The sequence below is a fragment of the Xenopus tropicalis genome, chromosome 6 (genome assembly GCF_000004195.4).
Source record: "Xenopus tropicalis strain Nigerian chromosome 6, UCB_Xtro_10.0, whole genome shotgun sequence".
In the NCBI taxonomy this organism is placed as follows: domain Eukaryota; kingdom Metazoa; phylum Chordata; class Amphibia; order Anura; family Pipidae; genus Xenopus; species Xenopus tropicalis.
In genome coordinates this window covers 69,622,115-69,737,658 of record NC_030682.2, presented here as the reverse complement: position 1 = coordinate 69,737,658, position 115,544 = coordinate 69,622,115, and the positions used below count along the sequence as shown (strand labels likewise).

Genomic DNA, 115,544 nt, shown 5'->3' with positions numbered 1-115,544 from the left:
TGTGCACGCTAATTCCATGGCTTACCTTTACCTAATTTAGTAACACTTGGCAGTTTAATGTGGGGTAGAAGTTGTAGAAATGTAGGGTGATCCCTGAAAACCATACACATTCTGACAAATCCAACATGGGTAAAGAAGTCTTTCTGCACCATAGTATCTGCAAGTAATGTTAGTGCTGTTTATGACTTTTCGGAAAAACACCTAAAACTGTTGCAATTTGCCACATTTATCTTAAAACATTTCTAACATATAATGACATATCACCCTAAATATGAATGCCAGAGGTCTACTGAACAGTTTGATGTCCAAAATGCAAAGGTTTACCAAAGTATGTGGTGTATAGAGGCACCCAAAAGAAAATAGTACATATGAATTTTCTCAGCTGCCAACTCAGTTTCTGCAAAAAAAAACCCAATGACCATGTATTTTGTGCTGTAACACCCCCTAATTATACAGAAAAACCCACAAAACCATATATTTTTGGAAAGTACACATTCTGACATATGCAACATGGGTAAAGTCATTTCTACACCAAAGCACCAATCTGCAAAGCTTTCCTAAATTTAGTGGTTTCTATGACATTTCAGAAAATCGTCTAAAAATGTTGCTATTTTTTTGCATACAAAGGCAAATCACCCCAAATAGGAACACCTAAGGTCTACTGAACAGTTTGGTATATGTATGCATAATGTGCATCAAAGTCTGTGGTGTGTACTGACCCCAAAATTAAAATAGCGCATATGGATTTCTCTCCTGCCAACTCAGCTTTTGCATACAGAGCCCCCTCACAGCGTATTATGTGCCGTAACACCCCCTAACTATACAGAGACCCCCAGAAAACCATATAGTTTTGGAAAGTACAGATTCTGATGAATTCAAAATAGGTAAAGTTATTTTTCTACAACAAAGTACCACATGGCAAAGCTATGCTAAAAACAGATCAGGAACGCTAATACAGGGATAAAAATGCAATAAAACCACAAAAAATTTTAAAACAAGAAAATAAGTCACACAACAGTGTAATTTGTGGTGAGAATATCTGATCCAATTGTCACTGTCAAAATAAAGATTTTAGGGAAATAAACTAAAGACAAAGTGGTAAAAGGACTAAGTAAAAAAAAAAGTGTTTGTGTATACATGTGTGCACACATCTAAAAGTTGTGTGACCGTGTGTTAGTGTGTTTTTGAGTGTATATAAGTGTGCTAAAGTGTGCAAAATGAAAAAAAAAACACTGCTAAATTGTGTGCTGTATGTGTGTGTTAAGGTGGCCACACACATGGCGATTTGCGATCTTTCGTGCGACCATCCACAAACGGTTCAGGGCTGAAACGGCAGATAAGGAGGTAGAAACAACAGGATTTCTACCTCCTTCTGCCTATTCAGCGCTGAAAGCAGATTTTGGTCAGGCGCCTTCTATGGCGCCCGATCAAAATCTTTTAACCTGGCCCGATCGGTGAGTCTACCGATATCAGCAGCTTACTGCGATATCGGTCAACTTGCCATACACGCAACGACAAACATGATTTTCTAAGAAAATAAGACATGATAATTTATATTTGCCTCATAGGAACCATTTCTCCAACCATCCTTAGCCTCACAGAATTATGCAATACTTCCCTTACCATGTTTTATTTTAAAGTGATGGGTTCTTAGACTTGTCCCTCTGCTTTTATAGTGGGTGTTGCATAAGGCAAATGGACATAAATTCCTAGAATATTTTACCCCACAATGTGAGGCAGCAGTTGAATGACTTTGTGAGCCAAGGTGGTAGGGTACGGGTGTTAAAAAAAAAAAAATATACATTTCAATTATTTTCTCCACTTAAGGTAGTGTTCATGCACCTTTTTTTGCATAAGAGCAAATGTAAATGTAAAAAAAGAGATTTTTTTTCCTTTTAATATATAGTTACATAGTTACATAGGGTTGAAAAAAAAAACCAGAGTCCATCAAGTTCAACCCATCCAAGTAAACCCAGCACACACAACCTATACTTACCAATCTATACACTCACATACATGAACTATATATACAACCACTAATACTAACTGTAGATATTAGTATCACAATAGCCTTGGATATTCTGCTTGTTCAAAAGCTTCTCCACTAACCACAATGGTCCAATTAGAATATGTTCCATTTACCACCACTCTTTGTAATCTATCCTTCAGCCAGTTCTCTATCCAATTACAAATATTATGTTCTAGGCCAATATTCCTCAATTTGATCATTAAACTTCTGTGAGGTACAGTATCAAATGCTTTAGCAAAGTCCAAGTAGATGACCTCAACTGCCATCCCAGCATCGAGGTTCCTGCTCACCTCCTCATAAAAGGCCACTAAATTAGTCTGGCAAGATCTGTTATGCATAAAACCATGCTGGCACAAACTTACAGTATTGTGAACTGCAATGTATTCAAGTACCCTATCCCTTATTACCCCTTCCAAAATCTTTCCTACTACTGACGTCAGACTAACAGGCCTATAGTTTTAAGGCTGAGAACGGGATCCCTTTTTAAATAGCGGCAACACATTAGCAATTCGCCAGTCTCTCGGCACCAAGCCAGACCTCAACGAATCCTGAAAAATTAAGTGAAGAAGCTTGGCAATCACAGCGCTCAGCTCATATAACCCTTTAAGTGCCAGCAGAATTTGACATTTCGGTTCCCCTCAGTGCTAGACGTTTTGTAAACATTCTGTGCTCTCTCAATTTAGGGGCTTTTACTGGGGGAAGGGTTAAGTTTAGGTAGGCAAACTATATATTGTTTTTTTCAGGAGAACCTGAGCCTTCCAAATCTGCTTGAAATAAAAAAAAAAAAAGAAAAAATGCTATTTTTCATGATATAGGGATTTATACCAGAAACATATTTTATTTTATGGACAAAAATTCAACTGATTTGGAAAGCCTCATATCTCCCGAACATGCCAATACCTGATATGTATAGTTTTATTGAGATTTCTGACTTCTATAGATCAAAAACTCCCAGCAGTAAATTACTAAATTTTCAAAGCATTACAGCAGAATACGGCATACTTTACATTCCAAAGCCAAAAATCCTGGAACATTAGGTTTACCCCAGGGAACCATACATTTTTGAAAAGTACACATTCTGACGAATCCGAAATGGGTAACTATGTCTTCCAACTCCTAAGTACCAAACGGCAATGCTTTACTGAATTTAGCATTTTCTATAAAAAATTATGAACATTCTAAAAAATCGCCTCAAATCTTCCACTTTCAAGCATCATATCTCCCACATAATATTAGGTACCAAGAAAATACATCCTAAATATGAAAGCCAAGGGTCCACTGAACGGTTTGATGCCCATTGTGCATAGGATCACCGATGTATCTGGAATTTAGAAACCCCAAAAGGAAGTTAGTACATACAAATTGCCCCGGAGATCTCTTTAGCTACTGAAAATTCAACACATTTACTGCATTTTCTGTGGGGTAAAAACACAAAAAAATACATTGACCCCCCAAAACCATATATTTTTGGAAAGTACACATTCGGTCGAATTCAAAATTGGTACCAATGTCTTTCTACTCCAAACTACAGAGTCGCAATACTTTCCCAAAATTGCCAGTTTTGATGAAATACCTAAAAATCACATCAAATCTTCCACTTTCAAGCACCTTATCTCCCACATAATATTAGGTACCAAGAAAACACACCCTAAATATGAAAGCCAAGGGTCCGCTGAACAGTTTGATGCCCATTGTGCATACGATCACCAATGTATCTGGCATTTAGAGACCCCATAAGGAAGTTAGCGCATAGAAATTGCCCCAGAGGTCTCTTTAGCTACTGAAAATTCAACACGTTTACTGCATTTTCTGTGAGATAAAAACACAAAAAATACATTGACCCCCCAAAATCATATATTTTTGGAAAGTACACATTTGGATGGATTCAAAACCTATGTCTTTCTACTCCAAACTACAGAGTCGCAATGCTTTCCCAAAATTGTTGGTTTTGATGAAATACCTGAAAATCACATCAAATCTTCCACTTTCAAGCACCTTATCTCCCACATAACATTAGGTACCAAGAAAACACATCCTAAATATGAAAGCCAAGGGTCCACTGAACAGTTTGATGCCCATTGTGCATAGGATCACCAATGTATCTGACATTTAGAGACCCCAAAAGGAAGTTAGTGCATACAAAGTGTATACGCTGCAATATAAGCTACCGGCATGTGCATTATGTGCCATAAGACTCTCTAACAGTATAGACACCCTAGAAAACCATATATTTTCCGAAAGTACACATTCTGACAAAACAAAAATGGGCAAATACAACTTTCTACTGCAAACTACCAAACTACAAAGCTATGCTAAACAAAACGTTTTTTATGACATTTCTGAAAATCGTCACACAGCTTGCATTTTACCTCATTATGTACCCCCACATTTTGTAACGTATCAACATATAACTTTCTAAATATGAATGCCAGTGGCCTACTGAACAGTTTGATGCCCTATATGCATATATTGGCCAAACTGCGTGCCATACAGGGGCACCCAAATAACAATAGTGCATATGAATTTTCACATAAGACACTCCGGCTTATGCAATTTTTGCACCTGGTATGTGTATTTTGTGGCATAAGACCCCCTAACAGTACCGAGACCCTAGAAAACCATACATTTTCCAAAAGTACACATTCTGACAAAACAAAAATGGGCAAATACAACTTTCTACTGCAAACTACCAAACTACAAAGCTATGCTAAACAGAACGGTTTTTATGGCATTTCTGAAAATTGTCACAAAGCTTGCATTTTACCTCATTATGTACCCCCACATTTTGTAATGTATCAACATAAAACTTTCTAAATATGAACGCCACGGGTCTACTGAACAGTTTGATGCCCTAAATGCATATATTGGCCAAACTACGTGCCGTACAGGGGCACCCAAATAAAAATAGTGCATATGAATTTTCACATAAGACACTCTGGCTCATGCAATTTTTGCACCCGGTATGTGTATTATGTGCCATAAGACCCCCTAACAGTATGGACACCCTAGAAAACCATATATTTTCCAAAAGTACACATTCTGACAAAACAAAAATGGGTAAATAGAACTTTCTACTGCAAACTACCAAACTAGAAAGCTATGCTAAACAGAACGGTTTTTATGACATTTCTGAAAATCGTCACAAAGCTTGCATTTTACCTCATTATGTACCCTCACATTTTGTAACGTATCAACATAAAACTTTCTAAATATAAACGCCAGTGGCCTACTGAAAAGTTTGATGCCCTATATGCATATATTGGCCAAACTACGTCCCGTACAGGGGCACCCAAATAAAAATAGTGCATATGAATTTTCACATAAGACAGGGGTCTACTGAACAATTTGATGACCAATATGCATAGATTTACCAAACTATGTGGGGTACACATGGATGCCAAATTGAAATACAGCAGACAAAATATCCATGTGCAAAGACAAGTAATAAAGAACAATGTGAAATGCAATAAAATTGATAATAAAAAAAAATCACTAAAATAATTTTTTTTTTTGCCTAATAATATCTGCGGTCAGAATAACAGTTTGAGTATTTTGGCTAGGGCAAATAAGTTTTACAGACAAAGTCAAGCGAACAACAGCTAGGCATAACTGAAAATGCAATAAATTGGCTAAAAATGCAATAAAATACCTAAAAATGCACCAAAATCACAGAAAATGTAGTAGAAACACCGAAATAATACACAAAAGGTATTGCGCAGTGCAGTTAGCGAATACGCTATCCGCAATGGCAATAAAACATTTTTTTCAGGCAAGAATAAAAACGATGCGATAAAAAAAAAATAAAAGTGTGTGTAAGTGTTCTGAATGTGTGAAACCCACCAACCGCCCAACCCCCCCCAAAATGTATGTGTTTATGTGTAAGTGTGAGTATTAGTGTATTATGTGTGTGTATGTGTCTTTTTTTTACACTTACCTGGGACAAGCAGGCACAGAAATCCTCTGAAGGTGGGAGGAAGGACCCAGGAGCCGCTGCAGCTTCTTCCTGCGACACCGATGGTGAGTATTCAGAAGAGGGAGGGAGGGGGGAAGGAAGGGAGAGCAGGAAATGTCAGGCACACACAGAAAGCGTGTCCTGACATTTCCTATGGGGCCCCTGGGCGATCGCGCCCCAGGGGCCACTCGTTCCCCCCCTCTGACTGTTGTCTAGAGGCTGGGGAACGAGCGGGGAGCGAAGAAGCAGCTTGAATAGCCGCTTCTCTGCTCCCAAATCCGGAAGTGCAGCAGGACGTAGAATCTACGTCCTGTGGCACTTAGGTACTTTGGTACCCAGGACGTAGATTCTATGTCCTGTGGCACTAAAAAGGTTAATACCCTGGGATGAATCCCATCCGGTCCTGGACATTTGTTTACCTTTACATGTTCAAGTCTCTTTTGAATATCCTCCTGAGTGACCCATGCGTCAGTAGCTAAATTACTAGAACTGGGTGTATTAAAAGGGAAGCCTTCATTATCTGGCTCCTCAGATGTATAGACAGATGAAAAATAAGAGTTCAAAATTTCTGCTTTTTCCCCGTTCTCATCAACCAACTTACCCCCCCCATGATAATAAGGTTCCCACCCCTTCTTGCTTCATTTTTTTACTATTCACATAATTAAAAAATAATTTTGGATTCTTTTTACTCCTAGCTGCAATATCCCTTTCCATCTCTATTTTAGCTTGCCTGATAGCCTTTTTGCATGCTTTATTTGCTTCCTTGTACCTGATGAAAGTTTCTGCTGTCCCAGCTAACTTGAATGCTTTAAAAGCATGTTTTTTCTTACCAACCTCAACGCGATGCCTCTCCTTGATTACAAGGGGAATATACTGTTGTGTATACCTGCAAAGCAAGGATGTTCCTTTTTCCTTCTGTGTCTAACCCTATGAAAAGCCTTTCCCAGTTGACACATTGCAGAGATGCCCTTATACTGGCAAGGTCTGCACGTCTAAAATCGAGCGTTTTAGTTACTCCCTTATAGAGCTGTCTCTGCAGCATTAAATCAAAGGAGACCATGTTGTGATCACTGTTCCCCAAATGCTCACCCACACAAATGTTCGATACTGTACATCCTTTAATTATTCTGATTGTAATTAGTGTAACATGGCTTTTAAAACAGTTTACTTCTGTTTGCAGGTGACACAAAATTACACCCAATGGGATTTTTAAACTCATCCAATCAGTATCTACTTGATTTTCAGCCAGTAATCGGTCAGGCATTCCCATTTTAGGGCCCCATACATAGGCTAGTAAATGCCAACTTAATTTTGAAGGGGTTGAATCGGCTGCTTAAATCTGCCTGTGTATGGCCAACGTTATTAAAGGGGTATAAGATAGAGATATCACTTTCAATTTACAAAGCATTTGTAAATTTTTTATCTAGATCAGTGCTGTCCAAATTCTCTGGTACTGAGTGCCAGAATTTTTTTGGCCAAAATGGTGGAGGGCCGATAATGGAAGCCGTTTTGACCACTCCCCTTTTTAAAACCTGTACCCACTTCAAATCACACCCATGTTGTCAAGAGCTTTTAAGACCATACCCACACTAATTCATATGCAAAAGAATAATATTATGTCATATTAAGGCACACCCTTAAATCCATATGCCTCCTCCTCCCCTGTGGATAGCACAGCAACCCCCAGTATATAATTACACACCTTTTTATGCGATACTCTGCCAGCCCTAGCTTGCCTGTGTGTGCCATACTCTGCCTGCCCTATGCTGCTTGTGTGTGCAAGCAGTACATGCAGTGACACAATTGACATTGCTCCTATAGTCTGTCTTATGAACAGTTAACCAATGTGGGCGATTACAGTCTGAGCCTGAGGTGTGAATAGTACAGGGAATTAGATGTATAAACAATACAGGGGATTACAGCCTGAATCTGAGGTGTGAACAATGCCAGTTAATCTCAGTACTGATACAATTTAAATTTTACACAAAAGTAAACTGTCACAGCAGCCAGACAGGTGGGGGCCATACTGACTTGCCAGGTCAGTATATTCCCTTTGTAAGCAAGGCATCGCAAAGCAAACCTTTATGGCTGAATAAAAGTGTTAGTGTTGAGGTTGGTAAGAAAAAAACGTGCTTTTAAAGCATTCAAGTTAGCTGGGACAGCAGAAACTTTCATCAGGTACAAGGAAGCAAATAAAGCATGCAAAAAAGATATCATGCAAAGGGAGGGGTATTGCAGCTAGGAGTAAAAGGAAACCAAAATTATTTTTATGTTGGGTTGAAAACCCCAACATACAGTTCTTCGACTTTGGCTTATTCTCCCGCTTTTTCTTCTTCTTTTTTTTCTTAGCGTCCCCCCATATTCTAAACGCTACTCCTCCTACAGTTTTAAGGGTACAACACCCAAACTCCCCACATTTCTTCGCCCTATAGCGGAGCAGGTTGCTTATGCTTTTTTAAGCAATCCCGCTTTTGATGGTGCCACTCCAAACACCCCAATTTTCCCATTTACTTGACAGGAAAGATTTTCAAACTGCTGCCACACATACAGCTTTGAAGCTACACCCCCCAAACTTGAGTAACATAATCATGGGGTCACCCTGAATGAAACAGCGACATTTGTTGGATGACCCCAAAGTAGGAGGGGCCAACAACAGCCAATAAAATTTCATCCAATTACTTTAATGTGGAAATTGAAACTGCAGCCAATCTTACAGCTTTGAGGCTACACTACCTAAACTTGAATCACATAGTCATGGGGTCAGCCTGAAGGAAAATATGATGATTGTTGGATGCTCAAAAGTGGGCAGAGCTGTGAACAGCCAATCAGATTTTACCTATTGTATTGGCGGAAATTCAACCTGCTGCCATTCTCACAGTAATAACGCCGGGGTCCCCAAACTTTGCAGGGTTAGGCACCAGGTAACTGTGGTTCAAGGTTAGAAAAAGTGGGCGGAGCCGCCAACAGCCAATCAAATTTTACCTGTTTACTTTCAATGGGGAAATTCAACCTGCTGCTATTCTCACGGTATTAACACCAGGGTCCCTAAACTTTTCACAGTTGGTCACTACAACATAATATCTGTAATTGGATAGAGAATTGGCTGAAGGATAGATTACAAAGAGTGGTGGTAAATGGAACATTTTCTAATTGGACCAGTGTGTGGTTAGTGGAGTACCGCAGGGGTCAGTCCTTGGTCCTTTGATTTTTAACTTGTTTTTTTAATGACCTGGAGGTGGGCATAGAAAGTACTGTTTCTATTTTTGCTGACAATACTACCGTATATACTCGAGTATAAGCCGAGTTTTTCAGCCCTAAAAATGTGCTTAAAAAGTAACCATCGGCTTATACTCGGGTATATACGGCAATTGCACTCACACTACAAGCAATACGGTCGTTGGCCACCCCCCTGTGGCCGGCCTTATGCAGCATGTAGACGTGGCGTGCGCGTGACTTTATACGCAGCGCGCCGCTTCGCGTTGGGGCACAGTGAGCGCCATGGCCACCATTGAGGAGTACCCCCGAGCCCCCCCCTCCCTGGACCCCCATGGCCGGCCTTAAGCAGCATTGAGAAGCGCCGTGCACGCGACATTATGTGCAGCGCGGGACAGCATTATGTGCAGGGGACACAGCCATGAGGAGCACCCCCGAGCCCCCTCCTCCCTGGACCCCCCCTGGAAGACTGTGGCGCCGCTCGCAGGACAACATGAGCGGAGTGCCATGCGACATTGAGGAGCACTCCCCCCCCCCCCCCCCTTGCCTGCTGTGCTGTCATCATGTGTAGGACACAGTGAAAAGTTTGGGTGCAGACAAGGGGTAAGTCCATTCTGTTACAAGTTTACTTTTGTAATCCACTGACTGCCAAAGTTTTACATAACTTGTTAAGCTCTATGGCTAGTGGCACAGTAGTTGTTTTATCAAATTTATATAGAATAATTTTGTATTCATTGAAGTGACATCCATAACAGCAATTTACTATATTTAAAGAATACAGAAATGCCATATTTAGTTATGGGATTAAAGATTTTGTATACCGGTATATGGATGCTTTTCATGCTGCACCATTGAGGGGCTTATACTCGAGTCAATACATTTTTCCAGTTTTCTTAGGTAAAATTAGGTACCTCGGCTTATATTCGGATCGGCTTATACTCGAGTATATACGGTAAGTTGTGAAAAGCTAATAATGCAGGATGCTGCCAGAGCAATTGACAAAACTGGAAAACTGAGCGGCAAAATGCAAAATGAGGTTCAATGTTGAAAAGTGCAAAGTAATGCACTTTGGTACAAATAATATAAACGCAAGTTATCTACTAAATTGTAGTGTGTCAAGGGTATCCTTAACCCTTTCCCTGCCAAGCATGTAGCTCCTACGTGCTGGAATAAAAAGAAGTTAAACACAGAGCATGTAGGAGCTACGTTTTCTTTATCTTGCGCTCATTCTCTGCACTCCCTGCTTAAGCCGAGTGCAGATAGCGAGCGCAGAGTAAAGAACCCCCTAGGGAACATGCAGAGAGGGGTAAATAGTGGCCCCTGGGGTGCGATCGCCCAGGGGCCCCATGGGAAAAGTCTGACACGTGGATTCTACGTGTCAGGCTTTTGCTGCTTTCCCCCTCTTTCCTGTGCTCCCCCCTCACTTCCTGTGCCGCCCACACACTTGAGCCGACTGCTGGTGCTGCTGTCCCTGCGATCTTCTGTCTCCCTCCTGCAATCTTCAGCCGTTTGTGCCCAGGTTAGTGCCAGATACACACACAAACACACAATCACACACTTATTATTACACTAATACACACTTATTCTTACACTTACACACACAGTTAAACCAAAAGATACTTCTACCACTCTGTCCTGTATACTTACTTACAGTCCACAATACAACATGATTAAAAACATTGTGGACAAAAAATTAGTTATACTAAAGACAGACCTGATATTCAGGTCTATACTAAACAATGGCCTTAAATTTGTATCTGAAACAATAGGGAACAGATTGTCCCCTAGTATGATCCAAGCCAATATACCAGAGAAAACGTGGCTATCCACTAAAGGATGTTTTACCTGTGGGTCTAAAAGATGTATTACTTGTAATTTTGTGATTAAAACAGACAAATTTACTTCAACAGTAACACAGAAGACTTATGTAATTAAACATTTTATAAATTGTAATACAAGATTTGTAATCTATCTCCTCACATGCAAAAAATGCGGAAAGCAATACGTAGGACAGACCAGTAGAAGGTTTAAAGAGAGAATTCGTGAACATGTCTCCAACTTCACCGATATTAAATCCCACACACCAGTGGCGAGACATTTTCACGAGTGCTCCAATAGGTCTTTACAACATCTCTCTGTTATAGGTATTGATAAGGTTCTTCCTAACCCTAGAGGGGGTAATATTGTCAACACCCTTATAAGAAAGGAAACAAAATGGATTTTCTTCCTCAATACTAGACAGCCTGAAGGCTTAAATTTTGACTATGACGTATCTTGTTACGTATGAAAAATTTTATATCCACCACCGGACTTGGTGATATAATATCATAAACTTAATAAATAGTCCTGGGTGTCTTACTTTCATTTGGTTAAATTTAACCTCATATGTATATTTACACTTATATAGTATATGACTCTATATATATAATTCTATATATACAGTATATGTATATATATTGTTATATCTATATTTTATTTTCTTACTTACCTAACTTCATAGTCTGTGAGATAAATTCTAAGAGATTCGGGAATCCCTGAGCATAACCTTTCTGTAAAAGCTCATTTAGGAATTCATTTTTCTAACTATTATACATGGATTATAAACTCTGATGTGATTAAAACTTTCCATAATAATGTACTGAGAATACATCCATTTTTTGAGAATACTTTTCTTGATATACATTGTTTTCTAACACATGTGCTTTCTCTATTTTTTGTCCTTTGACATTATGTTTGATTTTACCTAATTAATCCAGTTCAGTGATTGGTTAATTACATCTAACTAACCATTGGCTCCTTATGCTTTAAATACCCTCTGTATGTAACTGTTCATTCAGCCTATGATTAAGTACCGCAAGGTACGAAACGCGTAAGGCTTGCTGTATCATGTGTTAGCTTAATAAATAAACTGTGATTTTACTTCACTTTTTTGTGAACTTCTGCCATTTTTTCTATTTGAAATCCCGGAGTGCCTACCTATCTTGATGTTTGTGATGTATCCACTTACACACACACACTTACATTTTGGGCGGGGTTGGGGGTTTCACACATTCACAGCACTTACAGCACTCACACTTACTTGCACACAAAACACATTTTGCCAGGTGTACACACACACTTACACACTTATGCAATTTTGTAATTTTTTTTTTATTGCATTGTTTTTTTTCTTGCCTGAAAAAAATGTTTTATTGCCATTGCGGATAGCATATATTCGCTAACCGCACTGCGCAATACCTTTTGTGCAGTATTTTTGTGTTTTTATTACATTTTCTGTGATTTTGGTGCATTTTTAGTCATTTTATTGCATTTTCAGTTATGTGTAGTTGTTGTTTGCTGTAAAACTAATTTGCCCAAGCCAAAATACCCAAACTTTGATTCTAACTGCAGATATCACTAGGAAAAAAAAATATATTTTAGGGGTTTTTTTTTTGGATTTTAGCAATTTTACTGCATTTCACATTGTTCTTTGGTATTTGTCTTTGCACATGGACATTTTATTTGCTGTATTTCAATTTGGCTTCCTCTGTACCCCACATAGTATGTTAAATCTATGCATATAGGGCATCAAACTGTTCAGTAGACCCCTGGCGTTCATATTTAAAGTGTTTTATGTTGGTACGTTATGAAATGTGGGGTACATAATGGGGCAAAATGCAAGCTTTGTGACGATTTCCAGAAATGTTATAAAAACCGTTTTGTTTAGCATAGCTTTGTAGTTTGGTAGTTTGCAGTAGAAAAATGTATTTACCCATTTTTGTTTTGTCAGAATGTGTACTTTCGGAAAATGTATGGTTTTCTAGGGTCTCCATACTGTTAGGGGGTCTTATGGCACATAATACACATACCGGGTGCAAAAACTGCACGAGCCAGAGCGTCATTTGTGAAAATTCATATGCACTATTGTTATTTGGGTGCCCCTGTACTCCACATAGTTTGGTAAATCAATGCATATAGGGCATCAAACTGTTCAGTAGACCTCTGGTGTTCCTATTTGGGGTGATTTTCAGATTGGTACTTTGGTGTAGAAAGGACTCTTTACCCATGCTGGATTTGTCAGAATATGTACTTTCCAAAAATATATGGTTTTCAGGGGTTACCCTACATTTCTGCAGTTTCTATCCCACATAAAACTGCCATGTGTTAATGAATTAGGTAAAGGTAAGCCATGAAATTAATGTGCACAAGGTATATTTTGGGGTCAAATTTAGGGTGTTTTATCTTGGTACCCAATGCTATGTGGGAGATAAGATGCTGCAAAGTGGAAGCTTTGAGAGGATTTTTGGAAATGTTATCAAAAATGGCAACTTTAGGAAAGCTTTGCGGCTTGGTACTTTGGTGTAGAAAGACATGGGTACCCATTTTGAATTCAGGAGAATGTGTACTTTCCAAAAATATATGGCTTTCTGGGGTGAGCTTACTTTTTTTTGTAGCGTTGTCCCACACAAAATGATGTAAATGTGTTGATTTTGCAGAAGCTGAAATGACAGAAATGGCAGATCATATGGGGGTATGTTCACATTGGGGCTCCTACATGCCACTTACTTAGGTAAACCTAAACATATTGGGCATCATACTTTTCAGTGGACCCCTGGCGTTCAAATTCTGGGTGTTTTCTCTTGGAACCTAATGATTTGTGGGAGATAAGATGCAGAATCCTATTCTGGATTCCCCAGAATCTGTTCTTTCTAAAAATGTATAATTTTCTGGGATAAACCTTCTGTTAGTGGAATTTTTGACCTTGAAATCTAAAGTATGCAGCTTTTCTGGAGCAGTGCTTTGGAAATTTGGTAGTGTACTGCTGGGAGTTTTTGACCTATACAAGTGAGAAATCTCTGTAAAACTATATATATTTGGTATTGGCACGTTCAGGAGACATGGGACTTTCCAAATCAGTTGTATTTTCATGCATAAAATTTTTGTTTCTGGTGTATGTGTTTATATTATGGAAAATATTATTTATTTTCATTTTTTAGACATTTAGAAGCCTATATATTGTTACAGAATTGGAATTACGCAAAAATTCTTAGGTTGTCCTGAAAAAAAACATATATAGTTTTCCTGGGTAAACTAAAAGTCCCCCCAAGGAAAAGCCCCTAAAGTTAAACAGTGCAAAATGTAGAAGTTCCAGTTCAAAACAGCTGGCAGTGAAAGCGTTAATTGAGAAGGATCTGGGAATTTTTGTAGATAACAAGTTGTCAAATTCCAGGCAGTGTCATTCTGTGGCTACTAAATATAAAATGCTTTCTTGTATAAAAAAGTGCATTGATTCAAGGGATGAAAACATAATTTTGCCTCTTTATAGGTCTCTGGTAAGGCCTCACCTTGAGTATGCAGTGCAGTTTTGGGCTCCAGTCCTTAAAAAGGAAATTAATGAGCTAGAGAGAGTGCAGAGACCTGCAACTATGCTGGTAAAGGGTATGGAAGGTTTAAACTATGAGGTTAGACTGTCATGGTTGGGGTTGTTTTCTCTGGAAAAAAGGTGCTTGCGAGGGGACATGATTACTCTGTACAAGTACATTAGAGGGGTTTATAGGCAGATAGGAGGTGTTTTTTTTCCCATTGGGGAAATTATCTTGACTTGCCTATTTGTCTATGTTGTGCTATTTGTGTATGTTCTAGAAATGTAAAAAATGCATGAGTTTTGGATTATGTGCCACATCCACCACAAAATATTTGGCTGAACCCCAACCAAATCAAGCTCAAATTTGTATATTTAAATTTTAGAAAAATAAAAATGTTGCAGTAATTTTTAAAAAAAATTTCAGTTTCCAGAGCTTTAAAGTGACTTTGGTTCACATTATATTCTGCTGAGCATTAAGGATTCTGTTGAATCCTGCAAAAAGTGCTAAGACTGAGCCAAATCCCAAGATGTATTTTGACTTTGGTGAGTCCCTAATATGTTCTCTAACAAACTGGGGGCCTCGAGAAACAGGTGTACAGTATTTATTTTGTGATCATGTGATCAGTAGCACAAAAGCAGGTGCTAATTATGTTTTTATTTAGAGGTTATTGATTGTGCTGATTTTTTGACACGGACTGATAAGTCATTAAAGTATAATTTTTAAGGGTTTTTAGCAGTTTTACAGCCATCAATTTTATGCCTTAACCTCAGATGCTGGTACTGCATTATTGTTTTAACATTTCCAGAGAAGACTTGATGCTTTCAAATTTGTGATCACATCTCTTTGAAAACTCTTTGGCTAATGTCCCATGCAGAGATTAGTCGCCCATGATAGATCTCTGCTAATGCGGGTGACTTATCATTCCATAATGCCTTTCCACCTACAACAAAGGGTATCACCAGAGAAAAGGTCTACAACATTGCTTTTGTTTTCTGAAGTCTTCTCCTACAGGCAACTCTGCGGTAGCAGAGATCTATCACTGGCAACTAAATCTCTTCATGGAACATTTGCCTTAGGTCTGTCATGGTCATTTTACAACATTTTTCTCCATTTTAACCCCAGTCCCATTTGCCAGTAGCTTCCACCTATAGGTTTAACAATTATTATAATTTATTTACATTCAGTCCCTCACAGCTAACCACCTAGGTCATATTGCCAAATATTGTCTCCTTTCCCTGTAGTAGGTAGATATTGGCTCTGGTAGACCATAGAAGCACTCTTAGCATGAACTATTTTGCTATGTGCATATACAGCCCTTCTGCAGAGAGCATTGCTCAAGTTCCACTCCAGGGATTGTGGGTGGTTTCTACAGTGAATCAAGTCTGCCTCTGCTCAAGGAGACAGGAGGCTTCACATCAACACTTTTCTCAGCCTGGCAATTATAGGCCTGTAAGTTTGACATCCGTGGTGGGCAAGTTATTTGAAAGCTTGTTAAGGGATCACATACAAAATTATGTACTGGAGAATGGCATTATGAGCAGTAATCAGAATGGCTTTATGAAGGACAGGTCATGTCAGACCAATTTAATTGCTTTTTATGATGAGGTAAGTCAGAAGCTGGACAGTGGGGATGCAGTAGATATAATCTGTTAGGATTTTGCCAAAGCATTTGATATCGTTCCCAACAAACGACTGCTTTCTAAACTAAGGTCTATTGGTTTTAGTGAAGTCATTTGCACATGGATAGAAAACTGGCTACAGGATCAGGTACAGAGGGGTGGTTGTTAATGGTACACTCTCTACTTGGAATAAGGTTCTCAGTGGGGTCCCTCAGGGTTCTGTACTGGGTCCACTTTTGTTTAATTTGTTTATAAATGACTTGTGGGAGGGTATTATAAGTAATGTATCAGTGTTTGCAGATGACACAGAACTCTGCAGACCAGTCAATTCTATCCAGGATGTGGCATCCTTGCAGCATGATCTTGACCAACTGGCAATCTGGGCGGCTAAGTGGCAGATGAGATTTAATCTGGATAAATGTAAGGTCATGCACCTGGGATGTAAAAATATGCAAGCCACTTATACCCTTAATAGGACTGCACTAGGCAAATCCATAATGGAGATGGACCTTGGAGTCCTTGTAGATAATAAACTTGGCTCTAGCAAGCAATGCCAGGCAGCAGCTGCAAGGGCAAACAAGGTTTTGAGCTGTATTAAAAGGGGTATAGATTCACGGGAGGAGAGGGTTATTCTTCTCCTTTACAGAGCGCTGGTAAGGCCCCATCTAGAATATGCTTTTCAGTTTTGGTCTCCAATGCTCAAACGAGACATTATTGAGTTAGAGAGGGTCCAGAGAAGGGCAACTAAGCTGGTAAAGGGTATGGAAAGTCTCAGTTATGGCTGGCCAAGTTGGGTCTTTTTACACTGGAGAAGAGGCGCTTAAGAGGTGACATGATAACTATGTATAAATATATAAGGGGATCATATAATAACCTTCCTAATGTTTTATTTACCAGTAGGTCCTTCCAATGGACACAAGGGCACCCACTCCGTTTAGAAGGAGGGAGGTTCGGAAAGGATTTTTTACTGTGAGAGCTGTGAAGTTGTGGGATTCCCTCCCCAAGGGTTATGGGAGATAGCTCTTAGTACAAGTTGATCCAGGGACTGGTCCGATTGCCATCTTGGAGTCAGGAAGGAATTTTTTCCCCTCTGCAGCAAATTAGAGAGGCTTCAGATGGGGTTTTTTGCCTTCCTCTGCATCAACTAGAAGTTAGGCAGGTTATATATAGGCATTATGGTTGAACGTGATGGACGTATGTCTTTTTTCAACCCAATTTACTATGTTACTACTACCATTTTAAAGGCTGGTGACAAGGAAAGTGGGCAATGCAAACCTCTTCATCAATATAAAGTATACTGAAATAAGAACCTACAATCTGTCATTTAAAGCCATTTGCCACTACAATAGAAAAAACATCATGTGCCTTTTGCCACACATCCAAAGGAAAGCTGTTTTATTAATTTATTATTTTTATTAAAGGAGAAGGAAAGGCTAAATCACAGGTTTATAATTACCTGATACCATTGGCTTGTGCTTTGGTTATCAGATAACTGCACTGGCCCATGGTATTTCTAAGCAAGCACCACGGAGCAATCTTATTCATGCTTATCTATGCTGGGTGTGCAGTACAGTGAAAAGTCTTAAAGGAACAGTAACACCAAAAAATTATAGAGTTTTAAAGTAAATAAAATATAATATACTAGTGCCCTGCACTGGTAAAAGTTGTGTGCTTGCTACAGTAACTCTACTATAGTTTATATATAATAAGCTGCTGTTTAGCCATGGGGGCGGCCATTCAAGCTGGAAAAAAGGAGAAAAGGCACAAGTTACATAGCAGATAACAGATAAACTCTGTATAATACAATAGTGTTTTATTTGTTATCTGCTAAATGACTGTGCCTTTTCTCCTTTGAATGGCTGCCCCCATGGCTACACAGCTGCATTCTTTATATAAACCATAGTAGTGTTTCTGAGGCAAACACACCATTTGTACCAGTGCAGGGCAGCAGTACATTATATTGGAATTTCTTTTATACACTTGAATTTTTTGGTGTTACTGTTCCTTTAAGCAAAAACTCACTTTTTTCACTCCACTGTACATACGTCATTCTGGGTATAGGAATAGATGGAATAAGAGGATTGTTCCATGATGCTCCCTCAGAAGTATCCCGGCCTTTGCCGTTTTCCTGGCACAGTGCGAACAAGAGCACTGCACCAGGGTATCAGAAAAGTGATTATAATCACTACCTAACATTAGCCCTTTCCCAGTGAATTAACCTTTCTTTTTCCTTTAATAAGAAGCTTTTATAGTCACCATTACCTTATTGAGTCAGAGAAACAAACGTTGGTTCTGGAGAGGCACTTATTTATTTTGTCAACAAAGTGACAAAGGGAGGGACTGTGGAAGTCTCATCAGAAGCCAGGGATCTAGATAGGGCATCTGCTTTGATCCAGGTGTACAAGAAATGACGAAGTTGAATCTGGAAAAGAATAATGCCTACCTAGCTTTTCAAGGATTCAATCTTCTTGTGGAAGAAATATATTCTACATTTTTGTGATTCGGGAGGATAGTGACTGGCTCTACAGATCCCTCCAACAAATGACACCATTCATCCAAGGCCAACTTTATGGCCAACAACTCCTGAATGCCAACATCATAGTTTCTTTCAGCAGAGGAAAGGTCCTGGGAGAAAAAGGCATAGGGATGAAGAGGACCCTGAGAATCAGTTCACTCGGACAGAAATTCTTCTACCCCTGTATCAGAGGCATCAATTTTGAGGTTGAATGGAAAGTATTAGGATGAAGAAACACTGGAGCAGAAGCAAAAGTGGCCTTTTATGTTACAAAAGCTTTATGGGCTTCAGGAGACCAGGAAAGTTTGGAATCTTTGTGAGTGAGAACTGTGATGGGAGCCACAATTTGATAAAAACCCTTGATGAACCTTCAATAGAGATTGGCGAATCCAATGAAACATTGATTGGCCTTCAGCCCCGCAAGAGTGGGCCAATCTGAAACTGCAGAAACTCCATTTCAAAACCAGAAGTGGAGATGATAACCCTAAAAAGGGAATCTTTGCCTTGTGAAACAGTTCTCTAACTTTGTGTAAAGATTACTCTCTCTAAAGCAGGGATCCCCAACCTTTTATACTCGTGAGCCACACTCAGATGTAAAAAGAGTTGGTGAGCCACATAAGCATGAAAAAATTCTTTGGGGGGATGCCAAATAAGGGCTGTGATTGGCTATTTGGCAGCCCCATATGGACTGCTAAGTTGTAGCAGGCTCTGTTTAGAGTAAAAATGTATCTCGGTGCTTCCAAAAGTTGACTTCAAGCCAAAAATGTAAAAATGGGTTGTATAAGGTTGTATGTACCCCAGAGATCAAGCTTGGAGAAAAAGCTCTAGTGATGTGCAGGCTGTCCTGATACACGGGGGACTCAGGTCGAGCTCTTTTGCTTGCCCTCCACGCCTTCGACCTTTCACTGCCGGTTCCGGCTCTCTTATTTATAGGCGTGCCCCTGTCCCTTTTGTGCCCCTTTTTTGTGATCAGTCGTGGGCAGGTCAGGCGCGGATCTATAAATAGAAGGGACTATAAATAGAAGGGACTAGCTGAGTTGGGTAGGGTTTAGGCTGAGAGCAGCTAGGTTAGGGTTGGGTGGGGGTCCAGAAAAACTCAACCCACACATCACTACGTAGCTCCCTTCTCAGCATTATTTTGGCAGGAGAGTAGAATCTTGAGTGTGAGACATGCACCGACTTGATTGGAGCAGGTAAACAAGAGAAGCGACATAAGGAGCTCCAAGCCGTGAGTTGACTGTAAACCCAGTGGATAGCAGGATTATGTTTTCTTAATCAAGGTCAACTGAGAATCACTGGAGTGGCAGGACAATCAAAGTAACAGTAACATCAAAATATGAATGCGTATAAAAGTAATAACAATATAATGCACTGTTACCCTGCACTAGTATAACTGGTGTGTTTGCCTCAGAAAGACTATTCTAGTTTATATAAAAAAAAGCTGCTGTGTAGCCATGGGGGCAGCCATTCGAATGAGAAAAGACACAGGTTACTTAGCAGATAACAGATAAAATGCCATTGTATTCTACAGAGTTTATCTTTTATCTGCTGTGTAACCTGTGCCTTTTCTCCTTTTTTCCAGCTTGAATGGCTGGCCCCATGGCTACACAGCAGCTTATTTATATAAACTATAGGAGCGTTCTGTAGCAAATACACCAGTTTTACCAGTCTATTACATTTTAATTACTTTAAAACACTTTCATATTTTTGTGTTACTGTTCCTTTAATGATCAAGAAGGAAATTTCTTTGGAATGTAACCAGGACCAGGAGAAACAGGCCTACCTTCAACATCTTGGGCGGAGAGTGGTACCTTAAAGGAACAGTAACACAAAATTTTCAAAACGCAAATTAAACTTTAAAACACTTTGATTAACTTATGTAACATAGAAAGTTGTTAATGAATAAATGACATTACCTTGTATGCATAGGGCACAGTAAAAACAGCGATGTGGCGACTGATTTACTTCTGGTTAAATTAAGTTATTTTCCTGCATTCTCTAGCGAGCAAGGAGAATACTTTGAAGGGGATTTATAGCTTTTTTCATTCCAGTTCAGGGAGAGGGGTGGGCAACAAATGCTGTTTTAGCCCCTGCTCTGTTTTTATTTCTGTGGGAGCGAGGGGGCTGCAGAGATTGTACAGGAGAGGGAGGGGGCGGAGGGGGAAGCTGACCAGGAGTATGTGACAAAAGGAGCTGCTGCCTGAGCCCTATCAGTACTTGGTAAGGTTATTATTTAAAATCTACTTATGATATTAATATTTCTGTATGATATATTTTCTAATAAAAATGTATAGAAGGCATGTGTTTAATGTAAAATTTTTGTGTTACTGGTCCTTTAAGATAGACTAAGGTGAACCCACAGATCTTAGAGAAGGAGGCATCTATGAAATTTCCTGCTGCTCCGGAATCCAGGAAGGCCTGACATGGGAAAAACAAGGTAGTCAGAACAAAAAATCTCGAGAACACACTGCCTAGGGGAGACTCCCTACTCACTCCTAGGCCTGTCAGGTCAATGGGGCTGCCAGAAAATTGCCATACTGATTGTCTGTCTCTTTTTTTATAGGTTTCCTGCAGGACAATTCTGAAAAAAAGACCTGAACCATCTGCAGAACCTGCTGCTGTAACATAATTTTCCTGTATCAATACTTGGTAAGGTTATTATTTAAAATCTACTTATGATATTAATATTTCTGTATGATATATTTTCTAATAAAAATGTATAGAAGGCATGTGTTTAATGTAACATTTTTGTGTTATTGGTCCTTTAAGATAGATTAAGGTGAACCCGCAGATCTTAGAGAAGGAGGCATCTATGAAATTTCCTGCTGCTCCAGAATCCAGGAAGGCCTGACAAGGGAACAACAAGGTAGTCAGAACAAAAAATCTCGAGAACACACTGCCTAGGGGAGACTCCCTACTCACTCCTAGACCTGTCAGGTCAATGGGGCTGCCAGAAAATTGCCATACTGATTGTCTGTCTCTTTTTATAGGTTTCCTGCAGGACAATTCTGAAAAAAAGACCTGAACCATCTGCAGAACCTGCTGCTGTAACATCATTTTCCTGTATCTGGTTTGGCCAGCTTGCTTTGTGATGGGATTAGACAGTAGTTAATTGCAATTTGCCCAGTCTGGCCCCACACTGTATGAAAACAAATGACAGGGGTGAACTGGGCTCAGAGTTGGGAGGAAGGAACTAAAGAAGTGGGCTAAACTGGAAAAAATAGAGTTTTGTGGAAGAGGAGAGTGAAAAGATGTGAGGGGTAGCGAAAAACAAAAGCAGTAGAAAGGGGTAGAGAATAGGGAAACTATGAACAGAATACAGTGGGGTGGAACAAATATTAATAGTACATGGGAAAATTGACAAATGTAAGAAGAGAACTGATACACTAATATGGAAAAAAAAAGAAAGAGGGCCACACTCCTTCTCCAATATTAAAAAAATAACTTTTATTGGTTCATTAAAACCACAAGTGGCTACTGTAATACAAAAAAACCTGACGCATTTTGAACCCGTTATCATAGGCTAGCTTAGATGACATCCATACAGTAATTTTAAACAATTGTAAACAGCTCTATCTAAATGTGTAAGACCAAACTTTTCACAATACAATTTAATTAAAAAACATTTATTATTTATTAAATATAAGAAACTTTGAATGGAAGAAAATTCTATACGTCTAGCTTAATTTCCAGGTTAAAATATACAGCATTTATAATAGTACAGGTATGAGATCCGTTACCCGGAAACCCGTTATCCAGAAAGTTCCTAATTGAAGGAAGACCATTTCCCATTGACTCCATTATAAGCAAATAATTCTATTTTTAAAAATGATTCTCTGTAATAATAATACAGTACCTTGTACTTGATTCTATCTATAGTAAGATACAATTAATCCTTATTGGAGGTAAAACAAGCCTATTGGGTTTATTTAATGTTTACAAAATCTTTTAGTAGACTTAAGGTATGGAGATCCAAATTACAGAAAGATCCCTTATCTAGAAAACCCCAGGTCCCAAGCATTCTGGATAATGGGTCCCATACCTGTATAGCAGGAGAGCATGTACAACATAAATAGGAACATTTGACGAGTGAGGAAAAAGTCGAGTTTTTTCTTCAGAATTCCAGCAGTAATTGCTAGTGCACAGTAAATTGCACCTGTCTGAAATCTGGTTACTGCTTACAGATTTATACAACTACTTTATACAACTACTTATACAAATGCAGACATTTTTGTTTCTAGGCTTGTAATATTTTATAGAAAAATATAGTATATTTATTGCTGTGTCGAACAGGGTACAGCAAAGATGATCAATGCAGTTTTAAATGCATAAAATAGTAGCACGAAGAGTCAGCAAAGAAAAATGTTAAACTCTGTCCCTAAACACTACTACCCTACCAAAAAGTTACAGAAATGAGAGGAACAGAGATATTAAATGCTTTGATGTTTGATAACCCATGCTGCTCTGTATTTTTATTGTTTTTGGAAAAACAATTCAGGCTAGATAAGCACAGATTGAAAATTTGCCCATATGCTTTAAAATTCTGAAAGTTGTACCTGCATCTTGAAGCATTGATTTGGCCTGGGTGCAGGTGCACACACAACATATTTCAGCTGGAAACAGCTCGAGTATGAAATATTGGGTTTACTCATACTGAGAGAGCACCCTTTTATGTAAAAAAGTGTAACTTTAATAAAATACCCATATAAAAACATAAACATAAATGACCACTCTCTAGATGACTATAACAATCTCCAAGTTCCTATTAAAAATACCTGTGGTTCACTCCAGCCATACCCAATATACTAGCAGCATAAATAAATAAAGTATTGCAAAAAAGTGAATAATTTCTAGGATGCACTAATCAATGCCTTGAATTTACCAGTACATGTACCTTATTAACTTTGAAAGTTAAAAAGAAAAATTCTCCCTTATTAAAACATTCACTGTTTCAATAAGTTAGAAACCCATACATATGTATACATAATAATACCATATAATACCATACTTGGGCAGGATTACATATGTGGTAAATTGTTTAAGTAATCTCCACTGTTTTCATACAAAAGAGGAATGACTATTTCTTACCATTTGGTAAGGGCCGAGATTAGCAAACCTTCTAATACAACCAGGTTCCTGGCTAAGCCAAAAAATTGAACTTTTGTGTGTTTGAATTGCGGTAGTTGCAATTCAATCATTAAAGGTGATTACATGACACACCCACATAAAGGGTTTAAGATTACTATTAGGCAATACCACACCTTTAATTCTGAATATGTGGTCTATGCCTTAAAATGCCCACGTGGTAAGCTGTATGTTGGACAAACAGCTCGTCTGGTAAGGGTAAGGATTATTAAAGGGTAAGGATTAGGATTATTAAAATGCCTTCCAACAGGAGTATGTATTTTTTTATTTTTTCAAGCAGTTATAGAATAAATGTTCTATAACTGCTTGAAAAAATAAAAAAATACATACTCCCGTTGGAAGGCATTTTAATAATGCTAAGCATAATGGGGCAGCCTTACATTGAATGGTACTTCAACAAGTCCCATCATTGATTAGGGGATGAGCAATAGGAAAACCCAGGTACTCAGAGAAGAAGCCAAGTGGATTGAAACCATAAATACTATTGAACCAAAGGGATAAATTAAGCTAGGAGTGTAAAATGTTTCTTGTGAAATGTGTAATTACCGTATATACTCGAGTATAAGCCGATCCGAATATAAGCCGAGGTACCTAATTTTACCTAAGAAAACTGGAAAAACTTATTGACTTGAGTATAAGCCTAGGGTGGGAAATGCAGCCGCTACTGCTAAGTTTCAATAATCAAATTATTTAATAAAAGGACACTCACAAGTGCTTACATGACTACCATATTAATAAACACAAGGTGTGGGCTGGAAAATGAGGTGCCTTTTGTGCTGACTTTTAAGGTATTCTGTTTAACATTCAATACCAAATTCAAAATGTAGGTTTATTTGGTATTGATCAGGAGTGGCCTTGGGACTGTCACATTTGTGCAGCCATAAGACACCCATGTTGAAACAGGACCCAAATTTTCCTTTTCTATACAGACTCAAAACACACATAATTTATTTCAGCTCACACATTGGGACTGTGTGTACTGTTCTAGTGTGTAATCTGAAAGAGAAGATACAATCTGTGTACACAAGCACAATCAAATGTAATACTTAACCTTGGCAATAATTCTAACTCTGGAGAGTTACTTCTAAAAGGTCTATTGAGGAGGTTCAGAAGAGGTTCTGAGCCAATTACAATTTGAACAAAAGCAGTATCTTAATTAATGTGCCTGTCCTGAAACAAACAACATTGCTGCACATATTATTACTAAAAATACATATACAGGTAGATGCTTAAGTATGAGGAAGACAGTTACATAAAGTGGTTATAATGCAGGGTTGTAGAAAATGGACAAAGTAGAGTGGGCAGCTCTTCAACAATGCTAGGAAATTTAGTTTGAAAAGCATGAGAACATTGGTTCAATCAGGGGAGGCACTTTCCTGTCATTGTACATAAAAGGGAATCATTCTTGGTACTCACTTCATTTTTGTGTGACTCCCACCACCTGGTACACAAATCAAATGTGTCTGAAGAAACAATAGGCGTGCCGCGGGCCCCCCCCCCGTGTCGCCCAAGCACACACTCAATTCACACACCAGTCGCGCCGCTCGCACCCCCCCTGTCGCCCGAGGGGCAGCTGGAGTTCTTGGCACACGCAGTTGCGTATATACCTGTGCAGACCAGTCGCGCCGCTCGCACCCCTCCTGTCGTCCCCGAGGGGCAGCTGGAGTTCTTGGCACACGCAGTTGCGTATATACCTGTGCAGACCAGTCACGCCGCTCGCACCCCCCCCGTCGCCAAAGCACGCCCCCACCACGCATGAGCGTCGTACACCATATGCGCCGCGCACCCCCCTCAACATGCGTGCGCGCGACTGCCGAACGTTGTGCGTGGTGGGGGCGTGCTTGGGCGACGGGTGTTTGTGAATGGCGCGAATGGTGTGCACAGGTATATACACGACTGCGTGTGCCAAGAACTCAAGCTGCGAGGGGGTCCGAGCGGCGCGACTGGTGTGCTAAGTGAGTGTGTGCTTGGGCGACACGTGGGGGGGGGGGGGCCTTCGGCGCGACTGATGTTTCTTCAGACACATTTGATTTGTGTACCAGGTGGTGGGAGTCGCACAAAAATGAAGTGACTCGAGTATAAGCCGAGGATTCCTTTTTTAGCACATTTTGAGTGCTGGAAAACTCAGCTTATACTCGAGTATATACGGTACATACTTTTTCCTTCACAGATTGATTTTCCTATCTTGACTTATTTTGACATAATATGGACACTCTTATTAAACGGACTGGGTTCCTAACTGTATGGTAGAACATAACTATTTGCTGATATGTTATCTATACTGTTTAAGGTAATTTTGTTAACTTATACACAAATGTGCTAACTATGGTGCTGTAATTTTGGATAGATCTTTTGATAATTTTGAAAGAAAAAAATCCTTTAGTACGTGGCCTCTAGATGGAGCTGGTACTGTGTGTCACATGGTTTGGTGGATGTGATTGGGTAGTGGGTTTATAAGGCCATACATTTGTTCTGTAAACTACCAAAAGAGGGACCCATGTGGTTTGAAACATGTAGTGCTATGCATCTCTAAAAAATTTCTACAGTTGTTTGCACAAACGGGAGCTCTCCAGTGGATTCCATTTATATATATTATTCATTCCTTTGTAAGTAGCGACCCCAAACCACTGTACAGAGAGATATTACACAGAACTTAACTGCAGCAGTCCCCACGTATATTCTTGGACATAAATCACAATTTGCAATGTAATGAGATTGCATACCATGTATATTGTTAACCAAAAGTTACTGCTTTAATGTTACTTTTAATATATTCTACCATTATCACAATCAGAATCTTTAATATCAGGATCATCGGTAACGCATGAAATGTAAACAAGTTGTACTGTAGGAACTTTGTCTACATTTGGCTGCTGAGAGCAGTCACATGAGCACAGCTTTACATTAGAACAATTACAGAGGTTGGTGCAATACCCTAGGTTGGATTTTGAGAGATAAATCAGTGGGCTGATTCCAGCATTGCAGATATTAAGCAGTCTTGCTATTTCACTGGATACGTTAATGATGCTAGCCCATATGCATTCATCATGACAAGGTGTTGATGTCAGATACACCAAACAGATTATTAGCAGCATAAAACTAGTTGGTAAGCACAGGACCACAAAAGAAGATACATACATTATGTCCACTTTAACAGCCCTTTCCATATCAACGGGGAACCTGGTTGACTGTTTTAGAAAATATATAATCAATTTTATATAACAGGGGACCAGCACAATGGATGGAATTATGATGTTAGGAAACACAAATAATATTAATGACCGTACTGATTGCAGATGTAATGAATTACTTACATGCATAGAACCACAGAAATGCTTAGAACCTTGATAAATAGAAAATGTTGAATATATGAAACTTAAGGTAGCGATGACAACACTTAAAGCCCATAATGTCATGACTACCATTTTACCAAATTTGACATTTTTATATCCAATTGCCACAACAGGGAAATGAACAGCAACCATCCTGTCAAAACCAATGACACAGAAAAACAAGATACTTCCACAATGACCAAGGGCACCTATAAAGTTCATAGCAGCACAACCATATTTTCCCAAATGCCAGTCATACTGCTGGGCCAAATACATGCCCCATGCAGGGGAAGACAGGAGAAAGAAAACATGAGCAACTGCTAGGTTTATCACATATATATGGTTTGTAGTCCAAGTGCAGGTGAGCCTGACCGCGCTGAAGATCTTTATTACATTGGCAGCAATGGATATAAAGCTCAAAATATAAATCAAGTCAGATATGACCTGGGCAATTACTATATCAATTGGTTTGCAGTCCCATTGTGTAATATGTGGAATCCTTAACACCTTCAACATATTTGTACAGTTGTATTCTGTGGTGTTGCCTTCGTTTTGAAAAACATCCATTTTCAGCATGTGACCCCCTACAAGAGATAAGAGAAAGTTTACAGTCCTTATATATTTCTGTCCTTTAATTTAAAGACACATAAAAAAGTGAGATAACCCAAAATGCAAATACATGATGTATCATTCACAATATAGGTCCCCATACCATTGCCTCACCAGATTGTTCTCACTTTGAGCTCAAGTCACTGCGCCTGAAAAATGTGCTTATGTGCATATTTTTGAATGTTACCCAAAGATGATTACCAACAGGCTGGACTAGGCATGCAGAAAGGCCAGCCCCTCATCTCTGTGGCAAAAAAAAAAAAACAGGCAGTCTGAAACCCTAAACTACAAAGCCTAGCATGCTAATATTTATACAAAAAAAAAAAATCTAACTAATCTCTGACTTGAGTCAACTTTGTGCTAAAAGCTAATTTCACTAACCCTGTATTTTGTCACTTGCTAAAAACCCTTTCTTTAAGCTATCTTAGAGAGCTATCTTAGATCAATGGCACACGGTAAGATGTGTCACCCACAGTTAAATCTGCACTACCACAGGCATCAAATGGAATCAATGCCTTGCCAAAGGATCGCCACAAGTAAAACTCATTAATTGCGTCGATCTGGCTTAATTGTAGAAAAATTGCCTCCCTTCACATTTTACCATGGTTAAGACAGATTGCTATGAATAATGTTTAGCTTGCGGTGTTATGCATTTGGTCAAATTTATTGAGTTTCATTGCCTGTGGTAGCACAGATTTAACTGTGGGTGACAAATCTTACCATGTGCCATTGTTCTAATGCAGGGAACCCCAACCCGTGAGGCACATTCAAATAGAGAAAGTGTTGGGGAGCAACACAAGCATGAAAAAAATTCCTGGGGGTGCAAATAAGAGCTATAATTGGCATATATTTGATAGCCCCTATGTGGACTGGCAGCCTATAGAAGGCTCTGATGTATCTGCCAGAACAATCACTTCACAAAAGAATTCCCTATTTAATAGTGCTCACTCTAAACAAACATTTTTGAATATTATGATAAAGCCTCCTTTCATCTAATCTCCATGGATGCCCAGGTGTCTCTTAGAAGAACCTACTTGTAAACATTAGACAGTTTTTTTGATCTCCTTATATATTTATACATAGTTATCATATCCCCCTTAAATGCCTTAAGAGCCTGCAGCCAGTGGGAAAAATCAGCCCACTTCTCTGAAAACTGGGCATTTAATTAATTAAACTAGAGTTGGTGGAACCAGTACCCTGACGATCATCATTTAAGAGAAAAAAAAGTGTTAAGTCTAGGTTAGTAGTTAGTTGTTATCTTGATCTTTGACGATAAGTTAGTAATTTTATTTAAAATGTCCATTTAATATGAGATGTGTCCTAACAACAAAGTTAAACAAGTAGTAGTAACAAATTAATAGGTGCAACAAAGTTCCCTCTAGTTGTGAGCTTGTGTGCTTGCACACAAATTTTGAGGCCAACTTATTGTGGTGCACACAAAGAATTTTGTGTGAAAACAAATATTTTGCATTTATTTTGACCTATGCGCACAGTTTTTAAAAATATGCACATACGTTTAAATTGTGTGCAAAAAATATCTTTTTTGTGCATATAGCCGAGATGGAATTAGAGGGAACATTATATGGAATACTATGGATATGTAGTAGGCACACACAGAACAAACGAACAGGCAAAGTAAAAGAAACGGCAGACTTTAGTTGAAGTAAACATAATAACAGCCTTACGTGTTGTGTGCACCAGGGCACTTAGAAATGAATCGTGAGTCTATTATTAAGTGCCCTAGTGCACAAAACGTGTAAGGCTGTGTAATGCTTGCTTCGAAAAAGTCTGCTATTTCTTTTACTTTGCCTGTTCAAGGGGTCTGTGAGTGCCTGCTACACATCCATGGTATAATTCTCTTCCTCGAGCTGTAGGTCTGGGGCATGTGTACCTGGACCCCACACGGTCACTAGTAATATAATCCTCCTGTTTGCAGTTTCACGCTAAACAATTTCCCTCTGTCTTGGAACATTAGTGAAACCCATGGTATTGAGCTAGGTGCAAAACAGTTAAATTCAGTTAACACCCATCTTCTGTATCATGTTCTACTAGCAGTTGCACCCACAACTTCAAGTAAAGTGCATCAAGCTAGTACATTATTGGTATCATTAATGAAATAGGGGCAAGGCGCACATACAAAAAACAAAAGCTAAGAGAACTTTGCCCAGTGTGTTCTGTCTTGAGGTTATCATTATTGTTATTACAGGTGCAACTTTTTGTGCTTTTTGAAAAAAGTACAGTGCCTGTAATCAATGGTACAGCGTATATCAGGGGCAGTAACAGTAAGTGGGTGACACTTGGTTGTCTCCTGGAAAGTACCATAACTTGCCTGTTTCATTTAAATAAAAATCTGAGCATAAATGTACTGCCGAGAATGCATGGCATATGGAGAACACCTTATGTACAGATCATTCAAACTAAAAAAATGTTGCTGCAGTTTTGTACAAGACAAAAATTGGTCCACTTGATTTTACAAAAAGAAGAGTAAATACATTTTAGGATGCCTTTATTTCTGAATATTTGTTAAGCTTCATTTTGTGATTTTTTCTTGAACCAACAAATTTATATTTATATATTATATATATATTATATATTTTTTTAGTTGTAATATTGGTCTGTAGCAGCCATGTCAGTGCATTGTGAGTCTGAGCCAGCACTACACATTAGAACTGTGCTCAGGTAACCTATTGTTTCTCCTACTCCTGTGTAACTGGAGTCACAAGCCAGACTTGGAATTCTTTTTTGAGTGCTATTCTGATATCTACTGGGAACTGATATTTTGCTACCTTCCCATTGTTCTGCTGATCGGCTGCTGGGGGGGGGTGACATCACTCCAACTTGCAGCTCAGAGCACAAGTTACATGGTTGTGGCACCCTGGGAAATGAAGAATATGGCTAGCCCCATGTGAAATTTCAAATGTGAATATAAAAAAACTTTTATGCTAAAGAGAAGTGCTTTTAAGTTCAAAATGCACAATAAATAACTTTGTCCCAAAAAACATTTGTGAGCCTTGGATATTTTTTTTTTTGGGTGCCACAACCATGTGACCGGAGCTCTGATAAACTTCAGTCACTCTTTACTGCTGAGCTGCAAGTTGAAGTGATATCACCACCCCCCCAGCAGTCAATCAGCAGAACAATGGGAAGGGAGCAAGAAAGCAGCTCCCAGTAAATATCAGAATAGCACTCAATAGTAAGAAATCCAAGTCTGGCTTGCAACTCCTTCAGTTACATGGGAGTAGAAAAAGAATAGGCTACCTTAAAGCAGTTCTAATGTGTAGCACTGGCTCCTTCTGAAAGCTAAACTAAAAATAAAATACATTTGTTTGTCCAATAATTACATTTTAAATGTTAGAGTGAATTATTTGCTATGTAAACAGTGTAATTTGGAAATAAAAAGTACATTATAAAAATCATGACAGTATCCCTTTAAATTTAGTATAGTATTTAATTTACTTTATAAGAATAATGTTTTCTGTTGGTAAAACGGTGCTTTAAACAAAAGGTTTAATAATGTGTAAATCAGTGGGTTGATAGACATTTCAATAACAAAATTAAAACTACCCTACGTCACAGAGCAGGGCTGTCCAACTGCTGGCCCACAGGACAGATGTGGCCCCCAAGGTATTTTCTTTATGGCCCTTTGTCTGCCTAAGGGCTTCAAATATTGCTTCTTATGATATCATCAACTGGATATCATGTTCTTCACAAACATGTAATTTCCCAACTAACTGGCCCACTACATGGAAAAAGATGGACATTGCTGTCATTTTTTGTCCTCCCTTCACAAGGCCCCCTACTTACCTACCTTCCCTCTTATCCCACCTTCTTTTGCTTTTTTTGTAGTTTGCAAAGCCTGCAAACTTAAATCTTGACATTACTGTAACTCTGAAGCGATTCTAAATATGCTTATAATAATCTGAACTGGGTAGATAATTCAATGCATAGTTAATATGTATAAATAGTAATACATGTTAGCACATGTTTAAAACATTTGTGAACATATTTTACATACGATCCTAGGTGTTATATGACCAATCATAGCACAGAAAAACAAAGACAACTTTGGCTGTAATATCAAATATTTTAGTTTTTCTTACCTCTGCTCTAAAATGTCATGTTCCCACTGTGGCTCAGTTCAACCTATTGAAGTTTGTTAGATATTTATATTATTTAAAAAACATGTTTTTCAAAAAAAAATATGACCTCCAAATCCAATGTATACACACAAATCTGTTGAAAGATTGAAAACATCAGATATATGTATCTTATATAGATGTGAAAAATTAAAAAAAATGTTTCCATTCATACATACATAATAAACATAGCTTTTATCCTTGAAGCATCCTTGAAGGAAATGATTTAATCATTTGGGATTAGCTTCCTTTATATACCAAAAAAAATAGGCCAGGGGAATCTTTGAAATCTCAAGAGCACCACATTTAATCACCAGAAACATAAATTCCTTCTAATGATAAGCTCATTATATCCTTTTCTAGGTATTGTAATCAATTCAGTAGCAGATAACCAACAGTGCTTATGTCACTATTTACAATGGAAATGTGTTTAAAAAGAAATTAAATAATAAAAATGACTACTTTACAATTAAGCCTACTATGGGAATAACATAAATGGAGTATTGGAGTATGGAGTATTGACTGAGTATTGACTGAATCATATAGTTTCTCATCTGCTACAAATATATTGTATGTATGAACAATATCTGTCTCGTTTTGCGGAACCGGAAAATTTGCGTATATATTTGAAAAGATTCGTGAAACACTGAAAAATTCTAAAAATGGCGAAAATGCAGCGTGACAGTTTTTCTTTGCCACACGCAAGCATTTTGTGCACCTTCCATGAAAAAATCCACCAATGGCGAAACGCAGAAATTTGCCTGCTGAAAATTTTCACTAATTTTTATCTGTGTGGCACTATGGAAGTAGGTTATCGGTAAATGTGGGAATAAAATCATCTAATCCAATGCATATAATTGTGCATCCTAGAAACATGAATAGAATGAAAATCACACATTCAGTGTTCAGCCTTTAGTAGAAACAAATAGTGTATACAGCCTTTACCAATGGTATCACATGATACAAATATATATAAGATCTAAGACAACACATTTATATCCTATATGTTTATACTAACCAATTTATAGCATTAGGTCATCCAAACATTTCTAGGTAAATATTTCAGAAGATGTGATGAAAACTGCTTGTGGTAGCATCATTTGGCATGCATACGGTACATGTAAAATCCTATGCTCATTGTCCAAACCATTGAGAATAATGGCAACCCGGTCAGCCACCTTGCCCCGGCACCAACCCCCTTTTTGTGCTTTGGCATGCATGCGCAGTTCGGGTTAGGGGGATGTGATGCGATAGGTCATTGCCCCCACCGCGTAATGACAAGCAGCGGGGGCAATGACAAAGGAGTGCGGACTAGGAGTAGGCAGGAGAGGCTCCTGCCTGGTGCCCCCAATCGTTGCGCCCTAGGCAGCTGCCTCTTCTGCCTACCCTTAGTTCAGGCCCTGATGTTAAACACAATATGAGGTTGTTTTTCAAATACAGAGTTTCTCAACGTGGCTAGATTGCAAAAGACCCACCAACATTTTAGCAGTATTTGGAATGAGACAGATGTTTAGGGTTGGGAGTTAGTTCAGCTAAACTTTTAGGGGTAGATTTATTAACGTTCAAATGTTTATTGTTTCCCAAATCAAACTTTTGAGTACTAAATATTTTACTAAATTACTGTAAACCACATAAAAACCCAGAAAAACTCTAATACAAAACTTTGCCATATATAAGCTGCCAATGTCATGTAGATGTCAATGGGAGAAGTGCTGGATTTGCCCAAGGCCACCCCCTATTCCCCAATGCCCCCCCGGGCATGCGTGTCCATTTAACTCACATACAGAGCAGTGGGGAGAGGATGGACTTAAGTTTTCTGGTCCTCATAAATCCAGGCCTGAATGGGAGTTGTCCTTATCTAATTGTAAAATCCTTCTTTGTTTCAAGGTTTTAGAGGTTTTTATTTGTAATTGTACATAAATTCTTTTTTATTAGTTTGTGCTTTTGTACTTTTTTAAAAAGTAAATTTAGTTGTGGCAGGACAACAGACTGTGGCTGGAGGGCAAACACAGAAAGCTTTTAAAAACTATTTTTTATTTATAAGTAGCCTTGGGAAGTGGTAAATCAGACATGTACCAATCAACTGTAACTTATTATTTTCCTTAATAATTTCCTCATAAATTTTATAAAGCCTCTTATACTCATTATAGTAGATCTAAGTGGCTTAATGCTGGTTTATCATCCTTTGTTTTTTAAAGTCTTGCTTAATAAGCAATTAGATACAAGAATTTCTTGCAGTCATGTCAGGTGATATTATGCATAGGGTGTGATTATATAGAGAGAGAGAGAAGGAAGGATTGTGTAAGGACCCTAAGCTTTAAGTCTCCTTACTTAGGGTCCCCTTTAAAAGTTTTGGCCATGTAGGTGGGCCTTGATTTGGTTATCCTAGTTCTGGGTCCCCTTTAAAAATTCTGGCCATGTTGGTGGGCCTTGATTTGGTCATCCTAGTTCTGTGTGTGAAAACTTTTTCCCTTCCCAGGTTAAAAATAATTTCCCCTGTAGTTCCAAGAATGTCCAGTAGGAGTAGGCAGTGTAATTCAATATAAAAAGGATAGCACACGTGCTCAAGGTCTTTTGCCTGGGACTTCACCTCACTAGAGGTGGTTACAGCTCCTGCTGTAGCTATGCAATAGGAGTGAAAAGCAGGTTTAGGAGAAGGTAGTTAAGCAGCTCCACCAAGAAGGCTAGACGGTTAGTACCTTGAGGTGACTAGACCACTAGCTTAGGGACAGTTTAGTGTGCTCTACTGTAAGTTTATTCAAGATCTATACAGCCTTCAGAGAGAATTACACCATAGGTGTGAGAACTCTAAAGTTATTTGGTAATTAATAAAGTTTCTTCAAGGTATTTCCCCTTTCCTAACCAAGTTCATAATCTTTAAAGGACAATGAAAGGTTAATATAAATTAAAAGTAAGTCTAAAGGCATTCTTTTTAAGTACTTACTGCAGATCTAAATTCCCAGATCCCTGCTTGCTTCTCTGAGATATGGTGCTGGCAGCCTACAGCAGTGTGAAGACTACAGTGACATCACTGAAATCTCTCTGTCCCTCCTGTAGGCTGCCAGCGGCAGCCTTCCTATTCTCTGAGCATGTGTGTAACTTGATCCTGTCTGCTGTTCTGAGCTACACATGCCCACCAGCCAATCAGAAGCGGATCTGGCATAGGGGAGGAGGGGAGGGAATGAAACACATGTGTAGTATGAAGCAAGGAGGGAAATGAAGGGAGAATACCTTTTTAGAGATGGCTGCCTGTTCAAGAAAATGTGAAGTAAGTGTGACTGAGTAAATATTTGATTAGGTGAGCCAAAAGTGTGGCGTTTTTACTAAACAATAGGAGGACTATTGGGCAGTATGTTTTTTAAATTTTGACTTGCATTCTCTGAGAACTGAGAGTTGAGTTGAAGTAATATACTTTCTCAAGAGTTTTAAAGTTAAAAGTTTTACAGTTAAAAGTAAACTCCCTTAAATTACGGCACTGTCAAGGGTGCGTTTAGCACCTTGTATAGCCTTTGAGGAGACCACCTGAGAAGTGGCTATGGAGGGCAGCACAGAAATCATGCTAGCACCATTATTGTATAGTAAATGCAAATGAATAAGTACAAATGTTGCAAGGTAGCTAAAAAAAAAACTATAAGCTAAAACTGAAAAAGGAAAAACAACCAAAAAAATAAAGATGCAGAAACAAAATGAAAGAATTAAGGTGGCCGTTTTTTAAAACATCTGAATCGAGAACAATCCGATAATATCGTTAACTTATCATATAGTTGAATGTGTACGAATGATCGTCAGGCCATTAATCACTTGACATTATCAGGCAAAAAATTGATCGGCTGTCATTGCAAATGTCATGATTGTCAGCGGAAGTCAGCGAACGTTCTTTGTGGAACCTTAATATGCTTATTGCAGGGTTTGCTCGTATGTGAACTCTACATATTACATAACCTTTAATAAAACATGTTTTTGGATAGTGCAACAAGTTGAAACCATTTCCAACCATTTCCAAAATGCTTGCAAAACTCCCCAGAACTACTGCTAGAGTAGGGTATTACACACACAGGGGCATGGGGCAGGCAGGAGTATGGCACACACAGAGCTTAGGGCAGACAGGGGTTAATACTGCTTCCACCATGATATCGATTTGTACGTAGATGTATGATCTTTTATATTTTACGTCAACAATATGATGACATCTTTTCAAATAATCTCTGTCCATGGATGGCATATCGTATGGCAAACTGATCATCAAATGATCGTGTACCGATTAGATTGTTCATCGCAGAATGAGTGAAATTGGCTCGTGTATGGCCATATTTATACTTTGCAAAATTAAAATTTAAGGATAACAAGATAAACACCAATGTCTTTATGAGAAGTCTGAAAAACTCAATGCAAATTGCAAATACATTTATGCTATGGAAAGAAAATGTTTCTAGTAATAGTACAAATAAATTTAAGGCACAGCTCCAGCAAATCATTAAAGTGATACTGACACCAAAAAAATTCTTTTAAAAATATGAACCTACTTCCAAACCTACCTATAGGTCATGTTGACTGTTTTTTCCTAAAAGTCCTGTTTCTCTACATAAATTTTACTGAAGATCCTGAACCCAATTGTCTGGTAGCCCGACTGTAGCTTCTCAATCTGTCAAAAGGACTACGTCATAAACTGGGAGGATTCAGCCGTTTGCTTCAAGGACCTCACCCTCCCTCCCTCTCTCCCTGTATAGCATCGCATGGGGTTGTGACCTAGATAGCAGGCAGGCTTGATCTTTCCATTGCTTGCCTACTTCAAAGGGATGTGCCCCCCCCCTCTCTGCTCTTCCCACGAAGAATTAAATAGCAGGCTAGCTTAAAGTGATACTGACGCCAGAAATGAAACCTTTTTTACATCTATCATAACATTGTCTTTGCATGAGCTTTATAATTTTGCCAAAAAAGTATTTCCTGATGCTTTTCCATTTCTTATCTGATCCACAATGTTCTTCTATGAGGGGGCGGCCATATTTGTGCAGCAGTAGGCTGTTAGCATTAGAAGCTATAACTGACAAGCTGAGAAGGGACAGTCAGGTTGGCAAAACAGTCAGGTTTAGGAACTTCAAGCAACAATTGCATACAAAACCAGCCCTAACAGTGAAAAAAGATCAACATGACCTATAGGTAACTTTTTATGTAGATTCATAATTTGAAAAGTCATTTTTTTGTGTCAGTATCACTTTAAGCTCTCCCGTGCCTGCTTCTAAGGGTTCTCCCCCTCCCCATTACACACAGACAATGGAGCTGAGCTTGTCACACACCAGCTGAAGGTTTGTGATTGGGCATATATATTCACCTGGGAGGCATTTAAAACCCGGAAGAGGGGAACAAGCATGGCTGCTCAATGTGTCTGTAATTCGTGCTACCATAATTATGAAGTGAAAAAACTTTGCAGATTTAGTTTATAAGGAATTTAAAGCTGATACAAATGAAAACACAACAGCAGGTGTAAAAAAAAATTTAATTGGTTGTCAGTATCACTTTAATCAGAGGGACACCTCTGAGGAAGCTGACATCATTTCAGGGCAGACACCTGTGGAACGCAACGTTAAATGCAGAAAGTTGCATACGTACAACAAGGAAATCTGTGGCTAAGATCCGGATGGCGTTTTTACTCTTTATATGTGCATAATAAGTGATTTTATGTGCATTACTTTTTTTAAATCTTTAATAATAAAAGTGGGTTACACTAATGTGGCTTCCACTGTTTCCTAATATTCTACAGAAGCACCAGATGCTCTTGGAGAATAGTTTGATATGCAAATGTGAAAGCCTGTCCCTAGTAACTTGCCATCTGCACTGGTGGAGGGAAGTCTGCACATTGTTTTCAAGTTAAAAAGAGAAAGCTATTTTCATTGTATTAAGTTGTAGTTCCACCATGGATGTGGTTATGGAACATTAATTGAAGTTGTGCTAAGCAATTGGGTGTTGTCTCCTATTCAGATGAGTGTTGTGTTTCGTTTGATTGCCATAGCAACCTGCACTCAGTGCATGCACCCCCTTCCCTTCACTTATGCATGCTGCTGTCTGGCTGAATGGGGAAGTGACAAATGAAGTTTGAAAATGCTGGTCCCTATCTTCTGTTTTAGCAAAGAAACAGGGTCAGAAACAGAGGGAAAAAGAGGACAAAAATTATATTTTATAATGGCGGTTCAGGAGAGTGAGTAAATATCAATATGCCAACAGTTTATAAGGTTTTATTTTGTTCTCCTTTAAAGCTTACACAAGTTAAGTCACAGCAGCCAGACTCTAAGGGGGGCTGCACAAGGTAGGCCCACTAGGGTTGCCACTTCACCTCTTTAATACTGGCCACATATTAAATCCACATCATGCATGGCTAATTAGAAATTACTTTAGAAGCATGCTGCATGGCTGCACATAAATCAGTTCAGTCTCAGCATGTATCTGCATTACTTGCTAAATAGCAATAGCAATATGTGGCCGGTATTAAAAGAGAAGGAAAGGCATTTTGGCATTTTAATTCCAATAAATAACATCAATGCCACCTAGAACGCTATATTTATTCTTCAGAAAGTTTTACCATACTTAAGTAAACAGCCCTAGAAGCTCCATTGCAGCCATTTTAGCTTGGTCTCAGTAGCTTCCTTGCTGAAGCTCTAGCCGTTGATAGCTCAACTTACACATTCTGATGGGAGAGTGAGTGAATTCTTATGGGAGTGGGGAGCAGAAAAGGGAGAGAGAAGAGAGCTGCGAAGACTCTAGCCCAGAAATGAAGAATTTTTCTGAGAGAGGAAGTCTGATACTGAGCAACATGCTCACACAAAGGAAGACAAGAAATCCTGTGTTTATTTTGATAGAGGACCCAGTGCAGCTTTTCTGTGAGTGCTTATGGCTGTATTTACATAGACATTTATGATAAAGCTTACTTAGTTTTTACCTTTTCTTCTCCTTTAAAGGTGGGGTGGTAACCCTAAGGCCCGTGGGCTGCCAGTTGGACAGCACTGTTCTAGAAAATAGCATTATATGTAATAATTAGTATGACTTTGTTAAGAACAGATCAGGCCAAACAAATGTTATTGCTTTTTATGATGAAGCAGATTGAAAATTGGAGATTAGGGTTGTAGTAGATTTGATATTGTTGAGACCCTCTGTAATAAAAAGGGCCTTACCGGCTCGGCGGGGACACCCGCTGCGCCGTCCTCCCAATGCGCCGGTTTCCTCTTAGTGCGCGCGCGCACTTCCGCATCTTAAAGGCGCATGCGCGCTGACAATGGCGCGAAATTTTAACTATTTAAAGGGCCATTTTCATTAGACTCATTGCCCGTGATAGGTTTATTCCTGGTTCCTGTATTGTGCTTTAAGCTTTTGTTTGTTCCTGTTTTTGACCCTGCCTGGCTTTGACGATTCTGATTATCTGTATCCTGATCCGTGCCTGTCCTTTACTACTGTTTCCGCCTCATCCTTCTGATTGATTACCCGGTTTGACCCATTGCCTGCCTGACGATCCTAGTTATCTGCCCGCCTCGACCCAGCTTGTTTGACCACGTATTTGCCTACTCCTACCTGTGCCGTGACCATTGGCCTTAAGACTTATCTACAGTCGTGCCCCATTGCTAGCCAGAACTCCTGCTCTGCACCTCTCGTGTAAGTCCAGGTGGCATCCGAGTAGCTGAGGGCTCCTCCCGAAGCCAAAGGCGGTCACGCTACTGGTGAAGCACGAGCCGAGACCAGGGTGCTTGGCACTTGTTCTGGTATTGGGTGCCGACCGTGACACCCCATCTTTATTCCCTTATCCCACAACTCGTTTTCCCCATCCCCTCTGTAATGGTCAGTTAAGGGAGGAACCCTATGACTAAAGAGGCCTTGAGTAAAAGGGGAGCCCCTGTCAACCCTGGTCTTCACCAACGTCCTTTTGGGTCCCCGGTATTTTCTGCGGTAAAGCAGACAGGGAACGTGCACACTTCAGTGTCAAGTGCAGTACAGATAAGGAGGAAGTTAAACCATAATCAGAAACAGGCTGAGGTTAGGACAGGCAGCAAGAATCGAAGTCAGTAACCAGGAAGGAGTAAAAAAAACTAAATAACAACAACCCTGGGCTAGAGTAGGATCTGAGAACCAGAAGCCAACTTGGGCAAAGTGCAGTGGCAGAGAGCGAGATTTTAAAGGTCAATGAACCATTTAGAAGGTCTAAAGTGTGCGTGCACGCTCATGTTGATATCATGATGTGCGATGCCGCAAATGTGGAAGTGCGCAATGCATGCCATAGACCCCTGACCGGCAGGGGCTCTTACACCTCCTTTCTTAAAAAATCATTAGCATTTGGTCCATGTTAATCAGTATTTATTATTGGTTCAGTATGTCACAGTCCCAGGGATGTTCCAATCGTACTGGGCTCCAGAAAAAATGATTGTGGCCATGCGATTGGGGCCATTAAATCAAAGTGATCCCAACCCAAGTGGTATACTTCTCGGCACTTAACTACAACACACAGCCACAGATCCTAAGTCAGAAAGTGCTGAGTCTTGAGGGAAAGCAAGAACAAGTTGAAGCAAATTGACTGTACACTGTGTGTTAGCACTCCTTCAGCTTTATTGCCCCTTCATACTTCATGGAGATTGGTAAAAATGTTCCTACAGCTATATAGCTTATTGTTTTGATGACTTTTGTACTTCAACACTATCAAACCCTTTTGCTCTATTGACCAAAATTGATACCATGCTTCTCTCTCTCAGATCATGTACCCATATGTTATGGACTTCTTGAAAGTGGTGGAAATTGTACATTTTTAATAACTTTGCCCCTAACTGTATTGGTTTGGGGTGATATCACTCCAAATTGCAGTGCAGCATTAAAGAGTGACTAAAGTTTATCAGAGCACATGACTGTGGCACCCTGGGAAATGAAGAATATGGCTAGCCCCATGTGAAATTTCAAAATTAAATAGAAAAAAAAATCTGTTTGCATTTTTAAAAAATACATTTCAATGCAGAATTCTGCTGGAGAAACTCAATTAACTGATGAATTTTGGAAATAAAAAAAAGTTTTCCTATGACAGTATTCCCTTGAAATGAATTAGTGTTTGAATGAGTGTTTTTAGTATTATTTTAGTATTGTTTAGTTTAGTATTTATTTAGCTTGGCATTTGTATTTCAGAATAGGCCATAAGGATACATTCCTTTTCAACCTGACCTCAATGGATAGGCATTTGGCATTCATTGAACGTAAATTTACCTATTGTTTTATTTAAGAAACAATGATGATAATGAGCTACTCAAAGGTTTTGCTTGTTCAAAAGTATGTAGGGAGCTTTGAACAAACTGCCCTCTTTATAAAGGAAGGGGGTGGAAAGTAGCCCAGCTTTCAAATTATTGCTTTATAATGGCAACAAAAGAAAATTAGATTTTTTAGCTTAAAACAATAGGTAGAATTTTATTTCAGCACAAATCCTGTTTATTTTTTTCATTTTTGCCAATAAGCCAGATTGTGTTTCTGTCAAATTTGATGTAATTTAGGGGCTAGCAAGTATAGCCCTGGGCAGAAGGAATGCAAGAAAAGACTGACCAAACTATTATCTATGGTGGTCAACATTGGTAATACATACATGAGTATTACAATTTGACTTTGTGTAGGGAATGGTGATCTGTGCCCTTGTAAGTCAGGAAGAAATGTGTGAAGAGATCAAATCACATGCAGGAACATGCATTCGGTACATGCTATTCTCCAATGGGTGTGGTAAAAAAACGTCTATTTACTACAATATGGTTTACAAATATTCAGCGAAGTGAAATCGGAAAGATTCGCTCATCGTTACTTAGGATGATGACTTAGGATGATGCCGCCCCTCCCCCCTCCCTGGGGGGATGGTGCTTTGCTAGAAGAGCTGAATTTCCATTTCATAAAAATGGAAATTCGGCTCTTAAAGTTACCAGAGGTGACTTTTTGCCTCCCCCGGTAACTAGCCACTCTCTGCCACTTGAGACAAGGTTGTCACCTTGCCTTATGGAGGAACGGCATTGGATAATATTGCTTTGAAATTACTGCCACCTTCTTGCTTCTCTGCTACAATATTGCTCTGAAATTACTGCTATCTTCTTACTAGCATCCCAGAGAGCAATAAAACAAAATCTCTATGTGTTTTCTCTTATCTCTTCTACCAAACATTATTGCAAAATTAAATTTTATTCTGCTACAAACCCCATGTGTTTAAATGGTGATACCAACAGGAAGCCACCCGGCGTTGAAATTAGCGGAAGACAGATTAATTCAATTTTTAAACAAAAAATGTGAATACAGCAAAGCTGGAGGTTTTATTTTAATAAAAGAAAATAAAACCACGAACAATATAATTTTGCACATTCATCTTAAAGTGCTTATTTGAACAGTACATTACGTTGTTATTAACAGTACATACATATTTATTTACAATAAGTAAACACTTATGGTCTAAGGGCTAAGATAACATGGTGATAGACATAAGACAACTAGTGAGTTTGGAATGTAAAAAAAAATACAATTGTGGAAGGTTTTTATTTCTGATATGATTATGGTAATATTACACTGATTTCAATCTGCAGTGCTGCACTGTTGCTTATTTATCTGTTATACTATTACTTATCACTCTGCTTCATTAGTTATGTCAAAGAATATATTGCACTGGAATACCTTCACAGACAATGAAGAATATACATATAAGAGGCAGAAAAAATTATTCAGTAAAAAGAGGATTTAGATTTCACCATGACCAACTGTGACTTAGTATACTTTATATTTAAATATATTTAAAGATAGTAATCACAATAGGCAGAGTTCTTTTACAGGCAGATTGTAATAACATGCAACTCTACATACAGTCATTAGTATCATATGAATCAAGGAAATGGGATAAGCCAACTACATCAGCGTAGATCCATATGCAGATAAGCCACTTGTGCAAGGAATCCTTAGAAAACTACATTCAGAATTTCTTGATTATAAATGTTGTGTTTTATTCATTTTTACAGTTGTTTAGATACATATAATAGAATTAGAGAAATGGTGTATGGAGAGATAGTGGGCAGGAATACAGAACATAAAATTATACATATCTAGTATAAATAAATTTGAAGCAACTGGACTAAACAAGTCCAGTTGCTTCAAATTTATTTATACTAGATATACCATGACCTGGATGAATGAAAATCTTCATAGACATAAAATTATACAACATTACTGACAAAATAAAGTAATTTGTTTTACCTTCAGCCAGAACTACTTGGTATATAGATCATTTACTTGTGTTAGAGTAGCATTTCTCTATATGGTGCATCTTTTGTTGAGTTTAACAGCTTCATTGGCAGCAAAGGATGGTCCCTTTTTTATAGAGCAAGTTAAACAGGAACTATGCCCCTGAAAACTGAAAGTCTCTCTTAAATTATATCACATAAATCTTATGTTGTTGAATCTAGTTCTTACACTGGGGTTTAACTATACTCTGCTACTAAAATCCATCTTCTCTAAGGAGCAGATTTGCAGTGTGGAATAAGCACACCACAGTAAAATTGCACCACTATTTATTCCTGTGGAATTTTTTAAAAGCATATGTATCAAATGGTGAACTGTAACTTTCAGCCATTGATAAATAAGCTTCTAAAAATCCCATAGGAATGAATAGAAAGTGGGTGAGCTCTTCACACTGATAAATCTGTCCCAAATATATATTTAATTCTTTAACAGCCTATTTTTTCACACTTCAAATACTCTATCCTTTGCAAATGTACTAATTTTTAATAAAAGCAACTTCCATAAGGTAGTGCTGCATGTTACCTAATCATCACTATTATCACTGTCATAATAATCATAGGCACTGCAATTATTGCTATCACATTGTGGACAGATCATTTTACTCATTTTAGGTTTGATGTTTGTATAAATGTGTCCAGCAGAGCATTTGTACCATTTCCCTAGTCTCAAAAGTTCTGTGTCAAGAGCAGATTTTTGGGCCTCTATTTGGCTGATTAGTTGTAGCTGTACTGGAATTTGCTTTACCTGAGCCTTTACAACATCCAGAGATAAGGCATATTCTTTGCTCATTTGTTTATAGAGATCTTGAATATTTTTAATGCAATCATCTGGTACATTGCTGTTTACTAAAAATGACTCTACATGAAGAGCCAATCTGTATAACTCATATTCATTTTGAAATATTTCATATTTTTTGGTAGAATTCATGATTTTTTTGGAAATAGAAGCAATGGACCCATCTACAACAGACTGCAGTGAAGGCACCTCATCTAGTTTGTTTTTTATTGCACCAAGCTTCAGCCACAATTGGATTTTCTCATTTAACTGCATTAGTGAATGAAGGGAAATTTGTCCTTCTTGCATTTGTTGCATGACCTGGCTAGCCGCTGGAAAGTGCTTTAACATATCTTCTTTTTCACTAAGGAACATTTCTAAATGATTAAGCCATTTGCTAGCTATTTTTTCCTTCACTGTTTCAATATCAGATAAAGTTTGTTTAATTAAGTTACCAAACCTCAAACTTTGCCTGATTGTTCTTGAGCATTTGGGACAAGATTTCAACTTGATTTCTTGGTCTTGTTCCGTGAGATTCATCCACTCAGAGAATTTTGTCACTTCAAAAAAATGAGGGCAGTCCATCAGTTTGACAAAGCGGGCATCTGGATCATCTTCTTTGCCAAAGAATAATTCTGTAACCTCTTCAGCATCACATATTCTGCATTTTTGCGGGCATGGCTCCCCACATAGGCCAATACATGGGTGCTTACATTTCAGTGATTTATTGCAGGGTTCATTGCATGGTTCCCTATCACAAGGCTCCCAGCAAAGCTTTGTGCACTTTTCGTGAGCACAACACCACCCACATAGCATTGTGCAAGGAGTACATGGATCACTGCACTTAGAGGTGCATTTCCCATGGAAACATTTCTTTTCACAAGCACGAATGCAGAAGCAGCCAGCTGCACACTTTTCTTCACAGCGGTGTGAACACAACAGAATAATGTCACAAGAATTGTTGCAGGAGTGGTGAAAACCTTGTTCCAAACAACTGCTGCAGCTACCTGGGCACAGGTGCCCACATGACAGCTTTTCTTCACATCTGACACTACATCGTATCTTAGTCCCATCTTTTTCTGCTTTAGACTTTAAGTGGCATAGGGTTTTCATTGTATGGCCACATTCCAGTGTAACAATTACCTTTTCAGGACAGTTGATTGTACAGGTCTGACCACACCATCGAACACATTTATGACCACATTGCAGAAATTGAGCACAGTGGACTTTACAAACAAAAGTATCAGCAGACTGTGAACATGGTATGTCTTGAATGTGCCCACATTTCTCAATCTGCTTTGGCACTGGTTGTTTACATTTTCCACAGGGTTCACTACACTTATTTTTGCACGTATGCCCATTTTCACATATAACTTTATGGCAAGGCTTATTACAGACATAGTCTTTATGTTCTGAATCATATGGGTGACAATTTAGTGTGCATACATGTCCGCAGGGTAGACGAAAATCACAAGGATACATGCAACCACCTTCTGGTACAGCTGTAAAGTCTTCTGCTTTAGAGACATAGGTTACCTTTTCTGGATGGTTTTGGCAGTAAAGTGGAAGCTGGCTACCTAGCTGTCTATTGGCTTTTAAGACATCATTAATTTTACTCCATAGAGGAACACTGGAAAGGAGCTGCATATTTCCTACACAAAACAATCCTTTCTTGGCTCTGGACAAGGCAACACAGACTCTGTTTGGTATTTTAAGGAAACCAACATTTCCTCTTTCATTGCTTCTCACTAATGAGAGTATTATAATGTCATTTTCCTCCCCCTGATACTTGTCAACTACACATACACGAACACCTTGGAATTTTGACTTTGGCATCAGTTTTTGTAAACAATGAAGCTGTCCAGAATAGGTTGTAAGAATTGTGATTTGAGATGGGTTATAGCCCTGATTTAGTAAATATGAACACAAACATTTCACAAAAACTGCTTCATGAGAGTTCTGGTAGCTTTTTCCTTCTTTGATATGATCTTCCTGGTGATTGTGGTCAATAAAAAACAAACTTGAACCAACACCCTAGTAAACGTAAAAGTAAACAAAGAAATGAGTTAAAGCATATTGTCGCCAGTAAAAAGATAAGGGTATCTTTTTTGACAGTTCTGCAATATAGTTTTATAAATATGGTATTAAAAATATAGTAGATCCAATCCATATATATTATACATATTGTCACAGTTATACAAAGTTGATTTCATAATCGATAAAATAGAGATAACAAAAGTCGAGTTACGTTGAGGTGAGGTTTTATTGATCCTACGTTTCGGTTTCTTACTGGAACCTTCGTCAGGGATGACTGTACAGCGTTTAGACCAGAGTTTAAAAGGGTCTTTTGGTGCCAAATGCACCGTTGCTAGGTTACAATGTGTAAACAAACGCTATGCAGGTAGTGCAAATAGAGTGAGAAGCAAAAAAGAATGAATTTTTACGTGTAATTAGGAACAATAGTTCACCTGAAACAGCAAAAGTACAACTAGAGGAAATGTACAATAGATTCCTGGAACGGGGCTACACTGACACCCAACTAACAGAACAATTACAGAGAGCCTTACAATATACCCAGGAGAAACTGCTACAAGGTAAACACGCCACATTGGACCGAGCAACCCCTATGATCTTTACGACAACCTATAAATCCACTTCACCGAACTTGTCTAAAAGCATCCACAGAAACTGGCCAATGATCTGCCAAGATGAGACTTTATCTTTACACGGTGCCAAGAAACCCATGATGGGCTACAAAAGGAACAGCAGCCTCAGGGACCTTCTAGTTAAAACAGACTTTAAAGGGATCCCTACCACACAGACGGATTGGCTCTCTGCACGCAAGAAATTAGGTTGCTACAAATGCCCGGACTGTGTGACCTGGAGATGCTTGCTCACGGGACCTGATTTTCCCCATCCCCATACCGGGAAACGACTCAAAATTAATCACAGATTGACTTGTACCTCTACATATGTGATATATATTATCACCTGCCCATGTGGCATGTACTACGTGGGCAAGACCATCACTACACTTCGTGAGCGTATTGGCAACCACCGTTCAGCTGTCAGCAAAGCACTGAAGGAAGAAAAAGCAGACCAACCGGTGGCCAGGCACTTCTTGAGGATGAAACACCCTCTACCAACGTTTAAATGCATGGCTATAGACTTTCAACCCCCCCCTCTCACGAGGGGGGAACAGAGATCAAGCCCTTCTCCAAAGAGAATCAAGATGGATCTACAAACTGGACTGTGTCAACCCCAGGGGACTCAATGAAACCTTGCCTCTGGGATGTTTTATCTAATCCAGGTGTCACATTCTATACCACTTCGGAAGTAGCAACAATAATGTCCTGTTCTTGCAACTTTGAATTGTAATAACTGCTGTAATTGCTATGTATTATTGTTACAATTGTTATATGGCTACAAAACTTTCTTACATGCTTTTCCCTCTACTCATTTCTAAACCTCTCTTTTCCAAACATGTGGATTTACGGCGGTCATTTGCCCACGAGTCGCAAATACCCATTCCTGTGCCTGTACGAGTTTAGGGTAGCAGGAGTACCCTATCCACCCAATAGATCATACCTTGTGCGCATAAGGTTATGTAAATAGCAGAACCCCGTTTGAAAACGCGCCCCGCGGGGGGCTCATACCCACTTTCTATGAGCACTAGCACCTTTGGCACTTATAACCCCGGCCCGCACTGCAGACCCTGGTTCGCCCCGCCCATTGTGACACTGGACCCTGCGGGGAGGGTATGCCCTGCTGGCTTAAACCGGCAGTGCCGTACCCCCCACCGGTCCTTGTCATACGCGCAGTATGCGCTTGGCCACGGGGACATTGCTGGGTGCAATCGGCCTAATATGGGGAACTATGGCAAAAGAAAATGCACGCTGTTGCTAGGGATACCGAGCACACGGCAACGCGCTCGCTACTGCCTCACAGTGGGTATTCGGAAGGTCCGCAGTCTTTGGGGTTTCTGCATATACTGAATGGGTATCACGGCACAGTTCTGATGGACGCTGGGTTAGGACATGCACAGGGGCCCCAGTAATGACGCTACACACATGTTTGATTCAATCTTTTTATTCATTCTTTTTTGCTTCTCACTCTATTTGCACTACCTGCATAGCGTTTGTTTACACATTGTAACCTAGCAACGGTGCATTTGGCGCCAAAAGACCCTTTTAAACTCTGGTCTAAACGCTGTACAGTCATCCCAACGAAGGTTCCAGTAAGAAACCGAAACGTAGGATCAATAAAACCTCACCTCAACGTAACTCGACTTTTGTTATCTCTATTTTATCGATTATGAAAAATTCCCGTGAGTGCTGTCACTTTGTTCTACTATATATATATATATATATATATATATATATATATATATATATATATATATATACAAAATCAAAATATAGTTGCACACCAGGTATTTTTCGGACCCATCTAGGACCTTTCTCAAGGTTCTCAGTCCGAGATGGGCACCGAAACGCCGGCCTGTTTTCTTTTTAATGATGCTAATTAAAAGTTATGTTTTTTTCTACTAAAAATACCTGGTGTACATCTATATTTTGATTTTGTGTATTACTAAGCTTGGATAGCACCCAGGTTTAATGATTTTTTGTTTGGTGTGCTTGAACTTTCAGACTTTGTATATATGTATATGTGTATATATATATATGTGTAAAAAATGCTGATGCACACCAGGAAAATTTTATCAAAAAAAAAGATACTTAGTTTATTTAGATCGACGTTTCGGTCCTCACCCGGGACCTTTATCAAGATATAAAATGTGCAAATAAACAGTGTTTATAAAGACTCACCCACCAGTTAACCACCACCAATATATATATATATATATATATATATATATATATAATGTAAAACTCATATTAAAGATAACATGCAATGTTTATAAATGTAACATCTGATATTACATTACATACTATAAAATATAATCAACTATGTTTACTGTGGTATGCTGTAACTACCTGTGTATTGAACTGTATGTATAGGACGTACATACTTCATTTTTTAGGATTTAAGTAGGTTTGGCATGGTGCCAGAGTGACTGGTGAATTGCTAATGTGGTGCCGTTATTCAAAGAGGGATACCATTCTCAGCCAAAAAATAATAGAGAAAGGTCCTAAATTGTGACTGAAATGTCGATTTTTGCACATTAAAGAAATTGTTATTTTTTCATCAAGACCTGTGAGTGCTCAGTCCTCTGTTTTCTGTATTTCCAGCACAGTACCTGGCACCCAGGCATTTTACCATTGTGGTGTGTGCCCTCCTTCTATTATGTTATATAGATGAAAGTGTTTTGCAATATGTTAAAGTCACTTTCATCTATTCTTACACACCATGTTTCCTGTATTTCCAACACATTACCTGGCACCCAGGCATTTTACCATTGTGGTGTGTGCCCTCCTTCTATATAGATGAAAGTGTTTTGCAATACGTTAAAGTCACTTTCATCTATTCTTACATACCATCCAGATTTAACTTTAAAATAGAACAAGAATTATTTTAAAAGAATTGATAGCACTGTATATAGATATAAATGTTCAACTTACCTTGATATTTTCAAAATGTTTAACAGATTCATGATTCTCCAACTTATCATAAATGTTTGGTGTTAAAAGTGTGGCAATTTCTGGCCTCATGCGATGCTGGAAAACACAAGTTTATAACTAAGTATTTCCAGTACCTGGCCTAGTGTGGTCTAGAGAACTATGTATAACCTGGTTTTTGAGAAACATGTTGTAAATGGTGATAAATAAATAGTTTTTTATACTATTACTATGATACTAATACTGACATTATTTAAGAGACAGTTGTTCTGATTCATTAGAACTGGTCAAAATTTCTTGTGAATTCTTTATAATAAACTTTTCACGTGGACAATAATACATATTCTAATGTAATTCAAGTATAAATAATAATGGCAGAAATTAATGCTAGAAAGGGAAGTTTGAGAACAAACTTCATGTTGGGTTGAAAAACGTGAAGTCACTAAATGAATTTGGATATGTTGTTGGCTCTGCAAACTTTTTCTAATCTTGGACCCACAGTTATATAGTAAAAACCACTGTGCAAAGTTTGGGACCCTGGTTTTAATAGTGTCTGAATGGCAGCAATTAAAATTTCAAAGTCAAAGAGTGACATCTGATTGAACCTGGAACTGCAGTTACTCAGTGACTAACTCTGCAAAGTTAAGGGACCCTAGGATTAATAGTTAAAGAACGGCAGCAGTTTAAATTTAAACCAATAAAAGTCAATTGGTGAATTGTGATTGGTGGTTGGTGGGTGTGCCCACTTTTTCTAACCTTCAGTTGAAGTCACCCAGTGACAAACAGTGGGCACCCTGGCATAAACAGTGTGAGAATGACAGCATTTTAAATTTAAACCAATAAAATTCAATGGATGAAATCTGATTGGCTGTTAGTGGCCCAACCCACTTTTCCTATTTTTGAACTGCAGTCCCCCAGTGACCAACTTTGCAAAGGGGAACACATAAAAATTGTGAGACTGACAGCATTTTACACGTCACCATTGAAAGTAAATGTGATTGGCTGTTGGTGGCTCTGCCCACTTTTTTCTAACTTTGAAAGGCAAATACATAGTGACTAACTTTGGAAAGTTTAATAACCCTGGAATTAATACTTAAATAATGGCATCAGTTTGAATATAAACCAATAAAATTTAATGGGTGGAAATGGATTGGCTGTTGGTGGCTCCGCCCATTTGTTCTAATCCTGAATATGTAGTCGGCCAGTGATTGACTGTGCAAAGTTTGGGAACTCTGACAAATAGTGTGAGAAAGGCAGTATTTTAAATTTAAACCAAAAAAATTAAATAGGTGAAGATTGATTGGCTGTTGGTGACTCCACCAACTTTTTAAAACCTAAAAATACAGTCCCCTAGTGACCCTGGTATTAACACTGTGAGAATTGCAGCAGGTTGAATTTCCCCATTGAAACTCAATAGTTAAAATCTGATTGGCTGTTGGTGGCCCCACCCACTTTTCTAACTCTGAACTGCAGTGACCTGGCGCCTAGCTCTGCAAAGTTTGTGGACCTTAGTATTAATATTTAAAGAATGGCAGCAGTTTAAATTTAAACATATGAAGTCTATAGGTGAAATCTGATTAGCTGTTGTTGGCCCCACCCACTTTTCTAAACTTGGAACATAGTCACCCAGTGACAAACTGTGCAAAGTTGGGGGACCTTGACATTAAACATGTGAGAATGGCAGCAGTTAAAATTTCCCCACTGAAAACAATGAAAGAAATGTGATTGGCTTTTGGGGCCCCGCCTACTTTTTCTAACCTTGAGTACGTAGTCACCCAGTGACCAACTGTGAAAAGTTTGGGGATCCTGGTCATACTGTGAGAATGGCAGCAGGTTGAATTTCCCCATTTAAAGTCAATAGGTAATATCTGATTGGCTGTCCGTGGCTCCACCCACTTTTTCTAACCTTGAACCGCAGTTACCTGGTGCCTAACTCTGCAAAGTTTGCAGCCCCGGCGTTATTATTGTGAGAATGGCAGCAGTTTAAATTTCCACCAAGTCAATAGGTAAAATCTGATTGGCTGTTCACAGCTCCGGCCATCCAACAATCATCATATTTTCATTCAGGCTCACCCTATGAGTATGTGATTCAAGTTTGGGGAGTGTAGCCTAAAATCTGTAAGATTGGCAGCAGTTTAAATCTCCCCATAAAAGTCAATGGGTGAAATCTGATTGGCTGTTGTTGGCCCCTCCCACTTTGGGGGCTGTAGCTTCAAAGGTGTAAGTGTGGCAGCAGTTTGAAAATCTTCCCTGTCAAAATCAATGGAAAAATTGGGGTGTTCGGAGCGGCGCCACAAAAAGACGTTTTTTTTTTGCACTTAATAAATACCAGACATTCAACGTTTTGAAACATAATTCAAATTTACATTTTTTTAGCAAAAACAAAACAAAACAAAAACCTCAAATCATGGAAAATATCTATCCTATCTATCATCCTATCATCTTTTAAGTACACACATATACACACGTGTATGTATGTATATATGTATAACTTTCTATGAGGCCATTCTAGCTTAAATGCCCCCTGAGGTGTCTTTCACAATGCTGGCCCCCCAGAGCTTACCTTTACAGTGCGGAGGGGGTCTAGGGGTGCTGCATCACTAGTACAGGGAGCGCTATTGAGTTACCTGTACTAGAAGAGCCAATTTTTTTCTGGTTTTAAAAACCGAAAATTCAGCTGTTACAGTTACCAGGAATGGCTTTTTGCCAACCTCATTAATTGTGGGGTGCTGCCACTTAAGGCAAGTATTTTACACACACATATTATATATATATATATTATATATATATATATAATATATATATATATATATATATATATATAATATAAAATACTGGTCCAGGTATAGGATTATCTGAAATGCTTGGCACTTGGGGATTTCTGGGAAAGGAATCTTTCTGTAATTTGGATTAATATCCCTTACTAAACTTAGTTAGAATCAAGTATAAATCAAGTACAAGTACAAAAAAATAGAATTGTGTATAATTGACTTATTTGCTTAAAATGGGAGATGGCCTTCTTGTCATTTAAAGCTTTTTGCATTACACATTTATGGATAAGGTTTTCTATACCTTTCCTAAAGCATCTAGTGGGAGGGGCACCAGTTTCCAGACTTGCCTAGGGTACAAGATCACCTGGTTCCAGCACTGATTTTAATTATAGTAACTTTAATCCATGCCATCCTCACTTATGGTTATAAATATATTTTTGTCTAATATGGTTTAAATAATAGCTTTTCATCTGTTGATGGAAATGATATGTAATAAAATAACTTTATTAGTTTAGAAGCGTCTTACTTACTTGGTAATTTAACCGAACGTATGGGACATTCATCCTGACTAGTCTCTCAAACATGGATACATCCAGATTAAAAGTTATTGCCAAATCATAAACAGTTGTGCTGGGGCGGAGCTGTGGTACAGAAAAACATTTTACTTCAGATCTCAATTCAATCTCAAATATACAGCATAATAAAAACGGATGAGGTGCTGTAGAACAAGAATAAAGGAACTATATTTTTGCACTTACAATGTCTATTCAGTGTTTGCAGTGTTAAAGTTGTCCTCCACTCAAAAGATTTTAGCACAATGAAAGAAAATGTAATTCTAAACTACTTTCCAATATATATAAATGTAATATTTGGTTTTAAAGGAGAAATAAAGGTATAATCACAGGGGGTGCCAAATGTTAAGCACCCCCCAGTGACTATAATTGCTCAACTGAGGCTTGGGTTCCCATTCTCTGTAAACTGCTTGTTCCTACATTGCAATCTTTTTCTGCTTGTTTAGATCTTCTCTAAAGACACTGGCTGGTGACCATGCACAGCAAAGTGAAAGCCTGCTCTTTGCTTCTAAGTTTAGCTTTTCACTATACTACACATGTGCACTCAACCTGGAACATAGATAACATCTGGAAAGAAAATATGATGGTGGTATGGAGCTCATACAGTAGTACCCTGAGACACTGCAGTTTTCAGCGAAGAGAAGCACCTCTCCTTTAAGTTATTTGTAAATTTAATAGCAGTTAAAACTCAGGATATGACTTTTACAACAGGGTAACAGAAGTATTGTCTCTTTCAGGTTTTAGCTTGTTCTCCAGATTTTTTATGGTTTTTAACACTGTTTCAGGAGTCAGAGCCAAGAGTGCAGAAACATACAGACAGATGCTGCTTTTAATTGAAATTAATCATACACATAAAACCACTGAAAATGTTAATTATTGTTTATTGACAAGTGTTTTAGAATATCATTTTTTAATATCGAAAACTAGTTTTTCTAGAGCCTTCCTTTAACCAATTAAAGTGCTCTGTTAGCCAAATATAGAACAATAACAGGCAAAGCCATCCAATAGATTATAAAGAGTATGACTGCTAGGAACAGTTAAATACATCAGGTATAAGTTTTGTTCAATCTGTTAAAAACTTTCCTGGCTGTCAGGAAAATGTTAGGACGTTTCAGGACAGTCAGTTCCTTTGTGTCAAGAATAGTGATGAGCAAATCTGTCTCGTTTCGCTTCGCCGAAAAATTCGCGAATCTTTCAAAAGATTTGCGATACAGGGAAAAATTTGCGAAATGGCAAAAATGTCGCATGTCAAAAAAAAATTGTCACCCGTGACTATTCTTTTGTTGCCCGCGGCTATTCTTTTGTCGCCCGCGGCTATTCTTTTTTGACATGCAGCAAAATTTTTTCGCCGCAAATCCATGCCTGGCGAAATATTTCGCCCATCACTAGTCAAGAACAATTATTTCAGCATTATACACCTCTAAAAGTAAAATGTGACTTTGGAGGTCTATTTTTTTCAATTATTATTTATATTATTTAAAAAGCTACATTTCCCATTCAATTCTCTTCTATAAGGACTCCAAGGTCCTTTCCCAATATGGATTTTCCTAGTGCAGTCCCATTAAGGGTATACGGGGCTTGCATATTTTTACATCTCAGGTGCATGACCTTACATTTATCCACATTAAATCTCATCTGCCACTTAGCCGCCCAGATTGCTAGTTTGTCAAGATCCTGCTGCAAAGATGCCACATGCTGGATAGAACTGATTGGGCTGCAGAGTTTTGTGTCATCTGCAAACACTGATACATTACTTATATTACCCTCCCTTAAGTTAAACAAAAGTGGACCCACTGAGAACCTTACTCCAAGCAGATAATGTACCATTAACCACCACCCTCTGTACCTCATCATAAAAAGCAATGCTGATTACTGCTCATAATGCCATTCTCCAGAACATGTCAATTTGTGAATTGTATATAAATATTACACGAGCCATGAAAATGCTGTGAAATATATCTTTATACATGATACTTAGTGATTTTATCAGCTATAATTGGTGCTTATTCTTACTTTAGTATTATAAAACATAATTTACCCCCTTGGTCTTGTTACTTATGATATCCTAGTATTTTATCTATCCTTATATCCTTATATTTTATCTATCTATTTTTATAATCATACCTGTTGATAATATATCCTTATTTCCTTATATTTTATCTATCTACTTTTATAATCATACCTGTTGGTGATCACCAATTAAAATAAGATGCTGACAGCCTGAACTTATAGAGGTAAGGATGTGTGCTTCTAGCACTTCTGCCGCTTCTTCGACTACAACAATTTTAGGCTGAATGCTCTGGAGAAGTCTTCTGTATTTAGCTGCACCTATCACAATTAAAAAATACATGGAAGTTACTTAGTGCTAATATATATATATATATAATTAAGAATACGTCTATGAAGATTTTCATTCATCCAGGTCATGGTATATCTAGTATAAATAAATTTAAAGCAACTGGACTTGTTAAGTAATCATTGAATCAATGATTACTTAACAAGTCCAGTTGCTTTAAATTTATTTATACTAGATAATTAAGAATACCTTTCACTAAAATATTTTTCCTGAATTGTAAGAAATAATACATATCTAGCCATAAGCACTTTTGCTTTTGGACTCCATTGCACATGCAAAAATGGAAGTTCTAGTACTAGCATATAGTATTAGGTATATCAGATGCAAGTTAATGTTTTTAAATGCAATATTTATTTGACCAGTATTAGCCTCAGTTTACTTGGGAACATGATGACTACCAGACCTCAAATATATTTTTTAAAGGATCTGTAAATATCTGTACCTGTTGTAGTCATGCCAATAATATCTGCATCCCCCAACGTTAAAAGATCCTCATGAGTTCTTAGCTCTCCCATTCTGTTAATAACTATCTGGTACATATTTTCATGCGTGAAAATCTGGTTTCGAATATCAGTGAGATACTTTGATCGCCACCACCTAGAACAGAGGGTACTTTGTTAACAAAGCAGTGTTGTATGTATGCATGTACAAGTTAGGTCCATAAATAGAGACAGAGACAACTTTTTTCTAATTCTGGTTCTGTACATTACGACAATGAATTTTAAATGACACAACTCAGATGCAGTTGAAGTGCAGACTTTCAGCCTTAATTCAGTCGGGTGAACAAAACAATTGCATAAAAATGTGAGGCCACTAAAGAATTTTTTTTAACACAATTCCTTCATTTCAGGGGCTCAAAAGTAATTGGACAAATTAAATAACTGGAAATAAAATGTTCATTTCTAATACTTTGGTGGCAATGACAACCTGAAGTCTTGAACTCATGGACATCACCAGATGCTGGGTTTCCTCCTTTTTAATGTCCTGCCAGGCCTTTACTGCAGCGGCTTTCAGTTGCTGTTTGTTTGTGGGCCTTTCTGTCCAAAGTTTAGTCTTCAACAAGTGAAATGCATGCTCAATTGGGTTCAGATCAGGTGATTGACTTGGCCATTCAAGAATTTTCCACTTCTTTGTGTTAACAAACTCCTGTCTGTGTGTTTTTGTCCATCTGTATCATGAAACGCCGCCCAATCAATTTGACTGCATTTAGCTCGATTTGAGCAGTGAGTATGTCTCTGAACACCTCAGAATTCATTTGGCTGCTTCTATCTTGTGTCACATCATCAATAAACACTAGTGTCCCAGTGTCACTGGCAGCCATGCACGCCCAAGCCATTACACTGCCTCCACCGTGTTTTACAGATGATGCAGTATGCTTTGGATAATGAGCTGTTCCACACCTTATCCATACTTTTTTCTTGCCATCATTCTGGTGTAGGTTGATATTGGTTTCATCTGTCCAAAGAATGTTTTTTCAGAACTGTGCTGGCTTTTTTAAATGTTCTTTAGCAAAGTCCAATCTAGCCTTTCTATTCTTGAGTAGAGATGTAGCGAACTGTTCGCCGGCGAACTAATTCGCGCGAACATCGGGTGTTCGCAAGTCCGCAAATTCGCGAACTTTTCGTGATGTTCGCAATTTGGGTTCGCCGGCACCGAAAAAATCGCAAAACTTACGATAACGGTACGAATGCTCCGAAAAAGTCGCAAAACTTACGATAACGTTACGAATGCTCCGAAAAAGTCGCAAAACTTACGATAACGTTACGAAAGCTCCGAAAAAGTCGCAAAACTTACGATAACGTTACGAAAGCTCCGAAAAGTCGCAAAACTTACGATAACGGTACGAATGCTCCGAAAAAGTCGCAAAACTTACGATAACGGTACGAATGCTCCGAAAAAGTCGCAAAACTTACGATAACGTTACGAAAGATCCGAAAAAGTCGCAAAACTTACGATAACGGTACGAAAGCTCCGAAAAAGTCGCAAAACTTACGATAACTTTACGAAAGCGCCGGAAAATACGAAAAAGTCGCAAAATTACCGATCATTTCGAAAAACGGCGTGTGTCAATTTTTCAGAGGTTTTTGCCCTTGATCCCCCTCCTGCATGCCACTGTCCAGGTCGTGGCACCCTTTAAACAACTTTAAAATCACTTTTCTGGGCAGAAATGGGTTTTCTAGGTTTTAAAGTTCGCCTTCCCATTGAAGTCTATGGGGTTCGCAAAGTTCGCGAATATTCGCAATTTTCGGCGGAAGTTCGCGAACAGGTTCGCGAACTTTTTTTTTGAGGTTCACTACATCCCTATTCTTGAGGCTTATGAAAGGCTTGCACCTTGCAGTGCACCCTCTGTATTTACTTTCATGCAGTCTTCTCTTTATGGTAGACTTGAATATCGATACACCTACCCCCTGGAGAGTGTTGTTCACTTGGTTTGCTGTTGTGAAGGGGTTTCTCTTCACCATGGAAATGATTCTACGATCATTCATCACTGTTGTTTTCCATGGATGCCCAGGTCTTTTTGCGTTGCTGAGTTCACCAGTGCTTACTTTCTTTCTCAGGATGTACTGAACTGCCACTTTGCCACTCCTAATATTGAAGCAGTTTCTCGGATGGGTTTTTTTCTGTTTTCGCAGCTTAAGGTTGGCTTCTTTCACTTGCATGGAGAGCTCCTTTGACTGCATGTTGTCTGTTCACAGCAAAATCTTCCACATGCAAGCACCACACCTCAAATCAACTCCAGGCCTTTTATCTGCTTAATTGATAATGACATAACAACGGACTTGCCAACACCTGCCCATAAAATAGCCTTTGAGTCAATTGTTCAATTACTTTTGAGCCCTTGAAATTAAGGGATTGTGTTAAAAAATGCTTTAGTGGCCTCACATTTTTATGCAATTGTTTTGTTCACCCCACTGAATTAAAGCTGAAAGTCTGCACTTCAACTGCATTTAAATTGTTTAATTTAAAATTCATTGCGGTAATGTACAGAACCAAAGTTCTTGTCTCTGTCCAAATATTTATGGAACTAACTGTATGTTTATATTTATATAGCGTTACTTATGTATGCAGCACTGTACAGCAGAACAATAAATTAAAGAGGGTCATTACAGTAATAGATACAAATAAATAAAAAGTATGATAAAATTGAAATAAATACAAAGTATTAAAAGGTGAAAGAAAGGGATGGATTTTGAAGGTAATGTTCAACTGCTTGGTTGCGCCCCACGCTACTGTTGCTGTTTCCTGACCGATTAGTCTGTGGTATTCAGAATAAGGCCTTGCAGTGCCGGCTTCTCACTGAACCTAACCTCATACTTGCAGCTGCGAAAGCCTTGGCTCCAGGAACTGCACTTTTAAACACTAAGGAAATTCACCATACAGCAACCAGAGTGCATACTATAAACTCCAAAAAGGAGATGACATTAATTTCCTAAACAGCAAGCCAAAAGACTATTTTGCAACAATTGCATCACTATTTACACCATGTATTGGATGTGGTGGTCAGCATAGATGCATCCTTTCAAGAATGCTGTCATTACTGCAAAAAAAATGGCCTTGTAATATGTGTTTGCAAAGCAAGGGTTTATCAGGAAAAGCAAAGTTATGTAAAGTTTTTACAAAACAATTTACCAACAAATAAAGGGGCAGCCACTGGAACAGTAGTCTGATTATGAATACCAATTAAATACAGAATTTGCTTCACAAGGGAGCAGTAACCCATATCAAATGCAGATAATAGGTCAAGGACGATTAGAATAGAGAAATGACCTTTGGCTTTAGCTGGGAGATCTATATCACTTTAAATCATTTTTAGTTCTTCTTACATAATATCTGGATAAACTGCAATTAACAATACAGATATACATTGATGTAAGTAAATAACACTCGTAGGAGAAAACAAAAAACATGCATCATTTAATCCTGGTCCTAGTGGTAATAATGCAGAATCCCTTGTGCAGCATTAGAGGAAGAGATGTGAGCAGAGGTGGTAATTGAAAAGAGATGTTGTATGAAAGCTTTCTCATTTAACAGAGATAAGTGGGAATAGGTAAAACCTTATCAAGCAAGACTTGATGTAAAACTTCCTTCTTCTTATACCTATATATTTCCCATCGTTTGCGAAGTGGAACAAGCCAAAGATTCTGAATTTCATTGCAAGCTCTCTCATCCATATGGTCTGTCTTTTCCAGCTCATACTTCATCAACTTTTTCAGTTTCTTTTTCATATCACTGGGTATCTGTAAAACATATATATATATATATATATTCTGTACATTTTGTACATTTATGTACATGTTGCCAAGTTCTAAGCACTTGTTTTATATGTTTTTTATTTTAAATGTCCATTAACAGACTCTGAAGTATCCAAAAGTAAACATTCTATGAACAGAGTGGTACAGTGTTTACAGGTCTACTGCAACTTGTAGGCAGAAAATTAGCCTAACTGCTATGTAACCATGTAAAAAGCATGTTAGGAGCTTTATAACAACCAGCATGGAACACATTGTACAGTGGCCATAAACAAGGTTCTAGACCAGGCACTAACCTCCCATTCTTCCTGATCTGTGCATTGATCATCACTGTCCTGTTCTTCTGGGTCAAATGCAAGAATCTCATTTTTGACTTGAGCAGCTCTCTTCCGTGCTATAATGAGCTGCTGTTTGATATCATCCTCTTCATCAATCATACGTTCAGCTTCTGCAAGTTCTGCCTCTTCATTAATTTTAATAAAATCTTTGTCATCATCTTCTTGATAAGCTCTGGTATTTACACTGTCTGAAATTAATGAAAACAAATATTGGCAGTTATTCTCGTTTTGTGAAGTAGAGCAATTGTCAGCAATTTGCATATTGTGCAGAATGTCAGATGGTGATATTTACTTATTTACTTAAAGGAGTTAAATTAATGCCGCAACTAATTTGCTATAGGATGTATTTTAGATACATTTACTTCTCAATATTTACAGTAATTTTGTTGTAAGATACCTCCCTGATCTACTTTCACATATGTAATACAGGTAAATGTTGGCTTTTCAAAGTAGAAGTGTATTTCTTTTTTTTTGTTTTTTGTATTTTCTTTTACATTTTGCCTCTTTCTAACTAGAATTTATTATATATATATATATATATTTTTTTTTTTTTATTTTATTTTTTTTTTTATATTATTAATCCTAATAACCAAGTTTAAAACTCACCACTAGAGACCAAAGTTAAAGTTTGAAACCAAAAATAGCAAAAGTCTTAAAATAAACAGTTTATAAACTATACTACACATTAACTTGAAGGAGAAAAATCCCCTTTAATGAATTAAACATTAAAGGAAAAATATACCCCCTTTGACTCGAGCTTCTTCAGTTGGGCTACTATAAACATATTACATAAACACTATCTATGTAATGTTTTTTACAAAGGCAACTTTTCTGGAAGTTCAGTAATGTTTATGTACCTTTTCTACATAAGCTTAACTGTATGAACTTGTATCAAGAAAGGGGTACATTTTTTTCTTTTACAAGACATACTTACCGCTTTCATCCATAAGAGCTTCTCTTTCCCAGTTTACTAAATCTAATAAAACAACGAGAAGTATATATTTATTTGTTTTCTACAAAACTGTAATATACACACCCCATTTTAAAGTGACTGCCTTGCAGGGATAATCATTAGTGATGTGTTGACCTGCAACCTGAAAGTATACTCAATGGCCAAAGTTAAACCCACTTCCCCTTTGAGGAATAGAATCCTTCCTAAGGAATGCTTATAAACATTTCTCAGTATTTTTGATCAGTGATAATAAAAACAAGCACTTCTTCTAGTAAGGTAGTAAAATATTTCTAGGAGGGAATGCTACCTTCTATTGTTTGCTTTACATCTCGATGAACTAAAGATATTCCCAACCATTCTACAATGACACTGGATGTCCGTGGTGATGATGATAGGGGATCTGCAATACATGCCTGTAAGAACAATGTAAAAAGGACCAATGTAAAAAATGTATTAGTATTGTTGTTTTGACAGTGACAATTTGTCATTTGTTCAAAGGAATGACACAACAGAAAGGAAATACTTACAACACAATATATGGGCAGATTTATTACTGGTAACAAATCTGTAAATGCTCTTTAAGGCTGCTCCTTCTTTTAATCATTAGGGTAAGTTACCAAAAGCTGCATCTTACATACATATGTGTGTATGTGCGTAGGTACATATACTGGTATATAATATATCTATAATCATTTTACATAATATTGAACGAAGTTTACCACAATAACCTCTACACACCAGTTTTGTGAGAAAATTAACAAATTGATGCTAAAATAGTACATACAAGATTTTTACAATTATACTGACTGTTCGCTTAACTGCTCAATAAAGTTGGAGGAGTGTGCTTTGTAACTTTAGTGCCCTATCTATACATCACATGGCACCTTGAGCATATCTTGCTTAAACATACATAAGCTCAAAGCTTAACTAACTAAATCACTGCATATTGCAAAGATTAGAGAGCTAACTACCTTTCAAGATCCCTTGAATGCAATGGATCTTAGACAGTATAGTTAATAGTAAGCCTTTAAAGAAAATAAAAAAAACAAAATATACTGGACATACAATAAATATCTTGGGTGTTTTTAGAATGATTAGTCCTTTACTGACTGCAAAAAAAATGCTTATCAGTACTGTCAAAGTGATCATGCTTAGATTCTTAGTAAGATCAGGGATCATAAGGCAGGATGCACTTAAGAATAGCATGACTCCAAAATAAGTAAAACCATTAGACCTCTAGTTTGGCATAAGTAGGTTCCCTATTGATGAGCCCTAGTGATTTTGTACATATGATCTCTGAATAGTGATTGCCTACAGTGACGTTCATGTCACCCTGGTTGTGGGGTACAAACGCGATCTGTGACAATATCCAGGTTTTACCTAAGTAACTGCACTGCACATGTGACATAGCTGTAAAAGGGTAGATTTGCTCAATGGGCAGAAAGTGGTAAGTATTTGAAATCTTTAAAAGGCATTTTCCATAAGAGCAGTGCTCCATTATAAATTGATTGGGATACCCACAAATTCAACCTACTGTAGGTTGGAATAATATTTCTGAACACTATTGCTCAGTAAAATTTTTGTGGGACAAATATATGAACATGTAATAATAAATATAAAATATAAATATATTATACTTTCACGGTTTTGTTACATGGAGACATTGCTCAGGATGCTAAAACCTGACAAATATTGCTCACTTAAACATCTGGGTCCATGAGTATAATTTGTTTCAACAGATAATTGAATCTTCTCAAAGCAGTTTCCTGGAATATGCCTTTGCTCTTGTTTTGTTGTGATTCTCACCTAAGCAACTGATCTCTCAGGGTTTGCCAAACATGTAATTACTAAGCCTTAATAACACAACTGAAAGCACTAGCTGAAAGTTCTAGGAAAAATAGCATTATTAACAGCTTGCAATGCAGAAAAACTCTTTGTTGAATAGATACTCTGAAGCATATATTAAATTTAAGTATTTTCTTAAATCGCCCATAGACTCCATTATCAGCAAATAATTAAAATTTTTAGAAATGATTTCCTTTTTCTCTGTAATTATAAAACATTACCATGTATTTGATCCCAACTAAGATATAATTCATCCTTATTGGAGGCAAAGCAAGCCTATTGGACTTATTCAATATTTAAATGATGTTTGGCAGATCTAAGTTATGGAGATCCAAATTACGGAAAGATCCCTTATCAGGAAAACCCCAGGTCCCAAGCATTCTGAATAACAGGTCCCATACCTGTACTAGATATATCCTGCACTACATTCATGGAAACAAGCAAGAGAGCTGAGATCTAATCAGCTCCTACCCTAGCTGTGCTTTAAAGACCCAGGAAGTAAGAATCAGCTCATAGGGCATTACTTAAATATAGTATAATCACATCTTTTCCAGAAAAGGATTTTGAAGTTAGTAGTCCTTTACATAAATGTGCTGTTATATCGAACCAATTTGTTTTACAACCGTTACAGCACAGTTTAAGTTTTAGAAGTCTTTCCTAGGGTTATATCCATAACAATGGATAAAAGTTAAGAATTATTATGGTAGCAGAACCCCTATCTCTCTTTAATACTAAATGGTCAGCTTCCTGGTGTGTATGTGCAGCCCTATACACTAATAAAGACCAAAGGTATTTTATGAGATTTTAGTTCTCCCTAAAGCACTGTAAAAAACTAGCTGTAAAGTAGCAGAAGGCACTAACGCAGTAACTCATTGTTTTCTGCAAATTTGATGCATAGTATTATTTAAAAAGTACAAAAGTGATGAAAATAATTGCCAGTACAGGTATGGGTTCTATTATCCAGTATGCTCAGGACCTGGAGTTTTCTGGATAATGGGTCGTTCTGTAATTTGGATCTCCATACTTTTCCTAAAAAATCATTTAAATATTAAATAAACCCAATAAGATTTGTTTTGCCTCCTAGATGGATTAATTAGATCTTAGTTTGTATCAAATACAAATTACAAGTATGAGACCTGTTATACAGAATGTTTGGGACCTGGGGTTTTCCGGATAAGGCATCTTTCCATAATTTGGATCACCATACCATAAGTCTACTAAAAAATCACTAAACATTAAATAAACCCAATAGGGTTGTTTTGCCTCCAATAAGGATTTATTATATCTTAGTAAGTATCAAGTTCAAGGTACTGTTTTATTATTAGAGGGAAAAAGGGAAAAAATAAAAAATTAGAATTATTTGATTAAAATGGAGTCTATGGGAAATGACCCTCTCGTAATTTTTAACTTAATGGATCCCATACCTGCACTGTTTTATTGTTACAGAAAAAAAGGAAATAATTTTTAAAAATTGTAATTATTTGATCGGAACACAGCACTGCATATGCACTGCACAGTACAGCTGGTTTCAAATATGGGCATTTTACATATCTAGATATTGAAATGTGCTCACTTTTTGACATTTGAAACCTGGCATTTAGGTAATACAGCAGACCTGTAAAAACAATTAACTCAAGAATACCTTTTGTGACATAAGACTGGAGAAATGATGACAAGGTATGTAATTTTCCAAAGTGTTTTCATGCAGAACTCCTTTGGTGGCACTCAGCAGAAGACATGCCTTTTCCATCAATATTTTCTGAACATTTCTCCTTTCATTTGAGAGCTAAATCCAGAAAAAAAGTAAATTTTAATTGCTTTTCAATATTGGCATACAATATTTATTTATAAAATAATATTTATTATTTGTTAATAATGCAGAAATAAAACAGTTAAAATGGGAAATTAGCTTAACTGCTTTATTAGCCCTTGACTTTTGTTCAAATCTTTCCTGGTTTCTGAATTTGTGATGTTCAAGCTTTCATTAGGAGTCAATGCATGCAGTTTTAGAGGCAACAGTTGAGCAGAACAATTTATCCAGCTACAGTATAATTAAAGTCTGCCTGGCATCATACTGAGTTTAATCCTTTTGTAATTGGGATAACCATTAAAACATCCCTTAACAATTATGCCAAATCAAAAGAAATTTATTTTCAGTTTGTTATATTTTTTAAGAATGTTAAAGCAGGCTCTATCCCTTTAATAAAGACAAAATAATACTCACAATTACACCAATTATCCAAATATAGACCATGGGGCACATTCATGAAAATGCAAGTTCGAAACCCGAATGGGACAAATTCGGATTGGATACGAAAATTTCTGAAGATCTCAAATATCACGAAAATGCTTACTAAAAAATCATATTAGTCACGAAAATATCGTATTGGCAATCCAAAAGTCCGGAAATTTTCGTACCAAACGATTGTAAACAGCGGGAAAACCTTTCGGATTTTTTCACGCAAGCGTATTAAAAAGTCACATGGGCGCCGAAAAAGTTGCGCAAGACTCGGAGCGTTCAAATGAATGCTCTGAGCGTTCGTGTCTTAATAAATCTGCCCCCATGTGTGCTTTTGTGTGACTACTGCACATATAAGAAATGTGGACGTGTCTTTATGCGATTGTTACTTACAGACATAGCTTGCTTTGGGGGCTTGGTAAGCAAAAGAAATGGAATCCCAATATAAAAACTTCCTGCATAGTGAAACAATACAACTGGTATTCGACAACTAAAATGAACATTGTATTATTGGTGCATAATAATCAAAGAAGTGTGCTCCATCCATAGACTAATATAAGAAAGACCTTTCTCTGTGAACATTATGTACTTGCTTGGAATTGACTTACCTCTGCATGCATGGCTCTCATATACCCTGGCAGATTTGCATTGCTTTTTTTGCTACGAATTTTGGAGAGGGAACAGTTTTGCAAAATCTCACTGCTGCTTCTTGATCCCACTCTTACTATGTTACAAGCCTTATATTTTAGAATTCCTGAAAATCAGCAAAATATACAAAAGAGGTGATTTTTTTTAATGCAACTTCTGTAGAAAGGCTTTTAAAATACAAGCTTGTATTTTAACAAGGGCTTTATAATTGTCCAAAACATGACTATATTTTTTAAGTTTAAATATGTGATGAATGTAAAAGAATATCAAGGGTTTGAAAGCAGGTTAAAGGAAATGCCAAAAAATATTGTTGCATTGTTCAATAACATACTACAATATCATTTTTTTCATGTGCTTAATCTTTATATGGAGCATCTCTTATTCACATGTGGTGCTAATGGAAGCTTATTTTGAACTATATGGCCACCCTGAGATCAAGCTTCCCTCTAGCCACTGGCATCTGACACTTGAAATGTAAATATTTACATAAGCATAAATATTTACATTAAATCCTTTTCCCCATAAGACTAGTTCTCAAACTTCAGGCATGATTACCCAAGTGAGGCACAAAGTACTAGATGGTCCACCAGTTATGATGCATTGCAACTTATGTATCTGTTAAAGTTTTCATGAGCTTAAAGGGAACCTTAGCAAATACAGGGTCGAAAGACCTTAGCCTTAAAGGACAACTAAAGCCTAAAAAAGAATATGGCTAGAAATGCTTAGCTATGTGTTTTGAGCCCTTGTACCAGCCCAAAGCCACTAACACTCTATAGAAATAAAGATCCATGCCCCTGAAGATGCCCACAGTAGCTCTCCATCTTTTGCCTTGCCCAACTACTGCACATGCTCAGTTTGCTCTTGGCTGATGTCACTGACCTGAGCTTAGGGACCGACTCACAATATTCCTCTTTCCTATGCCGGCTTGGTCTAGTCACTGCCTGGTCACTATTAAACATGCATACAAGCCAACCAATCACAGTCCTGTCTGGCTGCTCCCTAAAAAACTCCAGTCCTGCTCTGGCACATTGAGCTTGGGGCTACAATTTAACTGAATCCTTATTGTGTGACTTTTCTTTCCGCCTTATTAGAAAGGATGGAAACATTGTGCTGAATTCAGTTTCTCTCAAGTTCTGTCAATTATTTTAAAACATAAAAATAGGTTGATTCTATCACTTATATACCATAGAGTGAAAACACCATATACCGCTCCCACATAGGGGACAAACATAACTAAACACAACTTATTGTATACAAAGCAAAGTCAATGGAGATTCCTGCACTGAGCGGTTATTATATAGAGAACACAAGCTATGGCTAAAGGTTCACTCACTTTACTTATACAAAACAGCCCATCTGGGAATAAACTGCCCCATTGCAAAGGCTTTTCTATAAGTAACATATTGATTTGCATCTTATGATCTCCCCCATGTCTAATGTACAGAGCATTATTGCCTTCAGTTGTGGGGATACAAACAATAACCTCTCATAGTGTTTATGAAGCAGTTGCATGGGGTTTGTGTGCATTACACACGGGGAGAGGCCAAACTGTGCCAGTAGGTGTATAGGCAGAACAACATGATACGTACAGGGGAACCTCTGCACAAACACTATGTTCCTTCCCAGGCATGCTGATTTGCATATGCAAAGTGACTGGCACTGAGCTCAGAGTTTGTGCTCTCACTATAATAAACAGGCTGTGTATGGAACCCCCAGTCTGCTCAGCAAACTCTTGAGTTGAAAAGTGCTTTGGTTGAGTTATAACTCTCAACTTGACATGAATGTCAATGTACGTTATTTGTAGAATGATAACATCCAGATGCTTTTTTTTTAGAAAGTACAGTAGTTTTCTGCTAGATTGAGGAAAGTATGTACATGATGTGCTATAATCCCATGTGTATAATAGGGCAGCACTAGTTTATATGTACCTGTACCCATGATGCACCTGTGTCTCTGTGCAAATGGGATTGTTTGGCCAGTATCATTTATGGGAATCCCCTTAGTACTGTGTAGAGGTTGAAGAAAAAATTATAGATGCAAGAGAATTGACCAATGAGAATGCTAATTAGGTTCCCAGCACTATATCAGCCATTTTAATATTTTATCTTACATATAGAGATAATTACGTCATTTTTCCCTTCATTATATGGCACAGGAATCAGACATGGGGATAAAGGGACAGACTTGTTCAGTGCTGGGAAACTGTGCTTATTGCTCCCAACTCCAATTGCAGGAACAGAGAACAGGGAGCCGGATTTACTCACATCAGCTGGGATTCTCATTGGAGGATTATTTTGCATATTTATGCAGCAACTGGCTTTGTGCTGTTGATTTGATAATTTACTATGTTCCCTAAGATCCACCTCCCAACAGCAGCCCAGAGAAAACTGAGCATGTGCAGGAGCCAGATCTTATAGAAGATGGTCTAGCAAAGTAACAACATGGCAGCCCCCTGTGGACAATTTTGAAAGCATAAATCATTATTTTAATTAGGCTTCTCAATCCCTGGGCTTATGCAGTAAGTTGATAATGTTTATATCTATGTTTAGTATACAAAATACAGCATTTCTAATGATTTTCAATTTTAGACTTTAGTTGTCCTTTAAGGGCTGAAAATGATTTCTGTTATCCATCTAGCCATCCTAAAATGTCCATGGCATCTGCATGCTAGTTAAAATACTTACCTTCAAGAAACTGGTCAAGGGCGTGGTTGGTAAAGCATACAATCAAAATTGGATTTTTCCCAGTTTTCCAGAGATCTGAATTTGCCAAAAGAGTATGTACAATTTTCAGGCCAACGTATGTTTTACCTTTATTAGAAACAGAAAAGCAATGAATTAATGTTTCAAATGTTATAATTTTTGGGTGGAGAAAATGTAGAATTACATTTGTATGTGCACTGGTAAATTATTCCCTCAGTACAATCCCATGCATTTGTTGATGCAAAAAAAGAATAAATGCAGAATCCATATATCACAACATGATTCATTTTCAATAAATGTGTTTCACTTCCTTAAATGTGCTTTCCTCCGCCTGGCTACGAATATGTATTCAGTATAGTGATAATGGTGACATTGCAATAGAGCAGGCACAAGCAATGCATGTTACATATTTATCTACATAAGAACCATGTGCTGTTGCAAGTTAAGGTGGCCATACACGGGCCAATTTCAGCTGCCGAAATCGGTCCTTTAGACCGCTTCGGCAGCTTATCTGTCCATGTATGGGCACCAATGGGGCAGGTTTGATTTTACTGTCGGATCGGGGACTACATCGGCTCGTTGATGTGGTCACCGAGTCGACTGTGCCTATGTGCACTGATTTAATTAGATTGTTTGGCCCTAGGGCCAAAGGATCAAATTAGCCCGATATTGCCCATCCATAGGTGGCCATATCGGGAGAAGATCCGAGCGAATCTTCCAGTGTATGACCACCTTTACCCCCTGGTGTAAAGAATAATTATGCACTCTGAGTCTTCTGATTACACAGGGGACTTCCTGCATAAAAACAAAAAGAAACAGTGTTAATTTCTCCTTTGCTTAATTTTTGTTTGCTTGAAGCCTATATAGAATGATAAAACTATATTAGTTTTTTCACTCTTTAAAGGAGAAGGAACATTTAGATAACTGGGTGCCAATTTATTAGGCACCACCCAATTACTATCATTGCAACTCCTTCTTCTGGCTGGCACTCCTTTTCTTTAACAAATGAACCAGCCTGCTGGAGTTGAAGTGCCTGAAAATAGTCATTGATCCAGAAGAATGGAGATCACCCCATGTAAAACACTTAACATGCGGTTTGTAATGCCTTCTTCCACATTTTACTGCGATTATGCCAGACGGCCACATTTAAAGTGTTGTAAATGCTACAAGCTCTATTCTTTCAGATCAAAGATATTATTGGGTGAGTAAGAGAGGTGGTGTCCCATGGGCAACAAAGCTCCTGTTTGTTATTGCCAATAGGCTATCATGACAAATAAAGAAAAAAAGCAGTTTTGGCGATAATACTTTTTGCTACAATGTTCAAAATGAATAAAATGTACAACTGTTTTTACCTGTTCCAGGAGGACCCTGCACAATAGATAGTTCCCTTGTTAAAGACATCTTAATAGCTTCAAACTGAGATTCATCAAGTCCCAGTTCCTCTTTTCTTGGCCATGTATTAAAATTAAGAACATCAAATTGGTTACTATACATGGGGCTGTACATATTAACAAAGCCTTGTTTTTGTGTGGAATTGGGATTTTTCAAACATTCCAGGCTATAACCAGTCCTGTTTTGTGCCAAATACAGAGGTGCATGAATTGCTGTGTTACAATGAACAATGTATTTCTGAAATGGAATCTCAGTATCCACCATTTCTTTCAGCCCCTCTAAAACATGCCGATATGCTTCAAAGTATGCTGTAGCTTCAACCATTAGAAAAGTGTCACTAACAGTGTAACTTTCCAATGCCTGACGACTTTCTTCACAAAACATTAAGGTTATGACTCCCTTTTGGAGATCACTGACACTTCTGTCAGCCACTGTAGCAAAAAACATGTTCCTGAAGTTGTCTTTGGAAAGACAGACTAGAGCTCCAAAGAGCAGACGTCGTGAGCTTTCCCAGTGCACATTACTCAATTTGCTTATATCAAATTTGACCTCATGAACAATCCCAACTCGAGTGCAGACTGGTGACAAAATCTGTGCATTAAAGTAGATGCGAATGTCATTAAACTTTGTCACAGCTATCTCCTTACTGTGAACACTGACAAGCTGTGAAATTCCATCTCTTAAGGGGCGAATAAAATCTTCTCGCAGTAGGCGAAAATGGGTGTCTAGATAGGATTTTGCATCACGATACGATCCATCAACAATATTTTGAGGCATGTAGATTTTTTCATCCAAATAAATGTCTTTGTAGGTTGGATAGATGGATAGACTCCTGAAATCATCAGAAATATCTTCCCTATTTCCCACAATATAAATTGAGTTATCAGACCTCAGTGTTCCATCCTGCTTTTTCACTTGTAAGTGCTGAAGCAAAGTTTGAAGAGACTCCATTTTATGCTGCACATCTGCTGGAACAGCCTCTCCACTTTTTTGCAAGCCATTAAGTACACTTTCCAAAAGGGTATTCACTATGGTTACTTCTGTGAAGGAGCTAGAAGGAAAAATACTTACTAGCTCATTCAGTAAAATAAAAGTATTTTCAATAAATGAAAATGTTTTATTCTGTTGTGTGACTGTTCTTGAAAATTCCATAATGTGGTAAGGAAGTATTTGCTTCAGAAACACTGAGCCATGGACTTGATTTAGGAGATGAATTAAATTCTGGTGGCTTGATGTGCATCGAATGGCTGTCTTTAAGAGTTTTAGAAAACCTTCCACTGCAGAAAAAGACATATTTCCCTCATTAAGAAATTCATTAAGGCCACTTTTTGGAGCCACAAGTTGCATTAGAACTTCTGATGGTTCCAGCAAAGAAAGTCTTGAAATCGTACGATAGTCTAGTTTTTTCTCTGCACATGATGCTTTTGCTTTGTTGGTCCCATCTGGCTTAAGCTCATAGCAAGAGTCATTTTTTGTAGTATTAGCATGAGCAGATAGTTCCATCAGGTTCTGCATACTTCTTGCCTTTGTTGCAAAAGCAATATTTCTTGGTTGGTAAGCACCAGGATAAGCTGGCACTGGGGAAAAAAAGATACATTTTTATATAAAGTAAAAACTTGACCTGTCCTTCATAAAGCCATTAACATATAAATGAAAATAAGCAGTTTTATTGAAATTATTGAAAAAGTTTTTTTTTTTTTCCCTCATTATGCAAATACATCAAATGTCTTGTTGAAATGTAAAAGGCGCTTAAGAGGTGACATGATAACTATGTATAAATATATAAGGGGATCATATAATAACCTTTATAATGTTTTATTTACCAGTAGGTCCTTCCAACGGACACGAGGGCACCCACTCCGTTTGGAAGAAGGGAGGTTCCATTTAAATATTCGGAAAGGATTTTTTACTGTGAGAGCTGTGAAGTTGTGGAATTCCCTCCCCGAATCAGTCGTGCTGGCTGATACATTATATAACTTTATGAAGGGGCTGGATGGATTCTTAGCAAGTGAAGGAATACAGGGTTATGGGAGATAGCTCTTAGTACGGTTGATCCAGGGACTGGTCTGATTGCCATCTTGGAGTCAGGAAGGAATTTTTTCCCCTCTGCGGCCAAATTAGAGAGGCTTCAGATGGAGTTTTTTGACTTCCTCTGGATCAACTAGCAGTTAGGCAGGTTATATATAGGCATTGTGGTTGAATGTGATGGACGTACATCTTTTTTCAACCTAACTTACTATGTTACTATGTTACTATGTAATGAATGCAACCAAAATATTACATCTCCATCAGTCTGCACTGGATTTAAAATCAGATCTAATGTGTCACCTGTTCTGGCTGAGTGGCTTTGTTGGTTTGATGACTGTGTCCCAGATTGCTTTCTGTTATGCTGTCTGTCTGAAGGACCGTGTACCTCCAGTTTCATCCCTTTACCTGCTCTGTTCTCAGAGTAGGCTCTTTCTTTACGAGATCCAGTTTGCACTGGTTTGGGGTTCTTTTCCATTGTACTGGTTCCTTGATACATCATCATATGTATAAAATGAACAAAAATAGAAATTGGATAAGAGGCAATTCAACACTGTAGGAAAACATTGTTGTTAGAGATGAACTACAAGTAAGCACCAAATTCCTAGAAAAATAATAATTTAATTAAGTTAAATAAAGCATTGTTTAAATTTTAGCTGGAAATATTTGGGCAAAGTAGACAAAATGAATTAACACAAAATAAGATTCTAAAAAGACAAAATAGCTTCTAAAATTCAGTGTGTAGAGGAAATGATAGCTATTATTAGTGTAACACTATTCTGACTTAAATAAGGCAAATCCAGGCTAGTAGTGTAGAGCATGTGTTACATGCGACCCTTAATACTTAGGCATGGGCCTCCGCTAAGTGGGAGATTTACTATGGAGCGAGGGTGTAGTTGAACTACAACTAGCTGAGGTTGTGTGGTGCAGATGATAGAAATGGTCGCCAGAGGATTCTTATGGTAAACTATAATACAGATTTATTGTCCAAGACACAGATGTTATGCAGGGTTGTCATATACTCACAAGCAGTAGATATAAAATGTCACAGTGGTAAACAGCAGTTGTGACCTTTAGGAACAGCATAGCCCAACATGGAGAAATGCAGAGGTATTAGCTGAGAGCCCAAGATGGATGCCCTTTACTGGAACGGATCCCTTCCAGCCAACGGTGGTTCAGGGGTTAATACTAGCCCGAATCCTTTGTCTTAACTGTGGTCCCTACAGCAAGGCATACAGAGCCTGGGGTAGGCTAAACCCTTAATAACTCCTTTGATGGGGCTAATGGCTGCCCTTTCTAGCTAGACTGACTGTGCTCACCTCTCCTAGAGAGTGCTATTAAATAGAGCTGCTGTGCTGACTTGTTCTCATTCACGGGGCCCTGTCCCCGACTTTCACTAGAGATAATAGCATCCTCTAGGGTACAATGCTTCTGGGGCCTCCAGGCTCAATGGAGCTGTTACTTGGAGAGCAGCCTGCAGCCAAAGAGGAAGACACTCCTCCTTGCAAGACACTATATCAGTCTGCAAGGGGAGTGGTCAACCTGTACAAACCTATAAGGGGTACAGTTACATAACTGAAACCTGAGTATAAGGGCTCTGCCCAATAACAGTACAGATTGTGAAGAGGTAGGGGTAAAGCCATAGGGAGCTTAACCCTATGGGTCCCTACATTAGTAAGTCATGTTTATGTTAGAATATTGAAATTATATGGAATTTCAATTCAAAGTAGTACCTGGTCAGTATACATATTATATAATAATGTCACACTCTGTATACTGATTTAATATACATAAATGAATACATGTTTTATTAAAGGAAAACTATACCCCTTAACAATGTAGGTCTCTATAAAAATATACCACATAAAACAACTCATATTTAAAATCCTGCTTCATCTATATAAACAAAAATATACTTTTTAGTAGTATGTGCCACTGGGTAATCCTAAAAAGAAAACTGCCATTTTAAGTACTAAGGGCTGCCCCCTGGGATCATACAATTCTCAGTGTACACAAACAAACCAAAGGTAAACATGCAAGTTAGTCTACATCAGCCAATTAATGCACAAAGCTCTGTCTTTTGCTCCCACACTTCTTCCTGTTACAGATCTCTGAAGGACACAAAATGGTGGCTCAAGTTAAAAGATGTAAAAGGGCAATACTCAGCGTTGGACTGGCCCAGACCCGAACCCCCAGGGGCCATTAGGGGGTGCAGGAGCCCCTGAGGCAGAAGCCCCGGTGGGCCCTGCACCCCCAGTCTGACCCTGGCAATACTTACTGATATATATTGCAGTTTGGCAAAACATCTTTAATAGGCCACTTAATATGATATAAACTAAAAGGGAAAAACCTGAATTGAATTAGGAGAAAAGTTTTTTCTCCTCGAATTGCATTTCATCCATAAGTTTTCACGTGATAAACCATTTTTTTCTCAATGAATTGAATCTGGCCCTTTTTTTGTAAATTTTGCAAAATAGTTTTCAATTCCTCATGAAAAATAGTAAAATGACAGGAACAAGTTTCTAATACATATTAAAAACTGACATCAAGAAAATTGGATATTACTAAATATTTTGCTAATGTTAACCAAACATATTACTTTAACCCTTTAAGTTCCACAGGACGTAGAATCTACGTCCTGTGTATCAAAGTACTTAAGTGCCACAGGATGTAGATTCTACGTCCTGCTGCACTTCCGGATTTGGGAGCGGAGGAGCGGCTTTTCAAGCTGCTCCTTCACTCCCCGCTCATTCCCCAGCCCCTAGACAACTAGCAGAGGCAGGGAACAAGTGGCCCCTGGGGCGCGATCGCCCAGGGGCCCTATAAGAAATGTCAGGACACGATGTCTGTGCGTGCCTGACACTTCCTGCTTCACCCTCCCACCCCCTCCCTCTGAAGACTCACCGGATGATTTCACACATTCACAGCACTTACAGCACTCACACTTACTTGCACACACATGCACACAAAACACATTTTACCTAGTATACACACACACTTACACACTTATGTAACTTTGTCATTTTTTTTTATCGCATCGTTTTTATTCTTGCCTGAAAAAATAGTTTTATTGCCATTGTGGATAGCGTATTCGCTAACCACACTGTGCAATACCTTTTGTGTATTATTTTGGTGTTTCTACTACATTTTCTGTGATGTTGGTGCATTTTTAGGTATTTTATTGCATTTTTAGCCATTTTATTGCAATTTTAGTTATGCATAGTTGTTGTTGGCTTGACTTTGTCTGTAAAACTTATTTGCCCAAGCCAGAATACTCAAACTGTTATTTTGACCGCAGATATTATTAGGCAAAAAAAAAATGATTTTAGTGATTTTTTTTTTAATTTTTATTAATTTTATTGCATTTCACATTGTTCTTTATTACTTGTCTTTGCACATGGACATTTTGTCTGCTGTATTTAAATTTGGCTTCCTCTGTACCCCACATAGTTTGGTAAATCTATGCATATTGGGCATCAAACTGTTCAGTAGACCCCTGGCGTTCATACTTAGAGTGTATTATGTTGGTACCTTACTAAATGTGGGGTACATAATGGGGCAACATGCAAGCTTTGTGCTGATTTTCAGAAATGTCACAAAAACCGTTCTGTTTAGCATAGCTTTGTAGTTTGCAGTAGAAAGTTGTATTTACCCATTTTTGTTTTGTCAGAATGTGTACTTTTGGAAAATATATGGTTCTCTAGGGTGTCCATACTGTTAGGGGGTCTTATGGCACATAATACACATACCGGGTGCAAAATTTGCACAAGCCGGAGCATCTTATGTGAAAATTCATATGCACTTTTTTTATTTGCGTGCCCCTGTACGCCACTTAGTTTGGTAAATCTATGCATATAGGGCATCAAACTGTTCAGTAAACCCCTGGCATTCACATTTAGAATGTTTTATGTTGATACGTTACAAAATGTGGGGGTACATAATGTGGTAAAATGCAAGCTTTGTGACGATTTTCAGAAATGTCATAAAAACCGTTCTGTTTAGCATAGCTTTGTAGTTTGGTAGTTTGCAGTAGAAAGATGTATTACCGATTTTTGTTTTGTCAGAATGTGTACTTTCGGAAAATGTATAGTTTTCTAGGGTCTCTGTACTGTTAGGGGGTCTTATGGCACATAATGCACATGCCGGTAGCTTATATTGCAGCGTATACACTTTGTATGCACTAACTTCCTTTTGGGGTCTCTAAATGCGAGATACATCGGTGATCCTATGCACAATGGGCATCAAACTGTTCAGCGGACCCTTGGCTTTCATATTTAGGATGTGTTTTCTTGGTACCTTTTTTGGGAAAGCATTGCGACTCTGTAGTTTGGAGTAGAAAGACATGGGTACCAATTTTGAATTCGCCTGAATGTGTACTTTCCAAAAATATATGGTTTTGGGGGGTCAATGTATTTTTTGTGTTTTAACCCCACAGAAAATGCAGTAAACGTACTGAATTTTCAGTAGCCAAAGAGACCTCTGGCAATTTCTATGCACTAACTTCCTTATGGGGTCTCTAAATGCCAGATACATTGGTGATCCTATGCACAATGGGCATCAAACTGTTCAGCGGACCCTTGGCTTTCATATTTAGGGTGTATTTTCTTGGTACTTAATGATATGTGGGAGATAAGGTGCTTGAAAGTAGAAGATTTTATGTGATTTTCAGGTATTTCATCAAAACTGGCAATTTTGGGAAAGCATTGCGACTCTGTAGTTTGGAGTAGAAAGACAACAATTTTGAATTTGCCAGAATGTGTACTTTCCAAAAATATATGGTTTTGGGGGGTCAATGTATTTTTTTGTGTTTTTACCCCACAGAAAATGCAGTAAACGTGTTGAATTTTCAGTAGCTAAAGAGATCTCTGGGGCAATTTGTATGTACTAACTTCCTTTTGGGGTCTCTAAATGCCAGATACATTGGTGATCCTATGCACAATGGGCATAAAACTGTTCAGTGGACCCTTGGCTTTCATACTTAGGATGTGTTTTCTTGGTACCTTATATTATGTGGGAGATATGATGCTTGAAAGTGGAAGATTTGAGGCGTTTTTGTAAAATTTTCATAATTTTTTATAGAAAATGCTAAATTCAGTAAAGCATTGCCGTTTGGTACTTAGGAGTTGGAAGAATCCGGGAGAATCCGGGAATGGTTACCCATTTCGGATTTGGCAGAATGTGTACTTTTCAAAAATATATGGTTTCCCGGGGTAAACCTAATGTTCCAGGATTTTTGGCTTTGGAATCTAAAGTATGCTGTATTCTGCTGTAATGCTTTGAAAATTTAGTAATTTACTGCTGGGAGTTTTTGATCTGTTTAAATCAGAAATCTCAATAAAACTATACATATCAGGAATTGGCATGTTCGGGAGACATGAGGCTTTCCAAATCAGTTGAATTTTTGTCCATAAAATAAAATATGTTCCTGGTATAAATCCCTATATCATGTAAAATAGCATTTTTTCTTTTTTTTTTTGTATTTCAAGCTCTAAATCTTGTTCCAGAAGTGGAAATACAAAAAAACTCAATAACAAAACAATATATAGTTTGCCTACCTAAACTTAACACTTCCCCCAGTAAAAGCCCCTAAATTGAGAGAGCACAGAATGTTTACAAAACGTCTGGCACTGAGGGGAACAGAAATGTCAAAGTCTGCTGGCACTTAAAAGGTTAATATATTAAATATGTGTTACACCTTCAAAACCTTTATGTCTAACAGTTAACAGTTGCTGTGTCCAGCTGAAGCTCCCATAGGCTCATTCTTTATCAGGCAGCTGAGGTGAGTAGAGCTCATTACAATAGAAGGGGAGACATGAAACACGGCATCATACCCTGTACTTGTATTGCCGGGGCATTTACTGATATATTATACCCATATAAACATTGGTGACTATACCAATATATTATACATACATAGTTTCATAACTAAGTTGGGTCAAACAAAAACCAAAATCCATCAAGGTCAACCTTTCCAAGCGGACTCCAGTGCACACAGACCCATATTGACCCATATTGACCCTAAATATTGATCTAAACCCTATATACCAACATCAACATCAATACTAACTGTAGATTTTAGCATTACAATAGGATATTATGCTTGTTCAAGAAATCATCCAAGCCACTCTTAAAGGTATTAGCAGAATCTGCCAAACACAACAACACTCAGAAGGGCATTCCACAAACTCACTGCCCCCACTGTCACTGCACTGATCGTTTTTTTTTTTATAGTTTTAACTTTTTTATTGAGAATGACATGTTACATAACAATGTGATCAATGGTATGTAAAGTTGTATATAATTACATCAATAAACTGTACAGTTATTAACCAAATATAATTCTTGCGTATCATTCTTTGGGGAGGGGAATGTGCAAGACGGGGGCAAGAACATCCCCTATGGATAGAAATGTACAGAGTACAGACTATGTAATGGAAATGTACAGAGTAATTATATCCACAAGAGAAAAAAACTCCAACTTTGTCAGTAACATAGTAAGTTAGGTTGAAAAAAGACACACGTCCTCAAGTTCAACCTTAATGCCGCGGGAGGTGAAAAAATTCCTTCCTGACTCCAAGATGGCAATCAGACTAGTCCATGGATCAATTTGTACTTATAGTCAACCTCATTGTTTAAATCTACCATCCCTTTTACCAGTTTAGTTGCATGTCTCTGCTCTCTCTTTTTGAGGACTGAAGCCAAAAACTGCTCTGCATACTTAAAGAGTACCTGTCACTGAGACATAAAAAGATGTATAATAAAAGTCCTTTTCAAATTAAACATGAAACCCAAATTCCTTTTTTTATTAACACATCTATACCCATTATAAAGGCATTTTAAAGTCCCAGCTGTCAATCATATATTGCCTGCCCCTGGCTGCGTTTCCATTCAGCACTTCCTAGATATCACTGCACTCCCCACTCTTCCCCTCCCTCGCCACCATCTATTTGTGTAGCTAGTGCCTGTGCATGGCTATCTGGTCCCCCATTCTAACGCATAAACAAGATTTTGGCATGATTCAAAGCTCTACTTAATAACAGTGCCCACAAAATGGCTCCTGTCTGCTTACTGTGACTGTGTAATTCCAAGACTAAAGGAAACGTGATTTATTTTATTTATATACTGCAGACCCTTATTCAGCATACATTTCATCAAGAATACAGACTCACACAGGCAGAACTGTTTGATAAAAGTTCTGCTTTGTTTGAGCTGAGCGCAGCAGAGTTGGTTGGGAGAAAAAAATTGAAGCAGACAGCTAGAGCTCAGTTTCTATGGGAACCAGCAATGCCATCTCTTCACTGGCTGCTAGACTGGAGGGCGTGTTTAGTAATCTGAGCTTAGAACAAGTGAGCATGCCCACAAGCCAACAGCCAAAGCAAATTCCTGAGGGAGGGGGCTTATAGGAGAAGAAGGAAATCTAAGTGATTAAGGAGATGTTGCAGCCTTACTATTAACCCCTGGACAACCAGTGTGGCAGGTATTAAAAGATTTCAAAGAGGCTGTTCACTGATTACATTTTTGTGTGTGGGGTTTACATGTCCGTTAAGGTGAGGCCTAACCAGAGACCTATAAAGAGGCAAAATGATATTTGCATCCCTTGATTAAATGCCCTTTTTTATGCCTTTTTGTAGCCAGAGAATTACACAACTTGTAATTTACAAAAATCCCAGATCCTTCTTAACTAAGGATACCCCTAACACACCACCATTTAGTGTATAACTTACATTTATATTATCTAGTAATTTATCCTTTAGCCAGTTCTCTATCCAATTACAAATATTATGTTCTAGGCCAATATTCCTTAATTTTATTAATATATACAGCATATACAACATACAGTATACAACACATGCAAAGCTGATTTTCAAACCCATATGTCTTTTTTTAGTATTTCTTTATTTGCAAGCTTTGTAAACCTTTTTTCATTGTGTTATTGAAATTATTTTACATTTTGTAATAAAAACTGTAAAACTTTAACAACAAGAGTTGTGTTTGTTCTAATAAAGATTACAAACTGACTTCCAGAAAGTGAGATATAACTGATTATTTTGTTAATTTTAGCTGAACATATTAATTCAATGTATTTCATTTGAGTAACTTCTGCCAAACCTACATTTGTAGCCTTGGGCTGCACCTGTCATATCACCTGTGTCACAATGGAACTGGCCGGCCAAGCCAGCCAGGTTGCCTAGAGCAGTGACTCAGTGCATCTCTACATATCCATTTCTTGTACTAATATACCAGACGTGCAGGTCTTGTCTCTCCAATTAAATGACATCTCTCCCAATCCCTGCCCCTTTAATGCCAGCCCTGCAAATAAGAAGTCCCATGGCAGAGCAAATTTCCCGTGGTCAGCAAAGCGCCTTAAAATAGCTCTTGACCCAGAAGAATGGAGTTCATCCCATGCAAAACACTTAACAATTTTTAATGCATCTTAATTGTGGGAAAATGCATTCATTTAAAGTGTTGTACATCTAGCTATCTCTATTTCCTATCATCTATCATTGCCCTTAAAGCAGCACAGTGGCAGTTCACTTTTTTCTTGGATAGAAATTGCAGCAGTGCTAGGTCCCTGAACAAATAGCAATGTCCCATTCCATTGAATGAAGTAAATAGAATAGAAGAATAGAACCTTACAACAATTGTGTTAGGGGAGCTTACCCTAAATATTATGTCATCTAAAAAAAGGAGGGTTACATGCCACACCCCTGAGAAAGGTGGATCCTGTTGTTTTGACAAAATAAATGGTGTTAGCTCTACACACAAGTGTAGGGATGTCTAATTTCTAATGATATGCCAAAAAGTAATGTTCTAACAATATGATAATGATTGTAGTAAATGCAAACTTACTGTACAACAAAATATTAAATCTCCATCAGACTTTACAGTCATTACATAGATTAAGAATCAGATGTAATTTCATACCTGTTCTGACTGAGTGGGTATGTGGTTTTAATGACTGTGTCCCAGATGGCTTTCTGTTATGCTGTTTGTCTGAAGGCCCATGTACTTCCAGTTTCATCCCTTTCCCTGCTCTCTGTTCAGAGCGGGCTCTTTCTCTGTAAAATCCACATTGAACAGGTCTGGGGTTCTTTTCCTTTGTACTTGTTCCTTTATCAAGACACATCAGAACATCTAGAAAATGAACATAAATATAGGTTAGATAAGAGACAGTTAAATATAACTCCTAAAACATTGCTGTCACGCATGAAATGCAAATAGGTGCCAAATTACCAGAAATATTTTCAAGGAGAAGGAAAGGTACAATCACTGGTGGGGTGCCAAAATGTTAGACACCCCCCAGTGATTGTAATCGCTTACCTGCGAGAGAGCGGCCCTCTTCCTTTTTCTGTCTTCGCGCTGCTTGCGCATGCACAGTGGAAAGCGAACTTTAACTGCGCATGCGCCGCCCCCCAGGATTCAGAGGACCGAAGACAGAGAGAAGAGGATTGCTTGCTCACAGCTACACAGACTGATGTGGTTTTCTCCTAACCCTCCCTTTTCCTTTAACCATGTTAGATAAAACATAGTTTTAATTGTAGTTGAAAAATTATCTAGAAAAACTGGAGAAAGTAGAATAAAACTAAAGACAAAATAGCTGCAAATATTTAGCATGTAGAATAATTTTATACACAAATATTCATTGCTTTCATTTCTTATTTATAGTATAAAGTCAAACTGTGTGTCCGCACTCTAAACCAGTTTAACAGATGGGTGCTGAAGTCAAAATATGTAAATACCTATAAACAGGACCAGCACATCATTTCACAGTAATTCTTCTATTTATTCATTCACCGTGCATTCCAACGTTTCGGTCTAATCTATACACAATATACACTCTCAAAGAAACAATATACGCACTCAAAGAAACACCTGCATTTTAGTAAATAAGCAATCTTATTTGGAATCAATACAATTATAGGCAGGGCAAAAAAAACAAAAAAACAAATTTTAAACATATTATTTAACACTGATACAAGCTATCTATTTGCAATATTTTTATAACTGTCATCCTATAAGAAGTTGATTTGCAAACACACATTTTTTTATTAATTCTTTATATAATATAGAGTAATAATAATTATGCTAATTGTTTTTCAATTTGTTATTACAAACACTAAGAACAAGGATTGTGTTCTACTATAGATTATAAACTGACATGCAAAAAGTGAGATATATAACTGGATATTTTGGTAATTTTAATCAAAACTTCAGTATATTTCATTTGGGTAACTTCTTCGAAACCCATGTCTAACCTTGAGCTGCACTTGTGATGCCACAATAAAGACAATCACAGTCCAACAGAAGCTCCCACAGACTCATTCTTTATCAGACAACCTAGGTGAGTGGAGTTCATTGCAATGAGAAGGGAGACATGAAACATAACTATATAGATAATGGCACAGATTTAGTGATGGCTATTTAGATGCATTTACATTTATACTACCACAAGGTCCTATATACATACTGTAAATGCAGCATTCTCATAATATTGACAGAATCACTATCCTGATTTACTGTACACACAAGGCATCATACCCTTATATTGCCATGGCTTGATGTTTTATACTGTTCTGAAGATTGGTGACAGTTCATTATACCAACATACCGTATATACTCGAGTATAAGCCGAGTTTTTGAGCACTAAAAATGTGCTCAAAAAGTAAGCCTCGGCTTATACTCGCGCATATACTGGAATATATACGGTAAATCGATGACATGCGCGCTTGAATATGCCACTTGAATATACCGCGGCAGAGGGACTGCTACGCTACGCTAGGAACATGCAGGCACCCCAGAATCAGTTGGTACTTTTCCTCCACTTTAATCTACCGCTGCACTACATCGAGAGGCAGAGGGACCTAGACGCTACCGGAAAGGAACATGCACCCTAGCTGCCGCCTTCCACTCCATAGTATGTGGCTCGCTGACAGCAAAGGGCCCGGTAATCCAAAACTCACTGGGCCCGGGAAGGCTATTGCCCCCTTACCAAATGGCGGCCCTGCCCAGTATTTGCTACAGGCAACGGGGGTGTGAATGTTCGTTTAAGCAGAGTAGGGGGAGGGGGTTTGATGCGCTATGGTAACCCTGGTTCTCTGTCAGTCCCCGCAATCTAGCGTTACCATGCACCCCCAGGGAAGCTCCCCTTTATTTTCCCCAGGCCACCAGCGTTCCTTTTACTGTAACCCCCAGTCACAGGCGAGGTGAGTTAATGGCATTCCCAGTGTCTTCCTCTCTGTATTTTTGTGCCAGGAACCCCTCTGCCCTAACAATCATGCCGGGGGCATTGTGTAGCTCTGTACAGTGGGAGCAGCAAGTCTGAGCATTCAGTCCCCTGTATGGAAAGGCAATAATACACAAATTGAAGGGGGTGGGTAGGCTTTATACATAAATGCTAGTGACTCCCAGCACCCTTGGACTGCTGTTAGTGTGGGGATGTGGGAGTAGTAGTTCATTCTCTCACATATAGGTGTGTAGGCACCATCTCAGTGCCTTGTGCCTGAGTCTGAGCTTTCAGCCAGCGCTACACATTAGAACTGCTTTCAGCTAACCTATTGTTTCTCCTACTCCCATGTAACTGGAGGAGTCCCAAGCCGGACTTGGATTTCTTACTATTGAGTGCTATTCTGATACCTACTGGGAGCTGCTATCTTGCTCCATTCCCATTGTTCTGCTGATCGGCTGCTGGGGGTGAGGGGGGGATATCACTCCAACTTGCAGCGCAGCAGTAAAGTGTGCCTGAGTCTGAGCTTTCAGCCAGCGCTACACATTAGAACTGCTTTCAGCTGACCTATTGTTTCTCCTACTCCCATGTAACTGGGGGAGTCGGCTTATACTCGAGTCAATAAGTTTTTCCAGTTTTCTTAGGTAAAATTAGGTACCTCGGCTTATATTCGGATCGGCTTATACTCGAGTATATACGGTACATACAACTCACTGCAGAGTTATCACAAACAGGGTTGGCGTTTTTTCTTCATTTGAGGAAAAAAGCACAGTGAAAAAATGCGAACACAAATACACTTGAGTGTATTTTATAAAACCTTGATTAGTCATGATTTATTGAAGAAAAAAACATAAAAAGGTGCCATAATAAACTTGGCAAGTAAAAGCTGGCAAGGTTCTATACAAAAACTCAACATACTGCTCTTCGACTTCAACTTATTCTTCCGCTTTTTCTTCTTCTTATTCTTAGCGCCCCCCTATTTTCTAAACGCTACTCCTCTTACAGTTTTAGGGGTACAACACCCAAACTCTCCTCACTTCTTTGCCCTATAATGGAGCAGGTTGCTTGTGGTTTTCTAAGCGATCCCGCCCCCCCGTCTTTTTGTGGCGCTGCGCCGAACACCCCAATTTTTGCATTGACTTTGACAGGGAAGATTTTCGATCTGCTGCCACTCTTACAGCTTTGAAGCTACACCCCCCAAACTTGAATAACATAATCATGGGGTCACCCCAAATGAAACAGCAACATTTGTTGGATGATCCAAAGTGAGAGGGGCCAACAACAGCCAACCAAATTTCACCCATTGACTTTAATGGGGAAATTGAAACTGCTGCCAATCTTACAGCTTTGAGGCTACACTCCCCAAACTTAAATCACATAGTCATGGGATCAGCCCGAATGAAAATATGATATTTGTTGGATGCCTAAAAGTGGGTGGAGCTGTGAACAACCAATCAGATTTTACCTATTGACTTGGTGGAAATTCAACCTGCTGCCATTCTCGCAGTATTAACACCAGGGTCCCCAAACTTTTCGTAGTTGGTCACTAGGGACTGCAGTTTTAGTTTTGAAAAGTAGGCGGGGCCACCAACAGCCAATCAGATTACACCTATTGAATTTTATTGGTTTGATGCCAGGGTTCCCAAACTTTGCACAGTTTGTCACTGGTTCACTACGTTCCAAGTTTAGAAAAAGTGGGTGGCGCCACCAACAGTCAATCAGATTTTACCTATTGATTTTCAATGGGGAAATTCCACCTGCTGCCATTCTCACAGTATTAACACAACAGTCACTGGCTAACTACATATTCAGGCAAAGCCACCAACAGCCAATCCATTTGTACCCATTAAATTTCATTGATTTATATTTAAACTGATGCCATTATTTAAGTATTAATTCCAGGGTTGTTAAACTGGGTATTTCATCTATTTACTTTCTAATCACATTTCATCTATTTACTTTCAATGGTGAAGTGTACAATGCTGTCAGTCCCACAATTTTTGCAAGTTGGTCACTGGGGTCTGCAGTTCAAAAATAGGAAAAGTGGGTTGGGCCACTAAAAGCCAATCAGATTTCATGCATTGAATTTCATTGGTTTAAAATGCTGCCATTCTCACACTATTTATGCTAGGGTGCCCACTGTTTGTCAGGAGACTTCGACTCAAGGTTAGAAAAAGTGGGCACACCCACCAATCACAATTTACCTATTGACTTTTATTGGTTTAAATTTAACTATTAATCTTTAACTATTCTTTAACTATTAATCTTAGGGTCCCTAAACAGAGTTAGTCACTGGGTAACTGCAGTTCCAGGTTAGAAAAAGTGGGTGGGGCCACCAACCGCCAATCAGATGTCACTTATTGACTTTCAGTGGGGACATTTAAATTGCTGCTATTCAGACACTATAAAAACCAGGGTCCACAAACTTTGCAAAGTGGTTTTTACTATATAACTGTGGTCCAAGGTTAGAAAAAGAGGGCGGAGCCAACAGATCAGATTTCAATCAGTGACTTCAAGTTTTTCAAACCAACATGAAGTTTGTTCTCAAACTTCCCTTTCTAGTTATTAATTTATTTTCCAGTTCATTAAAACATTTGAGATTTTCAGCCTCATTGAAAACAAATGGAACAATGTGATTCTTACTGGCATATGACTTTTTTTTAGTGAGAAAACACAAACTCTACTATTCGGTCCATATCTTTTCCCAAGTAAACTGGTGTTCAAGGAAAAAAAAACAATAAGTTATGATTATGCGGAGGTCTTAGTGACCACTAATGTTGTAATTTATATGCTGGAAATATGCAGTTACTGGTATATAATTTTGAACATATTTATTATATAATGTATGGAATTACATGGTTTGATCTACTGTAACAGCATCATTTACTGATATACAGTCATATACATACTGTTTAATAATAACTCACTCTTGATACTGACTGAACATATTTGTATTTACAAAGGTACCTCCTATTCTTAAATTTTAGACATATGGTACTAAGAGATACATTGAGTCCATAACTTAAAAACGCTTAATAAAATATTTAGCCAAATATTGAAAGAAATTTAAACTTGCATATTCTCTGCACAGAAAATAACCATGTTTTGTTTCCGAACAGTATAATACATGAGTACAGGCCATGTTTCTGTTCATAGCATTAAAGTCACATGACTATTACTATTACATGACTATTACATGACTATTACTGGCCTTGGCCTACCTGTGTTATATCACCATGATTTGACATATTTACTGTCCCCTGCATCAGATCAGGAAGGAGGACAAACAACAAAAAATTATAATAATATACATGCAGATTGTTTATACACTGTCAGCAACAAAACCCTTCTCATGAATACTGTATTATAATGTTATTAAGTTCTGCTAGTAGGTGTCAATATACATGTTGTTTTGTGTTTGCATGCGCAGTAAGAGATTGGTGATGTCATCTGATGCATTTGTGCATGCATGGGTACAAATTTTCGGCTTTGGCAGGGATTTTGTGTGAGGCGTCACTTCCAGAAGTGTGCATCATGTACATGATGTCACTTCCGGGTATTGGGAAAAAAATTATTCCCCCCGAACTCACCTAATGAAAAGTTGACAGCTCTGTGTAAGGTGAATAAAGTATCAGCCATGCTTGCAGCATCATCCTCATTGGTAAGAGTCCTGACTGTTACTGCTACTCCAGATTACCCAGATACTCTGCTAACAGGTTATGGGCCCAGGAACAGCCACCTGATAAAGCTCACAGATAAGCTGCCACATACAGCCTGCAGATTGAGCTAGCAGATACCGCTCCAGCAGTATCTAGTCCAACATGTATCTGAATAGTGCTACAGTTAGAAGCACAGCTCAGGCACCCAGCAGAGACAGCAAGAGTAATGTCAGAAAGCAGAAGTAATGGCTGCTAACACCACAAAGTTCTCAGCTAATCTGACTAACCAGAACTACCACTCTTGGAAGCTTAAAATAAAAACACTTCTAATCAGAGAAGGTACATTGAAGTGCATACAGGATATACTTTATATGTGCATATATGCAAATGTGAAATCTCAAAAGAAATGTTGAAGGAGCTACAGAAAGTATATGAGAGGGCAAATCTCAGCAATTAACTGTACCTGATTAAAAAGCTGTACCAGACTTAGCTGATGAAAGGCCAGCATATGCAGGACTATATAAGAAGCACCTTAGAAATGGTGGAACCCCTGCGAGGTGTAGGACAACACTTGTCACAGCACTAGATACAGGGCTAGAGTTTACACTAAAGTAAAGGCAAGATTGTGGATGAATAGTGAATGTGGATGAAGTGTAAAGCAGAAAGTTCAAATGACAAACCTGCTACAAACTGCTACTTAACTGCTACTTAACTTGATCAAAGCAAAGCATAAAGAATTGCTACAGCTAATGGCCAATATATGGTCTCAGAGGCAGTGGGGGAAGGTTTTCTTCACTGTCCTATCTCCAAAAGTCACCAGAAATATACCTGTCAAGCATGTCCTATATGCCCCAGCTCTTGAAAGTAACTTGTTGTCTGTGAAAAAGCTAACTAAGCAAACTAAGCAAGGCAATACAGTTACATTTAAAGGTAACAACTGCATTATCACAAAGGGGAATTGCATAGTCAAAAAAGGAAAAATCAGAGATGAACTTTATCAGCTAGACTGTAAGGAAAGGCTACCGAAAAGGAAAGACAAGTGAAATGTATTCATATATGGCACCGTCACCTTGGGCACAGAAACACTGAAGCAATAAAAAGACTAGTTCAAGATCAGCATGCCAGTGGTATAACAATGCATGCAAATGAAATGTACTAGCTGCGTAAAGGGAAAAATGGCAAAGAAACCTTTGCCAAAAGCCAGCAACAGCCAAGCTCAACAATCCCTGGACCAAATGCACACAGATCTATGTGGTACAAATGAAAACTCAGACTCTAGGAAATAAGAAATATTTTCTTACATTTATTGATGATGAAGTTACACAGTACCTACTGTGTGCAGACAATGGAACACAAGTGGCAAAACACAAAATTCTGATAAAACATAGAACATACATACAACCCAGAGCAAAATGGTGTTGCAGATAGAATGAACCACACCTTGAAGATTGCAAATATGCCAACCATGTATTGGGGAGAAGCAATTGTGACAGCCTGCTTTCTTCAAAACTGCTTACCCGGGAAAGCAACAGAGAAGACTCCATATGAGCAACGGAATGAGAAGAAAGCAGACCTGACACCCATTAAGGGCAAAGACACACAGAGCTACTTAGTAGCAGCTACTTTTCAGGGCTACTAAATGCCAGAAAATATCTTGCCATAGACAATACTGAGAATTGCCTTTGCTAAAACACATGTGGAGACATTTATCAGTAAATGAACAGCGACAATTTTAGTAGTCACAACAAATAGCTGCTACTAGTAAATCTTTGGAAGCAAAGCCTATGTAAATGTTCCCAAAGAAAAGCATACAAAATGGGAAGCTTGTGCTGAGGAAGGGATAATTGTTGGCTACAGTGAATCTCAAAGGGTATAGAATCCTGCACCTAAGCACCAACAGATTAACAGTCAGCAGAAGTGTGATTATTGATGGCAGGGGTAGGGAACCTATGGCTTGGGAGCCAGATGTGGCTCTTTTGATGGCTGCATCTGGCTCACTGCCAAATCCTTAATAAAAAAAAATGGGAGGCGTGACCTGCAATCGGCGGATAGAAGACGTGTTCTAAGCCTTAGAACACGTCTTCTATCCGCGAGCACAGGCCACGTCCTCCTCCGCATCCGGCATCCTTACCGGGTTGCACTTGAACCAGGGCTCAGGGAACTGAGAGGGACATTGGAGCAGAAACCTGTGACAGTTCACGCTTGAATTGAAAATAAAATGTGGCCAATATGTCTCTGTTGGGGCTACAAAGAGAAGCCAACTGTGCACTGTGCTAGGCAGCCCTCTAGTTATACCACTAACAAGCCATATTGAGCAGCTAAAGATGACACCCACCCTACCTTTCCCCCCAGCATCCGCGGCCCAATGGGCCTGAAGCCGCATCGTTCTCCACAGGTAGCCGCAAATCAAGGCCTCGGCTCTAAGGGTTAAGTTAGTCAGGTTTAAGTTAAAATAAATGTATGGAATCCCTTATCTGGAAACCCGTTATCCAGAAAGTTCTGGATTAGAGGATCAGTTCTGGATCAGTTGTGAATCAGAGGTCCAAATAATTTTAATTTAAAAAGTAATTTCATTTTCTCAGTAATAATAAAACAGTACTTTGTACTTGATGACTAAGCTACATGAATCCATATTGATGGCAATAAAGTCCTACTGCATTTATTTAATATTTAAATGCAATTTTTTTTGCAGAAGTATGGAGATCCAAATTATAGAACAATCCCTTCTCTGGAAAACCTCAGGTCCCAAGCATGCTGGATAACAAATCCTGTACCTGTAGTTAGTATAGAATTGATTTGTTTTTTAAAGGGGCTGTGATACTTGGTCCTGCCTCTTAGCTCTGAGTGTTTTTTCTTACAGTTACTTTAAAGGGAACTAGCAGAGATATGTAATGTCATTTAACTAATAAGCTTTCTAAATCACTTTCGAACTGTACAGTTTATACAATTCTTTAGTTATTCTTCATTATGCCTATTCTTACTTTTTTATGGACAGTATGCTTTAATACTTTTAAGTGGTCTCAGCTACCTTTGTCTAAATGATGTAAATGTGCTAAATGAAGGCATGTAGACATACAAATAGATTGCTGAATGGTGAATATTGAGTGTAACTATATTATTTAATAACAATACATAATTTTATATTCTTTTAAACTTATATTACTTTTTTATATTTATGATACTTGCTTTTGAACATTAGAGAAGTCAGTTAAGGGAGGTGACAGATAAAGAGATAAGTCGCCCTGCGACAAATCTTCGCTGCTGTGGGTGACTAATCTCCCCGCAATGCCATCCCACCAGCAAGAATGTAAATCACCGGTGGGATGGCATACCCGTTGCTGTGATTTCTGTTAGTAGCCTGAAGTTTCCTATCAAGGCAACTTTGTGCGACTTCCGGAAATCGTAGCAATGCGTATGCCCATCCCATCAGCAATTTACATTCTTGCCGGTGGGATGGCATTGGGAAGAATAGTTGCCCACGGCAACGAAGTTATCTCCCCATCTGTCACCTCCTGAATTGTTTAAAAAGCAGATGAGATTAATAACATTGTTACAGTGGACACCAATGATGCATTTGTTTGTCTCCACAAAAAGAAATTTCAGAAACTTCACATATCAGTATGTGGCGGTAAATTTGTTGCTGCTTGCCTTTCTCCAAAAAGTTAAGGTTTTTCTATATTATCCAATATTTTACTTTGTGAAAAGTCTAAAAACACTAACAGGCACATTCATCAAAATACGACTGGTCCGAATACAATTTTTTTTTTCTTTTTTAAAGGTTACAACTGCGTATTTCCTGTGACTTTTTCGTACATTTCCGCAACTTTGTGACAAAAAGTGTGAAAGAATCGAACTGTTGCGCCGAGTACAAAAGTTTCGGATTCATTCAAGCTTTGGTATTGAGACTTTCCTTGGGCCAAGTTGGAGCTGCAGAGTGCCATTGAGTCATATAGGAGGCTTCCAGAATCATGCACAGAAGGATCAAAATCAGCAAGGTTTTCATGCATTTTACGATCGTTCAGATACGAAAAAAATCTTACTTTTCGCCATTATATGATCAGATACGAATTTTTCGTATTTTCAAATACGAATTTTTCGTACAAAAAAAAGCATGATTCCAAAAAACCGTATTTGTGGCACATTTTTTTCAAATTTGAGATTGTTTTTATCTGCGGTTTGCTAAGAAATGTGATAACCTCTATTTTCATTCTTAATCATTGTATGCGTTGTTACAGCACTTATAAATATATTTAATCACTTCATTCTGGTGTGCCTGTGTTTCAAATTTATCTACAAATGTATGGATGCAATCTACAAATGTATGGATGCAATGAGCAAATTATTAATGTAATACATTTTCAAAAATATTAAGCTTTCAATTTTCCTTATGAGGAATTCAACCTATTTGCTCAAATAGTGTTTATAATAAAAGCAATACCCTAGGTACAGGAGTAGCATGGGGAATTTTAAGAAAATTCATGGCTAATTCTGAATTACTGCCAGCTCTACAAAATCCTATCTGGCCTAGCTATTTATAGGCTATAGAATAGATCATAACAGTAGCTGATGACCCACTCTGGCCCCAAATGTCAGGGAAATTTTGACTTCAATTAATAGATTCATGATAATATAATTTTATAGGATAAAAATACTGTAGATGTTATGAAGGAAATGCATACCAGACAGGAAAGCAGTGCTTTGCAAATCTGCAGGAATACCAGAGAAACCTCTGCTTCCACTGCTTTGATTATGCCTTTGGTGTCCTTGACCACTTCCTCTGCCTCGGCAGCCATGATTCCCTGCAATTGGTAAAACAAGTTTACATAATTTAAATAACCTCCAGTTAATTTAGTATATACCTAGCTATTTTCAGTCTTTAAACACCATATAGAAAAAACTCCAGATGAAGGTTTCTGTGTGAGACCGAAAGGTCGCGTAATAAACCTTTCTATTTTTGCATTTACATTTTGCTCACAATTCTTTAAATCCTAGGAGTGCTGTCCTTGTTCCAGTATATATATATATATATATATATATATAAATATATATGTATATATAGGAACAAAGAGAAGCACAACAGTTAACAGAGGAAACATTTCAATAAAATTAAATTAGTTTTGAATTAAGCATTGTCTGTGAAATGACAGACCCCTTAAAATCAGCTCCACAAAATATTATAAAAAGGTGACAACTTTTTTAAGGAAAAGGTTAGTGAAGTTATACCTGCAGTCCCTAAATAAGAGCCCTGTCTCATATGCCTACTATACATTACTCCAAATGTCTAATTGCCTCTTGGTCTTGTGTTACCATTGTTCCTTTCTTTTCACTTTCTCTTTGCAGTCTATTTAGATACCTCAACCTCAAGAGCCAAGTAAACCAACAGTATACAGTTGGCTGGGAGATCAGGGCTCTGGATGTGTGTGTATGGGACATTTTTTTATTGGGTCTCCATTCTACTTGTTGGACGGACCCTATACTCAGGGGGACAGGTGGCCTCAAATTTGAAATTGTGTTTATCTGTGGTTTGCTAAAAAAAAGTGATAACCTATATTTTCTTTCTTAATCATCATATGTGACAGCACTAATAAATATATTTATTCACTTCATTCTAGGTCAGAGATCCCCAACCTTTTATACCCGTGAGCCACATTCAAATGGAAAAAGTGTTGGGGAGCAACACAAGCATGGAAAAAGTTCCTGGGGGTGCAAATAAAAGCTATAATTGGCTATTTGGTAGTCCCTATGTGGACTGGTAGCCTGCAGAAGGCTCTGTTTGGCTTTACACTGGGTTTTATGCAACCAAAACTTGCCCCCAAGCCAGAAATTAAGAAATAAGCACCTGCTTTGAGGCACTGGGAGCAACATCCAAGGGGTTGGAGAGCAACATGTTGCTCACGAACCACTGGTTGGGGATCACTGTTCTAGGTAAACTGTGGTGTCCCTGTATTTCAAATTTATTTACAAATATATGAATGCAATGACTAAATTATTATTCTAATAAATTTTCAAAAACCTTCAGCTTTCAATTCTCCATATGAGGAATTCAGCTTATTTGCTCACATACCTTTTATAATAAAAGCAGTACCGTAGGTACAGGAGTAGCATGGGGCATTTTAATGGAATTCATGGCTAATTCTGAAATGCTGCCAGCTCTATAAAATCCTGTCTGGTCCAGCTTTATATAGGCTATAGAATTGATCATAATAGTAGTTGATAACCCACTCTGGCCTCAAATGTCAGGGATATTTTGACTTAATAGTTTCATGGTAATATAATGTTATAGGTTAAATATACTGTAGATGTTATGAAGGAAATGCATACCAGACAGGGAAGCAGTGCTTTGCAAATCTGCAGGAGTACCAGAGAAACCTCTGCTTCCACTGCTTTGATTATGCCTTTGGTGTCCTTGACCACTTCCTCTGCCTCGGCAGCCATGATTCCCTGCAATTGGTAAAACAAGTGTTACATAATTTAAATAGCCTCCAGTTAATTTAGTATACACCTAGATATCTTCAGTCTTTGACCACCACATAGAAAAAAATAACACCACCTGGCTCGTATTTTACCAGACTGCCCAATAGAAATTATTCTTGATGCTTATATTCTTATTATTGAAGAAAGATGACAGATGAAGGAGGACCTATGGTTAGTGCTCTAGGGTTAGTGCTGTGAGGCAAGCATGTGCATTGGTGTCCAATTAACCTGTTATAAAAAAGTCTGCCTCCAACTCACTAGCCTGCCTGTGAGAGAGGAGTTCCTCAGTGAAACTGCTCTGACCAGAAAAACAAAGTTTACCAAACAGGTGAATACTGATTTTGTGTTACTGTACACCAGGATCAGAATAGCTGAGCAGCATGTTAGAGAGGGAAAACCTTTGGGCCCATTCATTACAGCATGATTGACCACAAATGAGAAAAATTCGTAATTTTTGTAGAAATTTTTGTTAGAAATTTTGTATTGACCACGATAATATTGTTAAAATAGTACAACTTTTTTTGTGGTTTTCGTTAAATTCCACTAAAAAGTATTTTTTGCAAAGACTACGACCATTTTGGAACTCATTCAAGCTTTGGTATCGTGACTTTCTTTTGGTCAGGTTGGAGCTGCAGAGTGCCATTGAGTCCTATGAAAAGGCTTCCAAAATCCAGAGCCAGAAAGGTTTTTGCGCCGTTTACGATCGTTCGGATACGAAAATTTTGTGACTTTTTGATCACAGCCACAATATTTTCGAACGACCAAGAAAATAATTTTTGCACATCAGAAATGTTTGTGGCTACTAATTTTTTCCAATCGTGCTTTTAATTGCCGAAAATTTGTGCTTTAATGAATGGGCCCCCTTGTGTTTAGTTAGTCTCCGGACAGGAGTAGGATTTTATTTTGTTGTTTATTTTAGTTTGTCTGAGCCTTAATGGGATAATCTGTTGTTTGATGTACAAAACCTCCAATTAAAGCAAAGCTGAACATTCTGCTGCAAGACCTGCTGTCTGGTTCCTTCACTGTCAGTTGACCACAATATATATATATATATATATATATATGAAGAAAATCAAAACAGCACTCATGGCATGTTGACGAAAAGAAAGAATCTTTACTTCATCAAAAGCATATTGACAACAAATTCACTGCACACCTAGGTCTTGGTAACAAAAAGAAGAAAAGATTTTGTTTTTTCCTGTGTGTGCAGCAATTTTGTTGGTTGTATTTATATATAGATATATATATCTATATATATATATATGGGAAAAAAGGGGCCCATTACACTTAGCAAATGGCAGATCCGTTTAAATCAGCTCCAAAACATATAAAAAGGTGACAACTTTTTTAAGGCAAAGGTTAGTCAAGTTATACCTGAAGTCCTTAATTAAGAGCCCTTTGTCTGATATGCCTGCTATACATTACCCCAAATGTCTCATTGAATCTTAGTCCTGTTTTACTATTGTTGCTTTCTCTTCACTTTCTCTTTGCAGAGCTTTAGCTACCTCAACTGCTCCTATTCTACTTGCTGGCAGGACCCTACACCAAGGGGGACAGGTGGAGGGGGGGGGGGGGGAGGGCACTGTTAACTTAGTAGTATGAGGCCCATGATTCCTAATGGTGGCCCTGTCTGTGTCCCTCCAGTGCACTCGTTTATACTTCTGTAAAAAGAATACAAAACAACTTAACCTGTAAGCCATTCATTACTAAGCATTACTAAGGAAAATTTTGTTTTAAAACTCACCTGTACTCCTTCCAGAACTGCCCGACATATCCTTAAAGTGATACATTTTTGCTGTTAAGTCTTATTTTCAATTGTAAACCAAAGAATACATGATTGCTTCCAATCCTGCAAAAAAGGTCAGAAAATTTGTAAGACTAAGGAGATATCCCTTATATTTTAAATATCACTTATATGCAGTTGGCATCCAGATATATTTAGACACCCCTTCACTAACCACTGACGTTAAAGGAGAACTAAACCCCCTAGGTACAAAAGCCCCCTCAACTGCCCTCCATTAGCTCCCCTCATCTCTTCCTTCCTGCACAGTCTATTATGTACTTATTGTACAGCACTGTGGAATATGTTGGCGCTTTATAAATAAATGTTAATAATAATAATATGTAGGAAAGTGCCCCAGTTTGAAAATCTAAAAAATCAGAGCAGAGCAGTGGAGTTCCCAGGCATTATCTTCTGTTGTTTCTTCTCCAAGTAAAATCTTTAGCACGGCTACAGGATTGCATGCAAAATACTTTTGCTAAATTTTAAAGCCCTTCATTCCTCTGCTTCTAACTACTTTTTTTTTATTTGTCTCTCTGTACGTTCCTGGCTGTCTCGTCTGCTCCTCTCAGGGACACCAACATTTTATATCATCCACACTCACTGCCATATCTCATCTTAAGCCTTTCTACCTGTAAGGAACAATCTCTCAATCTCTTAAAAAAAAACTCATTCTACCTTCTAGAGCGCTAGAGATTTATTTAATTATTTTGTCTAGTCCTGCACTAAAGGGCCATCCCCCAAACCTTGTGCACTTTTACCCTCCAATATGTGCCTGTATGTTAACACTTGTACTGTTACCTCTATGGGGCAGGGACCTTAATCCTACTGTGCCTGAGACCACATGGCACATAATCTCTGTGTATTTATATTTATTTATTTTATTATTGTATTTAATTATTTAATATAATTTCTTGATCACATTATGGACTCTGCGAGCTGAAAGTGTTTTTCAATTTTCTATAGCTTTATCCTGCTTTGAAGGTATCAGTTACCTTTATTTTCAGATGCTCACTGTTGAGTGACCTGCAATTGTCAACAGATGACAACTTCTAATTCTTATGAAGAGTTAACTAGGTAATTACGGTTTTGTTTTGCAGTTTGAGAAATAAAATGTAAATGTGCATTAACATTTGCAAATATGTTGTTTTTACAATACTGAATCCTGTACAGTTGTTTCTTACTTTTCTATCTAATCCAGGAGAGGATGATGGGAATTGTAGTCTGTTTAGGCAACCCTCAATGCAACAAATTAGCAGGGACAACCAACTGATAGAAACCAGTCACTGCATTATAAAAGTTACCTATAAGTCAGTTCTCCTGGGTTGAGAGACAGGTGAGTAAACCAGATAGAAGGGAACAGCAAATAGGAGAGATGCACAATACATTTTTGAGGAGGGGTTATAAGCCACATGTTTTGGAAAGGGCAAAGAGGAAAGTGAGGGATGGGAAGGAAAAATGCAGGGAGAGTGATCCACGGATTCTCTTTGTTACACAGCGCACTGTTGCCTCTGTGTTTTGAAAGTATTGGGGATTCCTTGGATGAATGAGTACCCTGAGATGAATGAGTTTTCCAACCCACCCATGATCTCTTATCAGTAAAGGGAAAACTCTAGGAAATAAGCTTGTACACTTAGATACCAAGGGCTCCACAGGACTGACACAAACATACATTAGTTCAAGATTACAATGAATGTACATCTTCAGACTGGACAGGATTATAAACTGAAGGGCTATTTAACATGTTTGTCTAAATTTGTGGTATACGTGCTTGTCTGTCCTTGTGGTCTCATCTGTTTGGGTAAGACCACATTGCAGGTGAAGACACATATATCATAACATAGGTTAACAAATAACAGAGGTATTATCAAATTGCCTGTAGTTCAAAGGAGCCACACTCACAGGTCTTATGCAAACAAAAGATGTTTATTCAAAAGTGAAACTGACATTTCAGCTACTCCCATAACAGCCTTTCTTAAAGTGACAAAAAACACACCATCCCCCCAGATAAAATGGGGGGGATGTGGCATGAATTGCAGGCATGACGTCACAATGTGTAATAGCCTCCCCCCGACCCACCACAGTGCATTACATAACTAGAAAGAGAAGTTTAAGAAAAAAACTTCATGTTGGGTAGAAAAACGTGAAGTTACTGAATGAAATCTGATCTGTTGTTGGCTCCGCCCACTTTTTCTAACATTGGACCACAGTTATATAGTAAAAAACACTGTACAAAGTTTAGGAACCCTGGTTATAATAGTGTCTGAATGGCAGCAATTTAAATTTCCCCACTGAAAGTCAACGAGTGACACCTGGTTGGTGGTTGGTGTCTCCGCCCCCTTTTTCTAACCTGGAACTGCAGTTACCAAGTGACTAACTGCAAAGTTTAGGGACCCTAGGATTAATAGTTAAAGAACGGCAGCAGTTTAAATTTAAACCAAGAAAAGTCAATAGGTAAATTGTGATTGGTGGTTGTGCCCACCTTTTTCTAACCTAGAGTCGAAGTCACCCAGTGACAAACAGTGGGCACTCTGGCATAAATAGTGTGAGAATGACAGCATTTTAAATCTAAACCAATAAAATTCAATGGATCAAATCTGATTGGCTGTTAGTGGCCCAACCCACTTTTCCTATTTTTGAACTGCAGTCCCCCAGTGACCAAATTTGTAAAGTTTGGGGACGCAGGCATAAAAATTGTCAGACTGACAGCATTTTACACTTCACCATTTAAATTAAATAGGTGAAATGTGATTAGCTGTTGGTTGCTCCACCCACTTAAAAAAAAAACTTGAATACGTAATCACCCAGTAACCAACTGTGAAAAGTTTGGGGACCCTGGTGTTAATACTGTGAAAATGGCAGCAGGTTGAATTTCCCCATTAAAAGTCAATAGGTGAAATCTGATTGGCTGTTGGTGGCTCCACCCACTTTTAAAAACTAAAACTGCAGTTCCTTATTGACCGCCTGTGAAAAGTTTGGGGACCCTGGTGTTATTACTGTGAAAATGGCAGTAGGTTGAATTTCCACCAAGTCAATAGGTAAAATCTGATTGGCTGAGCCGCTCACTTTTGGGCATTCAACAATCATCATATTTTCATTCAGGCTAATCCCATGACTGTGTGATTCAAGTTTGGGGAGTGTAGATGTAAGATTGGCAGCAGTTTCAATGTTGCTGTTTCATTCGGGGTGACCCCATTATTATGTTATTCAAGTTTGGGGTGTGTAGCTTTAAAGCTGTAAGAGTGGCAGCTGTTTGAAAATCTTCCCTGTCAAAGTCAATGGGAAAATTGGGGTGTTTGGAGCAGCGCCACAAAAAGACGGGGGGCAGGATTGCTTAGAAAAGCACAAGCAACCTGCTCCGCTATAGCAATGTGCTTCACTGTGCTTTTTTCCTCAAATTAAGAAAAAAGCCAACCCCGTTTGTGATAACTCTGCAGTGAATTGTATGTAGAAGGAGTAGCGTTTAGAAAATGGGGGGCGCTAAGAAGAAGAAGAAGAAGAAGAAGACAAAGCGGAAGAATAAGCTGAAGTCGAAGAACAACATAAAATGTGTAGAAACAATAAAAAATAAAAGTAAAAGGTAAAAAATATAAATAGTGGGCAAAGATAAGGTTATAAAATAATACTGAGCCACAGAAAAATGCTGAACTGCAACTCACACATCCACGAGGGATTAATATGAATAAAGCTAAACAAAAAAGAAGAAAGCATAGCCACACAGGTTGCTTATAGACGTGGCAGGTGCCTGCTTGACCTGAAATTAGGATGCTATAAGTTCCCCTGTACAACTGTACAACTTTTGACCTCCTTTCATTATCCCCACATGGGGCGCAGAATTCAAATAACACATAGATTAACGTGTACCTCGAAATATGCCATTTATTTTATTACGTGTCATTGTGGCCTCATGTACATTGGAAAAACTATTACTTCTTTTAGGGGTTGAATGGCCAATCATCGATCAGCCATCCGCTCAGCCTTGATCAAGGGCCACTTGTTATGATCCCTATATGCTATGCTCTGCTTTCTTCTTTTTTATTTTGCTTTATTCATACAGATCCCTTATGGAGCTGTGAGTTGCAGTTTAGTGTGTCCATTGGCTCTATTTTATGGAGCTTATGGGGGGTTGGTGTGTTTTTTGTCACTTTGAGAAAGGCTTTGGGAGCAGCCAAAACGTCAGTTTCAGTTTTGAATAAAGATCCTTTGTTTGCATAAGATCTGTGAGTGCAACTTCCTTTGAACTACTGGATTCCTGCTTGATATGATCCTGCACCCAGGCAATTTATATATATATATATTGTGGTAGAATGGCCCAACAAATGAGAGAAAAGGTGAGCTTTCCCTTCAAGTTCTCCATAGTGGGAGATGTAACCTTTAGGGGAGAGGTTAATAAACAGAGAAGGTTTGCTCTGTTTAAAAGGTTGTGCTGTCTGGCCCTGAAAGCTATAGGGTTCTGGAAGGAACAAACGGATCAGGCGATCCATTCCTGTAGTCCAGCTCACCTATTGGAGCTTACTTTTCACAGGAAGGCTGTCCTGTGGAGAGGTGTATAATTGTATAGGCAGGTGTGAGACAGTCTCTCAGAGCAGGGCACAGAGCAGGAAGGACACCTCACTGTGTTAGGACTCCCAGAGGGGCTGGGGGTGCTGCCTGCCACTGCCAGAAGCAGAGGGAGCCCAGACTTGAGAAAGCTGCCAAGAGACTGAGGATCTAAGGAGCTGAAAGGAAAGCCAGGAGGCTGAGCTAATCCCCCAGTGTTGTGAGTACAGGGGTGACCCCAACATTTGTGTTTTCTTACTGGTAGTCCACAAGGGACCCAGGTTAGTGAGGGAACTAATCTAATGTGTGAAGGTAGCGCCCAGAGGGCAGGATTTATTTTTATGATTTGTTTTGTATTCTGAAATGGGCACCCCTGCATAAATAAACTGCCTTAAAGCCAAGAAAGTGTCTGTCCTGGATCCCGCTAGTTTACAATATATATATATATATATATATATATATATATAATATATACATTACATTACATTAACATTTATTTATAAAGCGCCAACATATTCCGCAGCGCTGTATTATATATATATATATATATATATATATATATATATATGTTACACTCAAATCATGGTGAGTCACACTCCATTATATAAAACTTAGCATTTATTTAAATAAAAAGTCTTTGTTCACAAGCAAACCTCAATAAATCATCAGCGCATAAGGGAATTTTAAAGTATCTTTAATGTATCTGTGTTAAAGCAGTTTATTCTTCAAGTACTCAAAGGATATAAGCACAAGACTCTGTTTTACTTTGAAATATAAGTATTGCTGTGTTAATGTCAAGGGTTAAGCAGTGCTGTATTAATATTACACTATGGGACAGCACTTGCAATACCTCTATGACATGGCTGCATGAGGTGCACACTAATTGTAATTGACTGTTTACAGATACAGTATAACCACAGATACATTAAACCTCTTTATTACACTAGCAAAACCATTCATAGAGCACAAACAGCCATTTTTTTGGAAGCGCGCCGTTCAGAAAATTGTGAGTAGTTTGTTGTATGATTATTTACTTTTAATAAATGTTATCACACTATTTCTTGCTTTTCCTCTCTATTTCACTGTATTGAGGATCCTGGCGTTCCCTTCAAGCAAAAGCACTTTCCTTTTATTTGGCTCTTATTCACTACCATCTGGTAAGCTGATAGAGTGACAGGATAAGTGAGAGTGGATTCACTGTTTGCACTGTGATTTTTTTTTTACATACGTATTGCACCAGACGTTTTTTATTTTCATTTCTTTCATGCACTTCCATCACCACATTAAGCAGTGCTGTATTAATGTTACACTATGGGACTGCATTTGCTATACCTATGACATGGCTGCATGAGGTGCAGACTAATTGTAATTGACTGTTTACAGACATAAGCACAGACAGATACATTAAACCTCTTTATTACACTAGCAAAACCATTCATAGAGCACAAACAGCCATTTTTTAAAAACATTAGGACAACATTTTTATGTAAAAACTAGGAAACTTTATGTAAAATTAGGAAAAAGCATTTGTTGAAATTCATTGTGGGAAAATCTTAAAATCAGGGTATATACATGTAATTCACTGTATACAGTATATGCACAGTATAAACAGATAAAGACAGTATTAACAATATAACAAAATATAATTTTAGTTGCTCTGGTGTGCAATTTATTTACTTACCAGTGCAGGCTGTTCTGTGTTAATCAGAGCTGGCACATCATTGTGCTCTGCTGCTTCTATAACCCAGCACTGACTGCCTCAAGGCTCCTCCCTTTCTATTTGTATTCTCTACTGTAGTTTCATTTCTTGTGTAGACACTGCCTAAAGCACACAAAGTGGTTTCATTTTCCCCTGGATGAAAGTTGTATGATAAATTTGCTGCAATACTAGTATGAATCATCAGAACATAAGTGAATTATAAAGTATCTGTACAGAGGAAATAATTATGTAAAAGCTAGGAAAATGTAAAATCAGGAAAATCTGTTAAAGCAACTTATTATTCAAGTACTCAAAGGATAAAAACACAAGATTCGGGTTGACTTTGAAATACAAGAAATACTGTGTTAATGAGACACACACACACACACACACACACACACGCAAGATATATATATAATTGATCAAGAAATGGGCCGCTCCACACAGGACTTATCACAAAATTCAATAGTTTATTGGAAGATAGTAAAGAACTGTGTGGAGCGGCCCATTTCTTGATCTATTATCTACGTGTTGAGGACTGCACCCAGGCGTTCAGTGCTGAGTTATCATGAGTGCTGACCTGCTCTACATTTTATATATATATATATATATATATATATATATATATATATATATATATATATATATATATATATATATATATATATATATATATATATATGCTTCAATGCTGAAGAACCTAGGCTTGGGGTTATGCTTCCCACAACTCTGCATCGCATGTTTTAGGATCGTGCGGCCCCACCACCACTCCTTCTCCTTGGACCTTACATACTTCCAAGCCTGTCGACGCTTAGCCCGGTCAGGGCTGCTCAAGATGTTAGGGGGCTTCTTCTTAATTTCGGTGACCACCCAATCCTCCATCATATGCTCCATCCTTTCGTAAACCCACAAGGGGGCATAGGGCATATAATAGCCCCAGAGCATGTGCACCCTAAAATTGAGGACCCTCTGGATCCTGGACACAGATCTGAAGATGGTAGGGTCTGCCTTCCCTGGCAGCACCCAGAACTGCTTCTTCTCCTCAGGGCTGATCTTGGTAGGGGCCACAAAACTAGATGGGGAAGCAAACATGGGCCTTACACCTCCTCCTGCCTCCTCTCCAGAGTCCTCACCCCCAGGGGTGTACTCACTGGAGGAGCAAGCCCCCTCCCGGTGGTAAGGGGTTGGTGCCCTTTCAGCAGTGGCATCCCTTAGGGCTTGCAAGTATGATGGTGGGGCAAGGACCTCATCTAGCCTGGTCTACGAGGGCACTGGGGATGGGGGCCCCATGAACTCTTCCCACTCTTGGGGGCACATTTACTAACCCACGAACGGGCCGAATGCGTCCGATTGCGTTTTTTTCATAATGATCGGTATTTTGCGATTTTTTCGGAAATTATTGCGACTTTTTCGTTACCAATACGATTTTTGCGAAAAAACGCAAGTTTTTCGTAGCCATTCCGAAAGTTGCGCAAAATCTGGCGATTTTTTCGTAGCGCTAAAACTTGCGCGAAAAGTCGCGATTTTTTCGTAGAGTTAAAACTTGTGCAAAACGTTGCGCCTTTTAAGTTTTAAAGCTATGAAAAAGGCGCGACTTTTCGCGCAAGTTTTAACGCTACGAAAAAATCGCCAGATTTTGCGCAACTTTCGGAATGGCTACGAAAAACTCTCGTTTTTTCGCGCAAGTCGTAATAGCTACGAAAACTCGCGTTTTTTCGCGCAAATCGTATTGGTAACGAAAAAGTCGCAATAATTTCCGAAAAGTCGTAAAGACGCCGAAAAAATCGCAAAAAATACGAAAAAGTCGCAAAATGTTCGCTTTCCCATCGGAATTTTTCCAATTCGGATTTGAATTCGTGTCTTAGTAAATCGGCCCCTTGGTCTCTCAGCCCCTGGTAGCTTCCCCGCCTGGGTCCCCGCCGGGATTTGCGGCCCCTTGGAAAGGTGGCCCTTGTAGCATCCCCCCCTTCGGGTATATCGGGTACAGTTCATGAGTCACTCAGGGTTCCCCTGGTACTCGCCGCGGCTGCCACCGCCAGAGCTGTATGGGCGGGAGCACTGGCCCCATCCAGTTCGGCTTCTCTTCCAGCAGAATCCCCCTCCGGGGTAGGACTGGTGGGTACAGCGGCATCCTCCTGCTGTCCCTCTTCCTCCTCACTGAGGATAAGTGCCCCACAGGCCTCAGTAACAGCCTCAACCGCTAGCACCTGCGCACCCCTGGGGCCCACCCCAACCTAGCCGCACCAATAGGGCCGGTCACACGATGGGCAGTTGGACTCCGGATGCTTTAGGGAGCCAAAAGATTCCGCCTCACAGCCGCACCATCCAATGCAAGGTATCATTTACCTTCATTTCGGCAAAGCTGCCAGACCACATAAACCTCCGGCCGGTGTCCTCCATCCACACCGCGGTTCTCCCAGACACTCTGGCAATGGCTGGGGGTCCCTGCCCAGGTGGCAAAGGTTTGCTCAGATTAGGCATACTGCTTTCTTTTTCTCTTTGGCGCACTTTTCTAGAGATCTGGTAGGCTGCTCGCTCCAGGGGGCGGTACCACTGCTCAGCACCACCCGCCCTTCTCTGCCCAGCGCGAGATCACGCGCGACTTCCGGGTTGCTATTGGCGCCACTAACCTGCAATCCGATTGGCCCAGAGCTCCTCCTCAGCTCTTTTCGCACCAGGTATCCCTCGTGGACACGGATCAGGGGGCCCAAAATTTAGCACGGACGGAGGTCAGGCTTTTATAATCACACTAGGCCCAAAACGCTGTTATGGCCTTTCTGCACTCCTTCTCTGTTTCAGATCTCAGCAGTGCCTCCAAATGTAGCCCACTTTATCAGATTTCTGTGGCACTACCTGCTGTTTACTTATTCTTGGCGCTACAGGAGTCCTGAGCCCCGCTTACTATGGGGAACAGATGTTGCTGTACTAATTTGGTGTGCCTCCACCCAGGATAGGGACAGACTGAACTGCAACTCCCCTCCTGAGAACTCTATATACTTTTACTTGGGGACTCCCAGCACTCCTGGCACCTTGCCCCCTCCCTTTGGGGTAGATTCTTACCAGGCCGAGTGGATCCTCTGTGTATGCAGAGACCAGGACACTGGATGGATGTTTAACCAGTGGAACTTGTTTATTAGCACAGATGTATCAGACAGGCAGATCACACACAGGAGCAATGTTACAGTCAGGTTACACTCCCTCTTCCTTAAGAGACCCTCTCTCCACAAGATACTAGCAGTACTCCCGCCAAATGATTCTCTTTAGGGGTTCCCTCTGGTACCTCTCACCAGAAGACCCTCTCTAGGGCTCTCCCCAGTACTTCTCGCCAAGCGGACACCCCTTTTGAGACCTCACTCCGGTACTTCCACTCATATACCCCTGGATTAGGCAAATCTCCTATACTTAGCACTTTGTTCCCTGACTCCAGCTATGAGTTCTGGTGGATCTTAATCCAGTAATTCTCCTGTTGGGGCCAAGCTGCCCGACTAGCTTGCCTGTCTTCCACTCCTAGAGTAGACTAAACTGATATCTCTCTCTCTCTCTCTCTGTCTAACACCGGCCTGTTATTAACCTCTAGCCAGAGGGGTCCCAGGCAGGAAGACCTGGCAGCACATGGTTGCATACCCTTATATAGTCTATGCACCACCCTGTGGCCATAACCCGAACTGTAGGGAAGCTAACTCCCATTTAACTGTTTAAGTACCAAACCATCCCAAGGTGTCCCATTACCGAGCACTACCCTCCCTTGCGGTCTTACCTGGGGGTAACCATCCTAGGGGCCCAATTTTGGAGATCCCTACATATATATTGATAATGGGTGAGTGCAGAGGATCTCTTGTTGTTGTTTCTATGTATTTTGTGGTCACAACCTCATTGCACCCCCGCGTAATGGTTTAAAATTTAGTGGTTGAGCACAACTTTCCTTTTTTTTTTGCTATAGTTTATACTGAAGCAGTGGCCAGCTCCATGTTGTAGCTCCCACCCTTCCCAGCTGCAGTCAGGTGATCCCAGTGGAGCCAATAAAAGGGCAACCATATGGGGGTTTTAACCTTGAAAGCAAGAAAGTTGCAGGTAAAACTTAGTCCCTTTGCTAAATGTATATTGAAGCAGTAGAATTCTTAATGAATCGCATAAGTCAGTGTAGGACTGGCCAGAAGGGATGACTTTGACGCAGTTGGCCAGCTTGAAGTATATTGCAATATATGGACAAACAATCCCTGTTTTGCTTAAAGGGAAGGGCATTTCTTAGTAGCTTAATGCACAGAATGTCCTAATGTCCTATATATATTGATAATGGGTGAGTGCAGAGGATCTCTTGTTGTTGTTTATATATATATATATATATATATATATATATATATATAAACAGAAGTCCAGGCAGCAGGCACTCACGTCTGATATAGTCACAGAGAGCCTGGGTGCAGTATTAAAGCCGTAGTATAGAAAGCAAAACTGGAAGAATACCGCACTCACAGGGCTTAGTGTAGAAAAAATGAAGTAGTTTATTTAAGCATAAACCTAACGTTTCGGCTGGAACCTCAGCCTTTCTCAAAGTGAACATACACGCAAGAGACACCCTGATAAGCATAATGTGGCGCCAAAATTAGACCAATAACGTCACTCAGTGCAGGCCAGGGCCCACCCCCCAAAATCGTGTGTACAAATCAATGTAAAAAGCAAACGTAAATATGAGTACAAAAATAGAATCAATGATCGCTGGAACATAATAAAGAAAAAGCAAATGGAAAGAGAAAGAGCATGGAGAAAAAGTCAAGATGAATATTAAGATACATAAAGAATGAAGAAAATACAGGATTTGTAACAAAAAGGAAAGGGTAACACGCTGAACTATAGCTCCCATACAGTAGTGCGAAGCACTAAAAAAGAACAATCAAAATGCCAACCGGTATAGAAGGTATCTATCTGACAATGGGTGTGATGTGTTCCCTTGCTAGATACGTGAGCGGCACAGTTTCGCATAATGGGTGTTGTATGCTACGATCCGTAGCTCGATATGAGTAAATTAATTTACACTTCCATGGCTTAACGTGCTGACAGACGACTTTGCGCTTACTATTGTGCCTACAAGGATGAGTGAACCGGAGCACATTATTCATGATATAATTTGTCTGGGACCTGGTGGTACGTTGGCTTGTGGGACCTTTACATATGGTGAGTGCAGACAGACATCAGCCCTTCCACCCATTGTCAGATAGATACCTTCTATACCCGTTGGCGTTTTGATTGTTCTTTTTTAGTGCTTCGCACTACTGTATGGGAGCTATAGTTCACCGTATGTGTTACCCTTTCCTTTGTGTTACGAATCCTGTATTTTCTTCGTTCTTTATGTATCTTTATATTCATCTTGACTTTTTCTCCATGCTCTTTCTCTTTCCATTTGCTTTTTCTTTATTATGTTCCAGCGATCATTGATTCTATTTTTGTACTCATATTTACATTTGCTTTTTACATTGATTTGTACACACGATTTTGGGGGGTGGGCCCTGGCCTGCACTGAGTGACGTTATTGGTCTAATTTTGGCGCCACATTATGCTTATCAAGGTGTCTCTTGCGTGTATGTTCACTTTGAGAAAGGCTGAGGTTCCAGCCGAAACGTTAGGTTTATGCTTAAATAAACTACTTCATTTTTTCTACACTAAGCCCTGTGAGTGCACCCTCACATCAATACAAAGGACACACAGACATTGTTAGCCAGGGCTATGGGCCGCTCCCTTCTGCTTCCCCCCTGCTTTAAACTTATTTATGCATATGTATTTGAAAATAGATATGTGTGTGTGTATATGTATATGTATATGTATATGTATATATATACGAAGTGCTGGGAAGCTGCACACCATAAGGAACAATAATACCTGGGTGCCTGTGGCAAAACAAAATCTAGACAGGCATGGGGTGACAGCACACACAGGATTTTCACAAGGAGTCACGAAGATGTGAAAGAATATTCAGAGGTTTATTGTGACCAACGTTTCAGTTCCTCACTGGCATTATGGTTCAACGTGATGGACGTATGTCTTTTTTCAACCCAACTTACTATGTTACTATGTTACTTTCGTCATCTCTGACATTTCTTACATTTGTACTTTTAGTTCAAATTACTTAAGGTAAGACCACATGCGCTGGAGCAGGCGGAGGTCCACATCAATTCCGAAGCCCCCGCGCAACCCGGCTTGGAGGCCGCGGAGGATGGCTCTCTTCCTCTCGTGGACCCCTAAGGGCCCCAGCGGCGGGTCGTCATATCCTGAACGCAGGAAAAAACTTATAAGATAGCGCCTCTCCCCTGGTAGCAGATCAGAAACCCCAGGCATGATGCTCCTCTTAGTGTGATAGCAGGCTCAATGACACAAAATGGCCCCAAGTCGCACATGTCACGAGATTACAAAATCGCTACAAAATGTCCGCAAGTCGCGAGATTACAAAGTCACGACAAAGAAATCGCCAAAATATACCTAGTAATGTATTTTGTGCGACTAAATATTTACCGCTACAGTACTGTATATTATCGCGACTAAAGATTTACCGCCATAGTACAGTATATTTTGGCGACTAAATATTTACCGCTACAGTACAGTATATTTTGGCGACTAAAGATTTACCGCTATAGTACTGTAAATTTTGGCGACTAAATATTTACTGCTATAGTACTGTATATTAGTAGTGAAATTCCATACATGCCAAGACTTTAGTAAAGTTTAGTAAAAAGACACATACTTGAATAAATAACAGTCCATATTTTATTGCCAAAAACTCATATACTGTACTTTTCTATAATTTATCGCCTGCCTGTAGTAGGTGTTAATTTTCGCATAGCCGAATGCGATATTTAGCGCGCCTAAGTGATAGTGAATCATGCGATCGTATTCTTTTCAGCGCGGAAATTAACGCATGCGATATGGCGACTTAACGCACGGGATAATACTATGGTGAATCACGCGCTAATTATCGCGTCTATTTTAACGCAAAAAAGCATGCAATAAATTTTATCACACTTTAGTGAATCAGGCCCGTTGTTTTAAAAGAGTCGGACATTTCGGTCCTCAATAGGACCTTTCTCAAGGATAAAACAATAGTGTTCACACCAACTTTAAATACACTTTCAAACTCAACAAGTGGAAATGTGCCCAATCCCCATCATCAGACCATTATACAATTATCCAATGTTCTTGTAAATGTGCAAATTCAAACTGGTGCTCCATTTTTCTGGTATGATACATATTCATGGTGGTGTGGTACTGCACAATATTTTTCCCTGGGCAAATGCACTTTCTTTCCTAAAAGGTGCAGTAGCCCCAGAAAAAAATGTAGCAATTCGATTCACTTGGGCGGTTGTTTCAAGATTAATTTCCTAGCGGCAATTGCTAATTTAAATAAAATCTTAAAGAAGAACAAAGCACAGTAATATAATCCTTTGCCATATATTTTATACATACTCCATCTCCTGAGTTAAAGGAGAAGAAAAAAAACTGGGGGGTGGGGGCAATGTTAGGCCCCCAGTGATTGTAATGGCTTACTTTTTACCCCGGGCTGGTGCTCCTCTAGTTGAAAACTGCACCACCCTGGGAGGCAGGAAGAACTGAGCAGTTCTGAGCAGAACTATATGGAAGTGCAAAGAACACATTTTAATGCAAGTACCTTTAATGAATGGGGTTTAACTTACAACTGAATGAAAAACTTGCAGAAATGCAACTGCAGTGGTGGGCATAAATGTATCCCTAATGTCATCATACTACATCTTAATTTCAGGATAAGCCCGTGAATTGTCACTTATGCATAGTATGAATATAGGGAAAGGTATAAATATGAGCTGGCAGTGTGGGGCCAGTCAGAATGTGAATTATCTGTAATTGTAAACTTTTATTGCAGGACTAAATGACTCATTCCATTCTGTTATCACAGACATTATCCTAAACATTTCTCACTGTACAAGACTTTCCCAGGGTAACTTGTGACATCTGCAGTAACTGAATCTATGCAGATAAAATAATCACTGCATTCCAGCACTCACCTTCTTTTATTACTTAAGAAGTTTATGCCCTCTTCAAATTTGCAGAGACTTGCCACAGATACTTGTTTTGTTTATCTAGTTTTTCAAAGTTTCATTTCTCTGCAATCATATAGCTTTAGTAACGTTTGCTTGAAAAACTTTATGTAACATTGGTGCCTGTGAATGTCACTCCCAGCTAGGGCACGAGGTAGGCCTTTGCTATAAGAAGTAGGCATGGCAACAATAAATGTGATGAACCACAGCAGACTTTACTTAATAATTTTTATAGGCAGTACAGGAGCCAACTGACTTTCTATCTCTTCTACATGCACATCGTTCTCTCTCTTTGTCCAACCCTACAAATCTCCAATACCCTTATCATATAAAAAAGCACTAGCACAGTATTGTTGATGGTTGAGGGAGGTCTCCTCCCTTACCCAATTTTCTCCCTTTTCTCTAGTGTGCCTATATAGAGTGTATATAGTATATGAGATTCTTTCAGCTGTTTCACTACAGCTCCACAAGGTTTTCACTAACCTGTCTACACACTTCAGTTCCCTAACTGGAGCACAATTGCCTGGGGACTCTTTCCAAAATGCTCACTTTTTGTTGGGACACAGACTGTCCTTGCTAGCTCTCCTACCTATCTCTTTCTCTAAGGGGCGGATTTATCATATCTATCAGAAATTAGGGCTCACCTCAGAAAAATTCTCCCACTCTCTATTCATTCCTATGGGATTTTTAGATTTATCAAAAAATTTATAAAATGGTGAACTATAAATTTTCACCCTTTAATAAATACACTCGGAAAATCACATAGGAATAAATATAAAATAGGTAATTTTTTTCTGTGATGACCTCTAGTTTCAAATTTTGATAAATCTCACTAGAGTGAGCTGACAACAATCTCCTTTCTATCTAGTCCCAGCAAGGTGCAGCTTCTCACCTTGTCTGGTTTGGTATTGTCTGCCTCCCTGTAGATGTTAAAAGGCCAAAGCTGAGCTGCTGTGCTGAGGGGGCATCCCTCCTACAGGCCAACCTTATGGGTTGCTGTTACATAGTGGACAAACTAAGTATATTCTAACTATATACACTGGAATAAATAAGATTTCTCCTTACATGTAGTGCATACTTCAAGCCATACCACACTCTGTACCATATAAAACACCATAGGGCTGATTCACTAAAGTGCGATAAAATTTATTGCACGCTTTTTTGCATTAATATAGACGCGATAATTAGCACGCAATTCACTATAGTATTATCACGTGCGCTAAGTTGCCATATCGCATGCGTTAATTTTTGCGCGACTGCATGCGCTAGTTTTAACGCATGCGTTAATTTTTGCGCTGAAAAGAATACGATCGCATGATTCACAAACACTTAGGGACACATTTACTAAGACACGAATCTGAACCGAATTTGAAAAATTCCGATTTGAAAACGAACATTTTGCGACTTTTTCGTTTTTTTTGCGATTTTTTCGGCGTCTTTACGACTTTTTCGTTACCAATACGATTTGTGCGAAAAAACGCGAGTATTTCGTAGCCATTCCGAAAGTTGCGCAAAATCTGCCAATTTTTTTCGTAGCGTTAAAACTTGCGCAAAAAGTTGCGCCTTTTTCGTAGCGTTAAAACTTAAAAGGTGCGACGTTTCGCGCAAGTTTTAACGCTACGAAAAATCGCCAGATTTTGCGCAACTTTCGGAATGGCTACGAAAAACTCGCGTTTTTTCGCACAAATCGTATTGGTAACGAAAAAGTCGTAAAGACACCGAAAAAATCGCAAAAAATACGAAAAAGTCGCAAAATACCGATCATTACGAAAAAAACGCAATCGGACGCATTCGGCCCGTTCGTGGCTTAGTAAATGTGCCCCTTAGGCGCGCTAAATATCGCATTGGTCTATGCGAAAATTAACACCTACTTCAGGCAGGCGATAAATTATAGAAAAGTACAGTAAATTAGTTTTTGGCAATAAAATATGGACTTAGTAGTGTTATTTATTCAAGTATGGGTTTTTTACGAAATTTTACTAAAGTCTTGGCATGTATGGAATTTCGCTACTATAGTGGTAAATATTTTGTCGCCATAATATGCAGTACTGTAGCGGTGAATATTTAGTCGCCATAATATGCAGTACTATAGTGGTAAATATTTAGTCGCCATAATATGCAGTACTGTAGCGGTAAATATTTTGTTGCCATAATATGCAGTACTGTAGTGGTAAATATTTAGTCGCCATAATATGCAGTACTGTAGCGGTAAATATTTAGTCGCACAAAATACATTACTAGGTATATTTTGGCGATTTCTTTGTCGCGACTTTGTAATCTCGCGACTTGCGGACATTTTGTAGCGATTTTGTAATCTCGTGACATGTGCGACTTGCAGCCATTTTGTCTCATTGAGCCTGCAGGCACACTACAGAGAGCATCATGCCTGGGGTATCTGATCTGCTACCAGGGGAGAGGTGCTATATTGTGTCATTTTTCCTGCGCTCAGGATATGACAACCTGCCGCTGGGGCCCTTAGGGGTCCACGAGAGGAAGAGGGTGATCCCGCGCGAGCTCAAAGATGGGTTGCTCGCCGGGTTTGCCCTTGATGTGGACCTCCGCCTGCTCCATCGCATATGGTCAGACCTGAAGCACAGGAATTCAGATCTGGTGGCTGCGGAAGGTAATTATTGTACTTTATTATGCTTTTACAGTATACGTTCAGTAAAAGATTTAGCAAGTAATCTGAACTAAAAGTACAAATGTAAGAAATGTCAGGGATGACGAAAGTAACATAGAAACATAGTAAGTTGGGTTGAAAAAAGACATACGTCCATCACGTTGAACCATAATGCCAGTGAGGAACTGAAACGTTGGTCACAATAAACCTCTGAATATTCTTTCACATCTTCGTGACTCCTTGTGAAAATCCTGTGTGTGCCGTCACCCCATGCCTGTCTAGATTTTGTTTTGCCACAGGCACCCAGGTATTATTGATCCTTATGGTGTGCAGCTTCCCAGCACTTTGTATTGTATATGTATATATATATATATATATACACATCTATTCAAATACATATGCATAGATAAGTTTATAGCAGGGGGGAAGCAGCAGGGAGCGGCCCATTTGGGGTCATTTGGGGAAGGGCCACGAATGTTTTAGGGGGCCCTGGCTAACAATGTCTGTGTGTCCTTTGTATTGATGTGAGGGTTCACAGGGGGAGGGGCCATTGCGGGCGTGGGAGGCCCAAAAAATGTTGTTGTGAGGGGCCCCGTTATTTATGATGGTGTATGAATGTATATATGTATAATATATTACACAAAATAACATCTTGCAATACTATCTCACAGAACTTCAGCTGGCGCCTCATCCCCAGGCCCAACCCCAGGCACACCAGGCTCCTGTGGCCCCCGAGGCCCACCAGGCTCCAGAGGCCCCCGAGGCCCCAGCACCCGCCCAGGACCCAGGGTCCCCCCCGAGGCGGAAGAGGCCCCCGAGGCCCCAGGGTCCCCCGAGGCCCTGGACACTCCCCCCCTTCATTCCTCCCCCAGTTTCCCCCCAGTTTAGCGTGCATGCATAAAATACCGCGCACGTTATTTACCGCGACAAAAATACCGCATGCAGTATCGCGCGTAAATTAGCGCAAGTGTGCTAATAGTGAATCGTGCGATAAGTCGCGAAAATTTAGACGCGATAAAATTTTAAACACACGATATAAATAGTGCACGTTATTTCGCACTTTAGTGAATCGGCCCCCATACACGTTATGAACCATCCTTGTATGGCACAGGCTGCCACTAATTAATTGTTCACTGTACAATGGAATATAATGAAATAATGAAAGATTAATCATTTCCATGCAATTCTAAGAATTTTCACTTCAATCATTAACCATGGTGCAATAAATGGTGCTTCCAGATAAAAAAGAGCACATGCAAAGGAAAAAATGTTCCTTTTGAGTAAGTTTTTCAAACCAATTGCACCATTAAAATTTTCATTGCACAATTAAAATAACAATAATGTAATACAATTTCTACTAAATATCTTTACATTACTTTGCATAGAACCCTAAGCATACATCAACTTTAAAGAAATTATATTTGTGAAGTCCAGTGGACTGGTAGATTATTGTTTAAATTGCAAGGTTGACAAATGCATTTGTTTCCAGGGACAGTCCCTGGTTTTGATTCTTTGGAGCTGATTTACTAACATTCTATGGATGTTGAATATCAATAGTACAGTTAATAGATGCAAAAAATCACCTCTAATTTTTTATTAGTCTGCTACAAAATGAAAGCAAAGATCTGGCTATTTTCTAACATTCTTGCTGGGAAACAATTGCATTTTATTAGTAAACTGGCTCCTCTGTATCTAAAAAAAATAGTGTATGCAGAAATGGATACTCTAACACCACAGCCCATGGTATTGCATTAAAATTCAGAATGTTATAGTACCCCATTTGTGCACCATTTTGGATGGCACTAGGTCCCCCTCACAAAAAATATTTTCCAGGATCCCCTTCCACCAAAATCAAGGGTCACCCACAATATCTCCATGCTTGCATCCTATGTAAAGGAAGCATACCCAGCCTCCCGCAGCCATGGGATCTGCCTCCTTTACAGTCAAGCCACTGGATGGCACAATAACCTAGTGGAGAAGTACTGTATTTTAAATCCAAATTTACAATATCAAAGAGGTAAAGAATTTGTTACAAATATTTTATGCTTCATTAACTTTCCTATGCTACAGCAGAGTTAATGTGCCTGTAAAAAAAGTTAAAAAGAACTGTAACATCAATAAATGAAAGCAGTTAAAATAAAATATAAAACTGGTGTGTTTGCTTCAGAAACACTACAATAGTTCAGAAAAATACATTTCTGTGTAACCATTGGAGTAGCTATTTCAGTTGAAATGCAGCTAAATAGAGCAGGGTAAAGATAAGCTTTGTGGAATACAATGTGCTTAGTTCTAACACAGGAATACAAAAACCCATTGTATTCTACTAAGCTTTTCTGCTATGTAACCTGGGTCTGTTCTCCTTTTTTCAGAATATCCCTAAAAGATACACAGCATCAAGATAGTATTCTGTATAAAATACAAAAACAACAAGTAGACAAAATAATGGTAAAACCCTGTTTTAATGACCTTTAATTGTTTGACTTATTACAACATAAAAATAATCTGTGTGATAATTATTAATGTCTTTTTTGAAAAGGGTTGTAGATTATAGATTTTATTGTTATAATGTATCCTTCACAATGCCAAAAATAGAGTTGCTGCTGTCAACCAACCAATCAATACTAAAGATAACGCTTAAAGCAAACCAAAGGGAATATATTCTATGGTATTAAGAATCATTACACATTTCTCAACATAAAGTAGCATTTATGTTTGGTGAGACCATCAATATATTAAAACTTAACATAAGTGCTAAATGCGGTTACCAATAGCTTTGAACAGTCTGCTAAAAAGTTATAAAATGAAAGCAAAGATCTGATTGGTCCCTATTGGTAATGACACTGGTGCAATTTTTCACCTATATTTGTAGCCCAATCAGCCTCATTAAGTAGCCCTAGACAACAAATATTATGTACTCCTTAAATCACATTATCTTATCCTATATGATATCATATAGATTAGTGCAGTATGTTGACACTGTGTGCCCAAAATATTTTCTCTAGCAAGAGATAGACCTTGTAAATAAACATGCTTCTGTGTTAACACTGAAAGATATTTATTCTTGGTCTAAAGACAACTTTCAGTGCTTCGTGTTCTACTTTCTCTTCATTTTTGCCTCTGAGGTTGCAATCATGGCATCATAATTTAGAGAGGAGCGTAAGTGATAACCATCAACCTTGGAATGCTGAAATTGATGGGAAGTGTATTATTTTATTACTTGCTTGTTTTTTTTATTCTGACCCTACCACCTTGGGAGAAAATTAGTGTTTGGAGAATTTACTAATCTGGTGAATTTACTGATTTACTAATCTGAATTTACTAAAATGTTAAACTGCACCAGGGCAATAACCCTTAGAAAAATAATTAGCTTCAAGCAAAATATATATATATATTATATAAAAGATATAGCCTTGAGGTTCTCCCACAAATCCCTCTTTTATGTATTTCTTTAACAGGATTATTGTGCTGTAAAACTGGCCAAACCTCCATATGGTTGCACCCCCACACTCACCACTTTGATGGTAGTCTTATGCCTTCTAAAAATGGGTGTTGGTCTGGGCAATCTCTTTCCAAAAAATAGTCACAAAAGGAGGGGTTAAGCCTGTGAGGCCAATGTCACAACTAGGGGGATACAGGCTGTTGGGACGAGGACCATATCAACAAGCCAATGTGGTCATCCACTTGCAGACTCGGAGTAAGGAGTAGAATTGGCTGTTAAAATCTGCACATGTATGGCGACCTTTACAGTGAGAGAAGATCAAGCCTGTGGCTAAGAAGAACAATGCCTTGGTCAGACATGTTACCCAAAAATGCAACCATGCATGACACCCTGTGAAAAGTATGACATAGGTCAGAAAAATTCCAGCTGTCAGATTCAAAG

General features: G+C 38.7%; 1 protein-coding gene and 1 long non-coding RNA gene across 3 annotated transcripts; one reads left to right on the top strand and one right to left on the bottom strand.

Moving 5' to 3' along the window:
- Positions 1 to 20,342: 20,342 nt before the first annotated feature.
- Positions 20,343 to 22,457, top strand: LOC101733295. The gene is made up of 4 exons (XR_208710.4): positions 20,343 to 21,110; positions 21,237 to 21,322; positions 21,443 to 21,539; positions 21,664 to 22,457. It is a non-coding gene; the product is annotated as an uncharacterized LOC101733295 (long non-coding RNA).
- Positions 22,458 to 42,171: 19,714 nt separating this feature from the next.
- On the bottom strand, positions 42,172 to 101,074 carry znfx1.2 (zinc finger, NFX1-type containing 1, gene 2). Of its 2 annotated transcripts, XM_012965035.2 has the most exons (19): positions 100,967 to 101,074; positions 94,711 to 94,815; positions 92,814 to 92,933; positions 91,172 to 91,291; positions 80,535 to 80,744; positions 71,913 to 72,098; positions 69,545 to 71,161; positions 68,175 to 68,300; positions 65,451 to 65,596; positions 64,246 to 64,389; positions 61,066 to 61,171; positions 60,741 to 60,782; positions 59,765 to 59,994; positions 59,317 to 59,456; positions 55,661 to 55,815; positions 55,045 to 55,190; positions 52,821 to 52,931; positions 49,523 to 49,618; positions 42,172 to 45,977 (listed from the first exon to the last, which is right to left on the bottom strand). In XM_012965035.2, exons 2-19 carry the CDS (start codon positions 94,754 to 94,756, stop codon positions 43,692 to 43,694), a joined length of 6,027 nt encoding a protein of 2,008 aa, XP_012820489.2. In that variant the 5' UTR covers positions 94,757 to 94,815; positions 100,967 to 101,074; the 3' UTR covers positions 42,172 to 43,691. The 2 variants fall into 2 exon arrangements, with proteins under 2 accessions (XP_012820489.2, XP_031759974.1); XM_031904114.1 differs by lacking the exon at positions 71,913 to 72,098.
- Positions 101,075 to 115,544: the final 14,470 nt, after the last annotated feature.

Coding starts and splice junctions, on each gene's coding strand:
- znfx1.2 (XM_012965035.2), bottom strand. CDS start 94,756: ATGTATCACTTTAAGGATATGTCGGGCAGTTCTGGAAGGAGTACAG. Junction 64,390..65,450: donor TGAGAGCCATGCATGCAGAG/GTAAGTCAATTC, acceptor TTCTGGATTTAG/CTCTCAAATGAAAGGAGAAA. Junction 45,978..49,522: donor AACATTTTGAAAATATCAAG/GTAAGTTGAACA, acceptor TACGTTTACTAG/GGTGTTGGTTCAAGTTTGTT.